This window comes from Triturus cristatus, chromosome 2_2 (assembly GCF_964204655.1).
Source record: "Triturus cristatus chromosome 2_2, aTriCri1.1, whole genome shotgun sequence".
NCBI lineage: Eukaryota > Metazoa > Chordata > Amphibia > Caudata > Salamandridae > Triturus > Triturus cristatus.
In genome coordinates, this window is record NC_140582.1 from 1214375609 (window position 1) to 1214511755 (window position 136147).

Below are 136147 nucleotides of genomic sequence, written 5' to 3' on the forward strand. Positions count from 1 at the left end.
TCCAACCGCAACATTTCCCATAGGGTTTAACAGGGATCCCGACTGTAGTTTAAACACTGCACACGCTTCCGGTGGGTCCCCTTCCTCACTACCTTGGATGGTTTCGTAAGGGGCCAGCGATCCTAAGTGCCCTAGGCACTGTCTGCAGAACTGTCGTGGTTCTTATACCATTTTTTTAATATATGGTTTGGTCCCCCCCTGGGGCCCTGTGATTCCAGTGCTTTTTATTGTTATTATAAATGTTTTATTGAATTGTATCTTTACCTCCAGCCTCACAGGAGACTAGTGGGATTTGTTCTTAGAATAAATACATATATTTTGAATATATACCTGTGTGCACTACTCTTTCATTTGGTCATTCAAGAGGTTATCCATAGTAAAACAATAAGCTTAACACTCCTTCAAGACTTAGCCTGAAGGCTGTTCTCCACAGCTACCACTAGGATAGTGTAGTAATCTGCTTTTAATGTAGTGCATTTCCCTTGCCCTGCTGTTCTCCCCAGCTATGTGATGTCATGTAGAATGTTGGGAATGTTGGGACGGTTAGAGTGGCAGTTGTGGAAGATGGGCTGAGTAGCCAGGAGGCTGCTCCTGGTGGGGCTTACTTAAAGACTTACTTAAGAACCTGTAAGGACATAACTATGGAATAAACTACAACTACAAGATCCTGTCTACGAGACTTTCCTTTTATTTCTACATTGGCGACGATTTTAAAGGCGAAGAACTTACGTGTTGAGTAAAGAAGAAATTTTGGAACTGCAACTGAAGGTACAAATTTTATTGAAGACATTGAACCATTTAAATTATCTGGCACCTGCCCCACCAGTGACCATGACAACGGTCGCCCTAAATTATTCTATGTGCCAGATCCACTTGTGTGTGAGATTTTCATCAAGAGCAGTAATTGTAAAGCCCTGCAACATTTAAGCATTGACCCAATCGTCCTATATCCAAGAGTGTCAGAAATGTTTTACTGTGAAGTATAATAGTCGGGGGCACACATCGAGCCCCAGTGTTTTGGAGATGACTGTTGACTGTGGGCACTGCTGTCAACTCTGAATCAAGACGTCCTGTCAGTTACTAAAGACTGTTGCTGTTTAAATCACTTAAAAAATGGTTAAAAGAATATTGACTCGACAAGTCAGAAAAGAGACCAGCAAGCGTGAAATGTGCATGTTATAAGGAGCGTGTTTCCGAAGCAATTTACTGGCTTAGATCACAAGCGATGAATAATTTATGAGTCAGCTGAGAGAGTGGGAACTGGGCATCGGCAAAATTTGGAGAGAGGTGAAGCGTGTAAAACTCCTTAAAAAAAACGTATCAAACTCCTTGTTACCGTTGCTGTGGTGAGAGATCCTTCCTTTGGTGCTGTCATCCTCCTACTGATGACGCATTGGAATCTCCGTGGGTGTTGGTGAAGAGGCAGTGCATCGTCACGGTAAAATAATGCTTTCTGTGTTGCTAGGGTGGACACGTCATCACGCAGCTTTTCATAACGTGAAGCAGCCATATTGTCATTTGTTCCTATGGTTACTGGAACACATTGTAAAGCCTCGGCTCAAAGATTAATTTACTTTGTGAGGCGCGGACAGTTATGTTCCAGCGGCATTGTAATGGCAGTTCAGAGGATGGTGCGAACTCCCTTAATGCAAATTTCTAAGAAATGAATGGAGGCACTCATGCAGCGATAAGGTGAGCTTTTTGCTGTGAAGTTGGCATGTTTTAATTAACATCTTCATGGCAAACTGTTGTTGGAAAGGAACAAAAGAATTTACAAGTGATCGGATGTGGGTTACATTTCTCTCGTTTGTGAATATCTCGCAGTGACAGTGTTAAATATGTGACAACAGCGCCACCTTGTGGACTTTTCAAGTATCTTATCTGTGGCTCATTTTCATAGAATAAAGTAGTGAATGGTCACAATCTGGAAAGCCAAGAATCGGAGCAGTGATTGTTGTGATGGTGATGTTCTAAAGCACAAATAGTAGCGTCACTGAAGTGTTAAAAGGGGTACCTTATGGATTTTATTCACATATTAAAACGGAAAACATGGCAAGCAACTACCTTCAACTTCAGAGAGGGTAATGTGTGTAATTCCACTATTGACAGAGAGACAAAGAACATTTTGTCCACGTTTTGTGCACTAATTCACTTTAAGGAAAGAAAATAAACACGGCGAAACCAGAGACACACGAATCATTTGCAGAGCTTTGGAAGGAAGATGGTGATGCTTTGAAATGTTAGCCTGCTCACTAGAGCAACACTTTGTAATTTGATTATTTTAAATGTTGTAAAATGTGTTTTGGGGTCTGATGCTTATTTAACACTGCGGGGGTGAGTATTTCAGTTCTTTTACGTATAGAAGGGCATATATTGATGTTTTGGGGTATTATGTGAAGTTGTGGGCCGGTGTTATTTTTTGTTGTTCTAGAGTGTGCCCATTATTTAGGACCCAGTGCTATTTGCAGCGTATGGTCATTATTTTCATTTGCGCTGCGTAGTAGTTTAATGTGTTTTATAGGGAGGAGGATTTCCCTTAATTTCGGAGGTAACTGATATGTATAGGGAGAAGGATTTCCCCTTTACATTGTTTTTGGAGGTAACTTGTATGTAGAGGGAGGTGGATTCCCCCTTTATGTCAATTGGTGGTAACTCGAATGTAGAGGGAGGTGGATTCCCCTTTTACATTAATTTCGGAAGTGGTTGGGATGTAGAGGGAGGTGGATTCCCCCTTTACGTTAATTTTGGAAGTGGTTGGGATGTAGAGGGAGGTGGATTCCCCCTTTACGTCAATTGGTGGTAACTGGGATGTAGAGGGAGGTGGATTTCCCCTTTTTAGGGTACTAGGCTTTGTTTGGTTTGGTGGGTATTTGTTGTGTTGAAGCTGGTCTTCACACACTCTATTTTAATCTACAGTGAGGGTAGTGCACACCCTTTACACTGATTCTACCCTAGTTGGTTTTTCTTTTGTGCCTAGCATTAGTGTTTCAATCTCGCTACCCTTTTATATTGTTAGTTAGCTGTGTGTTTGATGGGTATCTCTAGTTGTCACATAAGGTTGAAGTGCGCAATGGACAACATTTTTATTTTATTGGTTATGCGCAATGGTATGTTTAGGGAGGAGGATTCCCCCTGTCCAGTAGGTGAAGTGTGTATGCAGTAGAGGGCATGTAAATCTCCCTGGTCCTGCCATTTGTTTAGGGAGGAGGATTTCCCCTTTACATAGAATTCTATATTTCTTGTTATTTGATTATACTTACTTATTATTATATTTACAGTAGATTTCTTGCTAGATGTTTATCTTCCTTTTACTACGGTTATAGAATTGTATGCTAATTTATTTTGTGAATTTTATTATTATATTTACAGTGTATTTCTTGCTTAATGTTTATCTTCTTTTACTGTGCTTGTAGAATTCTATGCTAATTCATTTTATTATTATTTAAAGGGGGGAGATATGTAGTAATCTGCTTTTAATGTAGTGCATTTCCCTTGCCCTGCTGTTCTCCCCAGCTATGTGATGTCATGTAGAATGTTGGGAATGTTGGGACGGTTAGAGTGGCAGTTGTGAAAGATGGGCTGAGTAGCCAGGAGGCTGCTCCTGGTGGGGCTTACTTAAAGACTTACTTAAGAACCTGTAAGGACATAACTATGGAATAAACTACAACTACAAGATCCTGTCTACGAGACTTTCCTTTTATTTCTACAGATAGCTTTCTTTAAAGGTTGTCTTTTAACCTATCACCTTAAGAGTCGAATTGGACTGGTGCAAGGTGTCCCCTATAACTAGGAGACAGCAGACTCTCACAATTCCTCTCAATTTGGATTCCGCCCCGGAACATGGCACAGAGACTGCATTAATCAAGGCTACAGAGGAGATTAGCATAGTGATGGTTCAAGGGGTGGCTGCTGCCCAAATTCTCCTCAATTTATCAGCAGCGTTCGATACTGTAGACCACAACCTGTTGAAACTACGCCTAAAAAAACTGGGTGTAAAAGATTCTGCACTCTCCCTGCTATCTTCTTTTTTGACAGACAGAAGACAATCAGTTGCACTAGATCATTTTAAATCAGAACCTTATGTGTTGCCTTGTGGGGTTCCACAGGGTCCATTTTTAAATCCATCACTTTTTAACATTTATGTGTCCAAACATACTCCCTTGATCCAACAATTTGGGTTCCGTTTGACATCCTGCGCAGATGACACACAAATTGTGGTGGCTGCCTATAAAAATGAACCTTCCTCCTCATGTCGGTTTCAACACTGTATGCTAGAAATTAACAACTGGACGAGCAAGCATGAAGCTTAACTCGGACAAAACCGAGATATGATCTTTGGCAATCTCAAACCTACATGGGATGCCTCTTGGTAGCCTGCAGAGTTAGGGGAATTGCCTAAACCAGTATCCAAAGCTAAAAACGTAGGAGTTGTCCTCGAAAACAAATTCTCCTATTCACATAAAATAAATGTTATTGTTTCGGCCTCCTTTTATTTAATTAAGACATTAAAGAAAATCTTTCCTTATATCCCGATTAACTCCATGAGGGCGGTTGTGACTGCACTACTATTATCTAAGTTGAATTACGGCAATGGTTTGTATCAAAACATGCAAAGTCAACACCTACAAAAGTTGCAGATGATACAAAATGCAGCCGCGAGAATCCTGCTGAGATTGCCCAAATACGAATCAGTCTCCAAAGAAATTCGGAAGCTTCATTAGCTTCCTGTAGCGAGCCGCATTAAGTTCAAGACCTTGTGTTTGGCTTACGAAGCACTGAACAACACAGGACCTACCGTCTTAAAAAATATTTTCAAGTGTTATCACCGCTGTAGACAGCTTCAATCCACTGATGCCAGGTTCATGACTGTGCCCAGGTTTCGTACTTCCAATTGGGGTGGCCGAAGCCCGAGTTATGGAACCGCAAAACTTTGAAATTCTCTCCCGATGCACATTAGATCTGCAAATTCTTTATCATCTTTTAGAAAGAGTCTCAAAACCGGGTTTTTCCAGAGCTAGGCCGTGATCCAGTTGCGTTTGCATTTAACTTCAGCGCCAAGACACCTCAGGGAATTTGTGCTGAACAAGTTTAAATAACATAACATTTCATTTGAAATCAATGAAGCCTCAATGTGGTACTCTCCGGACTTCGAAAAGTACTGCTTCATTTTTAACCGCTTCCATACCTCTGAGGGCCTAAGCGCCCAGTTCAGCGCATATGTTGCAGAATCTGTCCCAGAGAATTGCAATCTTCAGGTGCACCAGTATAGGCATGGAAAGCTATGTCAGAGGCCAGAGTTAGCAATTTGTGTACTGGCTGTTTTGGCGCTGCCCATCTCAAGTGCCAATGTTGAGAGGGGCTTTTCACTGATAAAAGTTTACAAGGGAAGGAAAGAGCACGTGCACATGACCAAAGACTCACTGAAGAAGCATTGTATGATTTAATACAATGTTTGATTTCTAAAAATGTATTGGGACATCATATATAATGTACATACACCATGCACTATCAGTGCAGAAAGCAAGCAATGATAAAAGCAAAAAGTTTCATAAACACTGAAAAAAACACTTTGTTATTTTTGATGACATGAAAATGTGTAACCACTTATAACCACTGTTTTTTAAGGTATTGGAATCACTAGAAAACACTGAAAAAACCCCACCAGAATTTACCAAAAATAGAAACTGAAAGCAGGAAAGCTTAATGTTAAGCAGGCCTTCCCTGATTCGGGAATTTCAAACCTCTTTTATTCCCCTGACAAAAATTGACAATCGCAAGACCCAGGTGAAAAACATATTTTAAAGACATGACCTTGGGGCATATAGAGCATTAGAAAAGGACTTTGTTCTAAGATATTCAGAAATCTCAACCACAGTAGGGGTGGACCATACTTAATGTGGATTACCAACCCCAAACAAAGATTTCAACTTTGCCGTTTTAGATTAAGCATAGTGCACTTTTTGTAGCCTTTCCACAGAGGGGAATTGTCTTGCTGTCCTTGCAACAACATGTCACAACAGCCCACTGCACATTTTATGCTTTTTGTAAACTCTATAGCTCATCGAGATCTCAATTTTGATGCCCAATATTGCGCATCAAGCATTTCATGCCCTAACAGTTAGGCTTGCAATTTTTACACCACTTAGAGTCACAGTCCATATGTCACGCAGTTATAAGCTATATTCCATGGGCTTTAAGAATTAGAAACATGTACGCCAGTTCCGCCTACTTAAATTATAGTTGTGTTGCGAATTTTACTGTTTTTTTATTTGGTGAATTTTTTTTTTTAAATATGTAATCATGTATTCCACAAAGTGATATACAATGGAGTTATTTCCTGTTTTTACACTCATCGTAAATTGATAAAGTTATTTTTATAACAATTGCCGAATAAAAGTTTGGACTGACTGACTGATCTATTTGTTACATCAAAGTTATGGAACATTACAGCCCGCTTAAGTGTTGAGGTCATAAGGCCTCCACGTACCCCCACTTCCAAGGTTCAAATGTCTTGTTTTGCCAAAAATTGTTTTCTTCAGTAGTATCACTTACCAATGGACTCTCCTATCGGCAGCTACTACTGCACACCACTTGTATAACTAAATTGCTTCCTTTACGTGCTCATCTCGTCTATGTTAGCCAGGGTGAGCAATCAAGGCTTACTGCAGGAGGTTGTACAGGGTTGGGAGCTCATATTTGTAACAGATTGTTTTGCCCACCATCTTTCCTGTCAGTGAGTCTTTAGTCCAAGGAAGTTAATTTCCTAAAATCACACGGTTCTAGTGACCTACACGGTCATTGGGCACCCTCCTGTCTCAACTCTTTCACCATAAGTTGTGCTCACAATGTTTAGTCAACATTACAAATGCATTAGGCAAATGCTACTAAATATCCAGCTTGGTATGGTACATCTGCTTTTTGCTCACGTTTTCAAAGCCATCCTTGAAGCAAGGCTGAACAACAGATTGGGTCTACTGGTAGGTGGCGGAAAATATGAAAAGAGTCAAAAAAGGTGAGTCATCCATAATCTGACAGGCCTAAAAATATTAAACATTGGTAATGTTTGTGCCAGAGAGTAGTTCTCAGAGTCAACGTGTCTCAGTGACAGCCAGTGGATTACTGGGCATCTGACAGTGTTCAGGAAAGGGTTCGTAGTTCAGGAAGGTGTGTGAGGGGTAAAACATGATGTAAAAAAATAATGTAGCAGAACTACTGATTCTGATATTAGGCTAGCGCCTACAGCATGCCCCCAGGGAACTAAAGACTAAATGGCCCTCATTACACAACTATTGGACCAACCACATAAAACTAACAAACTAGGATTAGAGTTGAACCAAAACTTCAAAAACAAATACCTCTAGCACAATAAAGTCCAGCAGGACAGAAGTAGCAATTTCAGAATCAGATAAATTGGCGGCACTCAAGAGGGTAGTGGCCTACAGTCTAAGGTGAAACAGAAAAAACCTTGATGTTGTTCAACTTGAAAAGTATTGGATCACACAGAGTGGGTATGAGGATGATTGGAGACGATGCAGGTTCACTACACTCAAGTCATGAAATGCTCTTTGTAGGTCCTTGGCTCTTTGGTTAAAGGGATGTCCTCCAATTTGGTTGTCGCAACTGGACTACAAGGTCTTAGTGGCTAATTTCTTGAAGATGGCCTTCTCAAGGCCTTTTCTCTTTGTCCACCCTGGTCAGGAGCATGCCTCTTGTCACACCCATGTGCTGCACATCACAGATTCTTGACCTCCAGACAAAGTACATGTTACTGGCTCAAGATGGCAAAATGTGTCCTACTTTGGACTCGTGTTAGCAAAGCGAGAGCCAAATAATGCACATGCATTGTTTAAGATTGTCACTTCAATTCCCTCCTTCCTGAGCTTTTGCAGAGCAAGGTGTACTGGCTGCCACAAAAGGGACATTAGAATGTGGTTTGGCTAAGAATAATCCTGTATGTAGCCAGGTTTCTCGGTTGCTAAGCTATGCCTAGTTGTTGCAGGAGACATGTTTCAGGTACTTAGATACTCCATGTTGACAAGAATAATCTGGCAGAGAATCACCATTATCTGAAGCAATGACCCTGTCCATCACTGAATATAAATTCACACTTCTCTCTACAGCATTAAACACACCGGGCTATAATGTTAGGATTGAAACCTACAGTCTTTGGGTTACACAGAGGTGCTATTTGCACCTTTGACTCCGAGAACTCAAATAGACCTCTGGCGCAGAGATACAAAGTCCTCACTCATCTCAGTGAAGGAGAAGTTACTTACCTGTAATCCTAGTTCTCTTCCAGGGGTATCCTCATCAAAGTCATAAGCACTTGAATATTCCTGCCCTTGTGCAGGGACCCCAAAAAATATATAAAATGTATATATGAAAGAAAAAAAAATATATATATATATACATACAGTTCTCTCTCTCTATATATATATATATATATATATATATATATATATTTCCAAAAGCGGCCCGCTTTCAGGTTCCTGGGCGCTCGTTAGGCGGTGCGTTCAAGGTACGACAGAGCCAAGTCGTTACGTATTTCTCCTTTGTCCCCACCGGGATTCCTCGCGCACTCACGAGACCAGAGGCAGGTGTGCAGTGAGTCAATTTTCTTTTTATTTCAATTTCAGCAAGCCAATGCTCCAAATAAACAACTCTACGCGTTTCGGTTTCCCTGAAACCTTGCTCACGAGTTCTAACAGTTTTCAAACTGCGTTTTTTTCTCTTTATAGACAAACAATGAAAAACAAAAAACACCCATGTGATACATCGTGTCACTTCCTGTGCTATCCAACTAGGCATTATGGTACATGTAGTTTGTTATGATGCTTCCGTAATATGGGTCATATTATAATCTCATGATCTCAATACAATTACGGAATTGATCCATAGCAATCTATCCACTCATTAATACAATTGCAAGGCGACAACGACATTGTCATTCCAATATTTTTAGGCAATGCCTGATTGTTAAAAAATAATGATACCGCCCTCCAGTGAGTTACCAATTCTATCTGACTCGAATTAACGAAATATTCGAACAAAATATGTTTCAACCCTCTGGTGGGTCTGTCAATCAGGAATGGAGATATATGTCGATAAGTGAACACACATATTCCTGAACATCTAGTATGACATTCGCGCCCTCTAGTGGGCCTTCATCTCCTATGGAAAAAGAATCTTTTTAAATTGCACTTGTTATGCTGTTTCATATTTTCCCTGCTATGTATGAATTTGCTCATTGTACCATTATGTCTTACAGGAAGATTTGTTACAGGATAACTTCAATTACAACCCTATATTTAGGACATAAAAAGGGTGTGAAGCGGGAATCTAGTGACAACTGTGCTATAGAAAGACAAAATATGTATATACGGGGACAAACAATAACGGCTCTGCTGGGCATTTTGCATTAGTCTAATTATGGAGCATATTTTCAAACAGTTCATAGGTGATAATGGAGTTCCTCATCCTGGTTCAGGCCATCCGGCATCAGTGTTCGAAAATTAAGAATGTGGCGTGATTCCTTCTGTCTTAGGATCCTTTCACGATCCCCACCTCTGGGGTGTATTCCTACTGTCTCCAACGCATAAAATTTTAACTGTTTCCAGTCTCCACCATGCTCCTTCTCCATATGTTTGGCTACCGCGTTGCTTCGATCTGAGTTAATAGTAGTTTGCACGTGCTCTAAAATGCGTTTTTTCAATTCGCATTTTGTGCTGCCGATGTATTTCAAAGCACATGGGCATTCCATGACATATATTGCAAATTGGCTTTTGCAGTTGATTAGTTGGTCAATCCTCCACATCCGTTTGTTAGCCATCCTCACCTCCTTCTTGTTTTGAGCGATCAGACAGACCTTGCAGCTAGTGCATTTAAAAAATCCTTTCGGCTTCAGCCATATATCCGATTTCTTTTGATACTGAAAGTGACTATGCATTAGTTGATCTCGTAAATTTTTGGCTCGTCTGTAGGTGATGTTCGGATGATCTCCCACTATTTTGGATACTGTGGGGTCCATATGTAATACATGCCAATTCTTACGCAGTATTTTCATCAGTTGGAGGTTTTCAGTGCTGTATGTTGTTATAAGCCTGATTTTGTTGTTTTCCTCGCCTGGACCTTGTTTTTCTTTGATCAAATCAGTTCTTTCCACTTTGCTGGTGCGTTGCAGTGCATCTTGAATGATTTTACGATTGTATTTTCTCTTTCTGAATCTCAGTGTGGCATTGCCCTGATGTTGTATCCATTCCTCTTCTTGGGAGCATATTCTTTTGATTCTGAGAAATTCCCCGTAAGGGATGTTTTTGATTAGACTTGTTTGATGAAAACTTTCTGCATGTAATACAGCGTTTGTCGCTGTATTTTTGCGATGAAGAGTAGTATGGACTGTCTCATTTGCGATGTAGATCTCCGTGTCGAGAAACACTACCCGTTCACTACTGATGTCATACGTGAATTTGAGGTTGAAGTGAGAGTTATTCAAAATTTCAAAATATTCACCGAATTCATTCTCAGTCCCATCCCATATTAGGAGCAAATCGTCGATGTATCTGAGCCATGTAATGGTCTTATTTACATACTGATCGTTTTCACTTTTCCATGCCCAGGTCTTTTCCCACCATCCCATGGTGAGGCAGGCGTAGCTGGGACTAAATGAAAAACCCATGGCCGTGCCTTTCACTTGGCGGTAGATCTCTTCACCGAACAGAAATGTGTTTTGCTCCAAGCAGGTGTTGATCATTTGCAAAAGCATTTTGTTGTGGTCTGTGTATTGTATGTTTCTTTCTTGCAAGAAATATTCGCATGCTTTCATCCCAATGTCATTGCGGATGTTTGAATATAGCGATACCACATCCATTGTGATCAATTTGTATGTCTTTTGCCATGGGGTCTCTTGTAGATGTCTTAGAAGATCCCCTGTATCCTGAAGGTACGACGTTAGGTTTTTGACGTATGGTAATAAAAAAACATCTAGAAAGTTGGCCATAGGTTCCAATAATGCTCCTTTCGCCGATATTATCGGCCTCCCTGGGGGCTTCGTGGGATTTTTGTGAATCTTCGGTAGAAAATATATTGTCGCCATTTTGGGATGTGGCATCTTAAGGTATTTCACTTCCTCCTCATTCAGCAAATTTTGTTGCTTCCATACGTCTAGTCTCACGTCCAATTCCTCTTTCCATTTCTTGGTGGGGTTGGATTTAAGTTTCTCATAATATTCAGGGTTTCTCAGCTGTGAATATGCTTCCCGCATATATGCCTCTTTCTCCAGGATAATGATGTTACCTCCTTTATCAGCCATCTTTATTTCAATGGTCTCATCCTTTTTCAATTTCATCAATGAATTACGCTCCTCAAAGGTTAGATTGTCTCTTTTCTTGGAGTAATCTAGCTTATACAGATCTTTAATTACACACTCATGGAATAAGTCGATTTTATTGCCTGGTGTCAATTGTGGGTAAAATTTAGATTGGGGTTTCTTTGAGCTGCACCCCGCCCCCAGTTGGGTACAATATTCTCGCACATCTTGCTTTTCTTGTTCAGGACAATATTCCAACTCCATCAGTGTGACAAAATGTTCCGCATCTTTTGCTGTTAGCTCCATTTCAGGGGTTGCACTTTTTTTACCATATTGAGCCATTTTGGAATTTTCCTTGAAGAGTTTGGCTAATTTGATTTTACGTATATATTTGTAGAGATCTATTCTTGTTTCCGCCAGATCCATGGTGTTAGTAGGGCAGAAATTCAGACCCCGTTTTAGAAGTTGCAATTCCGTTTCAGTGAGAACTTTATTGGATAGGTTTATTACTTCCAAATCTTGTGTCTCATTATCAGTATTTTCAGTTAGTTCCATTTCTGCCTCATGCTCCTGGTCGTTGTTCCCACCCGGTTTGTACTGGAACCTGGATTTGATGTTCCGCTTGCCTCGTCTCGTTTGTTTCTTTGGGTGTTGCCACGCCCTCTGCCTCTTCCCCGATTGCTTCTTACTGGGGACCCCATGGTTTTCTCCCAGTTCTTTTGTTGGAGGGCCAGCCTCATTTCTCCTAAAAAAGAGCATTGCGGTCTCATGCCTCCCTGCTCTCCTTCTCCATCACTGGGTTCAGTTGAGGCGAGCGACGATAGGCTGCTTGTATTGGTTGCCAAATCCAATTGTTCCTCTTGTTGGAATCTATCATATTTCCTGGCATAAGTGAAAATACGTCCTTCCGAATAGTCCTCTTTATCCCTCAAAAATTTCGATTGCTTCCTAAGTCTCACTGTTTGTTCATGTTTCTCAATATATTGCTCCAACTCTTCCTTGAATTTCTTTAGCTCCGGGGTCATCTCCAATGTGGCCAGTTCCTTTTCCATGTTCTTTAGTTGCACTGTGGTTTTTTCCAGTGCCAATTCAATATGTTTAACTAAAATTTCCATAAGTCCCAATGATGATTTTAGAATGTACTCCCCCCATTCATTGAGTAATTCATTACTCGTATCTTGATGGTTAGGTAACAAATGGATGCGTAGTCCGCGTGGGACTCGTTTTACTTCCAGATATTTTTTTAGGGATGCAGCCTCCCACCATTTGTTAATTTCCTTTTTGGACAGTTTTTCCCAAGAGCGTAATTTATTTTTGACATCTGGTTTGAATGTGCTGCTCGATGCTCCGCTTTCAGTTGTTATGTCTTGTTCAAAAAATGTCCCAATCAGAGCAGTTCTATTTGCCTCTCTTTTATCCATACTGGAGCCGGCTTCGTTAATGTAAGCTGAATTTTCTCTTGTTAAATAGTTTCGCCACCTTTTTCACAACCTGCCCCCGCACCTCGTCTCTTCGTATCACTGTGTTGTCCAGTAATGTTAACAAAGACTGAGTTCTCCGAGTTGCTTAACTCGAGTTAGTTCCTGATTACGCATTACGAATCTTGAGACCAACCGGTGCCTTCCATAATAGATACATTGTTACATGTAATGTTGCAGTCGCTCGCTCACCCTTATGAAGATTTTCAAGTTCCGCGCTTCCCTCCGGTTCCGCTTTCCTTGATTCTCCTCTTCGGGCTTGCCTCCGCGGTCTGCTCCACTGAGACGGATATATCCACCGGCGTTCACCCGAGCCTGAGTGAAATTTGTTTCCAAAAGCGGCCCGCTTTCAGGTTCCTGGGCGCTCGTTAGGCGGTGCGTTCAAGGTACGACAGAGCCAAGTCGTTACGTATTTCTCCTTTGTCCCCACCGGGATTCCTCGCGCACTCACGAGACCAGAGGCAGGTGTGCAGTGAGTCAATTTTCTTTTTATTTCAATTTCAGCAAGCCAATGCTCCAAATAAACAACTCTACGCGTTTCGGTTTCCCTGAAACCTTGCTCACGAGTTCTAACAGTTTTCAAACTGCGTTTTTTTCTCTTTATAGACAAACAATGAAAAACAAAAAACACCCATGTGATACATCGTGTCACTTCCTGTGCTATCCAACTAGGCATTATGGTACATGTAGTTTGTTATGATGCTTCCGTAATATGGGTCATATTATAATCTCATGATCTCAATACAATTACGGAATTGATCCATAGCAATCTATCCACTCATTAATACAATTGCAAGGCGACAACGACATTGTCATTCCAATATTTTTAGGCAATGCCTGATTGTTAAAAAATAATGATACCGCCCTCCAGTGAGTTACCAATTCTATCTGACTCGAATTAACGAAATATTCGAACAAAATATGTTTCAACCCTCTGGTGGGTCTGTCAATCAGGAATGGAGATATATGTCGATAAGTGAACACACATATTCCTGAACATCTAGTATGACATTCGCGCCCTCTAGTGGGCCTTCATCTCCTATGGAAAAAGAATCTTTTTAAATTGCACTTGTTATGCTGTTTCATATTTTCCCTGCTATGTATGAATTTGCTCATTGTACCATTATGTCTTACAGGAAGATTTGTTACAGGATAACTTCAATTACAACCCTATATTTAGGACATAAAAAGGGTGTGAAGCGGGAATCTAGTGACAACTGTGCTATAGAAAGACAAAATATGTATATACGGGGACAAACAATAACGGCTCTGCTGGGCATTTTGCATTAGTCTAATTATGGAGCATATTTTCAAACAGTTCATAGGTGATAATGGAGTTCCTCATCCTGGTTCAGGCCATCCGGCATCAGTGTTCGAAAATTAAGAATGTGGCGTGATTCCTTCTGTCTTAGGATCCTTTCACGATCCCCACCTCTGGGGTGTATTCCTACTGTCTCCAACGCATAAAATTTTAACTGTTTCCAGTCTCCACCATGCTCCTTCTCCATATGTTTGGCTACCGCGTTGCTTCGATCTGAGTTAATAGTAGCTCGCACGTGCTCTAAAATGCGTTTTTTCAATTCGCATTTTGTGCTGCCGATGTATTTCAAAGCACATGGGCATTCCATGACATATATTGCAAATTGGCTTTTGCAGTTGATTAGTTGGTCAATCCTCCACATCCGTTTGTTAGCCATCCTCACCTCCTTCTTGTTTTGAGCGATCAGACAGACCTTGCAGCTAGTGCATTTAAAAAATCCTTTCGGCTTCAGCCATATATCCGATTTCTTTTGATACTGAAAGTATACACCCCAGAGGTGGGGATCGTGAAAGGATCCTAAGACAGAAGGAATCACGCCACATTCTTAATTTTCGAACACTGATGCCGGATGGCCTGAACCAGGATGAGGAACTCCATTATCACCTATGAACTGTTTGAAAATATGCTCCATAATTAGACTAATGCAAAATGCCCAGCAGAGCCGTTATTGTTTGTCCCCGTATATACATATTTTGTCTTTCTATAGCACAGTTGTCACTAGATTCCCGCTTCACACCCTTTTTATGTCCTAAATATAGGGTTGTAATTGAAGTTATCCTGTAACAAATCTTCCTGTAAGACATAATGGTACAATGAGCAAATTCATACATAGCAGGGAAAATATGAAACAGCATAACAAGTGCAATTTAAAAAGATTCTTTTTCCATAGGAGATGAAGGCCCACTAGAGGGCGCGAATGTCATACTAGATGTTCAGGAATATGTGTGTTCACTTATCGACATATATCTCCATTCCTGATTGACAGACCCACCAGAGGGTTGAAACATATTTTGTTCGAATATTTCGTTAATTCGAGTCAGATAGAATTGGTAACTCACTGGAGGGCGGTATCATTATTTTTTAACAATCAGGCATTGCCTAAAAATATTGGAATGACAATGTCGTTGTCGCCTTGCAATTGTATTAATGAGTGGATAGATTGCTATGGATCAATTCCGTAATTGTATTGAGATCATGAGATTATAATATGACCCATATTACGGAAGCATCATAACAAACTACATGTACCATAATGCCTAGTTGGATAGCACAGGAAGTGACACGATGTATCACATGGGTGTTTTTTGTTTTTCATTGTTTGTCTATAAAGAGAAAAAAACGCAGTTTGAAAACTGTTAGAACTCGTGAGCAAGGTTTCAGGGAAACCGAAACGCGTAGAGTTGTTTATTTGGAGCATTGGCTTGCTGAAATTGAAATAAAAAGAAAATTGACTCACTGCACACCTGCCTCTGGTCTCGTGAGTGCGCGAGGAATCCCGGTGGGGACAAAGGAGAAATACGTAACGACTTGGCTCTGTCGTACCTTGAACGCACCGCCTAACGAGCGCCCAGGAACCTGAAAGCGGGCCGCTTTTGGAAACAAATTTCACTCAGGCTCGGGTGAACGCCGGTGGATATATCCGTCTCAGTGGAGCAGACCGCGGAGGCAAGCCCGAAGAGGAGAATCAAGGAAAGCGGAACCGGAGGGGAGCGCGGAACTTGAAAATCTTCATAAGGGTGAGCGAGCGACTGCAACATTACATGTAACAATGTATCTATTATGGAAGGCACCGGTTGGTCTCAAGATTCGTAATGCGTAACCAGGAACTAACTCGAGTTAAGCAACTCGGAGAACTCAGTCTTTGTTAACATTACTGGACAACACAGTGATACGAAGAGACGAGGTGCGGGGGCAGGTTGTGAAAAAGGTGGCGAAACTATTTAACAAGAGAAAATTCAGCTTACATTAACGAAGCCGGCTCCAGTATGGATAAAAGAGAGGCAAATAGAACTGCTCTGATTGGGACATTTTTTGAACAAGACATAACAACTGAAAGCGGAGCATCGAGCAGCACATTCAAACCAGATGTCAAAAATAAATTACGCTCTTGGGAAAAACTGTCCAAAAAGGAAATTAACAAATGGTGGGAGGTTGCATCCCTAAAAAAATATCTGGAAGTAAAACGAGTCCCACGCGGACTACGCATCCATTTGTTACCTAACCATCAAGATACGAGTAATGAATTACTCAATGAATGGGGGGAGTACATTCTAAAATCATCATTGGGACTTATGGAAATTTTAGTTAAACATATTGAATTGGCACTGGAAAAAACCACAGTGCAACTAAAGAACATGGAAAAGGAACTGGCCACATTGGAGATGACCCCGGAGCTAAAGAAATTCAAGGAAGAGTTGGAGCAATATATTGAGAAACATGAACAAACAGTGAGACTTAGGAAGCAATCGAAATTTTTGAGGGATAAAGAGGACTATTCGGAAGGACGTATTTTCACTTATGCCAGGAAATATGATAGATTCCAACAAGAGGAACAATTGGATTTGGCAACCAATACAAGCAGCCTATCGTCGCTCGCCTCAACTGAACCCAGTGATGGAGAAGGAGAGCAGGGAGGCATGAGACCGCAATGCTCTTTTTTAGGAGAAATGAGGCTGGCCCTCCAACAAAAGAACTGGGAGAAAACCATGGGGTCCCCAGTAAGAAGCAATCGGGGAAGAGGCAGAGGGCGTGGCAACACCCAAAGAAACAAACGAGACGAGGCAAGCGGAACATCAAATCCAGGTTCCAGTACAAACCGGGTGGGAACAACGACCAGGAGCATGAGGCAGAAATGGAACTAACTGAAAATACTGATAATGAGACACAAGACTTGGAAGTAATAAACCTATCCAATAAAGTTCTCACTGAAACGGAATTGCAACTTCTAAAACGGGGTCTGAATTTCTGCCCTACTAACACCATGGATCTGGCGGAAACAAGAATAGATCTCTACAAATATATACGTAAAATCAAATTAGCCAAACTCTTCAAGGAAAATTCCAAAATGGCTCAACATGGTAAAAAAAGTGTAACCCCTGAAATGGAGCTAACAGCAAAAGATGCGGAACATTTTGTCACACTGATGGAGTTGGAATATTGTCCTGAACAAGAAAAGCAAGATGTGCGAGAATATTGTACCCAACTGGGGGCGGGGTGCAGCTCAAAGAAACCCCAATCTAAATTTTACCCACAATTGACACCAGGCAATAAAATCGACTTATTCCATGAGTGTGTAATTAAAGATCTGTATAAGCTAGATTACTCCAAGAAAAGAGACAATCTAACCTTTGAGGAGCGTAATTCATTGATGAAATTGAAAAAGGATGAGACCATTGAAATAAAGATGGCTGATAAAGGAGGTAACATCATTATCCTGGAGAAAGAGGCATATATGCGGGAAGCATATTCACAGCTGAGAAACCCTGAATATTATGAGAAACTTAAATCCAACCCCACCAAGAAATGGAAAGAGGAATTGGACGTGAGACTAGACGTATGGAAGCAACAAAATTTGCTGAATGAGGAGGAAGTGAAATACCTTAAGATGCCACATCCCAAAATGGCGACAATATATTTTCTACCGAAGATTCACAAAAATCCCACGAAGCCCCCAGGGAGGCCGATAATATCGGCGAAAGGAGCATTATTGGAACCTATGGCCAACTTTCTAGATGTTTTTTTATTACCATACGTCAAAAACCTAACGTCGTACCTTCAGGATACAGGGGATCTTCTAAGACATCTACAAGAGACCCCATGGCAAAAGACATACAAATTGATCACAATGGATGTGGTATCGCTATATTCAAACATCCGCAATGACATTGGGATGAAAGCATGCGAATATTTCTTGCAAGAAAGAAACATACAATACACAGACCACAACAAAATGCTTTTGCAAATGATCAACACCTGCTTGGAGCAAAACACATTTCTGTTCGGTGAAGAGATCTACCGCCAAGTGAAAGGCACGGCCATGGGTTTTTCATTTAGTCCCAGCTACGCCTGCCTCACCATGGGATGGTGGGAAAAGACCTGGGCATGGAAAAGTGAAAACGATCAGTATGTAAATAAGACCATTACATGGCTCAGATACATCGACGATTTGCTCCTAATATGGGATGGGACTGAGAATGAATTCGGTGAATATTTTGAAATTTTGAATAACTCTCACTTCAACCTCAAATTCACGTATGACATCAGTAGTGAACGGGTAGTGTTTCTCGACACGGAGATCTACATCGCAAATGAGACAGTCCATACTACTCTTCATCGCAAAAATACAGCGACAAACGCTGTATTACATGCAGAAAGTTTTCATCAAACAAGTCTAATCAAAAACATCCCTTACGGGGAATTTCTCAGAATCAAAAGAATATGCTCCCAAGAAGAGGAATGGATACAACATCAGGGCAATGCCACACTGAGATTCAGAAAGAGAAAATACAATCGTAAAATCATTCAAGATGCACTGCAACGCACCAGCAAAGTGGAAAGAACTGATTTGATCAAAGAAAAACAAGGTCCAGGCGAGGAAAACAACAAAATCAGGCTTATAACAACATACAGCACTGAAAACCTCCAACTGATGAAAATACTGCGTAAGAATTGGCATGTATTACATATGGACCCCACAGTATCCAAAATAGTGGGAGATCATCCGAACATCACCTACAGACGAGCCAAAAATTTACGAGATCAACTAATGCATAGTCACTTTCAGTATCAAAAGAAATCGGATATATGGCTGAAGCCGAAAGGATTTTTTAAATGCACTAGCTGCAAGGTCTGTCTGATCGCTCAAAACAAGAAGGAGGTGAGGATGGCTAACAAACGGATGTGGAGGATTGACCAACTAATCAACTGCAAAAGCCAATTTGCAATATATGTCATGGAATGCCCATGTGCTTTGAAATACATCGGCAGCACAAAATGCGAATTGAAAAAACGCATTTTAGAGCACGTGCGAGCTACTATTAACTCAGATCGAAGCAACGCGGTAGCCAAACATATGGAGAAGGAGCATGGTGGAGACTGGAAACAGTTAAAATTTTATGCGTTGGAGACAGTAGGAATACACCCCAGAGGTGGGGATCGTGAAAGGATCCTAAGACAGAAGGAATCACGCCACATTCTTAATTTTCGAACACTGATGCCGGATGGCCTGAACCAGGATGAGGAACTCCATTATCACCTATGAACTGTTTGAAAATATGCTCCATAATTAGACTAATGCAAAATGCCCAGCAGAGCCGTTATTGTTTGTCCCCGTATATACATATTTTGTCTTTCTATAGCACAGTTGTCACTAGATTCCCGCTTCACACCCTTTTTATGTCCTAAATATAGGGTTGTAATTGAAGTTATCCTGTAACAAATCTTCCTGTAAGACATAATGGTACAATGAGCAAATTCATACATAGCAGGGAAAATATGAAACAGCATAACAAGTGCAATTTAAAAAGATTCTTTTTCCATAGGAGATGAAGGCCCACTAGAGGGCGCGAATGTCATACTAGATGTTCAGGAATATGTGTGTTCACTTATCGACATATATCTCCATTCCTGATTGGCAGACCCACCAGAGGGTTGAAACATATTTTGTTCGAATATTTCGTTAATTCGAGTCAGATAGAATTGGTAACTCACTGGAGGGCGGTATCATTATTTTTTAACAATCAGGCATTGCCTAAAAATATTGGAATGACAATGTCGTTGTCGCCTTGCAATTGTATTAATGAGTGGATAGATTGCTATGGATCAATTCCGTAATTGTATTGAGATCATGAGATTATAATATGACCCATATTACGGAAGCATCATAACAAACTACATGTACCATAATGCCTAGTTGGATAGCACAGGAAGTGACACGATGTATCACATGGGTGTTTTTTGTTTTTCATTGTTTGTCTATAAAGAGAAAAAAACGCAGTTTGAAAACTATTAGAACTCGTGAGCAAGGTTTCAGGGAAACCGAAACGCGTAGAGTTGTTTATTTGGAGCATTGGCTTGCTGAAATTGAAATAAAAAGAAAATTGACTCACTGCACACCTGCCTCTGGTCTCGTGAGTGCGCGAGGAATCCCGGTGGGGACAAAGGAGAAATATATATATATATATATATATACACACAAGCAAACAAATCTCCAACTTTGTGAAAGCCTCTAGTTGCGCGAAGCTTTCAAGCAGGAAACGGACACCCATTCATTGGTGCTATTTTTGTTTATTCAGTGCAAAATGCCGCCATGACGCGTTTCGGGCTCAAACGCCCTTGATCACATGACATGACATCCTCCATTTCTCCCTTTTTAAAGTGCCAGTGCAAATGAACGACTGTGAAGACAGACTATCCTGCTGTCTTCTTATTTGCACTTTGACAGCATAATGCAAATATATATATATATATATACACACACATCTAAACTTTTATGTTTTTTAAACAATCAATGCAGCCTTCCAGACACAACAGGCTGAGCATTGCTGTAAAATCTTGTCTTTGCATGTATACAAACAATCCAGGAAGACCAAAAGACACTTGAACTGCTTTTAATGAACAGCAGAAAAGTAGTCCTGCAAAAAGAAAGGCAGGCATTGTTAGCCCATAGGCTGCATGGTAACTTCAATAGGATAGAAACTGAAAGCAAATGTAGAGAATCACAAAACTGGCACTGTGTCTGTAAGGCAGCCATGACCCCTAGCTTCCCATCATGCCTCAGGGGTGACAGTTAGGTCAGTTGTTCTTTGCGGAGACCCGAAGATTGGGGCACAAAGAGATGACGATTTTGGATCATTTGCCCGGGGAGGTGGGTGGGTTGCTTATGACTTTGATGAGGATACCCCTGGAAGAGAACTAGGATTACAGGTAAGTAGCTTATCCTCTTCCAGCCAGGGGATCCTCATCAGTAGTCATAAGTATATGAATAGAGTAGCAAGCCCATCCCCTCTTCCTGCGGGCAAATGAGTACCATAAAAAACAGTAACATCAAAGAATCCAATTCAAATGATTTTAGCATTACGATAAATTCCTCAAGGAGGCTTGGCCTACTTAAGTATCTGCTCTGGAATCAGAATCGAAACAATTGTGTCTCGTGAAAGTATGCACCAATTTCCAAGTGGCTGCCTTGCAGATCTCAGCCATCGGAACATTGTGTAAAAAAGTCAATGTAGCTGCTTTTCCCCTAGCGGAATGTGCTTTGGGAGAAGCCAGAAGAGGTTTATTTGCCAATTGATAAGCCAGATCGATGCAAGACACTATCCATCTAGAAATGGAACGCTTGGAGGCTGGGAAACCTGTTCTGATGCCACCATAGTTTAGAAATAATTGATCCGACTTTCTAACAGTCTAGGACTTATCTAAGTAGAATTAGAGAACTCTCAATGTCTAGGGAATGGAGAGACCTTTCTGCTGGCATAGATGGATTGGGGAAAAAAGAAGGTAGAGAGATCGTTTGGTTGACATGGAAATCCGACACCACCTTCGGAAGGAAGGAGGGGTCTGTCCTTAAAACCACTCTGTTGTGAAGAAAAACAGTGTACGGTACTTTGGAACAGAGCGCCTGAATCGTGCTTACTCTACGAGCTGAAACAGTCACCACCAAAAAAAGCCGCTTTCCATATAAGGTGGTGAAGGGTTGCTTCGTGAATAGGTTCAAAAGGGGGACCCATCAGTTTGGAAAGAACCAGGTTCAATTCCGAAGGAGGCTGGACAGGGGGGAAAACTTTCTTTAAACCGTGAAGGAAATCGTAAACCACCTGGAGCTGGAAGAAAGAAGATTGATTTGGAGACTTTCTGTAAGCCATAATGGCCGCCAAGTGTACCTTAATGGAAGTATACTTTAGACATGATTTGGCCAAATGTAGGAGATAAGGTAAAATGACCTCCTCTTGCCCCCGGTAGGCTGGAAACCATTACGTATACGCCACAAATAAAACCTTTTCCATTTAAAAGAATAGGAATGTCTTGTGGAAGGTATTTTTGACTCCCTCAAAATGTTCCTACAGTCCTGAGGGAGATTTAGGTGGCTGTACTGGAGGACCTCAGGAGCCAAACTGCTAAGTTCAGCGAGGGATGGTTGGGATGATGGATTCTCCCGTCCATTTTGGACAGAAAGTCTAGTCTGCACGGAAGCCTCCTGTGTGGACACACCAAGAGATGTAGCAAGTCCGAGTGCCACCACTGTCATGGCCAATCTGGTGCTATCGGAATCATTCTCATCCTGGAGCGTGTGAGTTATTACCTTCGGGATGAGAAGCGTAAACAAAGTTTCCTAACCAGTCGATCAAAAGGGCATTCCCTATCGATCCTGGTCGGTAAAACCTGGACGTGAAGGCGTGGCATTTTTTGTTTAACTCGTCCGCAAAGAGATCGACGGTTAGATGACCCCATTGTTGAAAAATATCCGTCACCACTTCGGTGTTTAATACCAAGTCTTGTTGATCTTCGAAGGGACAACTTAGAGAGTCCGCCTGTGAATTCTGTTCCCCTGGCAGATGGACCGCTGTGACTGATAGCTGCCTGGCCAGGAGCCAATGCCAGATCGCCTGAGCCTCCAGGGACAGCGGGCGATAGAGTGAGTTCCCCCCGCTTGTTTAGGCAGTACATGGTGGTCATGTTGTCGTTTGTATTAATATTGACCTGGACTGTATCAACAGGTAGAACACCTTGAGGGCTAGATGTACTACCCGTAGTTCCAGCATGTTTATATGATATGTTTGTTCTTTGCTCGACCACTTGCCCTGAGTCTGCAGAAGACCCATGTGTACTTCCCCAACCTTGAAGTGAGGCGTCTGTGATCAAGGATTAGGTTGTGGGAGGTTGGTGGAAAGGGACTCCCACCAGGAGATTTTTTCAATGAGTTCACCAGGGAATGGATGCTCTTACGAACTGGAAAAGAAGAATCCGGTCTTGCCATCGTGCAGACGTCTGATCCCATTTGTCTTCCAGGTCCTGCTGCAGAGGTCTAATTCTCAGTGTGAAGATGGGGACCAGAAAAATGCAAGATGCCATCAACCCCAGGAGTGATGCAACTTGCCGAAATGAGAGCTGATGCACTTGAAGGAGTTTGCAATTCAGTTTGATTGCTAACAGTCTCTCCTCCGAAGGAAACACTTTTCCTGCATTGGAGTCCAGAGTAACCCCTAGGTAGTGAATTCTTTGTGTGGGCTGATGGATTGATTTCTCCATATCTACATGAAGGCCTGAGCATTGTAGTAAGTTCAGGCAGATCCGATAGTGGTTTTTCACCGTTTGAGGAGATGAGACCTTTAGAAGCCAGTCGTCGAGATATGGATAGACGAACAGACCTTGGCGACGTAAAGTAGCTGCTACCACTGCCATGCATTTTGTGAATACTCGAGGTGCAGATTTCAGGCCGAACGGTAGGACTCTGTACCGATAATGCTTGGAGCCTACCACGAAGCACAGGAACTTCCGGTGCCGCGGTGCAATCAGAACATGGAAGTGAGCATTCTGGAGGTTTATGGAGCACATCCAATCCCCCTTTCTGAAGATGTGGATATATTTGATGGAGTGCCAGCATACAAAACGTTTCTTTTTGGATGGCATTGTTGAGGGAACGAAGATCCAGAATAGGCCTGAAACTCTCTCTTTGAACTAGGAAGTATTTGGAGTACACTCTTTTCCTTGTTGTGATGGAGGAACCTCCTCTACGGCCAATTTCTATAAGAGAGTGGATACCTCCCGACGCAACAACGGCAGTTGGTGAACTCTTTACTTTACTGGGGGAATGCACTTTGGAGGAGCACAAAAACGTAGTGCATATTCATTCTGTAGTATATTCAGAACCCACTGATCGTTTGTTATGTTGTGCCACTCTTTTACATGTTCGGCAATACTTCCTAACACTGGAGTGGGCAACGGCATCAGAGGAAGTGAATGTTCATTGTTTGCCGGTGTTCTTGGCTGTTTCAGAGCACGGTCGGGGTGCTCCTCTACCTCTGGAGGGCCGACGTCCCCGAAAGTGAGACTTGGACTGGTGGTACTGCCTTCAGGAACATTGAGCAGCTTGAACCCTCTGATGGATTGCCCTCCTTTTTCTCTAAACCCACAGCTTTAAGAATGTCCAGTTCAGACTTCATCCTGGCCATCTCTTCATCAGTGTGAGAAACGAAAAGGGAATTTCCAGAAAATGGAAGGTTGGGGAAGCGCCGTTGGGCTTCCGGTTTTAATTCTGTAAGTCGCAACCAGGAGGATCTTCTTGCGCATGTGCCATGCGAGTATGAGTGAGCAGCTAGAGTCCCCATCAGCCGCCGCACTGATCATTTGATTAGCAAGGAGGGCTCCCTCCTGGAGAATCTTCCCATAATCTTGGCGGTCCTCTTTGGGTGCTTTTTCTTTGAAACGTTCTAGGGAGTCCCACAATGCTCTATCATAACGGCGCAGCAGGGATGCAGCACTATATAGTTTCAAAGATGCAGCTGCAGAGCCACAAGCATTTCTCCTCCAAGAATCTTGGGCTCTGTTCTCCTTGTCCGGATGAACCATCGAAGAAGAAGCCACTGCACAAGTCTTCTTTGCAGGCACAATAATCACTGAATCCGGCGGAGGATCTGTCCTGAGGAACTGGGGATATTGTTCCGCTGGTCTATATTTCTTTAAGATCCTTGCCGAGTGGTTTTTATCGTTGCTGGGGTAAGAAAAATGCCCATGACTGGGTGTAAAAGACTAGGAACCAATGGCAGAAAAGGCCTCGACGCGGACCTCTGATGCAGTCTCTCAAATAATAACAGATGTAGATGTCTGAGGTGCGGACATCTCTATGTTTAACTTTTGAGCTCCTCTTGACAGGACATCATGGAAGGTGTTGATGTCGTCGACAGGTGACACTCTGGAGGATGGACTGTCCGTAAGAGTGAGAGAATAATCTCTCTTGGAGGTGTGGGTCGAGGAGGAACACCAAGAAGATGATCTTCATCTCCTAGTCTCTATGGTGACCTCTGGAAGGTGTGGTGGGTGATCAGTCAACTGCTTGCACCAGTCGAGCCAGAGAAGATCAATGCAGAGGACTTGAATAGTCCAAAGGCTGCTGCACCTGTGCTGAAGGCTCTTTCTGCCAGTAATGGACTGGGAGAAGCCACCTGGGAGAGAGATGAACAGAGGGATATCTGTGGTCTTCTCTTCGTTGTGTAGGCAGAGCCGTGATCTGTGCAGTGGATTTCTGCACTAGCTGTTGTGGAGATGGAGAAGATGAGCTTCTCGACGTTGAGATGACTTTTGGAGATCCTGCAGCCGACAATGAAGACTCCGAGATGTCTTTTGACGTGGAATGGTGTCTCCCTGAGGTCGACTGATGTGATGACTTTGACGATTGTGAGTGTCTCGACGTCGAGCAGCTATGTGCTACTAAGACCTGTGAGTCCATTGAAGGAGACCTTGGCCTCGACGTTGGCCGTGTAGATTCATTCTGCTTTGATGTCGACCAATGTCCCGTCAACTGACACTTGTGAATCAACGCCAGAAGAAGAATACCCAACGGAGTACAAAGCCTCGACATCGTACGAACGTCGTACGAGAAGGTGATGGTGAAATCCTTCTCGATGTCGAACCTCTCTCATCATTGATCTCTGCCTTGACGTTGAATGTCTCGTGGGCTGCAACGGAGGAGTCCGCCTCGCCGTTGAATCGCTTCTCGACGTCGCAGATCTGGGTCTCAACGTTGAGCGCCATCTTGAGGGCTGCAACGGAGGGGAGGGTTCTGCTTAGACGTTCAACCCTTTTGGCCATTGTTGATGACCTAGGCCTCGAAGTTGACCGCCGCCTGGTTGACAGCAACGGAGGGCTGTGTCTCGACGTTGAACTTGCAGAGAGCGATGTCTCGACTTGGGCGGCCCAGCACCAACGGAGAGCTACTCCTCGATGCAGACTGCCATCGGGTTGAAGGTGGCGGAGGATTTAACGCCGATTATAAACCTCTGTGTTTGGAAGTCAACAACGACGGATGTTCTCTCGACAGCGAGCACGCCGGTCGATGGGATTGTCGTCAACTGTTTCTTCGCCGGTGTAGGCATTTTCGACGCTGGGCCCGACGCTGATGAAGAACAGACTGGAATTTTGCTTCTAGAAGATGATCAGGGTCTCTTCTTCTTCTGTCTCACAGGAGACCTGCCTCTTGAGTTAGAAGCTTTACTTTTTTCAGAGAGTCCATAAAGGCGAATCCTCTCTCTGTCCTTGAGAGTGCGTCTTGATAAAGACTGGCAGTGTTGGCAAGTCTCAGGAACATGAGAATACGGAAGGCAAAGAATACAGACGGAATGAGAGTCTGTTTGGCCTTTTTGCCACAAGAAGGGCAAGGATCAAACAGAGAAGGCATTTCTGAGAGAGAAAAAATGCCAAACTGCCTGATACAGAGTAAAGGAATACTCCAACAGGAGCTAAATGTCGAAGTAAATTCTGTGGAACTGATTAACTAGGGTCCTGACTGAAGGAGCCGGAAAGAACAACTGTCCTAACTGTCACGCCTGAGGCATGATGGGAAATTATGGGTCATGGCTGCCTTAAAGACACAGTGCCAGTTTTGTGATTCTCTACATTTGCTTTCAGTTTCTATGCTATTGAAGTTACAATGCAGCCTATGGGCTAACAATGCCTGCCTTTGTCTTTGCAGGACTACTTTTCTGCTGTTAATTAAGCAGATCAAGTGTCTTTTGGTCTTCCTGGATTGTTTGTATACGTGCAAAGACAAGATTTTACAGCATTGCTTAGCACGTTGTGTCTGGAAGGCTGCATTGATTGTTTAAATAAAAAAATATTTTTAAAAAACCAATCCCGCCTCTACCAAAGAAATGGGTCTGGCACATGCTCAGGACCTCTCCAGGTAAGTTTATTCACCACTAGGATACTGGTACAAAGTCACAAATAAAAACACCTAGCAGACGCGTTTCGGCGAATGCCTTCCTCATTGCCAGCATTGTGTTTCACAGAGTTGGTTTGCATGGGGCTATTTCATACTGTTAGGTGTAATCTTATTGGTGCTCATACATCCAATCAGCAAACTGCTGGTAAAGTCACTCACTTCAGTATGGTTTTAAATTTTGCTGACGTTTTTAAGCCCCTACTGTACAGTGACATCCGAAAAATCCCATCAACCAGGGCATGCAGGCAGTCCCATTCAGCGAACGTAGGTTCAGTAACCGGTTGGAGCATATAGTAATGCCCTGACTGTCAGCTGTGAGGACGAGAACACACAAGGGAAAACCCCCACTGTAATTTATAATAATGGGCAATATCTCCAAAATTTTAAATAGTCACAGACAGAACAACTTCATTAGACAATTATTTATTCATTATTTTATCAGAATTCATTTATTTTATAAATAGACTTTTTATAAAAAAATGTTAAACACTGTAATGTGTACAGATTATACATAGCAACATTTAAATGTACAGAAAATAACAATTAATCTCAGCACAAACATAGGTGTCCTGACATGAACAAAAACAATGTTGAACAGACTAGCCCAAATATTTTTTTGACAACTCATCTAAACATACAGGGGAACAATATAGACATAAGTGCATCAAAAAGAGAAAAGAAATACACAAAAATAACATTATACAAAAGTACATAAGATGTGCATCACATATAACAACCACAAAGACAAAAAGTGAAAAGCAGTGAGGCCGTCCACTCTCTGTTGCGGGATCATCAATACCGGTAATAACCTGGGAGGTGTCCCGTTCAGCAATAATTTGCTGCTCTCTCCTAGATACCTCCATCCTTGTCTCGGCCGGGGGGGAGAGGGAGGGGGCGTCGCTGTGTGCATTCAGCACTTCTCCCAAACAGCTTGTCGTCGGAGCTATATACATATATTAGTCACTTTTCCTTCGTGAAAGAAAGAAATGGGCCGCACTCCAGGAGATTGGATAAATCCTCTTTACTGTCAAAGTTTTAACACAATCAAATAAAGCAGTCCATGGAACCACAGGACCAACGGGTTTCGGTCTCACTGAGACCTTGATCACGGTAACGCCCCCCTTGTGTTTTCACACCAATTATACATTATCAGTAATCACGTAATTTCCTGTTTGCACAAGTGTGGCGTTATGGGAGTTGTAGTTTCCACAAAAGATCATCATAAGGACTGATTCGCAAAAATAAACTAATGAAATTCACATAACAATTCAATTAAGAATTAAAAAAAGGAAAATTAAATGAAAATGAAATTGAATTTCATAAGCTCAGTTACTCCATGTTCAAAATGCATTGTGATCATCCTTGTAAATTCATTCCAATCTGGTTCATATGATTAATTAATTTACATTAATCTCCCCGATTGCCTAGCCATCTTCATTCTTGATCATTCTTTCGTTATTCTCATGATCAAAGTATCCTTAACTATCTAAGAATGCGAATTTGCATATGGGCTGGTGGGAGGAGCAGGTGGTCCAATTGCAGTTTCCCAAAGAATGGCAAGATAATGTAATGTTTTGGTGCCGTTACATTGACGATCTTTTTGTTGTATGGAAGGGGTCTCGGGAGAGTGCACGTGATTTTGTAAATGGATTGCAGGTCAACGATCTTAATCTGAAGTTGACTTATGACATGAGTACGACCAGTGTCAATTTTTTAGATGTGACTGTTTACATTGAAAACGATAAGTTAGAAACTAAACTTTATCGTAAGGCTACAGATGGGAATACTTTACTCCATGCGACTAGTTTCCACCCCAATAATCTAGTGAGAAGTATCCCCTATGGCGAGTGCCTTAGGGCTATGAGAAACTGCAGCAACAATGAAGATTTAAATGCAGAGTTAATGTGTCTGAAGGGTCGCTTTTCAGTCAGAGGCTATCCCCGGGCTTGGGTAGATGCAGCAATTTTGAAAGCTCGTAAAAAAATCGAGAGAAGAAATACTTTTTAGCCGTGTAAAGGGATCAGATATTAAAGCTAATGACAGTGAGAACCAGTGCAGATAAATTACCGGCTTTAACACACAAGAAGGAAGTCTACGAAAGATTCTGCAAAAACACTGGTATATCATTGCGAATGATCCTATTCTTAAGAAGTTTGTGGGGCGTAGACCACACATAACCTTCAGAAAAGCCAAATCGTTAAAGCAATCATTGGTTAGTAACATGCTGCCAGCAACACAGGGCAAAATGACCAAGAATTGGCTTGGTAGGAAGGAAGGATTCATTAGATGTGCTAAATGCAAAGCATGCATCCATGGCAAGAATACTTCCACCTTCGTGGGGGGCTTTTCGCCATATGCGGTCAGGGGACGATACTCCTGTAAGACAGACTTTGCTGTATACGTGCTGCGGTGCCCGTGTGGCCTACGGTATGTGGGCAGCACAATACTCCCTGGGCATAAGCGAATCCTACAGCACCTTAGAGCCATTAAAAATGGGGATAAAACCTACCCCGTGGCAAGACACTTTGACCAGTTTCACGATAGAAATACAAAAGGACTTGAGTATTTCGTAATCGATGCTGTCCCCATAAGTGAGAGGGGAGGAGATCGAGTTAAAAAATTGAGAAAACTAGAATCAAATTACATCATTAGACTCAACATCGAGGAAGACTTTCATACACATTTATAAAGTAATTGCCGCATTATTCCCTATCCTGATTTTAATACGTAATTTTGTTTAATAAGTTTTTTTAGTCACTTTAATTGTTTTAGCACAATGCACTTTAACAGACTCGCTTATCGTATTAGACTGCATATATGATAGGTATGCTCAAAGACTCAGAACAATGCCATTGCCCACTTGGGCTGAATTTTGCAAATGGGCTGTGCAGTACTGCTATTGTAGAATAGCTTGGATCATTATGATCGGAAAATTAGCCCACTGGGGCAAAGCGTCTATTCATGATCGGTATTTTCACTTACTCAAGTTTTAATTTAATTATCTTCCTGCTTTCAGTGAAAAGACGGATTACGTTTAATTTTGTCAACAATTATATAATCAGCAATTGCTTGAAGAATTGTTAGTGATTTTCATGCACAGGGTTAAATGAATGTATTAATACGAGATGACTCCATGTAATTTTGTCTACGAGCTTCCTATAAGTCTTTGTTAAGTTCAAACTACGAGTCTGTTGTCAATTTTTATTGTTTAGTAGTTCTACAAGTAGCACGCATGCACTAAATGTTTAAAAATGGCGGAAAACTTTATGACATTTGTTAGTGAACAAGCCTGCAGGACAGGCGAAAAGCGTCTAACGTTTTAACTGACGAATAAAGAAAATTCTGCGCACAAGACACGGCGTCGGCTTTCCTGTTTTGGGAGGAAGTTTTTGCTAATATATATATATGTTTCATATATAAATTTTAGATATTTTGCGGGGTCCCGCGCATAGGAGTGAATATTCAAGTGCTTATGACTATTGATGAGGATCCCCTGGAAGAGAAAACATCAATCGAAAGTTCAACCTGGAACCTCATTTCAGATGTTGCTGTCAAGGACATTAAAGGAATCCTTCCCTTTTTAGGTCAAGCCTAGCGTTGCAGCGCATGCGCTGCTCGCTCTGCAAGGCATGCGCTGCTCGCTCTGCAAGGCATGCGCTGCTCGCTCTGCAAGGCATGCTGTAGTAGGGTATGTTTTAGAAGTGGTGTGGAAGCTCCACCCATATATTTCATTGGCTGGTGTCATTGTCCATGGTAACTGCTGGCTTCCGATTGATAATGAGGCTTCTTAGTCCCTCCTTGTTACAACCCTGTCTCCTTTTGTGACCGCCCATCAGGACTGGATCTTTAACTTGTAGCATTACACTGTCTCCTTCATTAGTCCGGAAGCACTTTTTTTTCCTTTCGGCTTTGGCAAAGGCAGCCTTGCGTTTATTTTTGCATAGCGCTTTCACTTTAACAATAGCTGCCTCCTCACCCCGCTAGTGCAGTGTGGGGCGGCAGCTATTGTAAAGTGAAAGCGCAATGTAAATCTAATCATGTTGCTGCCTTTGCACAATTACGACAGCTTATTGATCCTATGCAGGTAAGTGTTTGAGTCTCTTCCCTGGGCACGCCTCCACCCTGACTCCTCCTCAAAGTAGTACAGTATTTGATATTGTGTGTGCCCTTGGCCCAGTTCCATAGCTCCATCCTACGCTCATGAGGGTTTCTAGCAGCTGCTGCCCTGGAAAGCAAAGTCTTGCACAGGGACAGCGGCCAAGCTGTGAATGAGAGAGAGGTGCCATCTACACCCAAAGCTGGCCAGGTGCTGCGGCGGGAGATGCAGGGGTGACTGTGAAAGCCAAGACGTACACAAGGGAGGGCTGGAGACACAGACTGGCTGTACACCCGCCCATGACCAGCAGGAGGCACAGAGTTAGGAGTCATTTGCATGACCCCCATGGCTCGACGCGAGGCCTGAGACATACGCAGTGCTAGGCTGGAGACCTGCAGTAGACTTACGGTTGGGAGGACACCTTCTGCACACCCACATCTGGATAATAGGAGCGCAAGGGTCGGAGGGGGGGCGGGCTGTGGGAGCAAGCAGGGCTTTAAGTGGCCCAGGTCTTGATGCTTCTGAGCACTGGCAGGTTTTAAAAGGGGACAGACAAACCTAGGGGATGTTGGGCTAAGGCGCGTCCTCGTGGGAGCTTATGCCTTTCATCTGTGTGTACACAGTAATGCCGGATGCGTGCATGATGCCATCTTATTTCACAATCCAAGCAGAAAGCATGTCCACCTCTAAGCTGTCTGTGGGCTGCACCAAGTCTAACAACAGTTCTGCTGCAGTCTCCGCAGAGAGGTCAAAGACTGAATGGGCATGGAACACAATTCAGAAACCTTTATGTGGGATTATGAGGTGATAACGTATCTATCTGTAGTGTTCCAGGGCAAGGTGGAGGCATTTTGGCTTCATTGTACTTGGGCTCTAGGCAGTGCTTGAAATGGAAACATAAAAGTGTTGGTACCCTGTACCCGAGTACCTGCTTGCTTCTGAGGATGATGGTACTGTCCAAGTGAAATATTGTACCTCTGCTGACAAGTGCAGGTACTCTCCCTCTCAAAATGAAGACATGCAGTTACAGTACTCGAGCCGGCTCATTTAAAGCACTGACTCTAGGGCTGTACCATCCTGGGGCTCCGTAGGTCAGATCGTACCAATGACGCTGGTGTGTGTTCTGGGGTTCAAGTCTTGAGACAGGAAGTACTTCTTGAGGTCAGACTGGAGGCAGTCTGTTTCGGTAGTTGCTAAACTGCAATGAGTCCGAGCCCTGAAAACCCATCTAACATGTGATGTTACATGTGGACAGACGGGGGGCAGTCTTGCGCTCTCTCTCCTGACACAGACCCCTTTTGGTGAACGGGGGCTCGCTGGGGCTCATCAACCACACGGGTGGTCCTGGGAGTGAGCGCTCCAGGCACTGGCCTCCCTCGCTGTCTGCACGTGGTAGCACTCGAGCCATCTCCGCTGACCCCTGAGTGTCTGGAGAAAGGACTAAGCGGCTTTGAAAGAGAATAGCACAGCCCTCTGCGACGGGGACCCTCCAGTGAGGGCTCCTGTGAGTGGTGAGAGGAGGAGGGCGCATTGAGAGGGAAGGGGAGAGAGGTGCCAAGAGGGAGTATAGTATTTTTCCCTGTGCTCTTTAGAACCCCTCTCCCTTTCTTTCCTTCGCCAGACCCATTATTATTTTGGCCTCCTTTCTTATCTTACACCCCTTGAATTGCTCTTTCTAGCAGTGGCCCGGTGACTTTTGGTTGCAGTAAGTGGTGATCAGGATTGTGCTCCCCACCAGAGTGTTATGATTTGCTGTCATGAGTACTATAGGTGTGCTAGTACGTGGTCTTTGCCAGATAATTCGTTTTAGCTTTATTTCATCTTCGACCATATCTCGTACAAGATCGAATGACCGTCAAAAAAAAGTGGACTGTCACCAGCAGAACTGCCTTTCCACCTACAGGAAGCAGGTACAAGGCTGGCTGCTTCCAGCGTCCTTCCATGGTCAGGAATAGGCACAATTCTCCAGTGGAAAGAGGGAAGGAGCCATGTTCAGGAAGATTCTGGAAAACCTTTTTCTTCTAGTTTTTTTTAGTTTTATATAGCTAAATGTAGCAGAGAGCTTTACATGAGCACCAGATGCAAACACATTCATTTTATTAGGCACGGGTGGACTGAGTGATTTGCCCAGAATCACAGGATGTTAAGCATCCCTGCCGAGACTCGAACCTGGTCCCCCAGCTTCAAGATCGACCGCTTTAGCCGTTAGGCCACATCATAGTTTGCCTGTAACCTCCCGACTATTGAGGGGCACTTTTAATTGAGTCCCTTTTTAGGTCGAGCCTAGCATGCAATCTCTCTGATAAAAGGAGATTCTAGTGGCAGTGTGAGCTAGCTAATACAAACAAGGCTAACATATGCAGAGGGGGTGCACAGAATCAGTCTACCACCAGACCCACAGTGTATGTTCTCCAAAAGCGCAGGTCTTGCAGGGGTACTATAGGAAGAAAACAAGTTACTTACCTGTAACTTTGGTTCCCCAGTATTGGTAACTTTCATAGATTCTCATGCTTTGTATCATTCCCCGTCGTCGGAATGGGAGCCTCGGTAACAAAAATATATATATATATACATATGTATAACCATAGAAACAAAAGAGAAAAATAGGCCTAGGCCTCATCTCATTTTGTAGTATATCACCCTCTTTGTGTAAAAGAGAGCCCAAACTTTTGCCAGGACCAATCAGCACAGCCTCACCCTCTGGAACATTCCTGAGAGCGCTCAGAGCCTCAGATTTTCGTAGCCGTTGTGCCAACAGCCACTACCTCAGTACACCGTCAGAGCTTTCCCAGGGGAGGTGGGTGGGCGCATGAGAATCTATGAAAGTTACCAATACTGGGGAACCAAAGTTACAGGTAAGTAACTTGTTTTCTTACCCCAGTATTGGAACTTTCATAGATTCTCATGCTTTGTATCAGAATAGCAAGCAGTAGATCACGACAAGCACATTTCGGAAAATACATGGCTTTACAAAATCATCTCAGTGTACATGATAAACAACCATTACTAAAAACAAATGTGCTTACCAGGATGGAGGGATTGTAGGGAAAGCTCACCTCTCATTGAAAAAGATTCCGGAGGACTGCTTGACCAACAGCAGCGTCAGCTCGTCCCACCGATTCCAGGCAGTAGTGCTTCGTGAAGGTGTGTACACTGCTCCACGTTGCTGCCCTGCAAATGTCCTTGATCGCCACTCCAGCAAAGAGAGCCACTGAAGACGCCATCGCTCTCGTAGAATGCGCCCGGGCCCTTTTATCCAAAGGTTTGCCCGCAGCCTGATGACAGTACTGAATTGCACTGGAGATCCAGCGGGAAATGCCACTCTTGGCGAGCGGCAACCCCTTCCGTGGTGCACTGTAGGCAATAAATAGCTGAGTAGACTTTCTGAAAGAGCGTGTGCGCTCGAGATAGAATTTCAGGCATCTTTGGACATCCAAAGAATGCAATGTTCGTTCCGCTTGTGTGGAAGGACGCGGAAAAAAGGAGTTCAAAATTAAGGGTTCATCCAAATGAAACTCCGAAAGCACCTTCGGGATGAATTTTGGGTTGGTTCTCAAAATCATCACATCCCTCTTGAACTGCAGAAAAGGCTCCACTATAGAGAGAGCCTGGAGTTCACTAACCCTCCTAGCCGAAGTTAATGCCAAGAGAAGGGCTAGTTTCCAAGATAGGAACTTCAAGTCCGCTTTGTGAATAGGCTCAAAGGGCGCTTTCATCAGTTGAGCCAGTACTAGGTTAAGCTGCCAGATAGGAGGGGGTGGTCGGACCGGAGGATACATCCGAAATAACCCCTTAAGGAACTGCTTAACAATCCTTGCGGACCATAGAGATGGCCCCGATGTCTTCCGTCGAAAGCGGGCTATGGCAGCCAGATGTACCTTGATCGAAGAGTGCGCCAGACCTGATTTAGCCAGAGACAGGATGTAAGGCAAAACCTGATGTGGCAGGGATTTGTAAGGATGGAGTTTATTCCTCTGGCATCACAGACAAAATCTCTTCCATTTTGCCCTGTAGGTCTTATTAGTGCTTGGTGCCCGCGCCTGAGATAAAACATCCCTGCACTCCTTAGACAGATTCAGATGGCGGAATTCTCTGTGTTCAGGAGCCACGCTGACAAGTGAAGTGACTCCGGATCCGGATGGATCACCTGCCCCTGATCCCGCGACAACAGAGATGGAATCACTGGCAAGCGAATCGGGCGATCCTGGGAGAGAAGCAGGAGTTCCGTGTACCAGAACTGCCGCGCCCATGCTGGAGCAATGAGAATCATCTTGCATGGTTCCGCCCTGACCTTCCTGAGAACTCGAGGAATGAGGGGGAATCGGAGGAAAGGCGTAGCAAAATGCGCCGAACCAAGCAATCGAAAGGGCATTCCCCAGAGACCCTCGCTGGGGAACCTTGCTTGCGTAAAACCGGCACTTGGCGTTCTCCGGGGTCGCAAAGAGGTCTATGTTATGTTATGTTAAAAGAAATTTGTAACGCGCGCTATCACCATAGGTTTCTTGGCGCTCAATTGACCGGTAGCGTGATCCAGGAGAGAGGGTTAGTCATATGCAGAACGGAAGAGCAAAGTTTTTAAAAGTCTGCGGAAGGAATCATACTGAGGACAGAGACGGAGTGAAGGTGGTAGGGAGTTCCAGGTAGAGGAAGCCTGAACTGAAAAACTCGAGCCACCGTGCTTTTTCCTTTTAAATTTGGGGACCTCAAGGAGATTGAGAGAAGCTGAGCGAAGGGCCCTAGAGGGAGTATAGCAAGTCAAGCACGAGGAGATGAACGCAGGGGCTGCATTCGAGAGGGCCTTGAAGGTGGAACATGCCAATTTGTAGATGCAACGCTTGGAGATGGGGAGCCAATGCAGACTAAAGAGGAGGGGAGTGACGTGCTGATATTTGGGCTGGTGGAAAATCAGGCGGGCAGCTTGATTCTGCACCAGCTGAAGTCGGTGAAGGAGACAGGCCGGGACACCCGCATACAGCGTATTGGCGTAGTCAAGCCTTGAGGTAATGAGTGCAATAACAACTTGGGTCAGAGCATCTTTGGTAAGGAACCTGCTGATCTTACGGATCCGCCTGAGATGGAAAAAACAGGCTGAAGTGACCGAGTTGATTTGCGAATTCATTGAAAGATCTTCCGAAATGATCACCCCAAGGCTTTTGACTGAGCGCACGGGAGTCGGTGCCGCCCCCAGAGCTGTTGGCCAGTAGGTGGAATTCCATGGGTGGTTAGGGCCACCTACCAAGACAAGCTCGGTCTTGGTAGGGTTCAGTTTTAAGTGGCTGTGATACATCCACTCTGCAATGGTCAGCATGGTGGTCTGAAAATTAACACGGGAGGAGGGAAGGGAGTCAATAGGAAAAATTAACTGAAGGTCGTCCGCATAATTAAAGATTGTGGCCGGGGAGTTGCGGAGGGAGGCTAATAAGGGTTGGAGATACAAATTAAAAAGAAGCGGGGATAATGCCGAGCCCTGTGGGACTCCGCAGGGGAGGGAAGTAAAGGGTGCGGACAAAGTGGAGAGATGGACTGTTTGAAAACCACTCCCACACTAGAAAGGGTGGTGGTGGTCTTCCGGACACACTGTGGTAGCTAGCTCGAGTGGTCAAGAATCAGGCTCCGTGCTAAGCATACAACATACCCAAACAATAACCATGCGTGCATCCGTTCCAAAAACGACTCTACACCGTAAAAATTATGAAAATAACTCTCTTTATCTGCTTTTTCTCTTAGTTGCTGATTGGAGAAAATAAATAACAATCACAATATACAAACTTTTTAGAAAGTGCAGGACAAATAAATACTGGCTTAATGATTCAATAAATAGGGGTGATCATAAATACTGAAGGCATAAATAAAAGTGCAATACAGACAGGCAATTAAATATTCTGAGGCAATAAATACTGTAACCAATAAATATTGTGCATCAATAAATACTGTGGACCAATAAATACAGGGGAACAATAAATAGGTTAAATACAATAAATACAGTGCCCCTAATAAATACTTAAAAGCTGACAGTGACACTCATGGATTCAGATCACTTTTGAATTCCTAAGGGCTGATTTGGCCCAGGCACAGCTTGTGGGGATGTGGAAGGCTTGGGGGGGGGTCTACTCCCTGGCTTGGTCAAGGCTGAGGCCTAAACTGAGGTAGATAAAGGGGGGGAAATACCAGAGACCTGGCTCTCTCTCTCCACACAACTTCTCTAGATTAGTCCCAGTTCACCCCTGGCACAGTCAGGTTGGTTCCAGCACCTCCCTAGCCCCTTAGAGCAGTCTCTCAGGTCTCCACAGGGCCTTAGGCGCCCTCTACTCCACTTACTGCCCTTTTTCTGATGCTCCGACGCCGCTGGAGTCGGGTCGATGCCGTGAGGCGGTTCCAGCTCGATGTCGGCGGCCTCGGCACAATGTCAGTTCTTTGACGACGCCGGCGGCGGCTCCGGTCTCGACGTCAGCGGCCTCGGTTCGATCTCGGCCTCCGATTCGATGGCGTCGGGCAGTCTTACTCGATGTCGACTTCGGGCGGCTCCGGTCCGATGGCGACCTCGGCTTCGATGACGTCGGCCGGCCTTGCCTCGATGTCGACTTCCGGCGGCTCCGGAGTGCGATCCTCACTCCCGACCTCCGGTGCTCCTCACAGGGTTCCGGCGACTCCGGAGTGCGACCTCCACTCCCGACCTCCGGCACGATTCTCACAGGTTCCGGCGACTCCGGAGTGCGATCCTCACTCCCGACCTCCGTTACCCTTCACCTCGGTCTCCGACGACTCCGGAGGGCGGACTTCACTCCTCCGATGACGCCGCTCACTCGACCTCGGGTGACTTCCTCCTCGACCTCTGGTATTCCTCACGACCTCTGACGGCGCCCTCTCTCGACCTCTGGCGGCTCCGGGTACGACGTCTGCTTTTCCAGTCAGCGCCGCTTCTCCACCTCGGGCTCCAGGTCTTAGGCTACTCGACGTCGGACTTCAGGGAAACCAGCTTCCAGGTCAGGATCTTGCTGTTCTCTTGTTTCTAAGGCCTGTTCCTGCTGTCCAGGTCCTCAGGATGGTTTTTCTGACTTCTTCCCACACAGGGCTCTAGGCTGGGCTCCGTCAGTAGGGACTAGTATCAAGGGTGGGTTTATGGACCCCACTCCAGGCACAAGTTTCCACCCCTGCTGCTTCACTCCTTCCTCCTTCAAGTTGTTGCTGCTCACTCCTCACCAGTCAGGTGCCAACTGCCAGCTCCAACTGCCAACTCTCTCTCTAAGCTTCCCAACATTCTAAACCGCCTCCAACTGTCACAGGGTTCTGGAATGTTCTGGAAGGTGCTGGTAGGTTCCAGTGGATGCTGGTGATGTCACAGGTGGCCACCATTTTGTGCTCCAGGCCCTCAGACAGAAGTTTCAGGGGTAGCTAAAATGGCTCCCTGAATCTGCAGCAACACGAAAAAGTCTGGTGGTTCCCAAAAAGGAAAAAATTCAAACAGGGTTTGAGGCAAAAGTGGGACAAAATAAATAATGATGAGGAGGGACCACCCAAAGGGCTGACAGGTCTAACACGCGTCCCCCCCAGCTGAAAGTGGGGAGAGCTACCCAACCCCTTGGGAGTTCTCATCACTAAGGCGGAAATACCTTGAGAGACCGTCTGCATTGGCGTGGTCCACTCCAGGCCGATGTTCCACCTGAAAGTCCATTCCCTGTAGGGCAATAGACCACCTCAACAACTTGGGATTCTCCCCCTTCATTTGCATCAGCCAACGAAGGGGTCTGTGGTCGGTCTGAACTAGGAAGTGCGAGCCAAACAGGTATGGTCGCAACTTCTTCAGAGCCCATACCACTGCAAAGGCTTCACGCTCTATTGCACTCCACTTCTGTTCCCTGGGAAGTAGTCTCCGGGATAGGAAGACCACGGGTTGATCCAGACCCTCTTCGTTGAGTTGCGATAACACTGCCCCAATGCCATGTTCTGATGCATCTGTCTGGACAATGAACTCCTTGGAAAAGTCTGGGGCCCTTAAGACCGGGGCCTCGCACATGGCTTTCTTCAATCTCTCAAAGGCTTGCTGACAAGCCTCCGTCCAGACTACCCGTCGAGGTTGTTTCTTGGACGTGAGCTCCGTGAGGGGGGCTACGATGGTACCGTACCCCTTCACGAAGCGGCGGTAGTATCCCGTGAGGCCCAAAAATGCTCGGACCTCAGTCTGTGTCTTGGGGGGTTCCCAGGCCATGATGGCCTCGATCTTCGCCTGGAGGGGTTGCACCGCTCCCCTACCCACCAAGTGTCCAAGGTACACTACCGACCCCTGCCCGATCTGGCACTTGCTGGCCTTGATCGTCAATCCAGCTTGTCTCAGGGCCTGGAGAACAGCTTGCAGGTGACGCAAGTGATCCTCCCAGCTGTTACTGAAGACGGCTATGTCATCCAGATAAGCAGCAGAGAAACTCTCCATTCCGGTGAGGATCTGGTTTACCAGGCGCTGAAACGTGGCAGGTGCGTTCTTGAGCCCAAAGGGCATCACACAGAACTGGTAGTGGCCATTGGGCGTGGAGAAGGCTGACCTTTCCCTTGCTCCATCAGTCAAAGAGATCTGCCAGTACCCAGAAGTAAGGTCAAAGGTACTTAGATATTGGGCAGCTCCCAGCCGGTCAATCAATTCATCCGCCCTAGGGATCGGATGAGCATCAGTTTTGGTCACTGAATTCAGTCCCCGATAGTCCACACAGAACCTCAGTTCTGGTTGGGCACCCGGTGGTGCAGCTTTTGGTACTAACACCACCGGACTGGACCAGGGGCTGCTAGAAGGTTCGATCACTCCTAGCTCCAGCATCTTAGTGACTTCACTATGAATGCTGGCCTTCACCTTGTCTGACATCCGGTAGATCTTGGACTTCACAGGTGGGCTGTCTCCTGTGTCCACGTCATGGACGCACAGGTGAGTCCTACCCGGGACAAGGGAGAACAACGAAGAGTACTGCCCCAGGACCTGGCGACAGTCCTCCTGCTGTTCAGGAGTTAGAGATGGGGAGAGAATCACTCCCTCCACCGACCCATCCTTCTCTTGAGACGCAAACAGATCAGGGAGAGGCTCGCTTTCCACGTCCTCTCCTCCGTCAGTCACCATCATCAAGATGACTTCGGGCCTCTCGTGGTGGGGTTTGAGGCGGTTGGCATGCAGCACCCGCAGGGGCTGACGAGGGGTCTTCAGGTCCACCAAGTAGGTAGCCTTACCCTTCTTCTCCAACACCTCGAAGGGTCCTGACCAGCGATCCTGGAGGGCACTAAGCTCTCCCGGTTCGATCACCCACACCTTCTGGCCAGGCTCCAACTCCACCGGGTGAGCATTGTGGTCATACCACGCCTTCATCACTGCTTGGCTGGCTTCCAAGTTGTCAGAAGCTTGCTTCCACAACTTAGCCATTTGGCTCCGGAAGGCCAGCATGTAGCTCACCACATCCTGGGGAAGCTTTCTGGGAGTTCTTTCCCATCCGTCTCTCACCAGGTTGAGAGGTCCACGTACAGGGTGCCCATACACAAGCTCGAAGGGGCTGAAGCCCACTCCCTTCTGTGGCACTTCCCTGTAGGAAAAAAGTAAACAGGGTAGGAGGACGTCCCATTTCCTCCGCAGGCTTTCAGGCAGACTTCTGATCATGCCCTTCAAGGTTTTGTTAAACCTCTCCACCAGACCATTGGTCTGGGGGTGGTAAGGAGTGGTGAACCGGTATGTCACTCCACACTCCTTCCACATCGCCCGCATATACGCTGACATGAAGTTGGTCCCCCTGTCGGACACAACTTCCTTGGGAAAACCCACTCGGGTAAAGATTCCCATCAGGGCCCTAGCCACAACAGGTGCCGTTATGGTCCTCAGAGGTATTGCCTCTGGGTACCCTGTGGCATGATCCACCAGAACCAGGATAAACCTGTGACCAGCTGTCGTTGGCGGATCTAACGGACCCACAATGTCGATGCCCACCCTTTCAAAGGGGGTGCTAACGACAGGAAGTGGTTCCAGGGGAGCTTTCAGCTTCACCCCTGTTTTCCCACTGGCTTGGCAAGACACACATGTCCGGCAGTAGGTATCGGACGACACTTTCATCTGAGGCCAATAAAAGTGTGGGACAAGACGGGCGAAGGTCTTGTCTTGCCCCAGGTGTCCTGCCAATGGTATCTCGTGAGCCAACTCCAGAAGGAAGGCTCGATAACGTTGAGGAACTACCAAGGCTCGTGACGATCCATGTAGGGGTGCCTTGGGTTCACTGTAGAGGAGGCCATCCTCCCAGTAAACACTGTAGTTCCCTTCAACGTTCCCTGCTGCCTGGGCTTCGGCCTGTCGCCTTAGCCCCTCAAGGGTAGGGCACTCCCTCTGGCCCTGGCAGAATTCCTCCCTGGACGGGCCTCCCTCCACGTGCCACTCGGCCGGGATGGGTAGGTCCTCCAGGTTGGTAACGTCCCCCACCGCAGACTCCTGGTCCACCACCTCCGGTGGCCTATCCGTCCTACGGGGTGGGGACGCCGAGGCAGGCTCCTCCTGTCCTCGGTTCTTCCCTTGACTGGCAGCTAGCTGGGCCTTTGTTCCAGGCTCCAGCCGAAATGAACTCCCTCTTCGGGTAGTCGCGGACCTTGTGCTAACACAGGCCCAGTCAGGTGTACCCAGCATCTCAGTGTGAGTCCGGTATTCCACCTCCTTCCAAGCGTTGTGCTCCATGTCATTTCCCAGCAGACAATCGACTGGCACGGCAGGGCTTACGGCAACTCGAAGTGAACCTGCAACCCCCCCCCATTCAAAGGGAACCTCGGCCACTGGATAGTGGCCTGTTCTGCCGTCAGCCATCGCGGCTGGGTGGAGTACATCGGGAATTACCTGCTCTGGAGACACCAGTTGGCTACGCACCATAGTCATACTGGCTCCTGTGTCTCTCAGAGCCTCCCCTCTTTGGCCGTTGATGGTGACCCATTGCCCATACTTTGCGGTATTTGCGGGCACCTGGATCTTAGGAACCATCTCCCGTTCTCCCAGGGACACTAAAGTGACACCCGCCCACTCCCTTCCCTTAGTTAAGGGCATCTCCTCCCCGAGCACTACACTAGCTACTCCGGGGGTCTTTCCTCCAGTGGGAGGGGGTGGTCGTTTCAAGCACTTCGGATCTCCTTTATAGTGTCCAACGCCACCGCACTCATAGCAATGGACAACCCTTGGCTGCTGACTCTGGCCAGGATTAGGGTTTCTGGGCGGGTTAGCCTTAGGGGTGAATCCTGTTCCCTTCCCTTGGAAGTTATTTTGGGGGCCTTTGGAGAACTCCTTTTTCTTTTCCCCTCCCTCTTTCTTCTGGGGGGCGCCCTGTCCGGCCTTTTGAGTATCCCCTCCAGTCCCCCTTGTGGACACCCGGGTACTAGCCCAAATGTCCGCCTCCTCAGCAAGCTTCCGGGGACTGGTCAGCTTGCTATCCACCAGGTGTTGCCGCAGTTCAGGGAAACATTTCTCGAGCAGGTGTTCCTTCAGTACTAGGTCAAACAACCCCTCGTAGTTCCTCACTTCACTGCCCTGAATCCAACCTTCAAGTGCCTTCTTTGCATAGTCCAGGAAGTCCACCCAATTCTGCGTGCCCAGTTTGTGACTACCCCTGAACTTCTGTCTGTACTTTTCAGGTGTTAGTCCAAACTTTCTGATGAGCGCCAGTTTCATGGTGGGGTAGTGGGTCTGCTCATCCTCCTCGAGGGCCAATAATGCATCCCTACCAGCTGGAGGCATGTACTTGTACAATCCCCCTCCCCAGTACTTCTCTGGAACCCCATGGGCCCTCAACGAGACCTCATAGGCCGCTAGCCACTTGGCGATATCGTCGCCCACTCCATAGCTAGCTACTATGTCCGTTGGCAGGTATGGTTTAGGTTCCCTGGTGATCTCTTGGGTTTGGCTGCCACCATTAGGAACAGGTTGTGCCCCGATTCTCAAGATCTGAAGATCTATTTCTTTCAGTCGTAATTCATGGGCCATCCTCTGCTCCTCCTTCTCCTTCTCCAGCCTTGCTAAGTCCCATGTGAGCTGTCTTTTCTCCCTCCGGTCCGTTAGCTCCACTTCAGACAAGCCACCGCTAGAGGCACTGCTGCCCTTCCTAGAAATGGTTCTGGGCCCTGCTGACAGGTTCCCCACCTCAGGTTGGTACATCTCAGCCCCCTCGGGGTCAGGCTCTCCATCCCTGTCTTCCTCCTCAGCCTTGCTTTCTCGGCGTGCCTCCCCCCAAGCCCTTAAGCTGGTTTGGAGTGCACCCTTCTTTGCTCCTGGGGGACAGTACACCCCCTCCCGCTGGCAAAACTCCCTGAGTTGGGCCACAGTGTACGTTTCTAGATTTTCTAGTACAAACTCCATCTTGCCCACTCAGGTTAGAGGACAGGTTTTGTGCAGTAACTATGCAGGGGGGTACCTTTAATAATACCTCCTCCCACCACCAGAGTAAATTTGGAAAAAACAAAAACCCACAATTAGGAAGGCCGCTTTGAGAAAACTCCCGGTGTAGGCCTATGGACTACCCACAGTTATTGTTGAGTATACGTAGGCACAGCTCTATCCCACCACTGAACACCAATTTATGTTGGAAAACCACTCCCACACTAGAAAGGGTGGTGGTGGTCTTCCGGACACACTGTGGTAGCTTGGCTCGAGTGGTCAAGAATCAGGCTCCGTGCTAAGCATACAACATACCCAAACAATAACCATGCGTGCATCCGTTCCAAAAACGACTCTACACCGTAAAAATTATGAAAATAACTCTCTTTATCTGCTTTTTCTCTTAGTTGCTGATTGGAGAAAATAAATAACAATCACAATATACAAACTTTTTAGAAAGTGCAGGACAAATAAATACTGGCTTAATGATTCAATAAATAGGGGTGATCATAAATACTGAAGGCATAAATAAAAGTGCAATACAGACAGGCAATTAAATATTCTGAGGCAATAAATACTGTAACCAATAAATATTGTGCATCAATAAATACTGTGGACCAATAAATACAGGGGAACAATAAATAGGTTAAATACAATAAATACAGTGCCCCTAATAAATACTTAAAAGCTGACAGTGACACTCATGGATTCAGATCACTTTTGAATTCCTAAGGGCTGATTTGGCCCAGGCACAGCTTGTGGGGATGTGGAAGGCTTGGGGGGGGTCTACTCCCTGGCTTGGTCAAGGCTGAGGCCTAAACTGAGGTAGATAAAGGGGGGAAATACCAGAGACCTGGCTCTCTCTCTCCACACAACTTCTCTAGATTAGTCCCAGTTCACCCCTGGCACAGTCAGGTTGGTTCCAGCACCTCCCTAGCCCCTTAGAGCAGTCTCTCAGGTCTCCACAGGGCCTTAGGCGCCCTCTACTCCACTTACTGCCCTTTTTCTGATGCTCCGACGCCGCTGGAGTCGGGTCGATGCCGTGAGGCGGTTCCAGCTCGATGTCGGCGGCCTCGGCACAGTGTCAGTTCTTTGACGACGCCGGCGGCGGCTCCGGTCTCGACATCAGCGGCCTCGGTTCGATCTCGGCCTCCGATTCGATGGCGTCGGGCAGTCTTACTCGATGTCGACTTCGGGCGGCTCCGGTCCGATGGCGACCTCGGCTTCGATGACGTCGGCCGGCCTTGCCTCGATGTCGACTTCCGGCGGCTCCGGAGTGCGATCCTCACTCCCGACCTCCGGTGCTCCTCACAGGGTTCCGGCGACTCCGGAGTGCGACCTCCACTCCCGACCTCCGGCACGATTCTCACAGGTTCCGGCGACTCCGGAGTGCGATCCTCACTCCCGACCTCCGTTACCCTTCACCTCGGTCTCCGACGACTCCGGAGGGCGGACTTCACTCCTCCGATGACGCCGCTCACTCGACCTCGGGTGACTTCCTCCTCGACCTCTGGTATTCCTCACGACCTCTGACGGCGCCCTCTCTCGACCTCTGGCGGCTCCGGGTACGACGTCTGCTTTTCCAGTCAGCGCCGCTTCTCCACCTCGGGCTCCAGGTCTTAGGCTACTCGACGTCGGACTTCAGGGAAACCAGCTTCCAGGTCAGGATCTTGCTGTTCTCTTGTTTCTAAGGCCTGTTCCTGCTGTCCAGGTCCTCAGGATGGTTTTTCTGACTTCTTCCCACACAGGGCTCTAGGCTGGGCTCCGTCAGTAGGGACTAGTATCAAGGGTGGGTTTATGGACCCCACTCCAGGCACAAGTTTCCACCCCTGCTGCTTCACTCCTTCCTCCTTCAAGTTGTTGCTGCTCACTCCTCACCAGTCAGGTGCCAACTGCCAGCTCCAACTGCCAACTCTCTCTCTAAGCTTCCCAACATTCTAAACCGCCTCCAACTGTCAAAGGGTTCTGGAATGTTCTGGAAGGTGCTGGTAGGTTCCAGTGGATGCTGGTGATGTCACAGGTGGCCACCATTTTGTGCTCCAGGCCCTCAGACAGAAGTTTCAGGGGTAGCTAAAATGGCTCCCTGAATCTGCAGCAACACGAAAAAGTCTGGTGGTTCCCAAAAAGGAAAAAATTCAAACAGGGTTTGAGGCAAAAGTGGGACAAAATAAATAATGATGAGGAGGGACCACCCAAAGGGCTGACAGGTCTAACATGGACGGACTGTGATCGCTGGTGGAGAAAAGATCTGAGCCAGTCGAGGACCACTCCCTGAATGCCGGCATTGTGGACACGGTCGATCAGGATGGTATGATCGACCGTGTCGAATGCTGCTGAGAGATCCAGTAGGACAAGGGCCTGAGATATGTTATTATCAGCGCCCTTCCTGAGGGTGTCCAAGACTGCTACTGTGACCGCCTCGGTGGAATGGAGGGGTCTGAATCCCGCTTGTTGAGGATCCAAATAAGAGGATTTCTCTATAAAAGAGCTCAAGCAGCGGGTAACGTAGGTCTCCAGAATTTTTCCTAGGTAGGGGAGGAGAGAGATAGGTCTATAGTTGCTAAGTATAGTGGGATCAGCGTTAGATTTCTTCAAGATGGGTAGGATAGCAGCTTGCTTGAAGGAGAGAGGGACCTCCCCCTTTGCAAGAGAGTTGTTTAGTAAAGCAAGGGGGGGGCCAGGACAAGCAAGAAAGGCCTCTCTCAAAATCTGCGGGGGGCAACAATCGTTAGGGGAACCTGACTTGACTTTGAGAAGGAGTGAGGCGAATTCTTGAAGAGAGATAGGTAGAAACTCCGACAAGATACTGGTGTTTCTGGGAGGAAGAGGGGGGGGGGGGGGGGACAGGAGATACCGGGTTAGGGATATTGTTCCTTATGATTGTTATTTTCTCTATAAAGTAAGAATTTAGTGCGTTACAGAGGGTTTGGGTCGGCTGGGGCTGAGGGGTAACCCTGTCCGGCAAGGAAAGCTCATTTACTATCGAGAAGATGTCTTTCGATTTGTTGTTAGAGTCCAGGATTAATTGTGAGAAGTATGCCGTCTTGGCTGTTAAGATCGCTTGTTTATAGGTTTTTAAAGCCCCAATATAGACAAGTTTTAGCTGTGGGTCATAATGGTGACGCCAACGGCGTTCAGCTTGCCGCAAGGCAAGTTTATCTGCTTTGAGTTGGTCCGTAAACCATCGTTGTGCGTCATGGGGGCGCTTAGTTTTGATCTTGTTTAGAGGGGCTACTTTGTCACTAGCCTGACGTATCCATTCTTCAAGATTGGCTGCCTGAACCTCAAGAGAGGTCAGAGATATAGGAGCAGTAGAGGCGAGAGTGTCATGGAATTCGGACAGGTTGGCTCTTTTCCAGTTTCGGGCCATGAGATTCTTGATGCGGGGGGGAGGACACAGAATGTGCAAATGAAGATAGAAAGAGATAAAATAGTGGTCCGACCAGGGGCAAGGAAAGACTAAAGGAGATGAAATATCAAGGTCCGATGTCCAGACTTGGTCAAGGATATGACCTTTTTGATGAGTGGGGGTGTGAATGTGTTGGGAAAGATTCATGCCTTTCAAAAGGTCAGTAAATTCGACCGACAATTGACTTTCGTGGGCATCTGAAGGCCAGTAATTAAAATCACCAATCACCACAAGGTTAGCGTGGTCTATTGCTAATTGGGCAATAGAGTCGCTAAAGAGTTTGGGGATAAGAGGCATGTAGTCGGGGGTCGATATACAAGAACACAAATGAAAGACGATTTAGGGGAAGTGAATTTCAGTGCCAGGAGATCCGATTTAGGGATAGAAGTCGCCGTAACCTCGGAGAAGGTGTGTGCCGAGCGGATGATGGCCGCCACTCCGCCACCAGTCTTCCCCGCAGGCCGGTTAGTGTGTATGATATAGTATCCCGAGGGGATTGCTGCAAGAATATCCGGAGCTGAATCTTCAGTGATCCAGGTTTCTGCTAAAAGAAGGATATCTATGGTACTTTGGTGCAGTAATTGAAAAATCTCAAGCTGATGGCAGATAAGGGAACGGGTATTGAGATAGTAGATCAGTAAGGAGGCAGAGATCTGCGGTGACAAAGGGGAAGGGTCATACAAAGAGTCCTGTGCCGGGAGGTCAGAAGGAATGAAAATGCCACATGCTTGGGCCGCTCTGACAGCACGGGCAGGAACGGGACCTGAGGATTTGAGTCTCATAAGCTCAGAGGAGGAATAAGAATAAGATTGGGCATTACGGCAGGGCCCTGGGCCTGGTCGGCCGCGGACGGGCGCAGACGGGCTTGACTTGTGCGCGACTTCGGCGCGAAGTCGGCGCTCCCGCTGCGCTCGTCCGCTGCGCTTCCTCCAGATTGCCATTAAGTACCTGAGGCGAGGGAACACTAGACCGCTAACCTGCAAAGATGGCGTGCAGGGCGGAAGTGGTGTCGCGAGCAGGGAGTGAGATTCCTCGAACTGACCCTCCGCACAAACGGCACAAAGCCGGGACGGAACGGGGTCACGAGGGAGTACAAAGCAGGTCAGTACCAGAGGTGCAATATATTGTTTTAAAACAAAGCTTTTTTAAACGTGCTCATTAAAATGGTCGGAGTACCCCATCTCTTGAACACTGCCTCCAGCGTGGCCTGATCCAACTCCCACTCGTGTGTCCCTTCCGTCTGCCGACTTAGGGCATCCGCTGTGATGTTGAGACACCCTGCTAGGTGCTCGGCTTGCAGAGTGATCTTGTGAGAGATCGCAAAATAGCAATCACTAGAAGAACTCCACAGAGTGTGGAGGAGGGAACGGGAGGCACGGGGTGCTAGGAGCTAGCGGCCTCCATTAATACTATTGACCACAAGAAGCTGATCCTAGAGTGATGTGACCTTACTACAGTTGTGAATTTGTTGTGAGTGTGGACATCTCACAAAAAGTGACGGACTGGCCTCACACACCACCTGGTGTCATGCTTCATCATCGGCCAGTCCTCGCCCTCCAAAACCTTCGTTTGATGGAGGGCGGGCATACACCTGGAGACAGGGATGCACTTCTAAGCTAAAGAGTGGGGGCCCATGGGGTAGAATGTGAAGTTAAAAATCATTATAGTTACCAAGATATTTTTAAGCGGGCATTCATCAGACTCTAGGTCCTGATGAATGCCCTGGACCCGCTCGGGCCAAGAAGGCAGAAACATGTCGACCTTACACTAGACAGCTAGGGGACACCTAAATACCCCATCTGCCGCTACTCTGTTTTTAGCATCATATAGTTACTGATCACATTAAAAATATCTTGGTAACTATAATGATTTTTAACTTCACGTTCTACCCCATGGGCCCCCACTCTTTAGCTTAGAAGTGCATCCCTTTCTCCAGGTGTATGCCCGCCCTCCATCAAACGAAGGTTTTGGAGGGCGAGGACTGGCCGATGATGAAGCATGACACCAGGTGGTGTGTGAGGCCAGTCCGTCACTTTTTGTGAGATGTCCACACTCACAACAAATTCACAACTGTAGTAAGGTCACATCACTCTAGGAGCAGCTTCTTGTGGTCAATAGAGATCGCAAAATCCCAGATCATCTGAGCTTCTTTGGACAGCGTCCGCGACCTTGTTCCCCCTTGCTTGTTGATATAGTGAATGGCCGTCGTGTTGTCTGTCCGGACCAGCACTGCACGATTCTGAAGTCTGGGAAGGAACGCCAGCAAGGCTAAGTGAATGGCCCTCAGCTCCAAAAGATTGATGTGGTGTAGTCTGTCTGCTGGACTCCAGTGACCGCTGACCTGAAGCTCCTGGAGGACAGCTCCCCATCCTTCTAAGGAAGCATCCGTGGTCACCACCATAGGAGAAGGAGGGATCCGGAACGTTAATCCTCCTGCGATGTTCTCCTTCACCAGCCACCATTCGCAGGCTTTGCGCATGGCAGGCGTTATCCACACTCTGTCGTTGAACGATCCTTCTGCCTGGCGCCATTGTTTGTCCAACTCCTCCTGTAGAGGACGCATATGAAGCCTGCAATGCGGTATCAAAGGTATGCAGGATGAGATTGATCCGAGCAAGGACTTGTACTGTCGAACCGATACATGTTTCTTGTGCAGCATTTGACGAGCGGAAGTGGTCAGTTTGCCCCGACGCTCCTCTGACGGACGAGCCGTGCATCGTTTCGTGTCCAGAATAGCCCCAAGGAACTTCCGTGACCTGGAGGGTATCAGTTCCGACTTGGACACATTGAGCTGAAGACCCAAATGGGCGAACAATCGTATGCAAGTTGACACAGCCTGAGACGTTGCCCTGAACGACGGAGCCTTGACGAGCCAGTCGTCCAAGTACGGGAACACTTCCAAGGACTGCTTCCTTAGAAAAGCAGCGACTGGTGCCAGCATCTTCGTGAAAATGCGGGGTGCCGACTGAAGGCCAAACGGGAGCACCTTGAACTGGAAATGGCTCTTGCCTACTGTGAAGTGTAGATATTGCCTGTGAGCTGGGTGGATCGGGACATGAGAGTATGCATCCTCTAAATCCAGGGATGCCAAAAAATCTCCCGGATTGAGTAGTCGTAGAATATCCTGGAGAGTGACCATCCTGAAAGAGAGTTTGATGAAATAGGTGTTGAGCTCCCTGAGGTCTAGTATAGGACGCCATGTATCCTCCGTCTTCCGAACCAGGAAGAACCTGGAATAAAACCCCTTGCCCCTTTGTGAAAGCGGCACGGGCTCTATCGCCCCCTTGATGAAAAGCTGGTGGGCTTCGAGATGTAATAGTCGGAGATGTTTCGATGCACGGGCGTCTGGAGCTCTTGTTGGAGGAAGATCTTGGAACTCCAACGTATGGCCACTCTGAACGATATTCAAGACCCACCGGTCTGATGTTAAACGCACCCAGCTGTCCAGACAAAAAGATATCCTGCCCCCGACCGGTGTTCGTGGTAGGGGAGGAACAGTAGCCAGAGCCAGGAGGCCGCTATTGCCTCTTGGCGTTGTCTCGTCCCTGACGATTCTGACGTCCTCTCTGGGACTGTCGAGAGAAAGACGCCGACTGTCCTTGGCGCTGGCTGGAGTATTGCCCTTTATAGGACTGTCCTGATTGTGTGGAATATTGACGTTGGTTTCCTCTGTAATTAGAAAACCCCCGACCACGTGCCCCTCTGAATGGCACTTTGCGATAGTTCAAAGATCCTAAAGACATAGCTGTGTCGGTGTCCTTTTTAATGCTTTGGAGGGCGTCATCCACATGCTTACCAAAAAGCATCTCCCCGTCAAAGGGGAGGTCCAAGATCTTATTCTGGACCTCCTGGCGAAACCAGGTCACCTTCAACCAGCCCTGACGGCGCAAGACCGCTGACCCTGCCAAAGCCCTGAAAGCAGTGGAAGCAATGTCCATCGCACAGTCAATGACTTCCGAAGAGCATCTTTCTCCCTCCATCAGAACCTGTCTGGCTTCCTCTTGACTGGAGTCTGGTAGCTGGTCCAGGAATGGCTCCATATCACACCACATCTGGCGGTCGTATCTGCCCAGAATAGCCAGAGAATTAGCTGCACGCACCAACAAGCTGGCCATGGTGGAGAATCTTTTACCCACATTGTCCAGTCTTCTGCCTTCTTTATCTGGAGGCGTGGTTAATGGAGTGGACGGATTTTTTGACTTACTTTGTGCGGCTTGTGAAATAACGGAATCCGGCTTAGGTTGTCCTAGAAGACACGCAGGACTGCCTTCAGGGGCCTTGTATTTCTTCTCCAGCCGGGGAAGAACCGGAATGACTGTCGCCGGATTTTGCATCGTCTTAATTCCCTCATCCCAGACATGTTCTATTATGGGAATTGATCTGACTGACTTTTTATACTGAGCTTTAAAGTCATATAGGAAGCAGTCGGACTGCTCCACCGTAAGGGGCAAACCAAACCTCTTGGATGCCCGTTCCATCAAATTATGGAAACCACCAATGTCTGCTGGAGGCGATATATTTGTCTCTCGGCCCACAGCATCCGGATCCTGCGTATCATTAGGGTCCCCATCAGGATCCCCTGGATCTGTAAGAGGGATCACCTGTCCCTCGTCGTCCTCGTCCGTATCCGCATCTTGTGCGTCTCGATCAGCAGGTTCCGTACCTGAAGGTTGGGGAACCACTAAGGGCACCACCGGTGAAGTGGTACGAGGTATGTCCCTTGGCAGAGGTGGCAAGTCCATTGCCCTGTCATGTGGCACTACCGATGTAGAAGGACGCACCGGAGTGCGATCCGGCAATGTCGGAAAACGAAATTTATAGTCCTGCAGCATCAGTTGCAAATCCGACACTAAAGCCACTGGCAAGGCAATCAAGTCCTGCCTCAGAGAGCGGGGGTGTACTTCCTGTGTCAAGCTTTGCCGCCCCTCCTGCACCTCTGGACCATAAAACTCCTCCGTATCTGTGTCCTGCTGTTTGACATTCAGGTCTGAAGGGCTGTATGCGTCCCCATACTGCCCATCCTCTTCATCCTCCTCCGAGTCCTCGAGAAGCATGGATGGTGGCAAAGGCGTGACCCGCCTAGGAGAAGTCATGTCCGGCGTAATCTTTAATCTTTGGTTGGCAAATTCTGAATTTTTCGTCGTCGACGGTCCAGTCAACGGTCCCGTCGACGGAGTCGATGGCAAAGGGATTCCCAGCGTCGACGAACTCGACGACGACACCGTCGACTGAAGGGTAACTGTCGTCGACGGGGCTAGAATCGTCGTTGACGATGAGGCCGTCGACAGTTCTGTAATCGTCGTCGACGGAGCAGTCGTCGACGGAGCTTTCTTCGTCGACGGAGCATGTTTCATCGTCGGCGGAGCACCCGTCGACGGTCTCATCGACGAACTTGTAGTCGGCCACATCGACGAACTCGTCGTCATCGTCGACGTGGTCTTCGTCGTCGACACCGCCGTCGAAGACGAGGAAGCAGCCGTCGTAGACGATGAAGTAGATATCGTCGACGGTCTCGTCGACGACCCCATGGAAACAGTCTTAACTGAGGAGATCGTCGTCGACGTACCTGCTTTAGCCTGCGTCGACGGACGCGGTTTCTTCCCTGGAATTGACTGAGGAGTTTCTGCAGCATGTTTTTTCACAGATTTCTCCTTCTGGGACGGAGGGGAAGATGTTGCAACCTCCTTCTTGTCCTTAAGGGCTATGTCCACAGCAGCAGCCCGTCCCTGCCTCTCCTTTACACTGCCGTGAGGAGATTTTATGGGACCAGCCTCCTCAGACCTGTCAGAGATCCCGTGAGGGGCTTTGAGAGGGACTTTGAGAGGGGGATCCACAGAAGTGGAGGGAGATGACCTACCCCTCTTCTTAGATCTCCTGGAGGAGGTACCAGAGATAGATTCCTCCTCATCCGAAGAGAGGACCTCCGTCCTGGTCTTTAGCTTCTGCAGCCACGTCAGCAAGCGCCCCTCTCTGTCTCTCAAGGTCTTGGTCGAGAAGGTCCGACAAATTTTACAGTCTGTGGCCTTGTGTTCCGGGTACAGGCAGTATATGCAGTTTTCATGCTTGTCTTCCACAAACAGTCTCTTCTTCCCACAAGAAGCACAAGATCTGAATAAAGCTTTCTTCTCCTTTTCTGACACAAAAGATGGCAATAAAGATAACCAAAAGTGAAATTCTGAGAAAACTGAGCAGAGCTCAGTGGAGACTCCCTAGCACAACGTGCGGTAGAAAAATCTGAGGCTCTGAGCTCTCTCAGGAAGGTTCCAGAGGGTGAGGCTGTGCTGATTGGTCCTGGCAAAAGTTTGGGCTCTTTTACACAAAGAGGGTGATATACTACAAAATGAGATGAGGCCTAGGCCTATTTTTCTCTTTTGTTTCTATGGTTATACATATGTATATATATATATATATATATTTTTGTTACCGAGGCTCCCATTCCGACGACGGGGAATGATACAAAGCATGAGAATCTATGAAAGTTCCAATACTGGGGTAACTACACTATTTGTGCCTTTCTCGAAGCCTTTGTTCTTATTGGCAAGACACTGCTCTTTAGCCCGCCTTTGGGTGTGTTTTTCACTTTGTGGTGATGACGACCCATGTTACACATCCCCTTAAATTCTTAACGTATTTCCGATGTTTGTGTACTCTTTTTCCACTCAATTGGACCCGTGCCGTGAACACAGCAGCTCTTTGTGTCTTCCCTGGCACGCACCTTTCAAAAACGTTCCTTGTGTATTTATGTTTTTACACACCTGCCGCACACGTTTCAAAAGTCCCTTGTTATCCATTTCTTTAATTGCTAAAAAAAAGTGCCACCCGGAATTTTCTTTTGTTTTTATTACTTTTTAACATGTAAAGAAATAGGAAACAAGTATTTGTAATGCAATAGGTCTCGCATTTACGCGAGTTTAAGCTATTTGCATTGTAAATGACAATGCCTTTTATTTAGGTTTAAAAACCAAAACATAAATAAAAGTCATTTGTCATTTACAATGCCAATAGCTCAAAGTCGTGTAAATGCGAGACCTATTGCATTGCAGATGCTCGTTTATGGTCTGACTTGAGAGCACAGCTGTTGTCAGTGTGATCATCACTAGAGAGGGGTTTGATTTCCCCCAACAGTTGGGAGCCTGGAGTACATGTTTTGATTGGGCAGAAATTGTGCGCTTCTTCAAAAAAAAGTGCTTGCCCTCAACACAGCTATGATTATTTCATTTATCCAGCTGCCCAAGTTTGAACTTTCAGGGGCACAAACATTACATTGTAATGCTATAAATGTGTCTTGGATAATCTGCTAATTTACGTTGGTGTTCTATGACAGCAGCACAGATGGGAAGAGGTCAGTTATTAACCTACATGAATTTTTAGGTCTGACTTGACAGTTTCACTGTCACTTGACCTTTTAACTTACACCAATATTATTTTACAGTTCTTTGCTTCCCACAAAATGTAATGTAATGAGGTTTTTATAAAGCGCAGGTTGCACTCCAAGGAGCATCTTTGCGCTGTAGAGCAAGGTTAAGTTCCTCATGATCCAGGCAGAGGGGGAAGTTAGACTAGATTTTTGCATTCCCATTCAGGGGGAGCAAAAATCCAGGTTTTGAGGGCCTTTCTAAAGGTTGCTTCTGTGGGGATGTGACGGAGAAGGGGAGGGAGGACGTTCCAGGCCCTGGAGCCTAATACTGCAAGAGATTTGCCTCCTTTAGTCTTGAGTCTGAATTTAGGAATGGTAAGAAGATTGGCCGCTTGAGACCTGAGGCATCGCGTGGGGTTATATCCATTCCCATGCTTTTTACTTGTAATGCTCCAGATTACCTTACAACAGCTCTCTACTGCCAGACATTGTCAAGTCCAATGAAGTCAGCATTTGTTACATTTAGATTTCTGGTAGCACCTTCCTTCAACAGCGGTTTTGATTAGCAAACCACAGCACTGCGTGGAGGGACTGTTCAGTAGTGGTTAAGAGTGTTGAAACTTCTCAAATACTTTTTGTACAGTGTCCTTCCTTCCTTGGAGCGTGGCAGGTCGGGTCTGAGAGGACTTGCAGAAGGCGGTGAATAGCCAAAAGCAAAGATCAGGCTCACAAGATAAATCTACACACACCTACACACACACCTACACACCCCCCCCCCCCGTACTACAGATCAGAACATGTTACCGCCAGCTCTACCCTAGTGTGAGTCTTAGGTCCCTTGGTTCTGGGATGTGCCAACTGGAACAGGTTATAAATCCTACCAGAGTGGCTTATAGAAGAAATGTAAACGCTGCCAGTAGACATGTATTGTATGTAAATACCAACATGTATATAAATGCTGCCAGTAGACATGTATGTGGGGTAGGCTGCCTGATCTAGCACCAGGACACTGACTAGCTGTGCGCGTATAAACCTTAACATTACTTTCACGAACATGCAGAAAGCGTAAGCACAGGTAGCCACATATATGATATGAGGGTAAACCTTTCTCGCTCAGGGCAAGACAAAACATCTAATGTTACCTATCCGTACCGAAGCAGGCACACTAGCAGAAATATTATCGTAAATGATGTTGACGGACCCAAACCTGGAGGCGTGAAGATGACTTTTTTTAAACAAAACATAAATAGCATGTGAGCAGGTTTTAGTTGAATGGTACTCGAAAGAAAATAACACTTCCAATTCCCCAAAATCCCCTGTGTGAATACTTTAAAAAAAGATGATGATAGGATTTGGATTTCATAAGACAAACCTAAAATGTTTAGTTCGACTAATACATGCAAGCTTGTAAATGAAACGTCCAGACCTGTGCAAAAAACACACAGTTGTGCTTATTTTATTGTTAAAGGGAGGCTTCTCTGACCATGGGAACACAATCCTTGTAACAAGCGGTTCGAGTTCTGAATAGACCCACATAAAAGAGCCAAAGGCCACAAAACTAGAATTCACAAATATTCAAGACCTGAGTAAACAAAATCAGTTATTTAACAAATACTGTGCAAGAATTTGTCATATTACACTTTGTTGTACTGGAGATTGTTAAAGTCAGCGAGTCAAAGGTTTGAGTGAGGTATTCCATCAGGGTGCCCATGGCGGCATAATAAAGACTGGATCCAGGGCCAGTCAGCAGGGAAGTTTCAGTGAATATTGATAGAGTTTCAGAACACTTAAGTTTTTGAAAATAAGGCACTTCAGCTTTTTGAGTAAAATACATTTTTACACAATAATCCGACTGATTAGCAGCTGCGTAGCAGGTAGACTTGGGGCACCCCTTCAACAATAATGCCACTGGGATAGACTGGGTAAGGCAGGAGGCGTCCATCCTCATTGCATAAATGGTGGGGGGGTTCTTGTGCTGGTCATAAGACCTCTGCCTTCCCACCGCCTGAGACATATGAACTGAAGAACAATTTCAGATCAGCTGCAAGCATAACTGTATACAACAAACCAGACTGTTTTGGACAAAAGGGGTACACAAACACCACGTTCTAAGTACGCTGTATAGATAAGAGAGGGATGCAGACAGACACAGTGATGTTAAGAATTTCAAACAATATTGAGTTGTATCTTGTATTTTGGAAAGAAAAAGAAAATCACTGGGATATTATTTTACACATCTTCTCTCAAAGGTTGCCTATATAAGAGGTGTTCCAATGAGAAAAAATAAATCAACAACAGTAACTGTGAAGCAGGAACTCTAGCTTACTCTAAACATAATCTTCAATATTAAACATACCAATAAAGAAAAGCAGCTTTACCCGTTTTTAACATTTCTGACCGACTACGAGACAAGCAAGCTTTCCTCTGATGTCCTTTAATAGATCCCAGTGGCCGTTTCGGTTATGAAAGTGGAGGTTGCAGTGTGATGCCCATCCTGGCTACCATTCACTTATCCGTCTCAGAAATATACTGTGGCCAAAGCATTCAAAGGATGCTTACTTTAAGGGTTGGAGGGGCGGGTGTCTTTCAGAATAGTGAGCCGCAATACATTATTCTTGAACGCAATTGTAAGAATGCACATCTCAGCCCATTGCACATCTTCAAAAGTCAGCATCTTTAAAAGTAAAGCACGGACTGTGAAAACAGACACTAATTTTAACACTCAAAACAGAAGGCGGTACCTCTTAAAATGATTACTGCAGCAGGTTTCGGGTTCCGGGACAGGTTTAAACCCTCATGTACATACTAAAGATCTATTTCTGTTCAAATACCTGCTACTTTCTCATTAATGGATCAAGTTGAAAAACCTTTGAACTATTTTACTAATGTTCAAATTCTGAAAATATCTTACAATGTGCCATACTTAGGCAGGTACACTGCTTAATCTTGCATCGTGTCTCAACTGATTGACAGCTTTAAAAGGGGAGGGGAAGGATGCCCTGACCTAATGGCGTGTTTTCATGACATTGTTTCCACTCTTAAAACACCTGTGTATGGAGAAAAAGTAGCAACCGTCTGCGACATGACAAAACAGTATTGAAGCGGTCTAGTTAGATTAGCTGGTAAAACTGTATTGAAAGAGCAACCATTGGAATGCTTCAGGACACACGCCAGCACTGCGTGACCTTAGGCAACTGTTCAGGAACGGATCCGCCTGCTCCAAGCCTACGCTGCACATTGACGCGCTACACAAGCACTTGTTGCAACCCCTGCCAGGCATCCCACAGCATCTTAAGTAGGGGCATGGATTTTTCTGTGGTTTCATCTAGTCCTCACATCTTCCAAATTCAGTGCAAATTGAGGTCAGAAGATACTTTCAAATATTATTTTTTTTGACTTGTACCTGGATTTGATTTCAATGCCCACTCTCGCTGAACATTACTTTCTCAGAATAACTTCTAATCTAATCTGAAAACCTGCTGCAGCACTAAAGAAAGGTAACTGTACTCAATCAAAAGGAGTACCAGAAGCAGAGTGTTTCAAATGTCACCTGAAGCAGACTGGGATTGCTCAGAGCTTGTATTCGTCACGCCTTCAATCCAATACTTTGAATTCTCAGTACACCAAGCGGTTAAACAAAATGTGTAATGAGCACAATTACATTGGAAAAAATACAATTGGGAATCAAGGAGCATTTCAGAGAGATATTGGATGATAAATGATTTCAAGAAATTTGAAAGTTCTAAATAGTAATTCTAATAACTGAGGTGTTGAAATGCAGATTGCATTCTGCATTTTGGGACTGGTACTGTCATATTTGCATGGTTAACTTAAAGTGCACATAGTTTAAATAAAACTGATGAATAATAAAAATAGATTCATTCATTGGTAAGAAATAAAAGTGGAGCTGAAGGTGTTTGTAGTCGACAGCGGCCGGGAACATGTGAAATTAAGTTCACAGATACAACAGGTCAATTTTTAACATCTGAAATTACTCCGGCAACAGCACCATTCACTGTGCATTGCTGATGAAGTGAGTGAGTTGCATCTTTAGGTAGACAAGTTTAGAGACTTAGAACTTAGTATCTGTAATTACATTTATATTGCTGAAGACTGCTTTAAAGAGCAGGTAATTCACTTTCTGATGACAACAACCTTTGAGACCTGTAAGGTCTCTGAGGGTACAGTAAAACAGCTTTTACAGTGAAAAAAGTGCTTCATAATTTCACAGATGAACCAGACTTCTCATACTAGGGTATATACTTCTTGCTCTCCTCAGTCTCGGTATAACCGTTCAGACAAAGGATTTTACATCAAGCCTTTATGAAGGCAAACCTTTATCAAGGTGTATTAACATAGATGCGAGAATTACTTACTTGTTGTTTCTGAGCACACTGCTTATCAGATAAACACATACAAACACAGAGAATTTTAAAGCCATGTACAAAATCACAGTTTTTTCAGGAAGGAGATTGGAGGATCAGAACTTTGTTCTTTTGTTTCACTTGTGCACAACTTTGCTACACGGACATGTCTACTGCTAAAAAGATTCAGAAACTACTTCTCTTGGTGTTTAAAATGTAGGATTATCCTTTCCTAACTTGATGTAGTCGAACGCTCCTTTAGAATACTTTTTTTTAAAGAGCAGACACCACACTTCCTGAAAAAGAAAACGTGCATCTTTCTTTTGTTACAAGGTACAAAATGAGATCAAGTGGTTTCGCAAGCTAGCGTCAATCTCAGGGGAAATTGCTCCCTTGAGATCTTACAAATTGGTGAACCATGTTAAATCAACAGCAGCCTCCAAAGGTGTCAAAAGCACAACCTGTGTCCTGTTGGACAGAGGAAATGAAAGGGGTTCCAGGTCAAACATCATAAAAATCAACCACAGACAAAAAGCAACCAAAGAAATAGGTCTTCCTTGTATTACAATGCAAATCATGGCAGTCCTGCTAATTCTACCATTACTGGGTTAGGTTTCATGATTTTAGAGTTCCATTTGAACACACGTTAACCATAACATTTGACAACTGAGGAAGAGGCAGACCCAATCTCTGTTCATACACTGTTTTTTTCCACCATGGTCCATTGGTCAAGTGCCGCACTGCCTTGGTAGCGTCTGTCTACTTGCATCACTTTTCTCAGTTTCGACAAAATGCTCCATCCTGCCAGCTGTCGACTTTCCTCCATGCTTCAAAATCACCAACAAACAGTGATTTGCTGAGAACGCATAGCAGGGCATATAAAATGTACTGGACAGCAAGGAGACCTGGTTTATAAACTAACAGCTCTAAAACCACAGAAGCCCATACTTTACCTTACTTAGCCCTGAGAAAAAGAAAATATTGTATGAGCTCCAGTAACCTAAAAAAAAAAAAAACAACCACCCACTTAGCTCCTAGATGAAGAAGGCAGTCGGATTTAAATTCAACATTTTAGAAATCTTCATTTCGTAAACTTGAAAAGCGGAGACTGAAATCCAAATTCTAAAAAATAGACGATGTTCCTCACACAATTTATGTTTGAATGTCTCATTTTTCAAATTCAGTCATCCTCCGAAGTGGCAGACCATTACCAGATGAAAAGGACCACTTCTACAACGCAACCCCATACTCTTCTTTTTCCACACTCCGCAGCCTCAGTCTAATCTCATTCTCCCATTAACCTTCGTCACACCCATCAATATCTCCAACTGCTTTCCTGCCCTGAATTCAAAATAATCATCATGTATTAACAATAATTTTCTGGTTCCCTTTTACATCTACATTTCACCCATCGTAACTAACAAAAATCTTCAATTGTCACATGATTTTATAAACCCTAACCAGTACTCTAGTTTAAAAGTACTTTCACATTAAACATGTATTCCTACCCGTTTCCCAAGATGACTGGGTGCCATGTGGCGGTGGTGGGGTGGGGGAGTTAAGTACAGAAAATTTACTTTTTTCCTGTAGATTAGGAAAGTGAAATTAGCAAATCAACAACATGATCTGTCACAATATGTCTGCAATAAGACCAGACCACCACACTGTCCTAAAATGTTTCTTCTTTTTTTGACAAAATTGGCACTTGTAGTCTGAGAACAACAGCTGAGAGCCACCAAGCTCTTAGACTTGCAACAAACACTTGTGGGTCATTTTCAAATTGTATGAGCACCAGCCTAATGCAGCCATGAAAACTAACTACAAACAACCAAAAAGTAGACACAGAAGAGAACACTGCAATTAATGACACAAGAGTGGTCATATTAAAGGATACAGACGGTCCCTATCCTGCTGAGGGCGCGATTAGTTTTGAAATGATAACTTGATTCGGACCCAAACAAGTAATAAACAGAGCCAAAAATATGATTCTAGTACTTTGGGTGGGAGGGAAGTCCATATAAGACAGTAAACCACGTTAGAGGGCAAAAGGATGCTTCTACCACAATTGGCCAACTTGAGTCAATTCAGGCAGTGCACACTCATGTTCTGCAACAGAAAATTACTAACAGCAGCATCGGCATGTATATATAAAATAAGCATCTGCCCGAGAGTCACTGCACATGCATCTTTTCCATACAAAGCACGACGACCTACCACACTGATCGAACAAGAGTGCCGTTGAGTACGATACATCCGTTAACTCATCCACACTCAGACAGAGGTCGGATACCTGTAGCGGCAATAATTATTCAGCACTTGACAGGCTCCTCTGTTGAATACTATAATTTAAGCAAGAGAACAGAGAGAAGTACATATTAAGACACACTCAAGTCTTTTGGCTCCACACCCATAATTGGCAATATCCTTTTTGGTAGACGTTCCTAGTGCAAAAACTAGCAACAACTATGTTCTATTTTGTCTGATGTAGAAATATAAAAATGTGCTTTGGGTTTCATTTTGGAGGTCACTGGCAGGAGGTTCATGGAATTGAAAGCATTCTTCAGAACTTTCAGCACTTTCTTCAGTAAAAAAAATAAAGAGGGCAGCAATCTGTATAGGGAAGAATGCAAAAGCCGATGGGAGTTTCACCTCTACAACAGGATTCACCTTTTCCCATCATTTGATTTCCTCTTTTTACCAACCACAGAATGACAGTGCACGCCTGGCTGTCACTCGCATAAGAAACACTTGGCAATAGAGTTCCCTCCCTTTCCTTGCCCTCACCAACAGAAGGCTCCTCCAGCATGCTGGGCCGTACCTTCTCTGTGCCTCCTGTCCTCATACCCAGAGGTAGTCTGCTTAGAGGGAACACAACTTAGCCTACGTCCAGCTCATAATTTTTAATTCACCTGTTCGTCGTAAGAAAAAGACAAGAGGACAATATGGGGACATGAAAGAAAGTTGTAAGTGCTACGAAGGGTCGTCGTCTGTGTGCTGTGCGGGGTTCTGCAGAATATCGTCATTTGTCACTCCTTTTAGGCTACTCACATGCACCCATGTCTCTCTTGCATCTGGAACTGATTCACCATTGCCACAATGTTCTTCGTGGAATCTTACCGGGCCCAGTGCATCTTGAGAACAATCAGTCTGTCTTAAGGCACTCAGAACCCAAGTATCTGTTTCCACGTTTCCTGGTTGAGTTCTATCTTTGGAAGGCAATTCAGTCTTGCGTTTTTGATGCATACCCGTATCATGCATGTAAATACCGCTGTCTCCAGCAGCAGATAAATCACACTCAAGATCCACAGTTTCCTTACTTAAAAAGTCTTCTGAGATTTTAACCAAACCAGTAAACACAACCGATGTTCGCTGTACAGCGGTATGGGTACACTGTCTGCAACCTTCATCACACACGCCTGTATTTCCACGATTACAGGGATTTCTTTCCTGCAAAGCAGCGGCTGTAGCATCGTTCCACTCCAGGATGCCCAACTCCTTACTAGATTCTGGAGGAAGCTCTACATTTTCAGCTGCAGGAGGTGGTCCCTCTGTGTCTTGGGGTGAAGCGCCCGCCTTCCCACCTGCAGGTTCAGCCCCACTGGCCTCCAGCGCTGCTGCTTGCTCATCTCTTTCATCGTCTCCATTGGACTCTCCATGGCCTCTCTCTGGGGACGGCGGATTTACCTGCTGATGACACATGGGACAGGTATCTTGAACATACAGCCACTTGCGGAGACAGCCGGCATGGAAAAAGTGTCCACAGGTAGTGATCACTGCAACACTCATTTCCTGCAAGAGAAAAGCAAAAAAATAGTCAAAAAACACGGGCAGACCTTGATTTCACGGTTCAGAAAGTGACAACAGAAAAGTACTTTTAAATGCTGGCTGTGCGGAGAGGATGAAGCTCTGCCTCAGAGCAGGTTTACCAAAACTCCTCAGATGGGAGACAAAATAGAATATAAAAAGGAACTAAGTTTGCCCTTTAAAACAAAATCACACATTTAGACAGTCATCAGTGCTGGCAGTTTTAGAGGAGACAATGGGAGTTAGAAAAGTTAAAAAGTCACACAATAAACCAATGATGCAATATATGTTCCACAACAAACTAGGTCTACCATCTTACAGATAGCTGGGGATCAGAGGTAGAATCTATGCCATCGTCAATCAAAAGACAAGGCTGATGGTCTTCAAGCTTGAAAATGAGTGAAGGGGTAAAAAGCATCTCAGAACTGAACAATAGGCAGCAATCTGCAGTGGGGCACACTATAAAGGTCTCATTCAATCACTCACAACTCCTTCCGATAACACACACCGTACACCAACAGATGAGCAGCTTCCTCTTGAAGGACACCCCTCCCCCCCCCCCCCATCTTCAAACGTTAAAACCACAATACACTTTATTTTTAAACTAATAAGACAGAAAGACCGCCCTGGGAGAAAATGTGGCAGACATGTGCAGCAGTTAAGCAAAATTATCAAACCAGGAACCAACTAGGAAAATGACCAGCTCCAAACGAAGTGCAAGTAAAATTACTACAGCATGACGCTAAACACAAGAAACTGCCAGAGAACACTAGGACCCGAAACAGAAACTTGAAACACTTCTTTCAGAATGAACAGATGCTACTTAAAAATCGAATTGCAGAACTACTGTAGAAAAACAGTTACTTAAACCATAAACTAAAAATGAGACTACTGTAACGAAAGATCACACAATTAAGAATGCGCAGTCACCTGCACAAAAAAGAAGCCAATATTATACAGAACTTATGTCAGAATAAGAGAAATGAAAGACAAAAGCAGAAACACTTTCTTGACTCAATCATACTGCCCAAAATCAGAGAGAGCACTCGTTCTCATCTGAGAAAAAACAAACCATAGAAGTTTCCCTAACCTATAATAAGGCCTCAGCATAAGCCCTTAAGTGACACCCAGTACAGAGTTTGTCAAGACCCTGGTCGCCAAATCTTCGATTGAGATTTCCAAATACATTTAAGAACCAAAGACATTGTAGAATGTGGGCTCTAAACTGGCCCAGAAAATCTGGGATTATGGAGTACAGGTGCATTAGACCAGTGATTCTAAACCTGTGGTTCGCAAAGCCTACTAACGAGGACAGCAACTGCTTAGAAAATTAAATATTAAAAGATTCATAAAGTTGATATAAATAAAGAAACAAAAATGTACAACTGAAAATTTTAGAACGTTCTGTAAATGTGAAGGAATTTGGAGGGCAAAAATGAAATGAGTATCTTCAGATTGATTTGTGGGAGCAGTGTATCAAACTAAATATAGTAAGGCTGATGAGCGGCCTCAACTGATTTTAGAAAAGTTCCAACCTTCCTATTAAAATGTACTTCTTTTTCTTTCAACATTTGTCCACGGCTTCCAGTAATGGCTCAGAGGGAATCTCCAGATTCCAACAATGATTCAGTGGGGGTCCTCTGGTTCCAGAAATTATTAAGTGGGAGCCCACAAAAAGGGTAAGGACCACAGCATTAGACAATTCTAGAATTCTTAAGATTTAACTAGCTTCCAAAATCCCAAACTCAAATAAGATGACAGGTATTTTTCTATTGAACAGAGAAAGTGAACGTCTGAACAGTGGCCTTGAAGAACTTGTGTGAACGAGGTGAGCGCCGAAACATGAAGTTCTTGCCTTCAGGAAGCGTCAACAACATTCTCAGAAGATACAGGTGCAACTTTGTGTTAGACACAAAATAATTCTACCCACAATGCTACTGTTCAGGATCACCCCTCCGCCCCCCCTTTACGGATTGAAAGGTTGTGGTTTGTAGTAGAAATCCCAGCATTGTTAGTTTAACATACCAAGTTTGATCTTGAACTCCACCACAATTTATGGCAAGATTTTCCATTCCGTGTACACCAAGAGTTCTGGTTTCGACACAACGGTGAGACTTAAACAGGTAAGGCCATCTCCAAATCACTGGTGAGGATCTCAAATAGCATATGACTGTCAGACAAACAGATATGCAACTAGCCTAGCAAGAAGATCCCGAGGTGACTGGTGTTGCTACATGTGTGAAGAAGGATTAACTGGCCACCATCAAACACACATCCAGATCAGCTTTATTTATGGCTATTTCAGTTCTTTGCCATCAGCACAGTGACTATAGGACTACAGTTCTACCTCCATCAACATCTTCATTTGAGGTAGCTTTTACATCAGAAAGCATCCTCCTTTCCAATCACTGAATGTGTTGCTACCTCCATCCGCCTCATCCCCCAACTGGCTAACAGATTAACCTCCCACTAATTATCTTCTACATTACATTTTATCCGCCATTCATAAACTATCCACATCAAGGAATTCATCCCTAGGTTCTCAAATATCCTCTCCAAATTCACCACCTCTCACTCCAACAACACCTATCTCAGTGACTGAACCACAGAGGACGTGCAGTGACTGGCATCACATCAATTTAGTCTATCTTCACATATCACCGAGTCCAATCACTACGCGATAATCCTGACCTGGTCATGTTTGCCCTTCCTTGCTCTGTGGCAACACAATCCCCCTACATTGGTCTGACCATCTGGTTAACCCAGTGTATGTTGGTTTCCATTACCATCATAAACACAACCCACGGGTCTTGGCCCACCTTATAAAAGTCAACCTAAACCATCCATAATTACAGCAAACTAATTTTAAAAACTAGCTGTGGACTGTCTCAAACATTTCCCCCTCTCCACACCTACTTAGGAAGCAGACATCATCCTCCCATTCACGATAACTAATGAGCCATTGATCGGAAAGATCCTCTCAGTTTAAATAGAAAAAGCAACAGAGACCAACTTTCACCACCTTGGTACAATCAAGACAAACTCCAACAAAAGAGTGATACACAAGTTCAAAAAGATATTACAGAAAATCAAATTCCCTGAGAGAACCTTGCATCCCTCTGCAACACCCACAATCCTCACAAAAGCAAGATGATCTCAGACAAATAAAATGATTACATCACCGGCATCCTGAAGCCCAACAATGACGGGAAGAAACCATTTCTAAATTGTAAAACACTACTGCAATCATCCACAGACCCACTTCCCGACAGGAAGAAGAGTTGGCTTTATTTGACTGAATGCCGTAAGAAGTAGGCTTGAGCAAGGGAGTGGATGAATATTTACTTAAGAACCCCAAATTTCCAATTATGATGTTGAGATGACTTTGGTCTTAGAAGAGGTCCCAGGAACTAGAAAGGGGTGGTTTATAACACATTTAGATCAGATTCTGTCGGAGGATCATCTAGCACAGGTACGGTGGGGTTGACTGTGGTGGCTCTCAAAATAAGATTGTCCTCATGATCTTTAACTGCCTGTGATTCACTACTGAGATGCACCAGCCTCCTTTCCACATTTCTTCCTGGTGCTACATATCACAGCTCTTGTAGTTCAAATGGGTGCCTCTCGCTGTGAAATTTAACTCCTGTAAAGCATCTAATTTCCTGATAACCATGTCAACCATCATGGTTCACATGAGAAGGCACCATGAAGCTTCACGTTTCAGAGACTTTTATATTCATGTGGGAAGATTTTCCACACCAGGCATTGGAAAAACAGAGTAAAAAAAAGGTCTACGACCTGCGTGACAAACAAATAAATAAATGTGCCATAGCAATGAAGAACTGCATCCTTTGGGCTGGAGAGACAGATTGAGATAAACAAAACTATGCCAAGGTCAGGCAGGAAAAGACAGACAATATTTCCCCAGATAATTCAAATAAGAGAAAACCATAATATATATATTATAGGAGAAAAGTGGTTAATCCCACTTCCAGTTTCTTAGCCTAAGGATATATTTCTCTAAAGGTACACAACACAATAATCCTCTCTTTCAATTCACATGGACAAGGATTTGCTAGCCATTTACTAAAGTTGGGATACCGATTAATGGTACCAACAAGTGAGGTTTGAATTGACAGGTTTAAGGCAGCTGGACTCGAAACAGCACAATTCTGAAATTACCCCCACGCAGAGGTTAATGCAAGCCAGTTCAGACAGAGCCGGGATATCGAAGGGGACTGCAGGAATGTTCTATTTACCGACCACTGGGGGAACCAGGAGTGGGACTGAAATAATGTTTACATCAAATTATATATTCATGAATTGGACAGGATCAGTAGAAGAAAAAAGTTTTGATGACACAAATGCCAGATGGTTAATATGAGGAGCTGTAAGAGAATCGGCGTTGCTCTCCCTACAATTCTTGCTTGCGTCAAATATCTACCCTTGATCAAAATCAGAGCAGGCCACTGAGAAAGTATGAGGAGCAACAAATGTAACTAAGGACCAACTGAGGGAAAACTGTACCACTACCTGCAACACAAAATATAAGTTAAAAGCAATTAAAAACAAATACAGCTTAGAAGTTATAAATTCATTCTATAAAATAAACTACACAGCCACAGCGGAGGCCGTTCCTTCTTCTACCTCGCCGCTAAGTCCTGGAACGGCCTCCCCTCCACCTACTAGCATCACCCTTGCTAGAGGACTTCAGGAAGAGACTCAAGACCTGGCTTTTCGACTGAGCCCAGCAGCCCAGTACCTGGATACCCTCCCAGGTGACAATCCGCGCTTTACAAATACTGATTGAGGGCCTATTGGGGTCAAGAGGAGCTGCTTTACAAGATGCTGTGGTTACCTGAAAGCAGATTGCGCACACGTCGTTGTGAGCCAACAGCTGCTCTTTGGTGGCATTAGGAAGAGAGTTGATCTTTTTGGCAGCTTCCCTCCGCAGCAGAAAACTTTTCCAGCCTGACTGGGCCCGCAGCCAGACATTCAAGTAGGAGTGTATGATAATGACAGAGGCGCCCATCCAGCTCCATTCACCAAAAATTGACTCCCATGTGCCATATCCAACCACACAGACAGCCACCAGGAACTCCAGCACCCTGCTCACAGCGTTGACGTAGTAAATTATCTCGTCCATCTTCTCCAAGGGCTTGTCCTGGAACAGCTCGATCATGAATAGGGTGTAGATAAAGATGGTCCCCATCACCTGCAGGAAAAGTTGTCAAACATTAATGAGATCTTGACTATTGAAAATACAGCGATCTGGCTGACACCAAAGATAAGAGATTCTCAGAGGTCAAACTCAGAGGACCAGGATTCAGAAAGTTCAGTTCCAATAAGTCTCCTGCACACTTGAAACCTTCAAAGAAAAGTCCATAAAAAAGAAAAATGCTCATCTTCAAAGAACAGACGAGAAGCGTGTTACTCCAAGCTGGAGGCAAAAGTTAGAATCAAAAACAAACATTGAGATAATAGAATGAATCAGCGGAAATAAGCATCCAGATAGTGGTAACCATCTACCAAAGTGAAGGGACCGACAATAGCCTCACCTGTAGGGAGGTAAGCATGCAGCTGGAGACCAGAATAAGCAACCAGAAATCCATGTGGAAGAAGCGGGATATTTTGTATGCCATAAACGAGGGAAAGATCAACAGGAAGAGACACATACTAACGCCACGGATATGCTTCCAAGGACTCCTGGGGAAAAACAAAAAGGCGGTACAGTAGATCATTTCTCTTGTAGATCTTTTAAATTGTAGACAGGGGCTGTAAAAAGACAAGCACATACAATGTTGACACTACCTACGTGAACCCTTTCTTCCAAGCATAACTGGGCCATCCTACAGAAGATGTAGGCATCAAATCTACATTCAATACTACTGCACATTCTTAGAGGGACTAAACCCTGAAAATGCAAAAAGGTGCAGTATATTCTTCTCCCCTCTGAGCTGTACTGCACTTACTGTCCCCACTTGTAACTTGATAGACTGTTCATCTAGTGTAGAGGCTGATTTCACGGCTGGATAGACTAAGGGATGCTCTTAGAAGCACTCTGGAGAGAGTTTTACTCATTCTGTGTAAGACCAGTGATAAAAGATTACCAGATCACCCATTCAGGTCTTCCTCCTGGTTTTACACCTACACATCCTTGCATCTGTTCCCTCGTGAGGTCGTACCCTCGCCTGAAGGCATTACTACATCTTCCTGCATTAAGTGGGTGATGTCCTCCTCCCTCATCACTGCCCTCATTTTAAGCCTAGGTTTACTTTTTACCTGTTGCGAGATGCGCCTAGTGACAGCACGATGGGGTCTGCGATTTCAATCATGGACTGCAAGGTTGACGTCACGACGATGAACAGGATGATGCTAAGGAGGAAGGTTCGCTGGAGAACCTGAAGATCGAGCAGTCCAGTCTGGAGGGCCAGAAGCAGCAGGGTCACCCCTTCTGTGACTCCCCTGTAGAGGGAAAGATCCTACATTATGGGTTGTGAAAGAAGGATGTATGACGATCCAACACAAACAAACAACGCACACCACTACATCGCATCCATAACATCGCGCACACACCGGTACATCGCATGCATTCACCACGCAAACCACCACATCGCACGATGCCTTCACACGCATGCAAAAGACATTTACAACGCACACAAAGACCACGCATTCCAGCACTCCGCAAAATTCTCCCTAACGGCCCCACAGTCACTCATTATGAACACTGACTACAAATACATCCATATCTTTGTCACTCGTATGGAGGCAGTTTTCCTTAGATTGATTCGTGAGCGTAGAGAATGAAACAGAATATAGTACGGATGATGAGAGGCCTCAATTGAATTTAGAAAAGATCCACCCGCCTATTTAAATTGCGTGTGTTTTTTTTTTTTTTTAATATCTGTCCCTGGCACCCAGTAATGACTCAGTGGGGGTCTCCAAATTCCTAATTTCAGCAAGGATTCAGTGGGGGTCCTCTGGATGCAGAAATGATGAAGCGGGAGCCCACAGGAGTCAAAGGGTTAAGGACCACAGCATTAGACCATTATCTATTAGTAACACCCACCCAATACCGATTCACAGGTTAAACCATGACAGTACATGTGTGCGTACAGGGTGCACACACATCCACCTGCCCTCAGAGAATGACCAAACAGAGCCACGCATCATCAAGCACTCATTTTACCTAAACACTGCAGGGTTTCACCAACAGAAAAGAATGCCCGTCTCTCCATCATTTACTGATAAAGAACAGGGACACCTTTCCCATACACAGACGCCACAGCCCTTTAGTTCCTAGGCACACAGCACATCCGTACCTTAGACAAACTAAACTAATCACACAGTATAAAGAAAGAAGTCCCACAAACCCCAGAGAAGATTATGTCATATACTTCTAGATACCCACCCAAACATACGACTACCAGTCTCCTTTCATTACACTTCAAAATATTACGCCTCATGACATTCATCCAGAAACAAATTCAATTGTTTGCACTGAACCTAATCAGCATAAAGTAGTGATGTCTAACTAATCAGTTAATTACAAACACATTACACTCAGTGCTCAATAGAGAAATGTGAACTTTGGAGCTGACAAGCACAGCATGTATGCGCACACACGTGTATGTATAGTACTACTACTAAAAGGACCACGCCCAAAAACTAGAAGCTGTCCAGGCCTGTTAAACATGGTTCAGAGAAACATCAGCATGGAACAACTCTCGGGGGCACTGGCAGTGTCTGATTGTTTCTATGCTGTTGCCACTGTGTGCGTCTCTTTCCAGTCCTTGGGGTGGCCATGGACTGGGTTCATGGCCAATGGCAGCTAAGCCAACTCGGCAATTCAAGTCTGAATATCTGAGACTCACCCTCCTGTATCAGCAACACCAAAAGCACCAAGAGACAAGGAACCCACACTCCAATGCCATAACAGACTGCAAAACAACACCGCTTGAAAGCTGTTGTACAAAAGCAACTACCGAAAGCAATATGCGAGCACTTCTGGAAGAACGGGTTTCCAATGGGAGTGAATGGTGAAAGAACAATACCGCTTACCACTACAATTACTGTGGGACGAGGAGTGAAGGAGGTGTGATGAGCACAGACTCACCTGTGCATCACATTGCCATTCTGGAAGGCACTAAAACCCACCAGGTAGAACTTGCAGAGATTGAGCAGGCCCAGAGCGAGGTAGGAAACAGTAAAGGTCAGTCCAATGAGGGAGTAGGGTGTCGCGCAGCACTCTGCAACACTGGCAAAAGAAAAAGAGAATAAATGGCAGTAAATCTCAATGAACCATAACAGAACACAGGTCAGCAAATGCACAGCACACAGACATCCAGACATCGCTATACAATCCCCGCAAAAAGTGCTCAGCTTTATTCCATCATCAGGTATAACGAAGGGCTAGATGAGGCAGTGTGATTCCTCAGCCGTAGTATTTATGAAAATTATGACTTAAAAGGCTTTGTATTTCAGCCATAGTTCTCTTACAATAGGGCCCTCATTACAAGTGGCTGTGTCCCACTAGAGCACTAACTCTTGAGGGCTACTGCCCTGAGAAATTACACGACGGCCAGCATCTCCAGAGCTAATGATCCCAGGTTAAGACACGAGGTCCAGTTTAACAGGATGCTGATCCGCAGGAGGTATCGGGGAAGTGGCAGAAGTACAGCCTGGCCCCTGGCCAACAAGCACTAGAGAGAAGACCAGCCTTAACTTGTCCTCACCAACTCAAATTCTATGTCCCTGCTCCTCAGGGGAAACTCTTCTGCCTGCTCTTGAGCAGGCCGATAATGTCAGGAGATTTGTCCAAGGGATCGGAGGGGAGGTGTGGGCAGAAGAACCAGAGAAAAAGAACCCGATTTTACCAGGTTTAGCCAGTTAGTCCCCATTTCCGGAAACTTAACATGTTCTTCTCAGATTTTTGTTCAGTATCCCTACATCACAATCAGACACAATGTTCCTTCAACTTTTGTTTTCAGGATTTTGATGGTCTCATTATGTGAAGCAAAATTCTTTGCCTAAAGAATTAGACGAAAGACTCGTTCAGTGTACATTCTGAATAACCCCTAAAAGTAGTTGTGTAAAAAGCTTTATTTAGCTCCCACGTGGGTTAATCACTGGATTCCTGCAGAGGCAGCACCTTGTATACTTGAGGCTGAGAACAGGGACAGTCACTGCGCGCCTTTCTCTGGAAAATATTGTTGAATAGCAGAGTGAGTTTTCCTCGGACATCCCCAGTACGCCTTTATAAACACCCTAGTAATCCACAAAACTCCTCAACACAGGACATTTTATGGGGAGTACCCTCTCCTGCAGCCTCGTCCCTTTCACCTACTCACATAAATGTAACGTTTCAATAATTTCCAAGGGATTCCATGACTTTCCCACTGAAAGCATCTGACCAACATGCACCTCTATCCTATCCCAGGTGCCCCGGGTGTTGTGCACGTACTTCCCAGTTTTAAAGATCCTTGAATACCCAGTAAAGTACCATAGGCAGTCCTACAGCGTTATGCACATTTACACTTCGCAACCTCCAGAAGACTTGAAGACCGCATCCGCTAGCCCTCCCACTGGTTGTCCTGCAACTCTTTTCTGGCCTCTGATCTTCGTGGTTTTGGTTCCAATGAAAGAGCAGGAGTATGGTTTAGCGATAGTCTGGTTTGTATCTGTCTGGCGGTGTTCAGCACCAGAATTACATCATTTCTCTGACATGCTTTTAAGGAGAATTGCTATTCGTGCTTCATGGGTTTACCACCATGGTTACTTTGCTCCACTTCCCTCATTCTCCTCATCCATTCAGACGTCCATCGTCTACCAATGAACTTTCCTAGAACCAGGACTGTTGTTTCTACTCTCCTCTTCCTTAAATCTAAAGTCATCTGTTTGATATGAAACAAATCCCTTAGAACCTCAAATCACCTCTTTATAGCACAGGGAGGGTTCTGGAGACCAAGCTATATCCCAGCAGGCAATTAACAGGGCAATATTTTAAATGTTTCACTTATTTGGGGACCATTCACTATGTTGAGAGTTGTAGTATTAAGGTTATGAATCTGATATACATCCCATAATAAGGAAATGTACATTGACACATTTGATATGTGAAGTGTGAACAACTACGTAATGAACACAGTGAGACATATCTTCATGCATAGGAGGCATTATTATTTTTATTTAATATGCAACATTGATTACAGAGCACAACCACTAGTCAGTCAGATGACCTTGTTGTCAGTTTGTTTTAATGAACATCGCACCATGCAATAATATAGAATGTGCAACCATGTGAGTACAAAAAAAAGCAAGAACACAAATGGTCTTGTGTTGACAGGAAGTCTGAAGTGTTGTTGAAGACAGTCGACAAGTGTTTCGTAGTGTAGACGGCTTTTTCAAGGCTCTTAAGGAACATTGTATCTCACACTTTAAGTCACATAGTTGTGTACAAATACATATGTTTCATCTTCTCTTAATTAACACCAAACTAAAAGATAGTTAAAAAGTGTAATTTCACAGGGCCAACTCCAAGGAGGAAAAAACAAGATTTAAAAGAGATATCTCAATGCATAATAAATAACAGAGCTTGCTCGGAACAACCAGACAAGTTAATGAGAAGCTCTCAAGAACACCCATGTATAGATGAGATTGAGGGAAAAGAGGAGAGAGAGGGAGGGAAAGAAAGGGAAATAAATACCAGTGAATTCCCAAAATGACCAAAATAAGAAGTAACGGCTGTGACTGTGCTCCGAAATCCAGAATGATTCAACATCAAAATGTGAAACAAACATTTCCGACCGGTGCAGCCCACAAGTAACTGAACATGTACCTAGTAGGGATGGTATGATTCTTGCTCTTACAGGATCTTTGAAAACCTCATCTGCATGTTTAAGCATCCCTTTCAGCATTGGCAGCTTTTTTAGGGGAATTTAGGGTATCAAACAAGAAGTCCTCCTCTAAAGCCTCCTTATGCAGTTCCACCCCGTGATAATGAGCAGCCCTGTTAAGAAGCTCAATGTTCCCTATATTGTCGTCAGGGTCAGGGTCTTTATCCGTGTCTGGGTCAGTGTCACAATCCTCCCATGGGTCAACATCCTGTGGCCTATCCCCATCTTGTTAGTCAGGTGATAGAGGTGGTGGTGGTGAATTAGTGGGTGTGATGAGTAATTGAGGATTAGTGGGTGACGGAGGTGGAATATATGGTGGTGAAGGGTTAGTACCCACATTTCTACTCTTCATGGGAATGTAGTACTCTTCATGTTGGGCTATGTTCCTTTTTTCAGGCAATTTGGCATGGATATGACCAGTGTCTGAGTTTATAACCAGTTCTTTCTGTTTTGGATCCAAAGGTGGAACATCGGACCGAAGCTCTTTTGGTGGAGTCTTTTTGTCTTTGCTCGTCGAACGTTTCGGCTCTGAACTCTTCGGTACTGAAGATTTAGTCTTCGAAAAAGATGGAACGTGGACCGCGAAATGCTTTGATTTCGGTGCTGGTATGGGGCTGACTTTGTACTTCAGCAAAGCGGGGGGGGGGGGGGGGGGGTGATGCGCTCAAAACTTCCTTGGTGCTGACCTTGGTCCGAAAGGCAGAGCAAGGACTGAAGCCTTTTTGGTCTTGTGTTTTTGGGGTAAGGGGACTTCTGTACTCACAGTATGCTGACCCGGTGTAAATTGCTCCTCTTCTTCCATGTCAGAGTCGGCCTGGGAGATGTGTTCTTCTTTCTTGGCTCCTTGAGCTTGTGTTTCTTCTCGGTCGGAATCTTCGCAGAAGATGTCCGGTACGTAGTCGCTTTGGTAATGCATCTCGTTACGTCGAGCCCGATGATCAAGGAGCATCTTCTTTGATCAACGGGATCGGCACGCATCGCAGTCTCTCTCGTCGTGTTCCGGGATAAACAGAGGTTGCAGGTCGGTGCGCGGAAACTTGACGCGACACCCGGGAAAGAGCTTGAATGGAGTCTGTTCCACCGACTGCTAGTGAGCCCGATGTGGGTATGCCTAACGGCCCTCCATGAGTTCTCCGATCAAAGATCTTTGAGTCGAAAAGATACGCGGAGAATGGGAAACGCGATCGAGAAAAAAATTCCGTTGAGGGTAGTGGATTGCGTGTCTAAGGGAACCAGAGAAACTGTGCCGAACTGGAGCGCAGCAAACAATCTAGCAATGGAGCTGATGCCCATGCGCTCTATCACGGAAGGAGGAGTCACCTACCTCATGACTGGAAAAGACTTCTACGAACAAGAACAAAGTGCAAACATCCAAACACAACACTAGATGGCAGGCTATGCAATGCATGTGATCTATAGCTCGCATGCCTCGAGCATATACACAAAGACACACACACACAAATACACAAGAAAAATTGAAAAATGAAAGTTTTAAAACACTCTAAAGGTGAAGGAATTCAGAATTGGAAGCTAAAATTAAGTTGGAATCTTTAACATGCTTCAGGGGCAGCACAAGTACAGCAAAATTAATCTAGTATGAACTGGCAGCCTCAACTGAAGCAGTTCTACTTTGCACCGACAAAAAGAGGGCCTGCATTAGCAGCAAAAAACAAAAAAGTGATATGTTTGAGTCTAGCATACTGCTTTATCTTTAAGAAAAAAAAAACTATTTTGGGAAGCAATCTTCCCATTAAAATTTAAACTTTCACTTTTTTTTATTTATTTGTGAATTAAAATGTCAAAATGAGAGTATTTGTTTCATGTATACTTGTTTATGTATTTGTGTATTATTTTGAGGTTCAAATCGTAGGCATTGCTAGGTGGGGGGTCCCCATCTTCCATTTGTGTTTCACTGGGGATCCACAAAAGTCCAAAGGTCAAAGAACCACTGGTGTAGGGCATTGCATGGGCCATTCTGGAGAAACACTCCGAGCAGTCAGGATTTGCGCTTGAGCCTGATGCCTTGTGCTTGGATGGCGGAGTTATGACAGTTCCAATGGCGCTGAAAAGAATAGTGTGCACGAAACATTCAGGTGCCCTGGGTTAAGGTGGCCAGTTGTGTAGTAGAACGCTGCAGTTAACCTTTACATCACCTCTTCCCATAGCAGATACCGATACGGACCCTCAGACCAACTCTTAAGTCTACTGAGAGAGAACTGACAGTGTAGCATCGGGGAGATAAAGTATGGAGGAGACACCAGATAAGGATGTGGGGACATGGCGCCTAACAATGAGGTTCATGCGAGAAGACCTCTGTTAAAGCTTTAACCTACTATGCCAACAGTTGGACCTCAGGAGGGTCACATCCTCGCGCAAGGGCTATGTTCACACCATGATCATAGATCACGCCACAGGCAGGAAATTCCCTCCACCTGGAGTCTAAAATTTAGTGCTGTGAAATGGGGTAAAGATACAACTGCTTAATGGCCCGGGCTGATTATGTGATATTTCATTTGAGTCATCCCCATAATGTGTTCCGCTCTACGAAATTGTGGCAACCAATGAGGACTGGCACATCAGCAGTTGTGGCTCAACTCTTGTACTTGGAGGCCAGAGAGAATCTGACAGGCTGAGGGCTGCTGCGTAAGGGGACACCCAGCTTGCACATGAAGCAAGATGGAAAAAATGCTAAACTGGCACTTCGACAAGAACCCCAAAAAAGTGTTCCCCATGTTATGAAGTCTGAGACACCTCATGTACAATACACCCATGGCCTACACGAATGAAATGCAAGACATTCCTCAACTTTGTCAACAGTGCAGTACTTGCATTACAATAAATAAGAATGTATTTATCAGTCAATACTAAAAAAAGAGGACTTAAAGAAAAGTGAACAACTGCTTGATTACAAGGTGTTGCACACTGTAAACTAATCAGGTTGATGAAAATGTGAAAAAGGATGATGAAGAACAACTAATCCGATGTCTTTTCAGATCACCCCTTTCAACGTCAATTTTGTGACGATGTACACCCTCAGTGGCAATTCTATTTTTATGGGTTTCATGGAGATATCCCTGGAGTGTGGGTAGATTTCTTCTGAGTTAGATCTCATTATTGCATCTGCGAGGCAGAAGTCAGTGGCAAATTTGTTGGCCAAGAGATCTGTTCAGGTAGTAAACAGGGAAAGTCCTGTGTGTCACAAGGAGAACTATGTTTGTCAACATGGATTACATGGCTACACTGAAAGCCTTTAGTGCTAGCATGTTCATATGCCAAGTACTTAGCTTCTCGGACCAGGTATCGGATCGACAGGTCGTCCATTTCACTTATTCACTCAACAATGGACTCAACCATCACCAGTCATTAACTCCAAGAACTATAATCGCTCTACTGTTGGGGGTCAGTGACGTGAGTCTCCCAAACTACAACACCATTGATTTTTCAAGCGATCTTGGAGCAGTCTCATGTGTAGTCACGCATCTGGGATGATAAAACTACAGTGGGCATCAATCTTTTCCTGGCTACAGTAGTCAACTCTCAAAAATAGAGCTTAGCCCTCTCCTACAAATAAAACTGTTAAGAGCACCCACAACTGAAACAGCTCCCCGGAATTGTGTTCAGCACTGGGAGACAAATGGGTTTGCTATCTGGAGTCCTAAACAGTGGAGTATTCAGAGGTTGTCTAGTAATCATTAAGACACTCTACTACGCAAGTCCCTTAAGAAACAAGTCATACGGGTAACAATAGATCTAGACATTTATCTTCCACAGATAGCCTACTACCGCCAGGGAAAATGCGCGAGAAGACAACTTTAGGGGGGGGGTAAAAAGATAGGAGTGTTGTTCACCACAAACCTGAAGGACCTCAAATATTTCTCTGGGATAAGAATACGGAAATATGTATACGAGGATATATGAAGGCTATCAAGGCAAATATGGCCTCAGTGTGCAAAAATACATTAGAGACATTGTTCAAGCATTTGTCTTTAATCACGGTTTTCAAAAGGAGAATAGATCCATGTTTTTCTCCTGGATTTCTCGGTACTAAGTAATATGAATCTATTCCTTAGCCATTTTGAAATTTAGATTTGGGTACTCTTTCCAGCGGGTTATCTGCCTTAAGCAGTAAGTGCCCCTTGTAGCAGCTGGTTTTGCCAAATGGGCCTGGACTATATTTGGGGTGGCATATTTAGTAGTCAACTGAAACCTGAACGTAGAATCAAACAAGATAATTTTGCGAAGGGTCCAAAAAAGGATGGTGATTGCTACGGATTTCCTCCGCCAGTATGCTAGGGTAGGCTAGGGTGCGAGTCATTGCTTTTCAGTGGCTTGAGACTTACCAACTACTTCCAATGGCCGGACTTCGGATTCTTATGGCATCTTTACCAGAAAGATCAATGACAGTAGGAGATGAGCCGGGTCTGGTGGCTCAGTGGACTAATGCCTCCACTGCAGGGGCCTGTGTTCCACCTCATGGTCACAGGTTCAAATCCTGGCAGGTCCACTCAGCCTTTCATTCATCGGAGGTCGATAAAAGGAGTACCATTGAGTTGGGTAACAAGAAACATCAGTTATTCAGCACCAAGATACCTCTGGGTGAACGTGCGCTCTACAAATACACATGTTATGTTATGAGAATCTACTGTATGAGGTTTTCCAAACTAATTAATCCAAGTAATCCACTTCTGTTTTTTCTTTTGCTCTCTTTCACAGCCGGACATCAACATGGAGAAGTGCCTTAGAAAGGAAGACCTGGCACCTTGAACTGGGCATCTATCTTCACATCTCAGAGCCATAATCATGAGCATCTTTTTATGGAAGACCCCTGAGGGTATCTGTTGCAACCAACAGGCTGATTTATGGTTTGATAAATGGGTACTCCGTCACAGACATGACGGATACCCCATCAGCCTTAAAACAAACACATATTCTAATACAGTTGTAATACCGTGGACAGGATATCCGTCATGATTGTGACAGCCTGCCCGTCCACCAAACTATAAATCAGACCATTAGTCAGCCGCATAGCTGACGACGCTTATTATTTTGTTGTGCACCGTACAGTTTTTACTCACGAGCCGAAGGGCTTTCCTTCATCTCTGGGCAAGTAGGAGGTTAGATGTTCGATGGAACCCCAGAGGGAATAATCAAACATTTACTTTTCTATGACAAATGTGCGATGACTCTTGGTCTGAAAACCATAAAGTGGAAGAAGCGATCCTCCTCAGTATCAGAGAAGGAAGGATTAACCTGTAGAAAAATGGCATCAGACTCTGGTGCATTTGCTTGAAATGTTTTTAGTGAGAGGAAGAACAAGGGATAGGCCCATAGCAGGTTCAGGGAAAGAAGGAGCCAATGGCATTTCCAAAATCTAAAAAATGTTATATAGGATTCTGCTGAATCTCTCATTATAACATCCATAACAGTTGTCGGTCATTAGTAAGAGGTCGTTGAAGGAATGGCTTAGCCCAGTCTGGGCAGGAGGCATTCCAGTAAGATTCTCAGCTCTGGCTGTGTCTGATTGGCAGAGAGAAATATCCACACAGCCTAAGTAGATGGTGACCAGAATTTTAGACATTTCTGGCGTCACGTGATGCTGCGTGAGCACGACCCTGCTGGAGATGCGATAGATCTGGTTACTCCATGTGCTTGAAGAACCTGAGGTATAATGCATCAAAGTTAAGACTCTACACAAGGATCCCAAGTGCTCACAGTAAAAAAAAACGTTGAGTGAAAAACATAACTGGCAGGCACCAGTATGTCAACACCCTTGATGCTAAAGAGTGCCAATACTGCGTGCTCTCACAGGGGCACCAAATGTGGCTGTACAATTACCGGCAAGGTAATCTGTATGAGACATATGCGTCCAGGCCAGGAAGCCCACTCAAGATTTCTTCTCCAAAAGCGATCCGCAGTGACCCTGAGAAGAACACAGGTTGGACTTCAGTCAAACACTCTTCAAGTCTCTCAGTGGGTCACGGGGCCAAAAGCTCGTCTTTTTATGTTGTTTTGTTACTTTAAATGTACTTTTGTTTGGAGCTATCCAGCTGCATCATTACCCAGCACTTATTAGTTCTATTCAATGGTTGCTTTGAGGAAGAGTTGGTTTTTTTCAAAGTATTGATTGTTGGAAATTGATATTTTTGACCACTTTACTAATTTGTGATTTCACGTTATCTATGAAGTAGATGATAGTTTGAACATCTGGGACCAAACGTAAAGGCTAGTTCATGCTGACATCAATCAAATCAAACCATTCACACGGAAACTGGAAAGTCATTTTCGAAATCGTGATCCTCAAAAGAGAGATTTCCCATCTTCCTATTGACAGGCTTGAAGCCATGCACTGCACTAAACTGAAAATAAACCCAACGCATTTGTGGACATTTTGTCTTGCTTTATAGCTGACCTACACACGTGTTTATTAATGTATGCTTGTACGATAAAAATCAATACATACATAATTTGCAAGTGTTCACACCAACTATATACAAAATAAATTTTCATTTAACATAATTCGCTTTTTCTAGCAAAAGAAAAAAACGTAAGCTAATTAATATTATGGTCATTTCTATGAAACCGACACAATGACAAACACATGTGGAGATGGCGTTGAGAAAGTGCTGAAGAATATGATGACAATATACAACAAAAAAAAAGTTTCATTAAAATTATAAGTAGACAAATCTGAGATTCAGAGCGGATGAGAAGGAGTAGTTTCTTACCTGTAACTCCAGTTCTGTAGTAGGGGTATCTCTGTTATAGTCATAATCTATGAATAATCCCCGCACATGGGCGGGGATTATTCATAGATTATGACTATACACAGAGATCCCCTACTACAGAATGGCTTTTACAAACTCCAGTACGCATCTGGCATGGCAAACTCCAGTGAACAGACTGAAAACGTGCGAAGCTTTAAAAACCAACATAAGAAGCATGGTTTCATGTCACAGACCCGCTCATTATTGTTCAAGTCTAAAACGCAAGGACCGCATGGATTAGATCAGTTCACTAAACACTAAAAGAGGCCTGCTTCAGAAGATCCCACTTCCTTTACCAAAACAAACCCCGTGCAGCAGCAGAGTCGGTGGCCAAAGGTAAGGAGCTACATTCCATGCACAAGGTCAGCCCATACTAATGCACAGATGTGCCCTTTGCCCTTTTGTATGCTGTAGCAGCTTGATACCTGTTCAGGAAGACGAAGAGCAGCCCCTGCTGGGTGAGCTTGCTGTTGCGCGACGTCAGGAAGAAGTAGACCTGAAAGGTGTACAACACCAGCCAGAACACTAGGAAAAGAAGGGGTACGGCCAAGTGGGTCCAGAGCATCATTCCCAAAGCTACCAGTCTGTACACTTCCAGCACCTGCATAGAGGACACCTTGGTTACACACCAGACCATACAAAGACACATCAGCCATAGAAAAACTACTTTCAGAGGAGCATGGTGTATGATGTAGCAAAGAGAGCATGGAGTGACCATCATAACTGTTAGCATGGCACAGAATGGAAGGCCTGGAATGGCATAATTAAACACAGCAGTAAGGAAGCAGAAAGATGGGCACAGAGCAGCACAGCCAACAATAAGTGGTGGTGAGCATGAAGCAGAGTGAAGCAGATGATGGCATGGTTGCTTATACAACTCTCAAAACCTAGTCCCACAAAGTGAGATGTTTGATTATTTGCTTGTTGTTACTATCTCTGCAAGCAACACGTTGGGAACTGCAGCCCAGTTCCACCTAAATAAGAGATACTATAAGTCCTTTTAGGTGTGTGGGGAAGGAAAGACATCAAGTCTTCCATGGGTGGGTATTCATGGCCACATTATTAACTATCCATATTTTATGCAGTCTGCACTCGACAACAATCTTCAAATTCAAAGAGATTCAAAAATGTTACTGAATAACAGCCTTCAATCTTAATATTAGAGTACCTCTTGTGCAGTTAAAAGGCCAGGCACCTGTGCTAGACACCGAGAAGGACAACCTGGAACACATGACAAATTTCTCCTTTCAAGAGAGGTAGGCAAGGGGCAATACAGGTCCAGACAGGCAGAGCCAGTAGGAACGCAGTAAACAAGCTCGAGAGTAAATGCCTTACCTGCTTCACCTCCCTGCATGCAGTCTTGGCAAGCTTCAACGGCACAAACAAGTTGGACGCCACCACATACAACACCTCCAGACTGGTGAGGATGGTGGCAAAGGTATTCACCACTGGGAGGGTTTGAAGTGGGATACCACAGAGACGAGCTATCAGCGGGAGCATGGGCGCTGCAAAGAGCCATGCATGTCTAGTCTTCATCAAGAGGCAGCAGAGTGTGCTCACGATCACCTGACCTGCAAACCAGGAAAAAGAAAAAGTATTATCAAAGTGTGTACACTCTTACTCGTAAAGAAAGCAGAACTCAAACAAGCCTTCTACGATTCATCCCTCAGGCCTGCATACAAGATGAGGCAGTTAAGAGAAACTGCTGGTGAGCAAAATGTATTATGCTCACGAGCGACGAGTTAAAATGCTGGAGAGCTGTAGAGGCTAAACAAAAAGGTTTTATTGTTCAGTGCCCTGTCAATTTTTTGACAAGATGCAAAATGACTAGCTATAGCATCAGAACATTAGGAAATCAACTAAGCAAGGAACTTGTGCGACTCAAGCCATCTTCATTCGTATATGGCCCCCGTGTGGAAAAGGCGACTGCTCAAGGCACATAATGACTGTAGGAAGTTGGTTCTTTATGGGATATAGCAACAATCTGATGTATCGTGTAAAGAGTCCAGGGGTTCCCTTATGAGTGGACAGGGTCTTGCTCTAGCAATCACAAGGCGAGCTATTAGGGGGTAGTGTGGTCGAGCAGCCTTAGGCTTGACTTAGAGGAGTGCAAGACATCTGCAAATACACACACTGATCAATAAAAGACACACGACACAAGAAAGAGATCTACATCAATTTATAAAAATAGCAAGCATCTTGGCATAGGTTTAGGCATCAGAGAGAAATCGTAAGTACGTTTTTAAATAGGAATTCTTTTCAGTTCAAAAAGTGGACACAGTGCAATTTTTGAGTTCTGCAATGTTATCCTATGGAAGGAAGAACAAATTCTGCAAGATACAGTACAGTGACTTATGGGACCCTTCTCCATGAGTTAAGGTAAGTGGGGGGCAAGGCAGCAGCAGCACAACACCACCAGCGGCATGAGGGCGGCCTGGAGCAGAGGGTGCAAACAACATCGGGTGTCCATTGTTATTCTATGGAGAACAGTCGCAGTAAAAAGAGGATGTGGGCCTTGACTGGGAGGCCAGCCGGGCTGAACTAACAGGGAGGGCTCAGGCCTCGCGATGCTCAGTTATGAGGGGACACCTTTGGTCCTCTTCTCCATGGCTCAGAGGGCGACGGGTGCAAGCGTGTCTATAGGTGTCAGACCTTTCCTTACCGAAGCAGTCGCGGTAGAGGGGGCCTGCGTACAGAGGCTTCAAGGAAAGTCGGAGTGTCTACGAGGTGTGAAACCACAATGGACTTGGGCTACGGAAGGCTAGTGGACCGGGTTGGCACGGTTGGCCCACTTAGACTGAGGGTTGGAGCAATGGTGGCTTCAGGTGTCGGGTTTTGGTGGTTCCGGAGGCCTCAGAGTCCTTTCTTTGGAGTTGCTGCAAGATGCACGGAGCAGTTCCGCTGTTTTAAAGGAGGTCTTAGTTCTTTATCGAAGGTAGGCAGTCATCCCAAGTTTCTGGAGTCAACAGTTGCAAGACAAGTCGACTTTGGATCAGTTTTCAATGAGGGACGCAGACAGGCTGGCAGGGCTGGTACCAGGTCAGCTGCTTCATCTCTCCTCTCTACTTTTCGCGGCTCTTCGGTGTCCTCTCTTCTTAGATCACCAGGATCTGCTTCTCCGGTGCCAGGCGCTCCCCTAAATACACACTTTTGCAGCTTCAGGGGAGTGTAGGGTAGTAGCCAATGGACAACTGACCACTGGGGTCACTACCATTGGATGATTCCTGAGCACCATACTACAGGGCAGAGGAGAAGGTTGTTTCATCATGTCTGGCCAAATAAGTTTTTGTTCTAGAGTTAGCACTGAATATGCAATCTTGCAAAAAGATGCAGGGAATAGCCCAAAATGCTGCCTTGTATTTCACTTCAAGAGAACAAGCCATTTGAACGACCCTTGTACTTTCCTTCCTGTAATTGCAGAGATATGTGTGCACCACTCCACCACCCACGAAAAATGAAACTTGACAATACAAAACACAAATAAAGGAGTTTATTACCCCGAGATATAGTCACAACAGAAACAAGAAGCTGTCTGAACAGCAAGGAGATGTCTCAAGAAAGAAAGAAGGAAAGAAAGAGAGACACACACACACACACACACACACACCAATGTTTGAAGAAGATTCGTAAAATCCTAGAAGTAACATCACATGGTTAATGAAGGTTAGCAATACTTGCAGCTGGAATGAAGTCCTTGTACAAAGCACACAAAACACATTTTAGACCCTTCACAAGTTGGCATTCACACGCATTTGAAAGAATTAGTTCTCATTTATAGAAATACTCGTAAATTTTAAAATATAGACCAAGGAATAATAAAAAAGCTAAGTAATATATCAAGAAAAAAGACAGTGAAATAAAACACAGCAAAAGCAGAAATCCACATTCGGTTCAAGATGGTCCTCTAACAGGTTAGGGCAATTAGAATGGAATGCTGCATCACCATTCTATATATACACCTTATTGGTACAGTCAAAAAATGTCAATTCCCATAACATGTTATCTCATCAGCAAAGTAGAACAAATGACAACTGTGTTGTTAGTGAATAACATGGAATGTCTAGGACAGTCTAAGGCATCCAAACAGCATCTACCGCCCAACTCAACCACCATAAATCAATCATCAAAATGTCATCATGCCCGTAAAGAACCTACTTCAAAGAACAAATTGTAACTTTCAATACAAGCGACAAATCAAGTTGCATCTGCAGTCTAATAAAAGGTCAACTGGATACCCAGTAACCAAAATCTAATGCAACACAATTAATATAAGCTAAACATCCATGATGCCACGGCTTTGGTGAACAGCCCATCCAAGCAATGGCAACCCATATAAAAAAAGATCTGAAAGCTAAAAAGGCCATATCCAAAGCCCATTTTCCCTCTCTCTCCCTCTGTGTGCTTATTATTGTACTTTTTTGAATAATCAAAAAAATTTGGTCTTCCAAAAATCTAAAGCCTGTATTCAGACCCAACGAGTTAAGCTATGAAAAGCATAATTACTGAGTGAGGGGGAATGGGGCTGGGCCAAATACAGCAGCACGTGCACTACAATTTGCAAAGTATTTACCTTCTTTTTTGGAGTGTAAAATGTCCTGGTCCCATTGCCCACCTGCCCCGCAAATGAGTGCATCTCACAAAGTGCACATACAAATGCAAACATACAGAAGATCTTCCCAATAAAATAATATACTTGTCAAGTCTTGATTTTTAGAAAGTCACTGAAATGCATGGGATTTCTTCTGCAGATGCCGGGCAATTCTGAGATGCCACCTCCAGTCAGCCTGGGGGCACATCCAGCAGGACCGGTCGCAATTTGTTCCCATGGGATTAAAGCAACATACCTTATCCAGCTAACTTTTTACATGCTTAATTTCTGGTGGGCCTCGCTCCACCAACCACGGCTACCAATGCCCAGCGATACCTTCCTGCTCTAATGGCAACCATCCTCCATCACCTTTGCCTAAAACAACTTGAGCAACTTGAGCAACTGGTTGTGCATCATCAAATTCATAGGACACTGACATTTGCTTTCTTTCCATCTATTCTTTAGCAAAGTCACACTTGGCAAACACCAGCTACATTCATACATACAGCCATGTGGCGTCCTACTATAGCTCTGCCTGCAGTCCCTACTTTCAGACCCCTTCCCTCCACTCTCGAAAAAATTAGAAATATTAAAATTTCATTTGATAATGTCCTTCATGCTTCTGTATAACTGTTTTGGAGCATGAGAAAGGACGGTCAAAAAATGTAGTTTTAACATAAAAGACAAAAAAACGTTGTCTACAACACACAGTTTTCAAATAAGTTTCAGGAATATATATGACACAAACACACTTTGACTAGAAGAACATATTTACAGGACAAATATGGAAGCAAAAAACAAAAATCTGAAGCATTGTGACTACTCCACCAAGAAAACTTTGGTAACATCCCCAATCTCTGCCACACTAAACTTTCAAATAATCTACACCTATCAAAAAGTAAAAACCGCAAACCCACAGTTTTGAGAAAGACCACTCCAACCGCTTGTGCTGACTCCTTACATTCCTCCCACCCACCACTGCGAAATGAGTTGCACTAGGGACCAATAATGTTCCTTCAAGTACTTCCCCCAATGATTGACCTTCATGCAAATTAATCTCAGCAACAACTACTGTCTAATGCACGCTAGACATCATCACCCTCCTGGACACAGTCAACATCCCCTGGAAATCAGGGTCAACATTAATGTCTCAATAAATCCCTCATTAACTATAGCAATCTCTCTGCATGTGGATATGCACAAAAATGAACACAAACCAACCCCAAAACAAGAGAAGAAGCCTCACAAAACTGAAGCTGCTACACTTTATATGCACAAATCTCATCACCACAATCAAAGCTGCTAACTCCAAAGCAGACATTCCAGGAGCCACCAAATAATTCAGGGCTCTTTTTAAAGTCGTCAATCACTAAATATCCCTGCATCTAGATCACCCAATACCTTACATACTCAGTCAATAACCTTTAATCAATTAATCAATTAAACAGTGGTTCTATGAAACAGTTGCATGAGGATGTCCACAAGAAACCAAACACTTCCCCTCCAGAGGAGTTGCATACGACTCTGCCAGTTTGCTTTTCCTAGGAATTGCTTGGAATTTCCCCCACACCTCTTGTAGGACTTGGCCTTTTTGGCTAAAGTTCCCTGAACTTTTTGCTTTCCCCCAACCGTTTTCCTGACAGAGTAGCCAATTTAGATGCTTTGGGTGCTTTGCCACTGCTGATCAGTGTCAAAGTACAAGGGTTCCCTGTTTAAAGTGTAATGGTAATTGGTTGGCCAGGATTGGTAGGTTTGCCTAAAGTCCCTAGTGATGTGCACTGTGTGTGCCAGGGCTACTAATGCAAAGGCGCACGGAGAAGGGAGCTCAGGCCTTCAATGTACGGCATGCGCACAGTTTGCTAACTTAGCATGTTGTCCTGACAAGTGCAACCACTTGTTAGGCCTTACTTTCCCTGTTTCATACATATTGGGCACCCCTGTGGTAGGTCCCAGGTAACCCCTGGGCAGGGTGCAGTGTAAGTAAAAGGCAGGACATATACCAAGGTGTGTGTTATGTCCTGACAGTGAAAAACACTCCATTTCGTTTAAAATGGAGAGGCGAAGTTTAGTGTGTATGAACTCACAGTGTCATAACACATCTTTCTGTGAAAGTGGTTTTGTCACTGTGTGTTCAGAAAGTGGCTGAGTTTTGTGCTTTAAGCATTTCTGTGCATCTCTGCTGAATGTTTATTGATTGTCTGGATCTGAGGGATGAGAAGAGCTGGGAGATGTCTTGACCCAGGGAGGGGTTGAGATGGCACCAGGCTGACCTGCATCTGAAGAGTAGGGGGAGGGTGGCGGGGGGGGGGAGGAGAAGCCCAGGAGGTGAAAAGGCCTGGGCTGGTGCTATAAAGCAATTGACCCATCTCCTGCTGAGTGATTAAGGATCCAGACCCCCAATATCAAAGGGAGAAAGGTGACACTGGGAGGGAGTCACCCAGAACTGATTTAGGGAGGGGTCAGGGTCCCCTGAGCACAACAAACTTCAAAGACATGAAGGGGTATAACTAAGAGAACTGAAACCCCTAGAATTTGGTGTAGTTTTGAATGGCAAAATGGACAGGTTGAGTCTGCAAAGGCTTTGACCTCTTTCGCGGTCAAGAAGAACCTCTGCCAAGGAAGACGTTGCTGAAGAGACTGCTGGATAGGACTGACCCTGGTTTCCTGATCTGGGGCTCGCCTGCAGTTTGTAGCTTTTACTAAGGAAGAGACTGAAGTGATATTGCAGTGGGTAGTGTCCCCCCCTTCTTGACATGACTGTGCTTTATGCTGTGTCCTGATCCCCAAGGGCCTGAGGTGAGCTGGCTCCCCGTTTGGAAACACAGGAACATAAAAGTTTCTGGAGAAGTCCCAAGCAACGCGATGTGCGCATGCTTTTGCAGCTTGAGACCCTCAGAAGTTGTGCCTTGTGAACGTGGGCACACCAGAGTAAACTGAGTCTCGGACGCGCAGGGTGCGTGTCGTGGTGAAGAGCGCCTGGTCATTGTGTGCACCAGAGAAGAGGCGAGTCTTGGACGCGCAGAGTGCGTGTCGAGGTGCAACCAGAGGCGCTGGTGAGGAGTGCCTGGGTAGCATGTGCACCGAAATCGAAGTAAGTCTCCAAAGTGCTGAGTGCAGGTCTCAGTGCCCGAGACCGCCGGAAGGAGGGTCAGGTCAATGGGCCCTCTGAGTGAAACAGTAGCGGACCGGCAGCCCCGGAGGAGCTGAGCCACCGGCCCGAGCTAGTCGTGCCCATTGACGGAGTTCTGGATCAAGGCCCAAGTCGCTGAAGGAGGAGAGGAGAGTAGTGTCCCCCCCCCCCCCTCCCCCCCAAGGTAACGTGGATCACCACCTGGGGTGGGGTGCGGGCCCGGAGGTGGACTCTCTCGGCCTCTAGCTTCTGTCAGCTGCACGAGAATGTTGCTTCGGCTCGGTTATTGGCCCGTGCTGGCCCAAGGGGGTGCAGTACTATCATTGATCCATGATCGGGGGAAAACTGTTAACGGAGCACCAAAACTGTTGTATTGCACTTTGCATTATTGCTGCTAACGAACTATCGAACGGTCGTATGACGCCCAACCTTATTTGTGCCTGACGAACTACATGCTTGGTGCGCTACACACTGCGTTATTTTTCCCTTGCAGAGTACATGATTGTAACATGGCGCATTGCATTATTTCTTCATTGCACAGTACATGATTGTAGCGTGACGCATTGCTTGGTTTCTTCCTTGCACAGGGCATGCTGGTAGTGATACGCATTGCATTATTCCTTCTATTGCAAAGTACATGACTGTGGCGCTACGTATGGCATGGTTTCTCTATAGTACAGGAGTATATTGTTACGCATTGCAGTATTTCTTTTCTTTTGCAACGTGTGTGATTCTAGCAATACGACCTACCTTACTTTTTGGGAACGGTTAGAAGTAAACTTAACTGTTGGTTAGAAGTGGTGGTTGGGATTAGAACCTAACAATCCACCGGAAGGAATACTGCCCATTATTATATGTTGGTTTTGTATTGTGCGGTCATATTGTATATCTTCTTAAATTAAGATTATACTTGTTTTATAAAAACTTGTGTGGAGTCTATTTGTGGTGACATCATTGGGTTGCTGCGAGTGTGGTTGCACATACTGTACACTCGTGCCTTGGAGATAATCCTGGCTGCTCATGCCAAGCTACTAAGGGGGTGAGCAGGGCTATCTCAGACGGTGTCCTTACTTAGCCTAACGTTGAAACGAGGGGTCCGGAACTCGCACCTGGCGACAGCGGTGTGGGACAGGGACTCCCGCCACCAGCATTTGGTGGCGGTGGTGAGGGATAAGGACCCCGACTTACAACACCTCTCCACACTCTTTCCAATGACGTGAAGACCCACTCCACAAGTCATGCTTAAGGCTCCAAAGTCCTTCTTTCCATACACTTGAGCAAGACTCCTTCAACTTTCGGCCAATACCTGCATAATTCTTTCTTAAAAAAGATGCACAAGATTCCTCCCACTTCAATCTCCAAGATCTTCAGAGAACCAAGCCAGCTTTCCTATGCAAACATATACCCAAGACGGACTCCCATTTTGCCCTGTCCATAGCCTGTATAGGACACCTCCCACAAGAACTTCTCGGACCGATCTTCAACTCAGCCGCACACCTCAAAAAGTCTAGACAATTTCGGACTGACAATACGTCAACGCACTAACGCACACCGCCGGACACACGCCTGACCCAGTTTTCAAGGTCAGCGCAGCCACACCACTCACCGGGACCAACCGCTATGGTCAGGTTCCAGAATAACATCCTACACAACAAAAAACAAACACCACCACAGGTCAGACCCACCGAAGCTGGAACATCATGGAAACAGACTGGTCACACACTCTACCTGAGAACCAGCTGATACACACCGGAAACCTAGCCAGAGACATCAACCACTACGGAAAACAGATCTCAGCCTGCACCCACCTAACATAACCACCAAGCAAGAGCTTGAAAGCAGACTAACTGGTACATAGAGGAACTCCAATCAACAATGAGATACTGCAAACAACTAGAACAAAAATGGAGGGTCAACCAGAATGAACTGGACAAGATTACCTACAGATCTGCACCACCCACTAACCAGAGAAACAAAGAAGGCCCTAGCAGAGTTCATAGAACTCAGCCCAACCGCAGCAAGGAGATCGTCGAAATCATCGAGGACTTCACCTCCCCAGTAGCCACCGCCTACATCACACCCACTCAAGTCCTATGTGACTTCAGTAACAAAATAGCAACTATCTACAACAATTTTGACCCTCAACCGAACACCAGCAGCCTTGCCACCAGCCATATCTTCCATCTAGACACAGAGAATGCCATGACCACATGGCACCCAATTACCACGGAGACATGGCTACCATCATGAGAACCATACACTCGGGGGCTCCGGTGGACCAGCACACCCACCACATCCACAAAATTGGGCCTTGCTGATCAGCAAAACACTCACCCGCATCCTAAACACCTCCATCGCCACTGCCACCTTCCCAGAAGCCTGGAAACATGCAGCAGTCAACGCACTCCTAAAGAAACCCTCTTCAAACTCCACACTACCGCTCGATCTTCCTCTTGCCGTACTCAGCTCAAGGTTACAGAAATGGCAATCAACAAGCGACTCACAGACTATCTCGAGGAACACCAGCTTTTAGACAGCACACAACACAGCACCAAGACAGCCCTTATCACAGCAAAAGAATACAGGAGGATGATCGACAGAGGGAAAACAGCTGCCTCCATACTGCTCAACCTCTCAGCAGCTTTCAACACGATCTCCCACTCTGCCCTGAACACAAGACTGTAAGAGAACGCCATCCAAGGACGCCCCCTCACCTGGATCTGCTCCTTCCTAACCGGTTGAACCCCTAAAAGTCCACATGCCACCTTACACTTTAGAAGCCAGGAGCCTCATCTGGAGTCCAAGGATCTTCACTAAGCCTGTCTTTGTTTAACATCTACATTACGTCACTGGCCATCCTTAGAACGCACTGAATCAACATACTCTCCTACACAGATGATACACAACTAATATTGTCCCTCACAAACAACATAACCAGAACAAGAATCGACTTCTCCGCCAGCATTACCGTAGTGGCCACCTGGATAAAGTCCAACTCCTTCAAGCTCACCTTGGACAAGACCGAAGCAGTGATTTTCAGTAAGACGACCTCGTTGTGGAACTCCGCATGGTGGCTGACAGACTTAGGTCCCACACCATCCCCTACGACCCAGGCAAGAAACAAGCTCGACATGATGACCTACATCATCTCAGTCACCACAACTTGAACATGCCATGAAAAATCTTCAAGTGGCGACCAAATGAAATGAAGTGAAAAATTACTTTTATATGATTTAATCATAAAGGCGTGGCACATCCACCAATATGCATAAAATACACAAGCAATTACATCAATACTTTAAATACATTAACACGAATCTCATTAATATTTTGCATTACATTAATTAACACGAATCTCATTAATATTTTGCATTAAAACAAGTTAAGGAATATATTGGGTCCTAGTAAGACTAATACCGTTGGTAAATCCAGTAATTTCTCCAAGTGCGTAGTGCTGTAAGCAAATGGACTGCAAAAATGTTCAATTGGACTTTATCTAAAGTGAAGACTAGTACCATTGGTAATTTCCTATTATTTCTCCAAGGTAAAGTGTGTGCTGCTGTAAGTAAAAGGACTACTAAATGATCAATTGTACTTTATCACCTTGCATTCCCAGCCGGTTCGAGATGTCTATCGCTCTTTTCTAATTCCTTTGCCTCTATACTCAAAGTTTACTGCCTTGCATGCCAATTGCACTGTCGAGCCTCCTAGGCATTTTATCATGGCGGATCTGCAAGTCCTTTTTTCATTAGTGGCCGCAGGAGGGCCTTCCGTATGTGTAGTAATGCCGGACAAATACATAGTAGGTGGAGTAGTGACTTTTCTCCTTGGCCACAAAGGCGGCAATCCATTGTGAGCCATCCCCGTTTCCATTTTGGAGTAAGATCTTTTGATGAATAAACACCCAGTCTCAGTAAAATCAGTTTCCGCTTCTTTTGGTTTGCGAAATGTTCTGTTAGGTATGGTTGGGGTTTTAGCATTTTATATGTTGGCATTACCATCCAGGCATTGGTTTTTGAAGTCAAGGAGGCTTGGTCTATTACCTGAGATTGTAACTTGATGGTTTTGTTAACTATTTGTTTGAATTCAGGATAAGACGATATTGTATTCCAAGCGTCCTCTAGTTTTAGAGCTGCAAAGAATTGTTTTAAGGAAAAGCAGACTGTTAATCGATTTGGATTGCTTTTCAACCTCCAGCCAGCAGTAGTGTGCTAAAGAGTCTTCCTCCGCTGCCCTCATCCTCCAATAGTATTTGGCAAGGGCCCCGTGTCTTGTTGAAATCTTTTTTTAACCCGAATTCCAGTCTGATCAAGGCTTGAGGAATATTTTTTTTTAACACACTTTATTAATGACTTCAACAGTTATGGAATGCAATGTTCATCCTACAGAGGCAGTCTTGTTTTTATAGGAAATTACGTTATACACATTACATGTAACTTCTGTATGTGTCATTACTTGAAAGATAAAGATCGAGGACAATGATCTCCAGTGGCGTCGCAAATACCAATACAGTAGAGTCAGATTACGTAAAGACAATATAAAACAATTATAGTCCAATTAAAAAGAAAAACCTATTTAACCATGCCCCCCTCCCTCCCTAGTCCACCCACTCCCCACTCCTGGTCAGTCTTATTTCGGTTTTCATAACAATCAATCTATGACGTTAAGGTATAGAAATCGAAGGGCTGAAGTGTCCTTGGGTTAGAAAGCATGTGTCTGGGTCTCGAAACCTATAGGGTTGGGGTATTCTGTGGGGGTAATAAGTCGAGTGATTCTAGTTTAAGCAGCATAGCCTCCCAGTCCATCGAGATGGGCTGCTTCCTGAGCCCCCTCTCCTCCTCTCTGCGAAGAGCTGCACTCTCTGCCCTCTCCCACTGAAGCATGTCAGCCTGCCACGTGCCACGTGGACGCCGCGGGACCTCTTGGGGACTTCCATCGCATGGTAAGGGCTCTCACTGCCAAGATAAGGGCCAGGTCTAAAAAGTTTAACTGTACTTTCTGCACCTTCGTGCGTCTGCGGAGGCCTGTGAGACAATGTAGTGCGTCGTCCGGGATAGGGATTTGTGTGACTTCACTCAGAGCGCAATGGACTCCTACCCAGTAGTCACTAAGGCAGGGACAGGACCACAGCATATGGAGGAAGTCTGCCTCATCTCCCTTACAGCGGGGGCAATGATGCGGGGATTCTGGAAACATGCGATGAATCCTCCCAGGGGTAAGGTATGCTCTATGGAGGATCATCATCTGAATAAACTTCAGTCTCGCGTTACGTGATACTTTTTGGGGTGTTCAATCATACATTCCCAGGCTTTATCAGTAAGTTCAATATTGGAGTCCTCGGACCAGCGCGCCCTAAGGGCCGCGAGTGTGAGGCTTGTGGAATATAGCGCGGAATTAAAAATAGATTCTTAAAGAGGCTGGTTTGCGCGGTGTTTAAGGCCGATGCGTCCTTTGTACTTAGAAGTTCAGATCCATATGTAATTGATGGCAAGAATTTTGCTGCCACAACTGTTAATAAATGGGTTGTTGACATGTCGCTCAGTTCTTTTTATGCAAGATTTTAAATGCAAATAGTAGCTCTTTTGCTTTGACTTTCCCTAGTTCTGGGTGTTGCTTGAAATTGAGATGTTGATCCAGCAGTACACCCAGAAATTTGTATGTTCCCACCCGGTCCAGGGCGTCACTGTTTATCGTCCAGGTAAATTTTGGTTGTTTTTTTTGTGAGCTTAAAAAACACAACCTTTATTTTTCGAAGATTTATGACTAGTTGGACTGAAGCGGTGTATAGTGCTAGTTGATTTATCAAGCGTTGTAGTCCTATAGGCGTTTGAGAGAGCAACACGATGTCAGCATATTGCAGGCTTGTTGTTCGGACGTTGCCCAATTTGGGGGGGGGGTGGGTCCCCTTGTGTTAGACGAAGGTTGTTATCTAGGTCGGCTAATGTTGAATAAACACGGGGCCAAGACGCACCCCTGTTTTAAGCCGTTTACGTCATGATTTTGTTTGTTAGGCTTCGACCGTCCCCCATTTTTATTTGGACCCATGTTTTTGAGTGGAGATTGATGATTGCGTCTAAAGATTTTGTGGGGGGTTTCACCCAAGACTTCATTTTAGCCCATAGCATGGATCTTGGGACCTTGTTAAAAGCTGCTTTGAGGTCTACAAAGCAGGTGTACAAAACTTTTGAATTCCAAAAAAGTTGTCAGGACAAGTCAAAATAGTCAGGTTATTCGGAAAAAATTCCAGTACGCTGGGTTCATAGTGATAATTGTTTATATAGAAGTGTTGGGACTCATTTCAAGGATTCGGAGTTGGATTGCAAAAAAGTGAAAAACAGCCAACACGTGTTTCGCCCCTTTACATGGCCATCCGGCCTGGGGCTTCTTCAGGGCTGTACATTTAAACATGATGATTGGACATGTGGGGCCAGAGCAAAGGACCACATAACCACAGACAAAGACTCGCAACAAGAAAAGATGAAAATTAAAAATTAAGTAGAAACCAGAGACACAAACAGACATTTATATGGCATGCAGATGTAATAGTGTCACCAGACACATTGGGGGACCATTATAGGACAACAAATCATACAGAAGTAAATACGAGCAATTTGAATGCATATATAACATGTGTATTCCAATCCAAAATAAAGTATAGAAGATATTGGTGAAGATTAGAAAAGGTAAAAGGAAAAAGAAAGTATCAAATCATCACATTAAGAGATACAAGGAAAAGAAAAAAAAAAGACAATAAATGATACAACAGGAAAGATACAGGGGAAGGGGAGCAGGACGGGAGAAGAGACCGAACAGAAAGATCAGCAAGATATTAAAAAACGTGAAGTAGCGAGGAAATAATTTGTCATTTTAATCAAAATAGGAAATACGCATTAGATCATATTAGATTTGTGTGTGTTATATATGTTCAGACAGGGTAAAAACAAAAGGGTATTTGTATTTGAGGTTGTTGCATTTTTTTTTTTTTAACGAGCCGTATGCAGGTAGTTGAAAGAATTATGCCATAGTGCATGAAGAATGTTATGGGTGTTATCATCGCGGGCAGTTGAAGAAAAAGGGTGACAACGCAAGATAGAAGTTAAATAAACGATGGAAAGTAGGATATTAGACATCACAGTGAAATGAATCAGTAATTTAGATGCAGATAATCAAGCAAAATTTCGTCATCAGGGAAGGCAGCATGTAAACAGGAGTAAGGCAGGTAAAATATGCACTGTGACAAACAATTTACCAGTGTTAACAATGTAAGGTAATGTAAATATTTACATGGCAAGTTGGAGATTCATGTTTCATGGTAGAGTTCCGATCGGGGAAAGAAACGACATGTAACTGGATTAGTCCGGGGACAACAAGATCGGATGACAATTCTGTGCCATGCGAGTAGTGCATGGTGGGACTATTCAATCCGTGTAGAATACGGCCTCGCACCCTCCCCATTGGGGGTTGTGTGGGTCTTATACCCTTGGTCGATCTAGGGAAAATTACGGATAGGAAAGTAAACGTCTATAGTTGGGAAATGATATGGTTTACGACAGGGTTGACGGGGGGATCCATAGAGGAGCTTTCCTATAAAATCTCGGGCATAATGCCCAGTGTTCGGTCGTTATTCGTGAGCGGCATCGGCGCCTAGCATCGCGGTCTGTGACCTTAAGTAAGATGTCAACGCGTATTAGTTCCGGGTCAAGGTGTCAGGTTCCTGTCTGGTTCCCAGTGGGTGGGCCATATTGGAGTGGTGGATGAAGCTAGTGGTGTAAACAGGTAAGTCACACATAAGAGCTATAGAAATTAACAACTAGATATTTAGCCCTATGGGCGGTAGGTAATTAGTAGAAATTATTACGTGAGCACTGTTCTTATTAAAGAGACCTATTGGAAAATACATGTCAAAACTAGCACGTCGGCCAGATTTCCTGAATTCGGGTGCCATCTTTGTATGGTGGTTTGTGCAGGAGGTGCGACTGGCGAGTATCGTAGTGACATTCTAAACCATCTGAGCCAAGTGCAGGCCCCGTTATAGAACAACGGAACTATATTTGTGAAAGGTATAAGAAGAGACAGGTCATTCAAGCTTAAGGCCCGGGGCTCTAGTTGGACTCGAGTCCCATCGGGCATGGATCTGAAAGGCATATGTGGTGTTTCCATTCGAAGGATTTATATTCCTGTATGACACAATTATAGGCAAGATGGTGGGGAGAGAGGAGGTGAGAGCATGTTGTTAAACTCCTCCCATTGGGCCATTCATAGCTGACACGTACAGAGTTATGGGAGCAATATTTGGCACATGGATTAGTCATCTCCCAGCCATACGTGCATTTCTGCATCTTTATTCAGTCCCAGTGTCACTGTCTTGAACCTGAGAATAAGTACGCTTTCTCTTTTTCTTAGTTTCAGTTCGCGATCTCCCTTCCTATTTTTGCTGGACGAACTACTTCCAGACCAAAGAAGGTGAAGTCTTTCTTGTGTGGATGTTTGAGATTAAAATGTTCTGTAAGCGGATGACCAGTGTTATACTTATGTATGTTCCGGTAGTGTTCTTGTATCCGAATCCACAGTGGCCGGATTGTACTCCCAATGTATGGGCGATTGCAGGGACAAAAGATTACATACAATTTGAATTTGCTGTTGCAATCAATCCATTCCGTGATCGTAAATCGTTTTACTAGAGGCATCGGTAGTTTAGTGGTTTTGCTAATGCTCAGTTTGCTTATGCTTCAGTTCCTGCCTGTGTGGAAGCCAGGCGGTCTGTCCAGGAATGTAGTGGTGGGCTTCCTTCTATCTTGAAAATCCGATTTACATAACATACTTGATTGGGTGCTCTTCTAAAAGTCATTTCCGGATAGTTTTTGAGATGGTCATTTAGGCTTGGTGTATGTTGTAAAAGATGTAAATGGCGTTTCAGTGTTTGTCTTATATGGTGATGTCCATTGTGGTAGTTTGTAATGAAGCGGATCACAGTATTGCCCTCCTGCTTTCTCTTTGGTTGTAAGATGTTCTTCTGTTCAATTTGAGATACTGAGGTAAGTGTATTGATCAGTATGTTGTGATTATATCCTCGTTGTTCGTCGTGATATTGTTTCCTTTCCTGACATGTCAGATACAGGAAATTGATCACCTTCGTGCATCTTCTTGAACCGGTTTTTGAGTGATCTGTAGATGGTAGTCTTGAGGGTCGGTCACTGATGTCTCAAGTGAGCATAAATGAGAATTACGTTCGGACTGTTTGATTTGAAGGTGAGGGCGATTTATAAGTTTAGGTGTATAGGTCATAGGCTCTATTCTTTGATTACTTCTGGATGCTGGGAGTTCAATCCCGGAAAGTTGGTTGTCCGTGTCCCTTTGTTTAAGGTGGTCGTGTTGATACTGGTCTCCTTCGATGTTTTGTTTTTGACGGGGGCCCCTGAAACTGTGCGACTATTAAATGTGGCATCTATGTGTGCTCTCCACATGTGTTCCGTTATATCAGAATTAAAGTGCTTCTTTTTTTCTTTCGATAATTGTTTTGAATTTTGTTGCTAAGTGGTGACCAGATAGCAACAGAATAACAGTCACACATGCCCTCATAACCAGCTGACTATGGCAACACACTATACACTGGAATCACCAAACAATTCCTGAACAGACTGTAAACTGCCCAGAATGCAGTGGCCAGACTCATCCATGACCTACCGCACAGCAGGTTTATGTTTAGTGACGCACATGGCTACCCGAAGGCTTTTCCGCGCTGGTGAGTACTGTGCTGAGAGGAAGGACTTTGGCACGTTAAATGAGAAACAGCCATGTCTTAAGTTTCTTCCTGAAGGAAAGTTCATTTTCCAGTGCTCTGAGACTGGGTGGAAAACTTCGGTACTACGTGTGCAAATGATCTTCCTCCCCATCTCATCCTTTTTACCCTGGTTGTACTGAGGAAACGGAGATGCGAGGAGGATATCAGGTGTCTAATTGGAGCATAAGCAGTTACCAACTCTCTGAGCTTTACAGGGCCCTTGTTATTTATGGCCCTATGAGCAATACAGAGGGATTTAAACTTAATCCTTGCCTCAACTGGGAGCCAATGCAGCTGTTTGAGGGGTTCTCTTGCGGAGACATAACTAGGGACCTTTAGAACGAGCCTTGCTGATGCATTTTGCACAGTCTGAAGTCTCTTTATTACGTATTTGGGTGCGCCCACATAAAGTGAGTTGCTACAATCCAGACGGGAAACTATGTGGGATTGAATGACCGTTTTCCTTAGATGCCTTGGGATACTACCAGTATCTTCCTGAGCATTTGGCGAAAAGAGAAACAGATGCCAGACAATTTATTCGCTTGGTGGTCCATTACTAGCAAATTGTCCAACCAGATTCCCAATTTATTTATCACCGGTTTGGGAACGGGGGTGGGGGCCTTGTCAACAGGCCAGCTGATCAGAGGTCTGTGTATGGCCTGGTTTCCAAGGATCATTAATTCCGTCTTATCACCATTCAGCTTTAGGCAGAAGATCTGTGGTGTCCCTCAGTGATCGTCTCTCAGCCCCAAGTTGTTCAATATATATGTGCGCCAGCTTGCCACCTTAGTGCAGGACTTCAACCTGTCAGCGGTCTCCTATGCAGATGACACCCACCTGGTTATTTCTCTTACAGAAGGCCCTAATCCAGGAAATAAACATTTGGTATCCTGTTTGGATAAACTGTGCTGCTGGATGTCAAGCTGCCACCTTAAGCTGAATGGTGATAAGACGGAATTAATGATCCTTTGAAACCAGGCCATACACAGACCTCTGATCAGCTGGCCTGTTGACATGGCCCCCGTCTCATTACACCACGCCTTAGGAAACTCCATTGGCTCCCCATACACAAAACGCACTCATTCAAAATTCTTCACACATACAAAGCACTAAACAAAATAGTCCTGCCTACCTCAACAGCCATTTACACTTCCACTAACCATTCAGACACCTCTGCTCAGCCAGAATCCAACTGTCACACATACTCCGCATACACAAAAGGAGAGCAGGAGGTCGCACATTCTCATACCTCTAACCCAAAGCAAGTAACGACCTCCCACATCACATGAGAGTCTCTTCATCACTTCTTGAGTTCCACAAGAAGCTGAAGACCTAGCTTATCAAATCTCCAAGGAGATCACCGCCTACCCACCTTCAAGGCGCCTGAATACCCTCACGGGTGATTAGCGCACCATAAACAATCTGTAAAACATACCAACTTGCATAAAACGCTTCTTCTTCCCTTGCCCAACTCTCCACAATTAATGTTCCAAGATTGACACAGGCTTTCTGCCATTTCACACATGCACCATCTGACAATTCTACGTCACATTCCCATGAGGCACAGAAACCCATGTGCTTCCATTCCTCACACTCTCCATAGGATTACCCCCTCTTCACTTTGTTATAACTAAACCTTAAGGGGTACAAGACAGAAGTTGTGCTGGATCGGCAACCACCCTCACCTATGGGGTCCTCATCTGTGGCCATCAACTAGGAGTATCACTCCTTCACCTGTTCATGTGGTAAAAATATCTGGGAGTATGGCTCAATGATAAGTTGTCCATGAGCCATAAGATCATTAAAGTAGCTGCCACTTGTTTTGGCATCCTAAAGTGGTTAAGGAACATCTTTATATGCCTCCTGGTCCACGCTAAAAGAACTGTAGTCCAGGCTCAGGTAATCACCAGACTGGACTACAGTAATGTCTTATACTGAGGTGCTGCAAAATTGCCTCTTCAACGGCTTCAGACAGTACAAAATGCGGCAGCTCTGCTTCTTCGCCCACACAGACTCACCTCATCAGCCAGTATGTTAAATACTCTTAATTGGATGCCAACTGAATGTTTGGTTCAATTCAAAGTCTAATGCTATATGAATAAGTGTCTTTCCAACACAGGGCCGAAGTATCTGAGATCATTGGTGTCTTGGTATAGACCCAAAATCTCGCTCTGCTCTAGCCATCAGGACCTGGCAGTGGTTCCTAGAATCAAGAGAACCCGTTAAGTTGGTTTGGCATTTGCGTATCTGGGTCCAAAGTTGTAGAATACCTTGCCACAAATCACTGAAGAGTCTTCAAACTGCTCAAAGCTTTCTGAAAATTGCTCAAAACATGGATGTTTCCACCTCTTCTTTAGCAGTTATCCTTGGCTCTCGGAAATGCTGGCTGCCTTTGTTTAGTGAGGAGGTTAGCACTGGGAAACCTTTTCAGGTAGCCATGCGCTCTACAAATCATGTAAATAAATTAAATTAATTAGGACTGCACACCTTTCTTTTTGCTGTAATGTTTTGCATAAAACTATACCAATATCCTTGCCTGTTATCTTATCTCAGAATTTTGACACCTAAACTAAATAGATTTGTTTGCTCAGCAGGCGAGTTTTATATTGTGTAGTTTTTGATCACACTATAGTAAAAGCTATCTTACATTTGAACATTCGATTAAACTATCATTCTTTTTTACGGATCCCTTCAAACGAAGAACAGAATACTTTGCTGCCAATATGAGAATTCCAGTTATTACACAAAGCCCCCTTGGTCGTCATCTCACCTGTCAGTGCTGTGAGGATGCGGTGAAGTGCGATGGTATCACTGTATACAGCCCCATAATACTCGGACTCCATTTCTTGCCTGATGTAATCCCTAAATAGGTGGAAGGAAAAACAGACGGTTACCATGGAGAAATGCGGAGCAAAGGTCTAATATAGCTTAAAAATATATACTTTCTTTACTTACCAGCAACGCAAAGCAAAAGATACAGGCCAACTCACAAAAGAATGTGTATGTACGGGAAATAGCACTCCATTAGTACTACTTTATGTACACGCAAAGGCTGTTCACAAATTTCCACCAAGAGATCTACACCCAAGCCTCCTATTCACAATCTCTTTCCAGAGACCTACACCGGTCCTAACTCTTAAGGGCAGATTTCTCTGTCATGAGTGTAGAGAAATTCAAGCATTGAGAAACCTTTTTGTAGTAAATGTGAGAGGGACAAGTGTGAGTTGCTGGAAACTGGGGACTAGATACTAGTACATAGGTGTGGTTTAAGGAGATTGAAGGAGGGGATTCTGGAGGCAATGCAAATATTAAAAGACACCCACAAAAGATTAAGGCAATTGCCATTCATGAAAATTACACCTTCATCTACTACAGAAGCACTACTGATAAAATAGGCTCAAATGTACCCCCCTCAAGCCTTTGAGTCCATCAAGTACCACACATGGTACTTGGTACTGATTGCTTTCCCAGTCCTGAGGCGAAAAGCCGGGAGCTGGAGGTACGAGGACCTTGCTGAAATTGCTTTTTAAAATCACAACTGCTTTTAATTCTTGTAACATTGTGTGGTGTCACTTACTCTCTCTCTGTGTTTGCAAAGCGCCACTACCTGACATCTTCTGCAGCGCACAGACGATCTTGTCTCTGCTCGCGCTTGGCATTTCTCGAGCGGCCGCCATCAGCACAGGCGTGCGCCCCCTACAGGCCACGCCCTCTACAGGCCACGCCCCCTTTTACCCTTCCTACTTAAGCGCTGAATCGCTAGCGCTGGGTAGATTGCTTTCCCAGTCCTGAGGCGAAAAGCCGGGAGCTGGAGGTACGAGGACCTTGCTGAAATTGCTTTTTAAAATCACAACTGCTTTTAATTCTTGTAACATTGTGTGGTGTCACTTACTCTCTCTCTGTGTTTGCAAAGCGCCACTACCTGACATCTTCTGCAGCGCACAGACGATCTGGTCTCTGCTCGCGCTTGGCATTTCTCGAGCGGCCGCCATCAGCACAGGCGTGCACGCTGACAACGCCCCCTACAGGCCACGCCCTCTACAGGCCACGCCCCCTTTTACCCTTCCTACTTAAGCGCTGAATCGCTAGCGCTGGGTAGATTGCTTTCCCAGTCCTGAGGCGAAAAGCCGGGAGCTGGAGGTACGAGGACCTTGCTGAAATTGCTTTTTAAAATCACAACTGCTTTTAATTCTTGTAACATTGTGTGGTGTCACTTACTCTCTCTCTGTGTTTGCAAAGCGCCACTACCTGACATCTTCTGCAGCGCACAGACGATCTTGTCTCTGCTCGCGCTTGGCATTTCTCGAGCGGCCGCCATCAGCACAGGCGTGCGCGCTGACAACGCCTCCTACAGGCCACGCCCCCTTTTACCCTTCCTACTTAAGCGCTGAATCGCTAGCGCTGGGTAGATTGCTTTCCCAGTCCTGAGGCGAAAAGCCGGGAGCTGGAGGTACGAGGACCTTGCTGAAATTGCTTTTTAAAATCACAACTGCTTTTAATTCTTGTAACATTGTGTGGTGTCACTTACTCTCTCTCTCTGTGTTTGCAAAGCGCCACTACCTGACATCTTCTGCAGCGCACAGACGATCTTGTCTCTGCTCGCGCTTGGCATTTCTCGAGCGGCCGCCATCAGCACAGGCGTGCGCGCTGACAACGCCCCCTACAGGCCACGCCCCCTACTGTTATACAAATGTGCATGCACAGGAAGCGCAGCGGACGAGCGCAGCGGGAGCGCCGTTTGCGCGCCGAAGGCGTGCCTAAGGCAAGCCCGTCTGCGCCCGTCCGCGACTGTCCGGGGCTAGGGGCGTGTCACTCTGCCCCGCTCACCACCTATTCCCCGGACCAACTACACAAGCTCCAGGGACCCTGGCCCATCGCTACCTCCGCCTGTTCCCGCATCCTCTCTCTTGGTCTTTCTCCTGCCGCTCCTTCCCACATCCCCCTTCCCACAGTTGACCCCTCTCTCTCGTCCAGTAGCATCACCCCTCCCACTACCCCTAAATCCCTCACGGTGTTCTATCTCAACACTCGGTCAGCAGTCGCCCATGCACACAAACTCTCAGTCCTGCTGGATCTTCAAGCCCCTGATCTTCTTTTCCTAACGGAGACCTGGTTCAGCGACGACTCCCTCCCCGCCCTATTAGCCACTTTACCGGCCTCCTACTACGCCCTTCGGGCTGATCGCCCTCCCGGCAGAGCTGGAGGCGGCGTGGCGGTCATCGCATGCACCGATCTCCCCTTTCAAATTCTGTCCCTGCCTGATATCGCGACCACCGAATACTTGGTTATTCGCACTACCTCCATTACTCCCCCTCTGACCTGTTTTCTCACCTACCGTCCTCCTCAATCCCCTTTACAGTTCCTTTCTGACTTCTTGGAAGTCCTGGCTACCATTACAGTTAATAACTCTTCTATCCTACTCCTAGGCGACTTCAACTTCTGGCCTTCCGACCCAGCTGAATGTTCGTCCTCTAAGGAATTCTCTGAAACCCTCCAATCCCTCAACTTCACTCCCCATGTCCACTCCCCACCCACATCAAGGGTCACACGCTTGACCAGATCTGGTCCCTAAACTGTCCCGTGGAATCCCTCTCTATTTCGCCTTGCACTTGGTCCGACCACCACCTTATCTCTTTTTCCCTACCCATTCACCCCCCAGCCAAACCCCCTCGCCCCAAAAACATCTGGGTTCGAGCATGGGGCCGTGTCAACCCGGAAGACCTCTCCTCCCTTCTTTTCACTTCCCTCCCTTCCCCGCAGGGCCTCTCTACTCTCTCCCAGGTTGAGGCCATAGATCAGTGGCTCTCCGCTGGCAGTGACTCTGTTGCCCCGCTCAAACGTATTACTTCCAAGCGTGACAAGGATGCCAACCGGTGGTTTAACGCAGAGCTTAAGGCCACCAAACTTACTGTACGCCGCGCGGAGCGGGCTTGGAGGAGAAGTTATTGCCCCACTTTAAGACTGGAGTATACCAACATCCTTACCCAGTACAAAAAAGACATCTTGGTGGCCAAAACCGCCTACTTCTCCTCCAAAATCCTTGCTGCAGAAAACCAGCCTAAGGAGATTTTCACGATTGTCCATAACCTGGCGTTCTCTGACAGAACAACTTTGAAGCCCGCCCCCTCCGGGGAACTCTGCCACTCCCTCAACAACTACTTCATCCATAAAATTTCTACTATTAAAGCTAACATCCCGCCCCCTTCTCCCTCCTTTGTTGACCCCCAATGCCCCCCTCCCAAGGGACAACTCACTGCCCTCCCCCCCATATCTAAGGAAGCCCTGTCTTCCTTGGTACCTTTGGTTAAATCTGGCTCTCCACTCGACCCCTGTCCTGCTCACATTCTCCGTCACATCTTTGTTTCCTGTCCGGATCCTCCCCTTCACCTCCTTAACAGTTCTATGGCTAAAGGTGTGGTTCCTTCCCCCTTGAAGTCTGCGGTTATTGTGCCGATTCTAAAAAAACCTGGGGCAGACCCCTCTGTCCCTGCCAATTTCCGCCCCATCTCCCTCTTACCTTTTCTGGCAAAGGTGCTCGAGCGCCATGTCACCGGCGCTTTGAGCTCCTTTGCAGAGACTCATGGAGCTCTCGCTCCCCGCCAGGCCGGCTTCCGCCCCGCACACTCCACGGAGTCCGTTGTTATTTCGGTCTTGGACAACCTCAGGGAGGGTATGGATGCTAACCGGCGCCAGGCCCTTGTGCTCCTCGATCTCTCAGCCGCCTTTGACACGGTGGATCATACCATCTTGCTTTCCCGTGTCAGGGCGGCCGGGATCGGAGGGACCGCCTTGGTCTGGCTATCATCCTCCCTGAGCGACCGCACCTAGGCCGTTCGCCTGGGTGATTTTACAGCGGACGTCCGAAAAGTCCAGTGCGGGGATCCCCAAGGCTCCTCCCTTGACCCCCTCTTGTTCAATCTCTATATTGCCCCTCTTATCTTTTCTCTTCAACAAATGGAGGTCGCCATATTTAATTATGCGGATGACCTCCAGCTCGTCTTCAACATTTCCTCTTCCCCCTCTTCTGTCCTTAATTTTCAATCTGTCATGCTCCACATCCGGGACTGGATGAACCACAATCACCTTAAACTCAACCCCGACAAGACCGAGCTGGTGTTGATGGGTGGTTCATCCAGCCCCTGGTCCCCTCTCTTTTGGCCCCCTTCTCTTGGCCCCTCTCCGGAACCCTCTACCTCTGTTAAAACCCTCGGCATAAAACTCAATTCTCAACTCACCCTTCACTCCCAGGTTAGCTCTGTGGTATCTTCCTCTTTCCTTTCACTGCGCACTATACGCAGGGTGTCTCGTTTCTTCACCTTCTCAGCTCTCAAACTCATCACCTTAGCCATGGTGGTGTCCCGCCTGGACTACGGCAACGCCCTATATGCAGGTATCCCTGCATATAGTTTACGGCGTTTGCAGCAGATACAAAACCAGGCGGCCCGCCTGGTCTTCAATCTTCCCAAATTTCACCGTTCCTCCCCCCTCTTGAAATCCCTGCACTGGCTCCCTGTGCGAGCCCGAATCCAATTCAAGCTCGCCTCCATCACCTTCTTGGCCCGACTGGACCTGGCTCCAGCATTTATCTCCTCAGAGATCACCCCCTATGTACCCACTAGGAAACTCCGCTCGTCCTCCCAGTCCCTCCTCACTATCCCACGCTACCGGACAAAGAAGTGGGGAGGTTCGAAATTTGCTACCCTTGCCCCGATCCTCTGGAACTCCCTTCCCCTGGATCTACGATCCATCACCCTGTACCCGCAATTTCGCAAACATCTCAAAGCCCATTTGTTCACAAAATCCTTTGATTAAATCCCCAGCAGTCTCTCCCGTTTTAGCCCTGGATCTGGTTAGCAGTAGCGCCAAGAAACCGCAGGTGTACGAGCGCTTTACAAGTATTTTAAAACTCAAACACACACACACACACACACACACACACACACACACACACACACACACACACACACATGGGCAGTCACTGGGACAGCAGTGCAAGGAGTAACACTAACACCGCTTATGAAAAAATATGAAAAAGGGAAAATATTTTGAATGTCTAAACATGTATATTTATTAAGTACCCCTTTACAACTAAAAACAAACAGTACTTTTAGGTTCAAGTTATATAAAATACTTATTTCAACGAGGCTTCAAAAACCTGCAATAAAACTACTACTGCCACATCCATTACTGGTGAAAGACAACAGCAACCAAACACAAACAGCCTGCCCAGATAAAAAAGGAAGACACAGAAAAACACTTACTTCACAGTGTCGGTGAATCTCTTTGCTGCCTTCCCTCATTTGAACAAAACATTACCTAAGGAGAAGACCGGACTGACAGGCAGTGGATCGACATCTTTGGCATGCACAGGGAAGCATTTATTGCTAGATGTCGCCTGTCACTTGATGCAACCCGTGTTGTTGCAGACTGGAAGCAGGAGTAAAATTCACCTACAGTCTGGCCCAGGCAATACCTGCAAATATCAGGATAGTAGCCTCAGGATGCTACATGGCCACTGACCTTTGTGTGGAGACGATGTAGAAAACCCACTAGCAAGCTGATCACAATGGTTGTGACCGGTACTGAGGAGCATCGTTAGCCGAGCGCACCCTGCACTGTCAAAACCAGTTCTGATCCACCTTTAGATGAAGAAGCACCAGACATGGAAACTGCATGTCAGAAAGATAGCGTGACCTGAGAGACACGAATGGGATACCGGTGGGCCAATTCTTGGAATACAATAATATACCCCAAGCCATCATCACCCTCTGGGCGCAGGGACCTGTGGAGCCATACACATCACTGCCATTACAAATTATACTAACACACGAGAAAAGCTTCCACTGCGATCTACAGCACCTTGTACGCACAACAATATACAACAGAACTGCTGCAGCTAAAGCGAAGAGGGCAGCAGACCTTGGAACTGTACTGACGGATAAGAAATTGGCGGGTGCTAAATCACAAGTGAAGGAAGTCTCTAGAAATCCATGAATCCGCTACACACAATTCAATGACTTACACCAGACCTATCAGACAACGAGGCACATTCAATGTATGTTTGCAGGGGCTTCATCGGAGTGCCCGAGATGTCACCATCAGGATGCTGGTTCCTACCACATGGTGTGGTTCTGCCAGATACTTTGACATGCCTGGAGGGAACTGGCAGTGTTCCTCTCAGAATTAGTAGATCGCATAAACTCCTGACCCCTGAATACTGCCTTCTGGGTATCTGACCCAAAACTAAAGGAGACAGATATATCTGTAGGTTCATTGAGTTGCCATGGTGCTTTTTAAGAGGCAGAGAGCAATATCCTGGGAGGCCAGTGACATGCCTGTAACAAAGAGCTGGCTAAGGGCATTTGTTGAAATGAGTTAAGGCACAATCGGATGCCATTACCAAGGCCTGACTCTTGGGTGAAAGGGGGCCAGTTGACACTATCTGGGACACATATATAACAAAACTGGGGGCTAACAGTGACGAAAGACCACCTGAGAAGGGGACTGACACCATGAATGATTTGTGTGTACTGAATTGTTGTAATCCTAACAACCTGTGAACCCTAACAACTTTATTATTTCCTATAACTGAGACTTGGTGTCACCCGAGGAACTAATCAAAAAGTGACTCTATTGTACGTTAACTACACTATGCACAAGATCTCTGGCTCCTTTTGCAGCAAATTGGGCAACGGACTCACGCCCAGCACAGAGGACTGCCTCCAATCTGTCACTCCAACACCGGTGGTAATGTATGGGCTCGGGCCCATTTTGTTGGTTGTTTTACTCTTAGGTTTTGTGAAAAACCAATAAAGAAATTGTTAGAAGGTGGTTCCGACACTATGGGCCGCCCAGATTTTTCACTTTTTGAGCACCTAATTGTTGAGCTTTTACTGTGGGGGAGCCTCATAAGTTGGGACTCACCCACAGTAAACTCAGGATGTAAGAGACTGCATGGGGATTTTACTGGTGTTCCCCTGGCTTGACCAGGCCACTGTTCAGCAGCTGGAGTAATGGACACCGGGCTGGTTACATGAAGACATGTGTACATGTGTGTGCACATGTGTACGGGCTGCGCAGGGGAGATTCCTAGCGTGCGCAGTCCAGGAGCAGCTACAAAGTGAATGGTGTGGCAGGACTTATGCAGTATTGGGTGGTGACATGGAATAGGCTTTATACACTGGAAAGAAACATGCCAGGAAAAGTCAGTGTGTCCTACTGTTTTTTCACTTCTTTATTCCCCTATGGGAATGTGGAGGCAGGGGCTAGATTAACTTCAATTAGGCCTACAGATTCCAGACACGCACTTAAGTCCAATGTAGCAAATGTGAAAAGAAGTATTCTGCAGAGTCCAAAGTCATATTTGTACTACTTTTGGGTCATCCAGAACTGTCATATTTCTCTGAGCCAGCCATGACCAGACCCAGGCTGAGGGCTGACCTCAGCTCAATGGATTGATAACCTTTCTTCCACAAGCGAGGGCCTCCTCTCCACGAAGAGATGATGGGTGGGGCTACATGCTCCTCCATCACTATGTGCCAGGCACAAGGCTGCACCAAGGAGGGAAGGAGTTGGGTTTCAGAGGCCATGTGGCCAGAGACGCCATTTTTAACAGAGGCTGGACAAGAAGGGGGGGGCAGGGGCAGGGACGTGATGTGTCGCTGTTTGATAGGACCAACAGAGACTTCCTGCCAGCCAACTACTCAACTTTTAAAAAGTGCCTGCACAGGAAGAGAAGCTCTCTCTGGGTGAGGTCTGCTGAGGCTGAAGGTGCTGGAGCCTGGCGCAATGGGCAGTTGGAAGGAGAGACCCCCTGACTGCCCTCAGGACTCTAACAGCACCAGAAGAAGAGCCCAGGACCGGTGCGCAGGAGCAGTGACCTCTGCGCAGGGAGAAAAGAAGCCACGGAGGAGAGCCAGGCGAAAGGCTGGCGCAGGGAGCCAGTGAAGACAGCACCCTGCTGAATCAGAGACCGCGAGGGCGGAGGAGAGTGTTTCCAGCGGCTGGGGCTGGAAAAGAGGAGCATGAAGCGCCCCATAATGCCACGCCAGGCATTTGGAAATCTGCCGTTTTGGTGCTTTGTGGCCCCCAGAGGAGGGGGGGGGTCACCCTCACTTGTGAAAAGGTGCTGGGGGAGCTGCTGGAGAAGCGCAGTCTCCTCCACCCCCCAAAACGAAAAAATCTGCCATTTTGGTGCCTGGTGGCCCCCAGAGGAGGGGGGTCACCCTCATGTGTGAAAGGGGGTGCAGGGGGGCTGCAGGAGCACAGCAGCCTCCCCCAGCATAAAGAAGAACAATCCACCCATAAGTTTCACGGGGCATCTGAAAGAATAACCCCTCAAGGGCTCAGCCAGCCTTTAACACCTTCTAGGCTGGAACTTATGTTCTACACCTGAGGGTGTACTATGAAGTGCATCATGGAGTGAAGGGCTGAGTTGGGGATGTCTGGAGAAGGGCATCCCCTGGAGGTGAAGTGGTGTAATTGCACCGAAATGCATTTACTATTGGTTAAAAAAGTGGACTGAAAGTCACATGTGTAAAGTGAAGTACCAGTGTAAGGTGATGTTAAGCTAAATGGAGTTATGTTGCTGGACCTTCCTGCTAGGGGGTCTGGCTGTATTTACGTAATCCCATGCTTTTACCTGTGATTCCTTTTAAAGTGAAGGAGAAGTGTAGTTGCCAGGAGTACTTCTTTTGAAGGGACTGTAAGTCACATGTGTAAGGAGATGTCATAAGCCAAGTGGGGCTATGTTGCCAGACAGTCCTGCTAGGGTGTCTGGCTGTATAATGCGCAATCCTGTGATTTCATCTGTGATGCCTTTAGGGGCTGTAATTGCAATGCATTCAAATGATCAACCAAGGTGATGAGTATTGTCATTCTAAAGTGTGCGTAAACATGGATTCTTGCTGCTGCGCTTAGGTGAAGTCCCCAGACTGCTAGCCCTTAAGATATAGAGGTGCATACTTTATGGTCAGTAGGAGATGCTCAGTCAGGGTCATGTGTCACCAAGGCAGGTTTACCCCTTTTTAATGCTTGTTGAGGTAATGGGGTGGGTCGCCACTGGGATGGTGCCAGTGAGCAGGGCCCTCGCTCCAGGTTATGTTCAACTAGCTGCATTGGGGGCAGGTTGATGGGCATACATGGGAGTGGTGGTACTAGACCCCACACCCCTTTGCGGGAGGGATGGAGATGGTTTGCAATGTCACAAAGTAATTCCAACAGCTTATGTATATTTGTAAATTGGTGCATAGTATTGAGTGGTGTGTGTGTTTAATAAATGTACTCTTACTGTTATAAAGCAAAGTACAGACTGGACAATCAATTATTAAGTGTTATTTTTGTGCACCGGCAAATGGCGATTACTAGCCCACACCACCTCCCTTGAGTAAGCCTCAGACTGCTCTGCAACGCTACCCTCCGAGAGTCAGGCGCTACAATTGGGTGTTTGGTTCCCAGTGAAGGACAAATGTAGTCATGTTATTTGTGCAGGCCTCACAGATGCTGCCTCGTTTTCCAACAGAAATGTAAAAAAAGAAAAAAAAAAAGAATACAAATTACAAAACAAGACATTAAGCTCACTGGGCAAGAGTTTCACAGGCTGAAAGATCAAAATGTGCAGACGGCTTAAAAAACTCACCGTGATGTTTGGTGCCCAACGTACAGAAGCATTAAAGTAAGGAGATACACGTACAACTTCACCAGGTATCGAACAGGGAGCATGAGCAACACCACACACATCACATGACCTGAAAAGCAACAAGTGTCAACATATTAATAACCCAGTGAAAAACAGTCTAAAAGTAGCAAAAGCAACACTCTTGCATCGCTACAGATCGACACATTATCAATATTTGCAAAGACAGAAGATTTAAAACTAGGTACAAATACATTTTCATCTATATCCATGCTTAGACCAGTTAAAAGTAGCTATTTGGGTGGGCAGAGAAGGGGGCACGACAGGGGGCACCATCTGTGAAGGGAAGGTCTGTGGAAAGGGGTATGAATAGAAGGTGCACACCAGCACCCTTCTTTAGGGGCCGGACTGACGTGGGCAGGTAAGTGGATTTGAGGAGTTACAGGAAACGGGCCTCTCAGTCTTTAATTAATTCAAGGATAGCAGTGGATGCACCAAAGGTCCCACCATACCAATCACACCCGCCCGTAACTCGATGTGGAGCGCTCTCTCTCATGGGCATATCACATGAAGGTCAATGATCATCCTTACGTAGAGCAAACACTATATCCGAGTGCTGGGCATCGAGAGGTCAGTCTTTGTCATTAGCGGACTGCAGATTATGATATTCATGTGAAACAAACGTTAAAAAGTGGGAATTCAATAGTGAAAATGTAAACGCACACACAAGTGGGTCTGCTCAGATTTGGATTCTAGGGGGAAAATCCCTGAATTAAGAGCTGCAAGAGTGCTGCGGGTTTTGCTACTCATGGGAAACGCAGCAAATCTCTGCCCTCCATTAGTGAGAGGGGAGCCATTTTTGTACCGAATGAAAGAAATGGGGATTTATTTTTGTGAGGATCACAGTGTGTGTCCAGCGACTAGGCGAAGATCTCCTGCTTCTAAAATTCTATTTTGACGCATTAAGAAATTGTGGAAATCTATAGAACCCATACATACACGAAGCATTCATGCATTGCAGAATATCATCTGAACAACTGAAGATTAAGAAAAAAATTATATCTTTTTTCAAGACAAAGATTGTGTGATATAAAGTTTTGTGAAGTACTGCGTGGGAAACTCCATACCTAGGACAGGAATTCATTAGGCCTGGGCAGAATTAAAATTCCGCTACCAGAATTTGGATGACTCCACGTTACACTTGTAACCTGAAATTCCACCAATCAGTGTGTGGCGGAATAATTCTGCCATTTGCACCTCGCAAGCACAAGAGGATCCACAATGCGCGCTTACAAGTGAGATGGGTGCAAGTCATGCTGATTTTCAGCTCAGACCGTGCTAAACAGCAGAACAAGCAGCATATTTTCTGCTCGTTGGCAGAATTTTGTGGAATTTCGCTGATTTTTTCTGTAACTCCGCGCCTTTCAACGAGGTCCGCCCACCCCTAGATTTCATTATCACTTCCAATCTCTGATCTAGCCGACACCTCCCAGAGTTCAATGCAAAGAGAAGGAAATAGCAATGTAACAAAGGGGAAAGCAAGAGCTAAACATTACACAGCAGTGGGGGGGACGTCATGAAAAATACTGCTCCTTATACTTGCATCATTTATGTGTTCTGAAGTTAACCACTGACAGTTTTTGGTTTCTGCCCAACAATAAGCACCTCCTCAGGCAAGGCTGGAAAGAAAAATACTAGTTGATAAAAAGAGAGCGTGCCAAGATGGCTGCACCCAAATCCAAGCATGAAAATGCTGCTGTGTGTCCGGCAGGTGCACTCAGGGTTGCCTGTGGGTCGGACACCCCTGGAGCAGGAAATGTTCAGAACACACACTCTAAAAACTAACTTATGATGGTGCAGTCATCAGCCTGCTGCATAGACATCACTTTGTGCTCATCAATGGAGCCCACAGAGTGAACCTTATGAAGGCCATCAATTGTGTGTTAGCATCACTGATGAGCAAGTGTTGCTCTAAGGGCAACTACATTATTAGTATTTGTTTTAATTAAATAATCACTGAGGCGAATCTCACGCAGGGCTTGATCGCTTATGCGAAACTGGGGCCTACAAGGACACCCGATCAGACACAGCAGCTGTCAGCAACAACCGCAAGAGAGCAGAAAGGTACAATGTAGTCTAAATGTTGTACACTTACAGAATTTTAATGTAGAGAGTTTTAGAAATTGTCATTCAGGGGTAGTTATTTGAGCCTTTTAAGCGTCTCTACAAAGCTTCAGCTGCATAACTTTCACGTCACCTATCTGAAGCGCGCAGTGTGACGCAGCTTCCGTGCTTCCTATGTTTTGCCCTCTCCATCTTCAGACGCAAATGTTGCACCATTTTATAGCTTTTTGTTGACAAATTTAGTGTAGGTTTTGGTTCTACTTTTTTATTTGTTTACTTCCATGCCTCGTAATCTTGGTTAGCTATAGTAATTCAGACCCAGAAAAGCGGATTTGTTTTTATGTCCCAATATTGGGCTCTCCGACAGCCTAGTATGAGATCTGCAAGCTACACAAACCACAAAACACACATTTTAAAAACGTGCATGTAGGTCCACTATGTGCTTGTCATTTGCAGAGATAACTAGCTAAACCTGTATGCGCCTTAGGGTGGAGTAGGGGTCAGCAAGACCAGGAATGAATTGTGGGCTCAGTATGCGCTGGCTGCATGGTCATTCGGCCACAGCAGCTAAAGAAATGTCCTTAAAAGTTTAAGTACATTTATTTCAAGCCCAATACACTGATCTTTTTAAGGAAATGAGTGGTTGGAAGCCACAAAAAGGGCGCTGACCGAGCCGTCACTTTCCCTCCCATCTCACTTCAAAACCACCCATGTGCACTACTCTATCCGGAAGACTGGACTCCTTCCGTTCACCTGCCCACAACCTATAAATCTGCTTCCTGCAGGGTTAGTCATGCAGGTTTTCACAGCCCGGCACACTTTACGCCAACAGAGCCCTAAGCAAAGAACAAGTTGCAACAGGAAAAACCTGCTTCTTCAAGGATTCAGAGTATGCAGTCAACTGGGAAGACCACGTAGACGTCCTAGAACCAACCTCTTATGTGGGTTCATCCAAAGGTCACAGATAGAGAAAACTAGGGCAAAAGTCACACACATGCCAACCCCTGCCCATCACCACTGCAAAGTAACTGCTGTTCCCAAGCAGTGTATTTAGCCCAGACACCACCCTGCCCTGGTAGGCATCGATCTGCAGCGAGCACTCCCACTGATTCAGCGAGGCTAAAGAGGGCACAGCGGCTCAGAGCAGGACCTTCCACAAATGTAACACGAATGACCACAGAGTCAAACAGACCAAGGAGAAGTAGAAGAAAGCCCTTTACAAAAACACAAACTGCGCATGTGCGTGGGGAGGGTGGGCAACGTAATGTCTGCAGGTAAGGCCGCAACTAATACAACCACACATCACCTCCTTCTATTAGAATGACACTGCAATCCAGGTGCCTTTAGCAAATGAAGATACCTGTGTTGCAACTGTTGAAGGCAATGTAAAAACCAGTGTGACAAGGTACAAGGGGGGGGGATGTGCGTGCAATAGAAACACTGGTGTAGCAACATGGAGTCTAAGAGGCTGGCCAGGATATGAAACAGAACTATGGTGAATCTGAGCAGCACCTCTGGCCAGCAGCAGCAATGAGCAGCATATTATTTATTAGATGCACCCTGAATATCTAAAATGCTTGGACGCAACAAAAAGGAGCCTTGGCAATTCTTCAGGAGCTAATAACTTGACTGCACATGAACAATGTACATTATACATCCTGTACAGTAATTAAAACTGGTATCATTTTTAATACCATAAACATTATGACTGGCACTGCTCTACGGATGCGGCTCGAATGTGTATCTGCTGTGCTTCCCATCAAGAGCACACATTTCCCCTGCAGAAAAATAATGATTCTGTCTACTGTGATACATCCTGAGCTAGTTTAATAATTATTTTTAGTACCTTTGACTTTTTAAAACCCCTTTGACTTATAAAAATCAATTGAGGGTTGCTCCCATTTTCCAAAATGTTCAGGCTTGGAAGAAGAGGGCCACATGCTTGATCTACCCACTGCCAAACCCCCGCGGGGTGGAATGTCCTGCTCACCGAGCAGCTCGAGGAGTTATTGAATACTGTATAAGTGCCCCTTCATCAAGTTATGTAAAATCCAAGGCATTAAAATATTATTTCTGGTACGTTGTGCTGCAAAATGCACCAACTGGCCAAATTTAGCCCCAACGGCCTTGGCCAGTCCAGGAGTACCACATTAACCCACCAAACGTTCAGTTTTCAAACCTGTGCTGGGTGCAGGGAGAAGGTGCAGAAAACTAAAGATTTTGCATGGATTTTTATCGGGTGTAGTGACAACTATTTCCAATAAATTCAACATAAATCACACTGTGTTTTTAATAAATTGAAAGCTAACTGAATTCAGGTTTGATCAATGGTGGTAAATTGTGAGGATGTCTGCTATAACGAGCATTAATAAGTTACGTCAGTCAGAACCCTTTTCAGAGGGCCATGGGGCCTGCAAAGGCTACTGGGCCAAACTGTGGTGGTTGAGGCCGTTTATTCCTGATGTCTTAGGGTCAGTCCTTCTAAGGATTCTGAGCCATTTGGCCAAGTACCCATTCTGCACTGGACTCACAGCTATCAATGAGGACGAAAAGTCAAAGGCTCCCTCAGTTGGGCAGGGGGACGATGACTTAATTAACTCAGAATGCACACAGTACAAAAAATAAAATCAATGCTTTTATAAGAAAAAGTTGTATTTTATTTCTGACTCTGCACATGCAAGGAATATCAATATGCACAAGCAATAACGCAATCCCTTAGAGGTCAGGGCACTGGTAGTGGTCAGGTAAATCTATGTCCCATCCTCTTCCTTATAAAGTGCTCAGGGTTATTTCGCATTCACTGGTGGCCACATCCAGGGGATGCTCACCATTAGACTGTACTCAAGAGTTCCCCTTTGAATCATTAGGAATTAGCCAATTAGACTCAGAGAAATCAGGCTGCTCGGGAGGGGGCATCCTTCCTTGAAGTCCTGACCAGAGCCCAGCGAGGATGCGGCATTGTCCGTGGGGTTCTCTGAGGTCAGTCAGGGGTAGCTCTTTCGCTGTGCCTGCTCGACCAAGCGAACCCAGCCTGTCATTTCCTCAGGCAACGGCCCAAAACTTCTTGGTGAAGTTGGTACCGGCAGCCCCTTCTGGCATACCAGGTTGCTGTGGTACTTTACAGTCCAGGCACACTGAATGGCCTCAAAGTGCTGCACATTAGGAGAACATCAGTGAAACCAGTAAAGGTCACAATTTTTAAACGCTTTCCAAACTGCACCAAAGCAGATACGTTTCTTATTGTAAAACGCTTAGGATTCCAGACCTGGGCAGAAAAGGAATCCCTTCTACCCAGTTTATTCTTACACCTAGATTTAGGTATTTGCAGTAGATTAAAAGTGTCGCTTCGGAGAATAAGAAGACAATTTCTGTTTTGAAATAAAAAGTCGTACTATGCCCCCATTTACAAGTCCAGCAATAGTAGAAATCAGGAATGAGAGTGATAAAGCCATCATACAAGATTAAATTGCTCTAGAAATGTACCAATATGAAGACAACTGTTTTCGAACAGAATTTCTTAACCCAGGTTTACCAGCTGACTTCACGGCACAGTAACACCTTGTTTCCGGCCCGGCTTACAATAAAGAGGGGGAAAAAAAAAAAAACGATGACAGAATGACAGACACGGGAGACAGACTGATCGACGTTGGAAAACAGACGAGCTGAAGGCTGGGAGAACCCATGACTTATAACTTAAGGTTCCGAGATGTCATCATCAGGCCAAATGTGTTTGGAATTTCCACTGTCGTAATCAAACTAAAAGTAAAGGTAAATTCCGATTGTCATACCTGAAAATTTCCCACCACTGTTAATCAACGTATACGGTCTTATCACTCAGTAGCACCCAACTCTTCTCCCGTTCCCTTATCAATGATATTTTGAATGTCCCTGCCCTCAGAGCCCGGCGGCGGTAAGCCTTCTTAAGGTCATCATCTGTGGCATCCCTGCGCACTCCCAAAGCTTCGTAGGACACTTCATGCTGACAGCAGCCCACAGTCCGCCACCACGCTGAGACCGGGACTGACAGAAACAGCATAGCAGGAGGTGGAGACAAGAACGGACATGACGTCGCCAGTACCTACAAACGCGTGAACGGTAGTCACACTAGCACTAACCACAACGAGAGAAAGGCACACTTAGGGTAGTTAAGGGTACTCAAACCATAGCAACCCGGGAATCTCGGCAATCTTAGACTCACATTGGTTCACCTCTCTGGTACGAAATAAGAACATTCCGACCTCTTTTTCTATCCCCCATTATTTTTCATGCTGCAGTGTTATACACTGATTTTTGTTTTTGTCTTCATTTCAAAAACATCAATTCTGTGAAAAAGAGAAGAAAGACATTACATATTGAAGAACGTCCTATGCCCATTTCTTAAGAATGTGCTGCGTGCTCGCTTCTGCGCGCAAATGCGCTGGTGTTCAAGCGTGTCAGACGGACAGAAATGCAAGCTCAGAAGAGGCCGGGCATACACGAATGCCATCTGCTGCCTGTTGTTTTGGACCGGGCTTGTTTATCATCTCAGGTTGAGCCCTTCCATGACCAGCAACGTAACACAATTCCCTTTTTGCGTCATTGGAGAGCTGGTACATTGTCACGGTAAAATGTTTTTAAGGTTCTTGAGAATAGCGAAACTGCCACTGGCACAAAGTCTGTGATTAAACTGTAATGTCTTAAATGTACAGTCCTCTTCCCTTAGGCTGACGACGTCATGGTCATAAAATACCTACTACAGTCAATGAAAACAAGCATTGGCCGCGCGGCTGTGAAAGTGACACGGCCGTGTGACCCGCGAAAGTGACACGGCCGCGTGACCATCAAAAGTGATCGTGATCAACGACAGATGGCGGCTGTGCACGCACGCGTGAACGCAAGCGCTAGGCCACCAAAAGCCTGTGGCAGCCCTTTGAAACCAACACACTAAAAGTCTCGCCAGACCAGCGCATGTGCTGGGTCAGGCGAGACCTAAAAACGAGTTGTCCCGATGACTATGAGAAGGGAGCCTTCAAGTTAAGAAGGACTCGGGATGTCTGACTGGCAGCATTTAAAAATAGAAATTCATAACTTCCTGAAGCAGAAATCGGGAGTAATTTAGGATCAAAACAGAGCGGAGGATGAAGCAGCCTACAGCAGGTCTGAAAGGAGACTCGGATGTTATTCAGAGCTGGCGGGTGTTGAAACTAGTGGGGACAGGCCCTCATATCTAATTTTTATTTTTTTTCAGTTTAATGAAGCGCAAACTAGATCTGAAAGTATTGGAGCGCTTTATATGAGCACCTGTTACAATACACATTCATGTATTTTTAATGCACTGAAAGATTAAGTGTTTTGCCCCGAATCACATGATGTCGAGTCGATGGCGAGGCTCAAACCGGGTTCCAGTTTCAGAGTCGGCAGCTCTGGCCTGTTACAGATCTTCTACACCCACCTCCTTAAGCATACAGGCTGTGCTTCCAGAATGATCTCTGACAAACCACGGGTTGCTAAATATTTTCTTTCCAGGGTGCATTTGTCTATTGCAGTACTAATTTTGATTTCTTAGGCATCTAGTGTCCTCAATCGTTTTGGTTGCAGAATCGATGTGGTACTGTGTTTAATCATGTTGCGCAAAGCCAACGGGGGAAGCACTTGTGATAATAAGAGGCACAAGTTTACACTCGTTTTGCACAGAGTAAAAATAAATGCTGCCAAACATTGTCCTGCCCTTTGGCCGAGATGGATTAACAAACAAGGACTGACATGTGGTGTAGCGGGGATGGATACAGACACGAGCAGGAAACAAAGAGAAAAAAAATAGTCACCCAAAATGAAACAAACACAGAAGCGTAAACATACCAGTAATTGGGCGGTGTCCCATGGAAAAAACAAAACACAAAAAGGTGGGACCAAGAGGAAGGATTAACCAATAGCAAGTAAGCAATTTTGAAGGACAATCTAAGGGGCGAAGAAAAAGGCAATGGGCGGGCTCTAAGCCCATATAGTGATACAGTATGTCTTGAAGAGACAGCGCATGGATTGCGTTGCCTAGGCTTGTCCTAAAAAGCTAGGTAATAAGTGTCCTCTGTTGCAACAGAGCACCTTTTTATTTTCTAATGGTGGCAGAGTTCAAGTAGTCTCCAACTCAAGTTTTTACTAATCGGCGTGCACCACATTGAAGAGCGACAATGCATTTCTCTGCTCACTGAAGTGCGACAATGCATTTCTCTGCTCATTGATTTATTACAAAGTATTGGAAAAGTGAGTGGTTCTTCCCAACCACTGGTTACTCCTACTTAGTTTATCATACATTAATTACTCTGCCCTGTAAAATATCCTCTTTCTGAAATTTGTATTTGCTGACGATTGTACCTAAGCATTGTGGAGATAAATAAAGAGAAAATAAATCAATCAAGTTTGAGGCAAGTGAGATCCAGTTTTGCTTATCTTCTGTAAATATTGAAATATGAGTATATCTTTTATTCACACTTTATCAACATAAGAAAAGGGCATGCGATTGCCCCGGCCTGTCCATTTAATTGGAGTCTTTAAATGACTAAACTATATATTATAATCTGTCTGTGTACAAATTTGTAATGAAGGTAAATTAGTCCAGTAGCCAAGATGTAGATCAATGAAGGTTTATTAATGGAGTTCTTAAGTGGTTTGAAGATAGATATAGAACAAAGCGAGCCCCACCAGGAGCAGCTTCCTTGCTGCTCAGCCCATAATCTCAACTGACACTCCACACACAGTCATACCAGCATTCCATTACCTCACCATGCACACCAACATTCCACAGCACATCCTCACTGGCTGAGCAGCAAGGGAAAGGAAGCAGGAAAGATGTATTGCACTGGAAACCAGATACCACAAAGTTTTAGTCCTAGCAACTCAATGTAGTGCTCAAGCAACAGACGCAGTTCTACACATGTCCCTTCCAAGCTGTCGAGCACACTTCCCTTCAAATCATGTAGAATTGATCTAAAATTCTAATTTAAGTGTGGACATTCCAAATAAAGCAATAGGGCTACTTTCAACTTTAAGCAAAACTCTAACAGAGTATCCTTTGTACGTGCCATTAAACCTTTAAATGCCAATTACAGCAATAAGAGTATTTCCTCTTACCATGTCAATGTCATTTCTATACACTGTTGTTCTTGATTAAAATACCAAAAGGTAGAGGTTTCTCTCCCGTTCGCTTGTAAAAGATTCCACGTCTGCTTGATAGATGCCTCCTCACTTTCAAGGCAGCATCACACTCAGGTAATGTCCTTCCCCCTCACCAATATAGATGGTCTCTCTCCCTACATAGAAGAGGGCCCTCGACATAGATTCCACTCTACATTGTAGCATATGCTCTTTCTCGCTCTTGCAAAGAATCACTTGCAAAGTCACTAGGTCGACGTGTAATTTACTAAAGCATGCAGCAATAGCATATTAAACTTCGACTGAGGAGGGAGCCAGCAGGAATGGGTAGAGGACTGTAGTTGAAAAGCAGTACTTCATAAAATTCAATGCAAGCACTCGAGTGGAGATGGAAGGATACACCCAAACTAACATTAGGTGAGAAATAAATACTCCAGAGGAAACGTCAAATTGCAGCGGACAAAGTTTCAACCAATGACTGAAAAAGGCTTTCCAAACAAAACCAGACAGGTGGAAGAGATGGACTCAAAACCTAATCTATATATTGATACCAATACATCTGTTTCGCAGCTGCATTGCTCAGTCAAAACCCAGGCCTAAACTGTACCCTCGCCCCATATAGTAAATGACAGTGGCCCAGTTTCAGGTTTCCCATTTTCTTTTAGAAAAATGCGCTCTCGTCAAGCAGCACAAGCCCTTCCCCTTTGAAGAAGACTCCCCATCTCACTTTACAGATGCCTCTCAGTCATTACATAAGGACCCTCTCTCTAGTAGTAGCTGTTGCTCTCTCAATAGAAAATGCTTTTCTTCATCCCTTTCTGCACAGACATAGGCTGTCCCTCCACATCGTCAGAGGAAGAAGTTTTCCACCACCTTGTCCTATACCTTAAGTAGGTCTCATTGGCTCTATAAGTGTCCCCAGGCACTATACCACTTCGCAGGTAAGTCATATTTGGTGCTACAAGTTTCCCCCGGCACAGTGCCACTTCCCAGGTAGATCACATCAGTGATACAAGTCTCTCCAGGCACTGTGCCTCTTCCCAGGTAGATCTCAGGGTGCTATACGTTCCCCAGGCACTATGCTTCCTCCCAGGCAGGTCTCATCTGTGTTGCAGGTCACCACAGGCACTATGCCTCCTCACCAGTGCCACAGGTCTACCCAGGCACTATGCCTCCTCCCAGGCAGGTCTCATTGGCGCTTCATTTCTCACCTGGCACTATGCACCTTCAAATATAGATCTCACGGGTGCTACAGGTCACCCCAGGCACTGTGCACCTTCCCAGGTAGGTGTCATCAGTGGTGCAGGTCACTCCAGGCACTGTCCCCCTTCCCAGGGAGGTGTCATCAGTGCTGCAGGTCACCGCAGGTACCATGCCTCCTCCCAGGTAGGTCTCACTGGTGCTGCCAGCCCTACACCCCCTAAGTTCCAGACCCTCTCACCCCCACTGACAGCGACTCACCCAGGTAGTAGAGCGCCCAGACGGCACTGGCCTGCAGCAGGAGCGGCTGCTGGCCTCGCAGGGACCCCGGGAAGCTCTGCACGTCCCAGCGGTAGAGCAGGTCCAACAGTGCCAGGCCGGGCACCCGCAGCAGCACGTTGGCCGTCTTCTCCATGCCTGCCCCGGTGAGGCGGACACATGAGCCCGGACACCGGCTTCGAGGGTCAGCAGAAGGTGGCAGCAAACACCAGCACTGCCCGTGCACGTAAGGTGCACACTGCACATGCGTAGCTCAGGACAACGGGGCGTGGCCACGGCAGACGTCCCCAGATCAGGCAAACGTCATAGTGCCACGCTCGCGTACTCTCGTTCCGAAGCGCATGCGTCGAGAACGTTGGCAAACAATAATAGGACAAGAGAACTCGACAAGCCACTGTCCTCTCTTTGTGTTTACTGCCATGATAAGCGTCTGGGTCTTTAACTATCATCAGGGCCACTGAAATTATACGATTGTGAGGCCGCGGCGATTTTCGCATAATTGTAGATTTGCACATAATCCATCATCTGCTGCAAAATCCGCAGATTTTAACAAAATAAAGTTTTACCGACTAGCTTAAACGGTACAAAAGTTAGTAAAATCGCAGCCACTGGTGTTGCCGCTCAGTGGAAGGTCCTTTACAGAGGTTGATTGGGCACATTGCTATATATGGGTGTTAAACTGGTGCAATGAGGTGCAACTAATGCCCAGACAGTGTTATAAACTTTAAAATTGACAAAAGAATGAAAGTAATATTATCACAAAATGTGCTGCATAAAGCCACACAATTTACTCAACCCTGCTGCACAAGTTATAGGAAACACATGGGTAGACGCTGTTCACTCACTCATTTCACAGGCTGGACTGCCAAGAAGTTGGGCCCCACTGAAATATGCTGAATTCGACCCGCTGTGATTTTACAACACTGCGACACAGTCAGCAACACCTGTATGTCTCCTGCTTTCCTTTTCCAACAGCAAAGTGCAGGTGACGGGGGCTTTATTATTTTAAATTCAAGTTGGAACCAAAACGAAAGCCATAGTTAAGGGGCTATGAGGGACCCTTTTGTTCAAGTATCCTCCAGTCGCGGCTCCAGGAGGGAGTGCAGCGGGGCGGTGGGGCAGAACGGGGGAGGGGCAGGGTCTGGGGCAGTAATCTCCGGCATACGGCCGGCAGGAGTTAAGTACATAAATAAATAAAACAAATTAAATTGCGAGTGCTGCAACGCCATTTGCGTTGCAGAGCGCACAATGTAATTGGTTTGACTCGTTTTTAATTTGTTTGGCAATGTAATAAGAGTGGCTCCTAGACTATCTGGAGCCACTCCTGCTCCCCAGCTTTCTGTCATCCTAAACCCAGACAGGCAATCCACATTCCAGCAGAGGCACACAGGATGATGAGCAAGAAAATACCTACTTTCTAAAAGTGGTATTTTCAAACACAGAGGGTCGATTCCGATCCGGTTCGGACAGCTCTCCGAGAGCTGTCTGTAGCCTTACCTTGCGACCGACACGTACCCGTAGCCGGTCCGTCGATGAAGTACTGATGCAGCGTGGAATTTTAAATCCTCCCTTCGTCACAGACCAAATATCATACTAGCATATTCGCTCAATACATTCATTGGTGGGGCCCATAACACCAACACTCACACTTCATTGATCCGTTCTCACGGGAGAGATACATTTTCCAAACGCTGACATGAAAGGAATACCTTTTCACCTAAAGAACTTAATTTACATGAACATACATTGAATACCTTTATTAAACTCTGCTCTTTGAGATATTCCCTCCATTTAGTCGACAGATCAGTTAGTTGAATTGGGATATTTGGTGACTCAATTCTTTAATCTACATTTAAATGTAAATTTGATACTTGTATAGCGCACTACTCACCCGCAAGGGTCTCAAGGCGCTTGTACGAATACCGCTGTGGAACCCATCCTGGCTTTCCCTGTGAGGCGTCCACTCCTGGGCACCGCCAAGGTGGAGGCCAGGCATCCTTAGCGTTGTGGGGGCCGTTGTGGAGATTAAGCAAGCTATTGCCCAGAGTTGCAGAGTGAGACTCCATGATTGGAATAGGCACCGAGGTGAGAATTATCAGATCCGTGGAATTTTGAGCCCAAGACCCGCCGAGGCGGGGAATTGAACCCTGGTCCCGGGCTAGACCTCTGCATCAGGGTCTGCCGATCTAATCATTGAGCCACACTTCTCCATTCTCCATTTAATCTTATTCTAATCTCTTCAAATATATCACCCGACACAATTGTTTGTTAAAATAATAATTTTGTTTATCTAATTAATTGCAAATTTAATAAGTCATTAACCAAACCACGGAACATCATATTTACCTAATCTGGCTATTAGTCGTCCTCTAAGTCAATCAAGTTGTGAAAAGTCTTTAATTCATCAAAGTCAGGCAGCAATTCAGTCTGTCAAAGATTCAGGAAAACAGCTGTCCAGCAGTGTCACCGTCCTCTCCGTCAGCATAACGTCAGGAATCAGGAAAGATCTGCGTCTGAGTTTTTAATTCGCTTTGTCTACCAACTTTTATAACTAAATTAACGTCAAAATGTAACAAAAATCAGCTTTAGGCAGTCCTGATTGGTGGGTTTGGGGTTGTTCGGTGAAGTTCTCACATAGTCTATTTGGTTAGGTCATCACACTTGCTGGTTCCGGTTTTAAAGACAGTCTTTTGTTTAATAGTCTTGGCAACTCTCCCAGTGCGACCTTGATGGGTACATCTTGAATGGGGTCAGGACGAGGCCACTTGTTGCTGGCAGTGGCGCAGGCGCACTTCACCCGAAACCTCGTGGAACAGTGACTAGGGCCGTCAAGTCAAAGTCAGCCATCTTTACGAAGGCCCAATCGGTCAACTTAAGCAAAACAAACACAAAACGTAATTAAAACATTGAAATAGCTAATAAAATGTTAAACCCTCACTAATTCCCTTATGTGTATGTGATTATCTAGCATGATAGCAACATTCAAAGCGTTTATATTCACCCAACGATGTCATCTGGTGCAACTTACAATTACGTCACAAAAGCAACATATATCATGCAATATTCTAATTTTCTACCATTAGTATGCGTACATATATTAGTATACAAATTATTTCAGCCATGCTAATGCAAATCCCACGTGTAATTCTTTCATTAATACAGTTGATTAGATATCACTTCAAACAGATTCATATTTTTATAATTAATAGATTACTCGGATTAATATGAACATGCAGAAATGGGAGAGGGGTATAGAAAATTTTGTACTACCCGCTCCATCAGTACGATGCGCATACCTGCCAAAAACCCGATCGACACGTAGGCTGTGATTCAAGCTTCATTCTCTGTCCGAGCCGTAACTCCGAACGCCGAACCGAGTCGCCTGGAAGCAGTATCCATAGCAGTTTCCGCCCTGACAAGTACGATGCGTACTTCCTACGCGCCGGATGGGTCGCCACGTACGGCACGTCACATCATCCGTAAAAGAAGCATATCAGGTACGATTCGCGCCACAACTCAATCCACGGCTACGAGATATATCAGCTGGCAACGGGTACGAGACGGAGCAACAAGCAGCGTGTACGAGACAAACACATCATGAATCCCATCGTGCAGGTCATACCAGTACTCTACATCTATGACCGGATCAGGAACAGACGCAGACGGCGCAGACGGTAAGTCAGACACCTTCCTCACAAACATACGACACGTACCCGCAAATTGGCACACACACACAGGGGATCCACATCCTGGTCACTAACAACAGGCCACCATAGGGGTTGTATGGCCGGCACCACTACCCCCCCACCCATAGGGGACCTGTTGCCCATAACAACTGCCACCCCCACCCATAGGGCTTATGTTGCCTATCACCCCTGCCACCCCCACTCATAGGGGACCTGTTGCCCATCACTACTGCCACCCTCACCCATAGGGCTTATGTTGCCCATCACCCCTGCCACCCCACTCATAGGGGACCTGTTGCCCATCACCCCTGCCACCCCCACACATAGGGAACCTGTTGCCCATCACCCCTGCCACCCCCACTCATAGGGCTTATGTTGCCCATCACCCCTGCTACCCCCACTCATAGGGGACCTGTTGCCCATCACCCCTGCCACCCCCACTCGTAGGGCTTATGTTGCCCATCACCCCTGCCACACCCACACATAGGGGACCTGTTGACCATCACCCCTGCCACCCCCACTCATAGGACTTATGTTGCCCATCACCCCTGCGACCCCCACTCATAGGGAACCTGTTGCCCATCACCTCTGCCACCTCCACTCATAGGGCTCATGTTGCCCATCACCCCTGCCACCCCCACCCATAGGATGGGTGATGCGCCACACAGCAATCACACTCCAACATTAGGTATGTCAGCAAAATACATCCGCCCTAACATCATGACAACAGTGTGTAGTCTGTGACAAATTCCCACAACAGTGATTATGACTTTGAACATACAATGTAACTAACAGCACATGTGTGACCAACAAATGAGTGTGGCCTACACAAGGCAAGCTTCACTATAGCACTGTGTCAATGTAAAAATAACACCCCCTCACTGTGTAGAACCAAAGTTAAGTGTGGGGTTCCAAACTGCAACAAATGTCAAGCATTGTGGTGATGGGGTCTAAACCCCACCTCATCACAGTGACCAAAAGGTAAGTGTCATCATGGTCAAAGCTGCAAATGCCAAACAGCATGTATGATTCCTGCTCCCAACACATGAAACACTTTTGGGGCAAACTAGTGGTTGTGTCCCATACCAACAGAGATGTGGTGAGGCTAACAGTGCAGTGTAAACAAAACATACTCTCGGCCATGTGCAGACAAGCACCACACATGGGGGCTGACAATGCATACAGTGTACAATGACACAAGAGCAGAAGTGACCATCACAAAGCATACACACATCTCGAAAATAGACACACTAATCAAAACAACCTGTGTAGACTGTAGGTGTCAGGTCACAAACTCACATTCCATGCCAGCAATGGCACCTAACAACCAGGATGAATGTGCAGAATGATGACTCACAGATATGACTCACAGGGACAGCAGGGAAAATCACAGAAACAGCATCCAGACAATGGCCCACAACAGCAATAGCAATGCACTGATGCAGATGCACAAACACAAACAGGCAACCTCACACTGCACATCTGACACAACATGTGTGTGTGTGTGTGTCTCAGTATCCCCAGGCAACTACACAACACATGAGGGGGGCTGAACCACAGTGACACAGATGTGGACACAATGCCATACAAAAGTAAACCATCAGTGGGACACCCTTAGTGGGCAATCAGGCATTGTGAGATGAGAGGGAGAACAACAGACACATGTGACACAAGCTGGAATGAACACAAACTAACACAGCAAGAGACTGACACACAACAACACTACCCCCAGAGACCAAACATTGGGGTGACACAAGCATGCATGACACCTCCACTGTGATGACAAAGGTAGATGTCTTACAAACTGTGAAAACCAGACATGTGTCTTGTGCCACAAACGTACATCACATCTACACAAACACAAATCACTCAGCATGGCCAGTCATCCATGGACAAACGGGAGCTAGGGGCCCATCCATGCAAACATTAAAATCAGTCCACCCTCAACACCACACACCCTGAACTGCAACAATGTGCATCAGCGAAGCCCACATGGACAGGTGACATTGCACATGAACCCATGACAAACACAGTAATGTTGGGAGGAACTAAGGTGCACAGACTCATCACACAAGGACAGTTCACAACCCTGGTGAATGACAGACATACTGCACAGTATGCGGTACCTGGCCATGATGTCAAAGCCCACGTAAACTTCAGAATACCTCCCACAGTCCCCGGACAGTGCAGAAGCCAAGGAGAACCACAAGGCACACATGCTGACACCTGCAAACATTGCAGCCCTGAACCCGGCAAGTGGGAGCAGTCACACACACATGCACATGTCTCAATCACTGAAAGGTATCACCTAGGGACAACTACATGATATTGTGAACTAACAAGTGCCTTTGGGACCCCTGACTGTGTCCCATCTGCGTCTGACAACATCACCACAACTCAGAACTGAAAAATCCCAATGATGAAACACCAATTAACAGTAGTGTGTCATGCACCACACATCTGGTAGCCCATGGCAAAGTTGTGGGATGAACACAGTACCACTCAGCAAGCATAAACAACAGGAACATATCAAGGGAACACTGCCTGTGTATGAAAAGGGATGTGAACACACACGCACATGCTCACACAACACACACCATGGGCCCAGGCTATGTCACGGAACAACACATCCATGACATAGCCTGCGGGGACCCAACTCCTGTGGGAGCCCAGCTGTGCCAAACATAGTCACAGCACGTCTCACTCATGTCAGCAGAACACTTGGTCAGTCAGCCATCAGTTACCACACAATGAAGGCTCTGGTCACAACAGCCTGGGTACGTGAGTCTCCCCTAAGTCATCTGCACATACTCAACACATATGTACAGCAAGTTGCACAGAGGACCCAGTTGCTCCTATACCAATGATGCCCAAACCTTTAGGTCCAGTGGAGATGCGCCCAAAGTCAAGGAAATAGACAAATTGGACAATGGGAAGCACATCATATGTGCATGGGTGCAAGCCACAGATGTGACCATGCAAATGAAATGTTCACAGAGTTGTCCACAAATTGTTGATCATAACACACCCAGTTAGCTGCAAAGGATGACATGGATACCGACCAGAATAGGATACATATCTCATGGACCACATGGAGTACCTCACATCAACACCTCAGTATTCAACATTGGAAACCAAGCATTACAGGTGCAAGGGCATGCTAAACATCATCAACCTAATGTACAGCTAAATCAAGTTCACAAAGATAAAGAAAAAAGCTTTATTCAGCATATTAAAATTTGAACCAGTCCATTATCAAATTACAAGGAGTGAACTTGAGTGACAACTGTCACACGTTGCTTGCCTGCACTGGTAAGGACAGGGGACATCGCCTCGGAGGGGCATACGTGGGGGCAGGCCAGGCACCGCAGGGACAGGATCAGGGCGCGGCAGAAGGAGGCAGTGAAAGGGTGGTGGATGCAGGAGAGTCACTTGCAACTGCAGTGGAGCTGACTGAAGTGGTGGGTGTAGTCACAACTGTGGGGCACAAGTCAGATGGTGTGGGTGCCGGCACAACTTCAGTGGGCAGGTCAGATGGAGTGGATTGGGTCCCCACTGCAGTGCCCAAGTCAGACGGGGTGGTTGTGGACTCCACTGCAGTGCCTAAATCCATGTGAGCGGAATGGGGTGCAGGTGAGGTCGGCAGGACAGAGGGAGGGGGACATGGTCCCCACATCAGTGGCACTAACCGTCTGACCGGGTGTGGAGGAGCAAGTGGTAGGGGGGAGTGCCTCAGCATTTTGGGGATGGTGTATCTGTGGGTGGGGGAACCCGGGGCAGGGTGTGGCGGGAGAACCTCTGGAGTGGTGGCCTGGGGGATGGAGGACGGAGTCTTTGCCTTGGAGCTGCGTGGCGGCGGTGGGGTCTTGCTCTTCCGGCTCCGGGGGGACTTGCAGGTGGGGGCCTCATTCTGACTGCGCCTAGGGGAGGGTGTCCGGGAGTGAGGGGCACTCCCCTCTGTGTGTAGGGACTTCCTCTTCCCCTTGTAATCTGGATCTGCTGGGTCAGTGGGGAAGAGGCCATGGTCACAGAGAAAGAGCTTCTGTGGAGATGGGGTTGCAGGGGAGGCAAGGGAAGGGGGCTGGGAGGGAGAGGTTTCGGAGGACTGCGGAGTGGGTGTGGATGACTGTGTGTGTGTCTGCAAACAAGCCCCTGTGAGTGTAGTATCAGTCAAAAATCCGATTGGCCGCACTCTGCTCGTCCTACCAGCGTGTTACCCCAAAGCATTGTGGTTCATGAAGTAGCGTCGGCGGGTACGCCTATGCCAAAAGTTTAAAATGAAAATGAGTGTCGCGTTAGCCATCCCTGGACACGTGTTTCGAGGTAGTTGCCTCTCGTCAGCAGGGAGTAGGTATGTGTGTGGGGTTGCTGCGTAGGCTGCCAAAAAATATTCTCAGGTAAAGTACCACTCAAGGCGCGCAGGTGCGTAGTGTAGTATCAGTCCCCTGCGCTTGCTTGTGTGCACGTCTAGCCCTTGGTTTGGGTGTTTGTGTGCTGCCCGTGTCTGTGGCTTTGTGAGTATGTGCAGGTGTGTGTGTGCTTGGGACAGGTAGGCTGCTAGGAATCGTGGGTGGTGCAGGGGTTGAAGGGGTACGGGACTGTTGGAGGAGGGACACTGCTGCTGTCAGGGAGGAGGCCACAGACTGATTGGTCCTCTGTAGGGCAGAAATGCCCGACGAAATGCCCTCCATGAACGACACCAGTTGCATCAACAGAGTGGTGTGTGCATGGAGGACACTCAGCATCGATGTCTGCCCTATATGGATCTGTCTAAGTAAGTCCACAGACTCCTCACTCAGGGCAGCAGGGGACACAGGGGCAGGGGGTGCAGTGCCTGGCACAAAGGAGACATGCTCCCTTACCGGGAGCCTCCACGGACCTCTGGGATGGGAGTCGATGGGAGGGTGGTGATGGTGGTGGGGGGGGCGGTGGCGGGGAAAGCCTCACTAGCTGGGGTTTGGTGGCTGCTGACACCCGCCTCCACAAGGGAGTCATCCTCAGAGCTGCTGTGGTCCTTAGCTGGGGGGGATGGTGCTGACGACTCCTCGGTGTGGCTCCACTCGCCCTCCGTGCCACTGGGTCCCCCCTGTAGGAGAGTAGGGTCTGCTATCCTATGGTCACCCCAAATTTTTGCTTTTTGCTTCACTGGTTTTTGACGTATTGAGGCTGTGGGTCTGCTAATCAGACCCCCAGCCTTCTGTTCTCTCTGCTAAATTGACACTATGCACTTTAGGTGCATGACCCATTGGAACTGGATCACCCTGTGAGCCCCTGTACTAGTGTACCCTAGGTACCCAGGGCATTGGTGTATCTGAGGCCTACCAGGGGCTGAAGCATGTATTGTGCCACCCCTGGCCTGGCCTAGCAATTTGACACAACTGGCTGATCCCTCAGCTGGGGTAAGTTGGTGTATCCACCTCTTACTTAGGTGTAGTATGCCTATACCTAACCTTAAATGTGACACATGTTAACCTATAAGTCACTCCTATGGCAGGCCTTAACAATCCTGAAGGCAGAGTGCTTGGTTTTATGTGAGATGGTGCTCTGGAATGAGCTGAGCCTGTCTGCAGTAGTCGGAACAACTTCCTTCTACCGTTTCCAGATATCGCCATACCATATACTCTTAAGTGCATTATGAACCTCGTGGTTAAATGCTATCTTTGGTTTGGCTTTATCTAAACATGTCGAGTAAGGTGTCATACGAATTGGAATACTAACCCCTCGCCAATTCTGGCGACGGGGTTAGCATTCCACCCTCCTAGAGGAACACGACATGTACAGAACCTGAAACCTGGGTAAAATCAGACATAGCCTCAGCTCCACAAAATGGACGCTGCCACCACAGACACAAGTCTGCCCTCCTGCTGCTGGGAGTCCTTCCAGCTTGGGAGACGTGGACAAAGGGTTTCCTGCCAGGGGAGGTGCGAGCACCACCCCAGACAGGATTTTGTGTATTGGTCAGGTAGGGCTTGAAAGGAAACAGACTTGCCTGAGGCTCACAAGGAGCCTCGGCGCATATGCCAGTTCAATCCGGTCCTGGGGCACACCAGCCCCAGACCTGGGGCGAGCTGGACAAAGGATTGGGGGTGTAACCACCTCCCTTCCTGGTCCCACCCTTAGGGAGGGACCTAGCAGGTAGTCCGGCCCCTAGAATCCGCTTAAAGGTAGGAGCTGTGTCCCAAGACTTCAGACATCCTGAAATCAACTTGTAACTAAGAAGAAGACGGGAACTTCGACGTTCTGCTGCACAGAAGACTGAAGAAAATCTCCCCTATGGTCAGGGAGTGACCATCTTGCTAACGCAAGCACCATCCAGCGAATCGACGTCTGCTTTGCCGCCGCTTCCCGCCGGAGCCCGAGCTCAGAGACCTACAAGAACTGGACCTCCAGACCTCTCACCGCCCGATCCACAGTCCCTGCAAAGAAGGAACCCGTGGAGGCACCGAGACACGTGGAGCCAGCCGCCTTGGAAGACACTCGACTAGCTGAAAGCGCGACAACAGAGGCCCCCTCCAAGTTGTGCTTTGGGTCCTGAGAAGCCCAACATCCGAGCAGCATCTGCATCAAAGGTGAGCCCTCCAGCATCTCCACGATCTGCGTGGGGCCCCTCTGCACTTCGCGACTCGACGCGCCTAACCGGTTACTGGTCCGTTGACTAGTGGCCATCTTGGCGACCATCTTGAAAAACTACGATGCTGGTCTGGTTGCTCCAGACTGGCCCCTGCTTCCCTCCAAAGGAGCAGCCCCTCTGACCTTGCCGGTTAGAGCTAGAAGCTTTCTTCACTTCCTGCGACTTCTGCTTTTGCCAAGGCTTGTTTGCTTCTCCTGAGTCGCCGACACCGCCGACAGCGAGAGCCTGCATGGGTCACCTCGTGAACCGACTCCTGGACGTCGTCGACCTTCAGGGACCACGTGGCTGCAGAGACAAGCTACACCTCTTCACTTGTTTGCACCCGACATCGCCTGGTACCTATCTGGTGCCACGCCGGTCACTGGCTAGTGACTGTGAACACTGTCCCCTCTGCTTTCAGGTCTTCTACACTTCCGATCCATCCTTGGATCCACCGCATCTCTTCTGGACCGACCGCCTGCAGCATCTTTGTCGTCAGGCTCCATTGAACAGATAGACGAAACCCGACGCACTTCAAGCCCTATGCACCTGCTTCCTGTGGGTGAGGTAAAGCTGGCACTCCGGTGCACAAGTGTAGAGTAACATCTCTAATGTCTAGGTTTGAAGTCTTGAATTCGTAGTCCACCCAAAAGACCCTTCTAGCAGTAACTTTTGAACAATTACGCACCCATTGAAAACCTATGGGCGCCCGCGTGTAACTTTCCTCACTGCACACGTGACCTGTGGACCTCCTGGTCACTAACTAAAGTTAGCTCCTTGTAGGCCCAGCGATTCTAGAGGCCCTAGGCCTTCTCCCTTTCCTGTTCGTGGTACTTATACCACTATTTTAGTATATGGTTTGAGCGGCCACCAGGGCCTATCCATATAAAGTGCAACTTTCGTATATTGTAATACTTTCTTGTTTAACGATTTGTGCTCCTGTGCTCATAAAGAGTCTAGGGGATACTTTGAGTAATAAATACATATATATTTTGAATATATATCTGTGTGGTGTCCTTTCATTGGTATAAAAGGGGGTTACATATGGTGAAACAGCTTGCTTAACATGCCTAAACGAGTTTAGCCTACAAGACTGCTTAGCCTACGCTACTACTAGGGCAGCTGGTCCGAAAAGGTTGACTTACAACCACACCATAAGGGTTGCTTGGCATGGTACAGGGTGGTCACTTTAATTAGTGAACATCATATACCAGGCCAACTTCTCACACCCCCGACTCCTCTCCTTCTGTCCCTGTCAGGCTCTGTGGCTCCTCCTGGTCCATGGAGCTGTCCCCTCCTGTGGCCGTGGATGTATCTGGATAGGAATAGGAAGAAAGAGAGCAACATCAGTCACCTGCACTGACTGCACACACCACGGTGAGTACATCACGTCACAGGGCAAGCCCTGGCACCATCAGCTGAACACTGCTCAAAGTGCCAACACTGTTCAGAATAAGCCAATTGTCATTCTTAACATCAACCATGGCACACATATCCCTCCTTGACTTGCACCCATATGTCTGTTGCATGTTGGATGCTCATACCCCAATGTCCCGACATGCACCACCCACACATCAGTTGGACATGCAAGTGAACATGTAGGAGTATGTCACTATACACACAGCACATCTCATGCCACTGACTCAGTACAGGTGTCCGGATGAAGGGATGGGCAGAGACTCATTTCACATGCTTGTGATGCATGCCAGCAACACACACTATGATGTTCTCATATCCTGATAGTCAATGCCACAATGGGGTGCATGGTGCACACTTGAACACAATGCAGGATCACTCATAGCAAGTTAAATGCCATGGCACTGGCATGCATGGAAAGTCAGTCAACACTGTCTCCTGTCACAGGGACACGGAATCCAGTCAACAACAGTATGCACTGTGTCACAATCATAGCTCAGGGGTAAAGCTAACTCTGCAGATGACAAGTGCACTTGCCCATCCCCTGCAAACAACATATCCAGGACCCAGAAGACCCCACATCATGCAAATCAGACATATGAGTCTCTGCAAACACAACTCCCTGTACATTAGCACATCACAGTCTGCCGTGCACGTAACCCAGCTGCCTGAAGTACACAGTTGCATACACCATTGTGCGCTGTCAGATGATCACACACCTATATGTCACACAGGTCTTGTCTCTCACAGTCACATCTCAGATGTCCTGCTGACCCTAGAAATCATGGACACCCCAGTTGTACGTAACAGGAAGCCACACCATAATGACACAGAGGCAAACTCCTGAAGGCACATGTCACAAAGCACAACCTGTAAGTTGATACACAGGAGTGGGATTACAGAGTGTTTCTAAATGCCCTTGAGTAGGCATGAGTGCCCAGGTCTAAGTGAAACAGTGTTTAGCCCTGGACAGTAGTCAGGTGGCTAAGCAAGTGTGACACTCTTGATATACATACTCCTGAGGCCCCCAAATTGGAGTCCCCTGCTGCATGGGTTTGTTTGAAATACCCCAGCCACATGTGGCGAGTCAGACCAGCAATTGGAACACATATCAAGGGCACACACAGATCACATGTCAGATCCCAGGCATGGAGTAAACAATTGAACCACCCATGAAACACACAACAGAGTCATGGGAACAGATGCTGTCCGATAGCTGAAGCATAGCTGACTGCAGGGACACAGTGCCCTTGTGACACAAGCAACAGACTGTAGGGGCCACACCTGTGGAACAGATGAGGAGGGTGCATGACACAATTGAGGGACCTGAGTATTGGACTACAAGGCCTACGTAATGTGGAAGTGTGACCAGGCCAAAAGACTGCAATAAGCATGTCAGACATAGTACACAGATTAGGCATGGACTTACCCCTTTCTTGCTGCTGTCTGGCCTTCAGCTGCCTATCCAGGTCCGGGAAGACCACCGCCAGGATCCAGAGCATGTGAGGGGTCAGGGTCCGGTGTCCAGCCCTCCTGCGTGGAGGTGACAGCTTCAGCTGGCCTCTAGAGATCCTCCGGGTTCAGCCCCAAAGGTCCGGCCACCTCTTCTGGCAGTTGCGGATCCGGCACTTGTAGACCCCCACCGAACAAACTGCCCGGGCGATGGTCAGCCATATCTCCTGCTTCTGGTGGGCATCAACCTGTGAGGATGACAAAGTTAAAAGTCCATTAACACACATGCCCCATATTTGTGATGCACACATTTGGATATACATATCATCATCACAAAGGAAAATGAGTTACACAGGTAGTGCAACCATGGGAAAGGACAAATAACCTGCATGTCTGACATGTTAACAATGCCTGGGAAGTTTAAGCTTGCACTAATGCGCTTTAGCAGCAGAACACCTGGTCATTACATGTACCTACACACTTTGGGGGATGAAAGTAGTCAGAGAGAATGCTTGCCACTGGTGTACACACTGCTAGTACTGCTAGTCAGACAGCATGCACAATTAGGAATGCAGTGGACTGCACACTCACCTGCTCCCCTGGTTTCCCATAGACCTTGCTGTACTGTGGAAGGAGCCCGTCCAGCAGGGCCTGGTTCTCCTCCTCAATGAAGGCTGGGGCCCTCTCCAGAGTACGTGCCATAGCAGGAGCCAGAGGATGCAGAGACAGCAGCAGTGGTAGCAGGGATGTGGTCCAGGAGCATGTAGTGCAGGCAAGTGAGCTCTCTGAGGGCCAGCCAGCCTTATATCTGTGCTGCAGAGGCAGACTCTGTGCCATGTGTCCCCAGTGATAGGTCCTACACGGTTGCATTCTATGAATCTGGCCAATCCATGGAAATGTACGACTCGTACACGTCTTCCGCATCGTTCAAATCTTCACCTTCATAAAACCCTAGGAATTGAAACATTGTTGTATGCATCCAACTGAATTTCCAGCGCACGACTCGTACAAGTTTTGAATCTGCATCCGTCTCCATGACAGTCCAGAGCCAATGGGTGCGCCCGGCTCGGTCAACTGACTGTACAACGCATTTTTTGAAAATAAACATGCACCCGTCTCCATAAGATTCAATGGCCAAGGCGTACGCCTGTCTCGGACCATGCCTGCCCGACGCGCATGCATGATAGTTACCCCCGACGGACCTCATTGCAGTCAATGGCAAAGCGTACGCACGGCTCGGACATGAACCTTGCAATGCATACGCATTGTCACCCACGTCGGACCTCATTGCAGTCAATGGCAAAGTGTACGCATGGCTCGGTCATGAACCGTGCAATGCGTACGCATTGTCACCCGCGTCGGACCTCATTGCAGTCAATGGCAAAGCGTATGCACCGCTCGGTCATGAACCGTGCAATGCGTACGCATTGTCACCCGCGTCAGACCTCATTGCAGTCAATGGCAAAGCGTACGCACGGCTCGGTCATGAACCGTGCAATGTGTACGCATTGTCACCCGCGTCGGACCTCATTGCAGTCAATGGCAAAGCGTACGCACGGCTCAGTCATGAACCATGCAATGCGTACGCATTGTCACCCACGTTGGACCTCATTGCAGTCAATGGCAAAGCGTACGCACAGCTTGGTCATGAACCGTGCAATGCGTACGCATTGTCACCCGCGTTGGCCCTCATTGGTGTGACTATTCGATGGATTCAACACACAATTACTTGCCAGGGACACCTGTGCACACCTACCACACTACAGCATTGGCCTCACAGTGTCCCATGGCATGTAAGGCCTGTGTGTAGGGGGGCAACATTTGGTTTGTTGGTTGGCCCTTTTGTTCAGCCACTCCAAAGCTGTGCACGTGTACATGGGGGCAGAATCCTTTGTGTGTTATGCACAATACCACTGTGATGTGCAAATGTACAGTAATGGGCATGAGTCATGGACACAGTTGCAGGTTGGATATGTTTAGGACATGTCACATACACCCTGATACCTGGGGGTGATGGCATGTACGTCA

The 136147-nt window shown here is 45.9% G+C and overlaps 1 protein-coding gene across 1 annotated transcript; it reads right to left on the reverse strand.

The window, feature by feature from the left end:
- Positions 1-55704: 55704 nt before the first annotated feature.
- LOC146863414 (RING finger protein 145-like) lies at positions 55705-121220 on the reverse strand. Its single transcript, XM_085642846.1, has 10 exons — positions 120938-121220; positions 110228-110336; positions 100361-100452; positions 81427-81662; positions 80517-80692; positions 70549-70689; positions 68715-68897; positions 67991-68138; positions 67291-67647; positions 55705-62417 (listed from the first exon to the last, which is right to left on the reverse strand). The coding sequence occupies exons 1-10, from the start codon at positions 121089-121091 to the stop codon at positions 61599-61601; spliced, it is 2415 nt and encodes an 804-aa protein (XP_085498972.1). The 5' UTR covers positions 121092-121220; the 3' UTR covers positions 55705-61598.
- Between the last annotated feature and the right edge of the window lie 14927 nt (positions 121221-136147).

Excerpts from the sequence above, each read along its gene's own strand:
- LOC146863414 (XM_085642846.1), bottom strand. The coding sequence starts at position 121,091 with ATGGAGAAGACGGCCAACGTGCTGCTGCGGGTGCCCGGCCTGGCACTG. Across the intron at positions 81,663-100,360 it reads CATCCTCACAGCACTGACAG|GTCAGGTGATCGTGAGCACA; the intron begins GTGAGATGACGA and ends CCTGGTTTGCAG. Across the intron at positions 80,693-81,426 it reads CATGCAGGGAGGTGAAGCAG|GTGCTGGAAGTGTACAGACT; the intron begins GTAAGGCATTTA and ends TCCTCTATGCAG.